At 46.0% G+C, this 125,091-nt stretch overlaps 1 protein-coding gene and 1 pseudogene across 1 annotated transcript; one reads left to right on the top strand and one right to left on the bottom strand.

The window, feature by feature from the left end:
* Positions 1–8,463: 8,463 nt before the first annotated feature.
* HACD2 (3-hydroxyacyl-CoA dehydratase 2) lies at positions 8,464–112,188 on the bottom strand. The gene is made up of 7 exons (XM_075556321.1): positions 111,969–112,188; positions 107,584–107,701; positions 85,066–85,084; positions 39,958–40,046; positions 14,855–14,976; positions 13,260–13,438; positions 8,464–8,731 (listed from the first exon to the last, which is right to left on the bottom strand). The coding sequence occupies exons 1-7, from the start codon at positions 112,124–112,126 to the stop codon at positions 8,649–8,651; spliced, it is 768 nt and encodes a 255-aa protein (XP_075412436.1). The 5' UTR covers positions 112,127–112,188; the 3' UTR covers positions 8,464–8,648.
* On the top strand, positions 43,226–44,412 carry LOC142454287 (uncharacterized; annotated as a pseudogene).
* Positions 112,189–125,091: the final 12,903 nt, after the last annotated feature.

Here is a 125,091-nt window from a genome sequence, read left to right as displayed (position 1 = left end):
CTCTCGTGACGAGGGTCCACATTGTGAGCTGACGTGGACAGAGGCTGCCCGGAACAAACGAGACTCTGAGTTCTAGAGCCAAGTGTCCCCAAGCAGTTTGACCTACCGCCCCCTTTTCAGGGTAAAAGACCCTCAGTGACCCCCCTCCCCCACAACGAAGGGTGTTTGTCGAATAGGCAGCCTTTCGTCCCGGCTGAAGCACAGGCGTGTGCTTTTGCAGGCCATCTGGCGTGGTCCAGATACCTACTCTTTATCCTGGATGACGCAGCCCTCTGGTCGGTCCAAGGAGCCCCGATGGCCTAGTGGTTATTCCTTGGGCTGCGATCTGCAAAGTCAGCAGTTTGAAACCACCAGCAGCTGCTCCTTAGGAGCAAGACAGGGCTGTCTACTCCCTTAAAGAGTGACAGTCTCAGAAACTCCAATTCCATCCTGTCCTACAGGGTCACCGTGAGTCCAGTGACTTGAAGGCAGGGAGTTTGGAGTTTGGATGGTTCCAGGACCCCCGGGAGGTGCGGTCTCTCCCTTTGGAGACGCTGGACGAATCAGGCATTGGGGCACTGCTGGCCCAGATCTCACGGACAGCATGGGAAGCGGGGTGAGTGTGGAAGGCACCGTGGGCCTCAGGGACACAGCTGCGTGCCAGGGACGGGCTCTGGCAGTGGCAAGGTAGCAGTAGACAGTAGCAGCTTGTGGTTTAAGCCTGGGCCACACCCCGGGCCTCCCAAACAGGCAAGCTCACACTGCCTTTCTTTCTCACCCTCTTGAGAATGGAACTCCTGAACACTTACTTCACTGTGCTCTTTCAGAACCCGGACAAGGACCGGGAGGCAGTTGGGCAAGCGGAACGAGGGGGTGGTCTAAGACCAGGAAAGGTGTGCATCCGGGTTGGATCCTCTCACCCTAAGTGCTCGATCTGGATGCTGAGCCAATCATCAGAGAAGCTGGACTCCGTGAAGAAGGTGGCATCGGGGTCGGAGGACGGCTGACTAACAACCTGCGAGCTTGCTTACTGAAAGGGAGGCGGACATGCAGTCCTTGCTGATGAAGGTACAGGGTTGCAGCCTTCAGTGCGGATTACCACTCAGTGTGAAAAGAACCCCAAACCCTCCAACTGGACCGACAGGAACTGCATGGTAAATGGAGCCTTGTGATGGAAGTCGCCACGGCATTCATCTTGCTTGGCTCCACAGCCAACACTCATGGGAGCAGCAGGCAGGAGACCCACCGAGGCCCTGCCCTGGGTCCACGGGCGGCAGACGAGCCTTTCACAGGGTTGGAAAGGAAGGATGTCACTCTGAGGACTAGGGTGCGCCTGACCCACCCAGGCCATGGCACCGCTCCGCCTCCTGTGCCTGGGAAAGCTGGGAAACCGAAGAAGAATCCCTGCGTTTGGATTGTGGTGCTGGTGACGGCTAAGAACCAACAGACCTGTCTTGAAGAAGGGCCACCAGAAGGCTCCCGAGAGCCTTTGTCTCCCGTGCTCTGGACATGTCGGCCGGAGAGACCCATCCCCGGAGAAGGGCGACGTGCTTGGTAAAGTGGAGGGGCAGCGGGAAAGAGGGAGGTCCTCCATGGATGGAGAGACACCGCGGCTGCGCGGACAGGCTGAGCCAGAACAGGCGCGAGGGTCGCTGTGCGGCAGAATCTGACAACACGGGAAGCTGCTGCGCGGGGCTGCTGAGATGGGACCTCCAGAGCCTTGCAACGGAGAGCAGCCCGGGTGGACTCCCGCCGGGGCCGCTGACCCCGGGCTTGCCAGGCAAGCCTTCATTTACCTATTTTGTGACTAGGACTTATTGAAAGTGAGGATGGAAAAAAATAAGGCTTTAAAAACTACAGGCAAGAAAGCACCTGGGACCCCCTCGTCTCATCTTTCATTGCAGACCAGACTGTGGCAGTAAATAGATCACCAGGCCTTTCTTCCTCTTCTGCCTTAGGGTGGGCGCGCCACTGAAACCTGTCCACAGTCATAGCAGCCTAGTCACCACCGGCAGACGGTGGTGGCTGCTCTGGAGCTGCCTGAGCTGGGAATCCAACCCTGGCCTCCCGCACGGAAGGCAGACATTCTCCCAGCGAGTCACCGTGGCTGCCCGCCACCTGCTTGCCCTGGGTGTCTGATACTCCTGTCCACCGGCATTGAGCCATGAACCTTTGGACACCCTTCTGATTCCCCAGGCCAACTAACTTTCCCCTCCACAGAGGTCTCTGCTAAGGGAATCAGTGACCTGTGGTCTTACAAGGGGCCCACCTTTCAGTGACTTAGATGGGTGGGGGCCTCAGGGGCTCCAGGACTTCAGTCGGCCTCTCGCTCATGGGCAATCTGAGCTTATTTGGGAGTAAGTCCTATCTTACCGCCCGCTGTGCGTGAGACAGGTGAGGGGCAGCCACGGTACCCTACAACGGAGGTCAAAAACCCCTTCCCATTCTTTCCTGCCCATGACCTCACGTGAGAACTCTGACGCCAGTCGCGGTGGGATCGTCATACCCATCTTCATGCGCTTCCCAGCTAAATAAGAGATTTGGAGGATTGAGGGATTCCCAACAGCCAGAGGGAAGTTATGAAGACTTCCACCTTGGATCATGAGACTTTTATCAACACACTGCTCCTTTCCGCCACCATCCGAATACCCTTTGGATTCATTTCAGCGTGACGGGTTAACGCTCTCTGAAGGGAACACTGGCAGCAGCAGGCGATCGTTTCCAGTGTGTGCAGAAGCCTCAGCCCCGAGAATCCCTCAAGGACACAACTCAGAAATAGGTCTGTGAAACAATGAGTCAGCATGCCGCAGTTAGACTGCTAACTCTAGTCTGAGGGCAGCAGTTCGAAACCAGCAGCCAGCCCAGCCGCTCCTCAGGAGAGTTACTCACTTCAAGAGTTAGTCTCGGAAACGCACACGGGTCTTTCTATCCTGTCCTACCAGGGCACTCGGAGTCAGCTTGATGGCAGCGAGTTCTTAGAGACTCCCAAATCACTTGTCTTCATGTTCTGAAAGGTTTAGCAGGAGAGGAAACTTTGCTTTAAAATTAAACCAGACTTCGCGCTCGGACTCTGGGCCCCGTCACCACGCAGAACGAATGGCGCGTGCCCTTCATTCCACATACATGGCTCGGACACCGACCACCCCCGAGCAGCGGTTGCTGATGGACACAATCCAGCCTCTCTCTCTTGACCTGGAGCCCGTTCCAGAGGGAGAAGCGTCCCGGCAGAGACGCTGTTCAGATATGTGAGAAAAACTGCAGCCCAGGAAGCAAACAAGTGACCTCAAAGCCAGTGTGGACCGAACAAGCTGCAGACAGGAATCCTCTGGTCCAGACAGGGCCTTATAAGGTGGCCTGACATTTTCTCATGGCTCGGCCACCTGCTAAAAATATCTGCCGACAGAGTTCAGCGCGGGACCTGGCTTCCCGGAACGTCTCAGCTCTTAACGAGCAGGCTCGCCGTGAACTGGGAGTGCGAACACCTGCTTTATGACCCAGCTGCTCAGTTTCGGCATTTCAAAAACCAAGTCCTGGTCCGCAGCCGGTGAAAAGGAGCTGCTGCCAGGGCGCTGGGAGCGGTTTTCTTTTGTTTGGCTAAGTGGAATGCCCTGTACCCGGCAGGCCAGAACGTGCTTTCAAGGCGACCTGCCTTTGCTTTATATGGCGAATGAAGATGCTTGACCCGCCATTAGCGTGCCTTTCTGCCCCTGGCGAGCGATTTCCCCCGCCCCATTGCTCTTGCTCCCGGTGCCCGATCGCTTGTGGCGTGCTGCCCCCAGGCGGGCCAGCCCAGCTATGACAACGTGAAGGCGGAAATGGTCCTGCGGGCTCGAGCCACGTGCGGCATCTGGAAACACAGCTGGACAGCGTGCACGGAAAGCTGGAGAGAGAGGGCGAAACGCCGCCGGGTAACGAGTCCGTGCTCTGTAATTAGGGCACCGAAACCACACTTTCCATTAGGAAAGGGCTTACAAAAGCGATCCGGGTTGCTTAAGCCCTCTCTCCCCACACGCATCTTAATTCCCGCAAATCCAATGTGGGAATAAGGGATACTTCTGGTAACGAGAATCATCACCCTTTCAACACTCGGCATCTTTCGCGAGTTGAAAAAAAAATTAAATCGTCTCTCACACGTCTAAAAGGGGCTGTTGGTCAAAAACCAGGGCTCTCGCTGCTAACTCTCGCCCTCAGCTGTGGACAGGGGACTGTTAATAGGTAGGGCTATTTTTGGTAAAAGTTCTTTAGAACAGTGTCTTCACCACTAAGCCGTGTAACAATGAGTCAGGCCCTTTGTGAGGGTGTGCTTTACCACCCCCCCTTCTTTTCAGTATGATGGGGGTTGCAAAGCCAGTCCTCCATCCAGAGGGACAGCAGCATTTTTGGAGCACTGTGAACAACAGCGGTCTCTTAATTGCATTACTGGTTAACTCCCCCGGCGAGGGCTCAATGCGTAATGGCCACAAACCACGGCGACCCGCATTCTCACCCTCAGGCTGTAAAGGCTGTATTTGCTGGGCTGCCTCTGCGATGAACTTGACCATCTACTCCTGTTCCAGACGGAACCATTTTCTCCTCCACAAGAAGTCTGTCCCGGGCGGAGCAGCGTCTGTTTGAGGCATGGTTCTGACCTCAGGCATGCGTGATTCTAAGCCAGGACCAGAAAGTATTTGGAAAGAAAACATGCTCTTTGGAATAAGGACCACACTATTGTTTTTTTCTTTCTGATGCTGGCTTGTGATAACCTTTTTTTAAAAAAATGTTTGCACGTTTTATAAAAATCATTTTATTGGGAGCTCATACAACTCTTATCACAATCCATACATCCATCGTGTCAAGCACATTTGTACATCTGTTATCATCATTCCACACGCTCTTTTAAAAGCCTACCCTGCTGCAAATTCTTCATGATGAGAAAGTTTAAACAGAAAACTCAAGACAATCATACTGTTATCAACCATCTCCCTACACTCTAGGTTTCAAAATAGCTAACATGTTGTTACATTTGCCTGGTCTCTGTGTATATAAGTCCATGGATCTTTCCGGACGATCTGGAGTATGCCTTTGACACCAGTGAGAGGTGTCTGCAATCAAGAGACCCAGGTGTGTGGGGAACACAGTACCTCTGGAGGCATTTCTCTCACTAGGGAGTGTGCCTTCATCGGAGAAGAGCCCACGGGGATGCGGGGCAGACACCCCCCGCCTCACCCTTCCACAGCTGCTTACAAGGAACTTTCTGGTCCCGTGGGAGGTTGGGGGACGCTGTTCAAGTCTGGGAGGCATTTTCTGCACTAGAAAAGTCAGGCGTAAACCTAATATATTGGTTTGCTGCATATTATACCATCTACTTTTATCACACTAAAAATGAGAAATGCAAGTGCCTTGGAAATAAAAGTAATTTGGGCATTATGACTTCCCTGCCAAACCCACCCCCCAGAAACCCAAACCCGCTGATTCGGACTCACAGAGACCCTGCAGACTTGCCCCTGGGGTTTCTGAGACTTTACTTCTTTTTTTTTTGCCTTAAAAATTATTTTAATAAATCATTTTGCGGAGGGGCTCTTATCACAAGCCATCCATCCATTGCGTCAAGCACATTTGTACAGCTGTTGCCAACATCATTTCCAGAACATTTTCTTTCTACTTGAGCCCTGGGTATCAACTCTTTCCCCCCCTCCCTTCCCCACCATCCCTCCCTTGTGAACCCTTGATGACTTTAAAGTTATTTTTACTCTCATATTTTACACCATCTGCTGTGAGACTTTAAATCTTTACAAGAGTAGAAAGCCTCATCTTTTAATCTTGCAAAACCCAACACTCCCAACGTGCGGCCATTGTGTCAGTTCCGACACATGGGGTTCTGCAGAACAGGGCAGAACTGCCCCTGCGCTTCTGAGACCGTCACTCTGGATGGGGGTGGCAAGCTTCCTCTTTTTCTTCTCAGTGCAGAACAATCATGAATAGTAAAAATAGGATTCGAAACCAACACAGAAACAGAATGGGAGTTCTTCCATGGGCCTGCCTGCTGCATTCGGGCCGATGGGTGTGGAAACCAGTAAACTCATTCAGTGCTTCAAATCCAGGCAGAGCACATACCAGTTTATTTGGAAATGCAACACAGATCAGTATTTTATGAATACAACTTGTTACTACATTAACAGGTAAAAACAGCTTCCAAATGCATGCATAGAAAGTTAAGCATAGTTTTTGAACTCGTGTTTAAATATACAAAAAATACATTTAAATTATATATAATTTTAGTGAATCAAAGACTTATAAAATTACAATTTTGGTCTGCACAACATAGAAAAAATACAAAAGTGACTGTAGAGATGGCTGTGTAATTTTGTTGACCCAAATTTCAAAAGAGCAGTACATACAGAATTTGATGCGTTATGATCTTTGATCTGAAACTCAGGACGGAAAACAATTTGCTGGCTGGACCACATCAATGCCGACCCTTGATCATCAACAAATAATCAAAACCAAAACAGAAAAGTGGGAAAAGGAAGGTGCTGTCTTCATCTCCATCTTTCAAACTTTCCCTGTGGGAGTTCTCTCAGGAGGCAGTGTTCTGTCTGGGAGGACGGCGCTGTGTCCCGTGGCGAACTGCCGGTACTGTCTCTGACAGTGTTCAGTACACTAAAGGCCGGATCTCACCTCCACAACACAACACAACACGACACAGCTTCTGGCTACAGAGTGCTGCTGCCCCTGCAAGCAGTCTCCCCACCAGAAGCGGACTGGGGGGGTCCCACCACGGAGAATATGCCTTTGACTCTGCCCGAGATGAAACCGCCAAGTCTGAGGAAATACCCACCCAAACCCCACCTTCTTCCTCCACGCTTCAGGAGAAGATGTGGTGGTGGGTGGTGGTGGGTGTTGTCGGTTATAAGTGAACACCATTTCAAGGGAGAAGTGGGTTTGTGTTGGTGGGGGGGGGGGAGGGTACTGGAGGACGGGCAGCGGGGCTCCACTCCTCTGGCGCCAGCATTTCAAATGGCCCACGCACAAAATCCACGCCAGGGAGGAGGCCCCTTTTCGCAAAGGGGAGTGGTCTGCTGCGTCCCTGGTGCCAGAGTTCAACTGGGGGCTGGGGGCCGCACGGAGGGCGAGAGGCGGTAACTTGGGCTGGCACGAAGCCCGCGCCCGGGCAGCCCTTGCTTCACAACAGCCTCGCGGCAACGGGGCGAGGCCACTGCCACCCCAGCGGGCTCCGGTTCAGGAGACAGTTTGGAGGAACACAGCATCTCTGGACCCCACTGCCAAGCTCAGAGACAGGCAGACTCCGCCCACCGCGCCTGGGCTCGCGCTCGGAACGCAGGCAGCAGAATGTTAATGTTCGATTCAAAAACCAATTTACGACACACCTGCCGGCATGACACCGTCGGCTGCATATTTTCTCCTCGTTTTCATCTTCATTTTTCAAGGTTCTATGAAATAAGCCTTGAAAAATTAGTGCCCCATTATGGCACGCCTCTGAGATTAGCAATTATATCTCAAAATAACTCCTCAGTAAGCAAGACTTTTCAAGTTTTAACAATGAACCAAACAAAAAAAAAAGGAAGAAAGCAAACCAGCCAGGCCGGAATCCTGACAGAGACACAGCTAACCCCCCACCAAGGGGTCGCACACGCTGAGATCAGGGGCACGGCTATCTGCACTGGGCGCGCAGTGGCTGTGGTGAGCGCGGCCGCCTGGCCACTCCCTTGCCCATTTTCCTGCTTTTGGACTTAAACTTTGGTGGGAATGAAAACAAGGTTACGACCAGGCAAAGTGTCCCAATAGAGGCGCTGAAGGAGAATTTGAAACGCAAATGAAAGCAGTGTATAAACCTACTCCTGGGCGGGGGTCCACAGAGACGGCATCCCTGCTCTCAGAGCGGGCCCCTCCCTCAGCTCAGGCGCGTTTCTGAGGTGGCCAGAGCCGGTGCTGCGAGGAAGAAGCACCATCATGGGGACCCTCCTCCTTTCCCTTTCCCCACGTTGTCATTTTGCTCCCGAGCCCCAGCTGGGGAGGGTCTTCACAAAGCACACATACTGATTAAATTCAGGCACGTTCCTCAATGGCAGGCAGAAATGATCTGGTTGGAAAACAAACAAAGATCGGGTTGTTTTCGGATTATGGGGACTTCCCCAAAGCATCACAGGCATGTACCTTTTGTCACCCAGTCACTGGATATGCGGGGACAGCGCCCGACCCTAACTGCAGAGCATTCCGGGGAGCAGTTTGCCACTTCAGAACTACAGACAGGTTCCAGCATGCAGCCAAGCACGTAGCAAGGGGGACCCCACACACTGCAGACCAAACAAGCGGGCGGCGGGGTCACGTCCGGATGGGGCGTGAGGGGCACAGGAGGGCAGAAAATGCCGGAGACCTCCCCCCCACCCCCCACCCAATCCTCCAACTACAGGGACTTTCTGGCTCGAAAGTGCATGCTGAAATGGGCCAGGCGGGATGTCTGAATGTTAACAGCCTTGTTGTAAGTTGATTTTATAAAATCCCAAGCCCAGTGTGACACTGGATTTTGGTTTATTTTTATTTATTTTTTCCATATTTAAAAATAGTTCTTAACTTATTTTTCTATGAAACATGTTGGGAACTCAAAAAGTCTGCAGCATTTTTTGATCACTGAAAAGTTTTTTGTTGCATTTTTGGGGAAAGAGCCGGAACTATTCAAATTTCTTGTGTTCTTCGGAGTGAGAGAGGATCTTTCTTCGCTGGTGTATCATGTGGAAGTATAACTGAGGGAAAACTGCAAAGGAAAGAAACAAGAGCTGGTCAGGGAGGGGCTGGAAGCTGCACGTCATATTTGGGGTACATGGATTCGAGGTCAGCTCCAACCACAGAAAGCAGGGAGAGTGGAAGGGGGCAAGGGCGAGTCTGCAGGGTGGGAGGTGAACTGGTGAAACCAGACTCCTTCCTGGTGCAGCGCGGAGGGGATCCCACGCTCACTGCCGGGCGGCTCCACCACCTCCGAGGATCTTTACCACCAACAGGGAAGGTCCTGAAGACAGAGCTCCTCCGAGGACTCCCGTCATATGCAGCAAGCAGCTACGGACCGACCAGGCTCTGGGGTTCGGGGTTCTCATCCTCAGTCCAGCCCCCACCATAGCTCTGATTCCAGGGGCACTCGCCCTACCAAACCCCGAGTGCCTGGCATCTTATGAAGCAGCACTTCCTGAGAAAGGTGGGTATTTGAGTGGGAAGTCCGGGGGTGGATGCTGAGATACTTGATCTGAACACAATGAAGGCAGGTCTGAATATGAAAAAAAAATTCTTATGAGAAATAACCAGTTACCACTGGCACTGGCATTTCTCTGTTGCTCCTCCTTTGACAGGAAACTCTGAAGAGTGCCGCCCCTTGAGAGTCTGGACATCAGAAGCAGGAGGCCATGGGGAGAGCTGCGGGGAGCAGCCCTCGACCCGAATGGGATTCCGGGGGATGCCGCATCCTTAGGGGAGTCCAAGGCAGGCCAAGCCTGCATTACCTTCCTCCCCCAGAGATGACAGGAGGCAGTGAGCAGAGAAGGGGCCCCAGTACAACCAAAAGTGAGGGCTCAGAAGTGCAGTACCTCCTTTGGACCTGGGGTCCCTGCACTGAGCACCTTCTAGACCCCGAGGAAGACTGATACCGAGATACACGGCGATCCCCAGGAAGATGGGGACCAGAGACATGGAAGGAGACCTGAACCTTTTCCTCCTGAGGCTTCCTTGAGAGCTGGTGCTCTGGGTTCAACCTTCTAGCCTCTTACACCACGAGAAAATGAACGTGTTTGTCCAGGGAAAAGAAAAGAAATAAGCGAGGGAGGGGAGTTGTGGGTCACTGGGATGAACCTGTGGGGGCGGGAATGCTAAGTCCCCACACACAACACCCGCTGCGTCCCTGCTGGGAAATGCTATTGCAGGGTGTGTGGGTTTGATAAGGGTTACCATACACGAGGTGCTGAAGACCACGCTTGAAAACAACCCAAGAAGAGATGGTCTTGCAGGTATACAATAGCCTCCCTTCTCCCAACAGCTCAAAGCTCTATTTTTCAGAGTAATTTTCACTCTAGGGAGCTCGGTTTCCACTACTGTCAACTCTCCGGTAAGTTTCCTCCTCCTCAATGGGACGGGTTGGCCAGGCTTCCTCCGCTCCTCCCCGAGCCTGCCAAGATCCCAGTGGGTGTTGTGCTGTACAGACCTCTGCTGGCTGCCCACCAGGCCCGGACTGCGCAGGGCCAGTCACCGCACACGCTACTCTCAGGCAGGAAGTTATTCACAGAAAGGACCAAGTTTATACGTATAAGTCAATAGTGAGAGGACTATTTTGGTATGAAAGCCAGAAATTTGACAAACTATAATGTAAAATCTGGAAGTTATGATATAATTAAGCCATAAGGAATGCCACTTGTGCTCACTGACACACGGGGGCCAGTGAATTGCTGGCCTTTGCTTGAGGAGGAGCAGCTATGCACTCTGGCTTCACCGCCCCTGGAGGGTGGCCTCGGCTCAGGGTGACATCAGAAGGCCCACAGGCGGAGAAGAGTCCAGGTGACAGCCACTCACTGGTGGCTGAAACAAGACGGCCCGGCACACCTCCACCCCCACAGACAAGGCTGTTGGCCAATGCAAAAACACGGGGACAGACATGGCCCTTCAGCTCCCAGCAGTCTCTGAGGGCCCCGGAGAAGAAATGTGTGCGGGGGTGGGGTGGGGGGTGGGAGTGGGGCGGGGGTGGGGTTAGGGGGCAGTGACTTCTCCGTGGCCAGGCCAGATGGCACTATCGGCCATTGTCTCTTTCTGAATTACCCATGTGTTCAGAGGGAACCCATCTAAAATGGCTGAAACTGTACCAGCTGTGTGGCTTCTATTTTTAGCTCCACGGAGGAAAACACTTGAGAAAATCGCATGCGGACGGACAAAGGGCCACTGAGAGTGTGCTCTGCTCGCCGTTCAGGGCACACAGAACGCAGAGGACTGCTTTGCAGGCACGTCTCTCAGTGTGTGCTGGGAGGAGACGGGCACTCTCCGCACTGGAAACTCATGCCCTGCAGGCTCAGGTACATGGGAGTCACCCCTTGTCTATCATGCCCTATCGCCAGGTCCCAGGACGATGGGGCAGTCCCACGGGGGCTGTGGAAACCTTGGCGGCCCTGTGTGGGACTGGCGCTGGTTGTCCACAGAGGCAGTTCTGCACTGTCCCCGATGGCTGACCCTGGTGTGGGTGTGGGTGTGGCTGCGGCTGGGCAGCCAGCGCTTCCTTCGGCTACATGAGCAGCAATGGGCAGGGCCGTAGGAAAGGAGGATATGCTTATTACACCCATTGCTCACTACACTGAGAGGAAACCTAAATTGGAGAAAGAAACCAAATTTGGGATGATAGGTAGCCTATCTTAACTTGACCTGTTCTAGGTACCTGTTCTTGGAAGGCTGGCCACGTGCAGCTGACACGAACGACCTGCGCAGGCGGGTCTCGATGTGCACTGCCTCGATTACAGCCGCCGCCCAGGGGACAGGCGCAGGCCCGCGGCCAGTCAGCGCGGCAGACACCACAGGCGATTTCTAACAGTGGCTGTGGCTGGGCTGCCGTCTGGAGGTAGAGATGGGGTCGGAGATTGGATGGGAATCTTTTCGTGCTAGGTGAGACCCACCCTTTCCTTAGATGTTAAGATTCTAGCTGCTATCACAGAGAGAGAGTTACTCTCTTCCCAAGAGGAGGCCAAGACTGGAGGGAGGGAAGGACGTGACGTGCAGAAAGCGGGGTCTGTGGGGAGCACGTCCTGCCTGCTCTCCAGAAAGACAGCTGGCCCCCAGGTCTGCATTTTCTCTCCTCTTGCCCTGCACCCTCCAGGGCCGAGAAGAAAGTCCATGGAAGGGAACTGGGGATGCTTTCCTTGAGGAGTCCTGTCACAGAGGTCAGCAGGTAGAGGCCAAAAGGCTTGCCACTGCTCAGTCAGAGGGCTAGGCGGTGTGACAGGCAGGCTGTTTCTGGGCCAGGAAGGGTCGCTCAGGGTTTTCACCTTTCAGGCTGGAAGCACCATGGCCTTGGCCACCACAGCCACGTCCCCAGAGGACTTGACAATTCATAGTGGACAATGCAAACAGAGTGGAAGTGCATCCAAGCATTCCTCTATGATAAATGTTCACGTGAAATCTGGACGTGGTTTTTTCTCACTATGTGACTTCCACGGAAGTACACAAACATATCACTTACGATGGATAGGATGATTGAGTTGGTTACTGCTGTGGGCTGAAGAAAAATCCAACTCTGCCTCAATTTACCTGGGACTTGTGGTGGGGAGGGCAGGGTGGACGACAAAGCCCATTTTATGGACGAAAGGAAGACCCGTGGTCACAGTGGCTTTGGGAAGAGCTGACGGAAGACGCCAACATTGCATGTTGCACGTCCTTAGGTGTGAGAGGACCCTTCTGCACATGCAGAAGACACTCGCAGGATTCGCAACGGGACATCACAATTCCTCAGCACAGTGCACTCGCGTGTTGTTTTATTTCTGCTATCATATGTGCTGGTGGGCACATATGATAATTACCCGTACACACTAACCTTTAATAGGACTATGGAAATACTTGGAAGTCACTCTGTAGAGAACATAAGGCCCCATCCGGAGGGGCTTCCTGCTCATTCCCAAACAAGAACATGAGGAATATGGGAAAGATAATGAATCTGCTTTTTGTTTTGTTTCCAGTTAACTACTAATCCCTTAAAAGCAAGCTAACCATTTACTCTGATATAAGAACAGTGCAGGCGTCTTTTCCCAGTGTTCTCAAATAGCACACGGAGTGGTTCTCAAGGGACAGACACATCACACCAAGGCAAGCTCTCTGGTGGCCCTTCCCCAGCTGCGCAGAAATGAAAGCCAGGCCCACTACCACCACCAGTCCCAGCTCCCAGCGACCCTGTCAGCTGGAGCCCGTGCGCCTTAGAGCTTGTGAGGGAAGCGGGCGGCCACGTCTGCTCTGACGGAGCAGGCTGGGCTCCCCCCACCCTGAACTTGCCTCTAGTAGAGAAGGCCCCAGCCCAGGGTTCCTTTCTCACCCCACTCTGAGCAGGGCCTCTGGCAGCTGTACTGAGCAAGGCATCTCGTTATTCAATCACTGCCAGAGAAAACTGCCTTGGCTGGGAGCCTTCAATGAAAGCCAAAGCTCCCCCAGCCCACCAGAGACATCCATTTGCTTGGATATGGTATACAACAAGCAAAGAGGCTTGGTTAGTGCAGAACCACGTTTTTAAACAGACACACGGACATAAATAAATATAGGCAGAAGTGTTTACTTACTTGGAATGTAGGAGATCATGACCAGAATTAGGAATGTGTAATAGTCAAAGGAGAAATTGTATTTGTTGGGTAAGCTGATGGAGTACAGGCCCGCCTGTCTGACAAAGGGCAAGGCGGCATATATGGTGAGCAACTCTCCCGACACACCCATTGGGTACAGGACAATGAAGAGTGTGTACCTGGAACGAAACAAAGAGCCATTACGGGTGTGGAGACAGCCGGCAGCCAGGGAGGCGTGCACTCCCGTCCTGCTCCTACAACAGGCCCTGCCTGGTCTTCTAGCGACTCAGGGCCCATCACATTTATGATGGCGGGAAAATGAGTTCAACGTGGGAAACATGGTTCAAGATGTTTACAAAGCAGTGTTTGCATGTTTCTGAATATTCTACATTAGATGTTGTTCAGGCTGCCTCCAAATGTGGGCTGACTCAACAGGCAGCTTCTTAAAGTAACTAAGGTGCTGGCAGAAGCCTTAGTGAAGCGACACTCCTTCCCCGTGGGATAAGGCAGGAGGAGCTGGGGCATGGGAGGAGATACTGGATTGGGATATCTAAGAAGGCCCGCACCAAGCAGCAAGTTTGGTCTGTGGACTGAAAAAAACCCCAACAAAAACCCAGAAAGTTTATCGTAGTATGTGGATGCTATCATTTTTCAAATGTCAGTGCAAGCTATTGTGATAGATGAAAACATTAAAGCAGGTAAAAATATAAAATTACAATAATAGGTTTTGGTCATTAACTTTCCAATAAACAGACACACAAACTGTGGTTAGATTTCCTATCACGGTTTTTTCCTTGGAGCTGGAACTAACTGGAAGCCATCCTGGAGGACCGGTGCTGCACAAGAAGCCCTCCGCTCCGGTGTCAGAGCGCCTCTTGTTGTCCAAAGCTCACAGTAAGCACTGGGCTCCACATTCCCGAGAGTCCGGCAAACTGAAAGAAAGGCATATCCCAGTGCCCACCTCGGGGACAAAGGCTGCTCCCCGGCTGTGGAGGACGAGGGACACAGCTCTCTCTAACAGGAGCATCCGGCTCCGGCACAATGCGGGCAGGCAGGCGTCATGATGCCTGCCCAGCAGGATTTCAGATTTGATTAGTAACTGGTCTATGTTTCCCATTCTCCCTAGTTTCTAATTTTAAAAAAGCAGTCTCATAATTGAAAAATGGTGGCCACAGTTGGATTATGTTGCTAGTTTAACCAGTAAATGCATAAATTCTCTAGGAGCCACTGTTTTCCTTCCCTGAAATGAGGCATTTGGCCCCAGGACACCTCAGACCCTTCTGCACTGTCACTCCCGGTGTGGTCTTCTCTGACTCAGGGCCCTGCTCACCAGGGCCTCCTGGTAGTAACCAGGGTCCACAGAGGCGCTCTCCCATCAGTTATGAGCCCCTGGTAAGAACAATCAGACTGACAACAAAGTAAAGCGGACAGGCAGGCAGACTCCCTCTTCCTGATGAAGTCCACAGGCCAGCTTTCTACCCAGTGCATCCCATACAGTCTTACGTTAGAAGCCTAGGGGCAATGTGGAGGCGCCAAAGGGCAAATGCACGATGCACGGTGTCAAAAGCTGGACTCTGTTCCATGCGCTTCTTTACCTGGCCCATTTGATGAGGTAAGGCAGATGGTTTAATAGGCTGAATGTATAAAAGGAGTAACGGATAATCTCCGTGATGGTCCAAGCAATGACAAACAGGAGGACACTGTCTTCACTCTGCACCTGCAGGAAACGAAAACAAAAGCAAACCTGTAAGACTTTTAAAATGTCTAGAACACAGGAAGCCCTCACAAGGTGCTGGGTCTGGAGGGAGAGTTGGAAAGCCGAGGTGAGTTGGTGTGGCCACGGTCCTCGTCCTCCGTGGCTGGTGCGGCACAGAGCAAAACGTAAAATAAGGAAATATTTAAGGAATGTCAATAAAGGAATGTGTGCCAGGGTACCTGCTGTGCAAGGCCAAGAAGCAGGAGTCAGGGCCCTGGCGGCAGGCTCAGCAGTCAGGGAGGCCCCAACGAGAGTGTGCCCCGTGAGGCACTGTGCCCACCTGCTCCCTGCCAGTGGCACAAACAAGGAAGGGGACTTGGGTGGTCCGCAGGAAGCAGCCTGGGAGTGGGTTTCTGTGTTTGCGAGCCTGTTCTGGAGAATGTGAGCTGACATTTGTGGGGTAGGAAGGGCGAGTGGGGAGCAAAGCAGCGGAAGGCTGAGAATTTTTATGAGAATTCAAATTTGGCGATTAGGAATCTGAGAACACATTGAAGAAGTAGAATGCAATGATTAAAACACAACGGGAGAGGAGCAGAATCCAAAGTTAGGGTGCCCGTCAGAAGGGCAGAGGCAGACACTGTTTAGGCAGAGTCTATTTATCCTTCCCCATCAGTGGAGCTCCCCCGGTTGGGTGACTGAGCTCCCTGGGTTGGAACCACCGAGCTCTTGTTCAGCAGCTGTACCAAGGCCCCTGCCCCGCAGACTCTGAGCAAGACCGTCAAGCCCACTGCCATGCTGCCATCAAGCTGACTAACAGGCACCCCTCTGTGGGGTTCTGAGACCGCCCATTTCCCCCCAGGGACTTACTGGTGGTTTCAAACCATTGCTAACAACTGGTGGTGCGTGGCCCATCTGCTGCCAGGGCCCCCCGCCCGCCAGGCTAGGTCTGGTTGAATGTTTGAAGTAGCAGAGAAGCTTCTGGGCGAATCCCAGGCGGCCAGCTAAAGCCAGAAAGACTTTGGAATGCCCAGCCTTCTGAGTTGTTTTCATGCTGAAAACCAATAAAGTCATTAATTAACACGCCCCCGAGGGGACCCCCTCCCTTCTCCAAGGGACGTTCTCATGTGCACTGCACATCTTACACTGACTTTCAGCACCTCCGGACACAGGTTTCTGTCCTTAGAAACCAACACTGGGAGCTCTAATCCCTGTGGTTTGCTGGCTCCCACTAAGGCTGTCCCAGGCGGGGTGGTGTGAGTGAGCCCCCGCCGGTGAACGGCGCCCAGCTCCAAGAGCACAGGCTTTCTCCGCCCGCGACCAACCCATGGAACTCTCAACTTGTGCTTCTCCCCGTCATGCTCATAATTCCCCTGCTTCACGCTCCCTCAGAAAGGGTGCCTGGAGTGAGCCACCCACACCGCGAAATAAGTAGTCATTTACATACCTATTAACTAAATTGCTCTGACAAAGAAGTTCAGAAATGCACAGCGACTCTTCTCTAAAAATAAGCCGATTTCATACTGTCACGAGCAAGAGCACTTTCTGATTTCCTGGTGCTCTCCCACCAGCCCAGCTCCAGCAACAGCTACACTCTGAAGCCTTTCAGGTGGAGATTTCCCATTCCGCCCCGAATCTCTGCCATGTCAGAGGGCACGGCGACTTCTGATGTACACTGCAGTCCTCCCATCTCAGAGATCTAGTTTCAAAGCCCTCCCTACAGCTCTCTGGGTCATAATCGGAAAGGCCTTTAATATTCTGTACTGCAATCATTTTGAAAGCAGGGAGTATGTTTTATTCATCTTTTGATTTCTGAAAGCAGTTTGTACTTTTCACAAGTCAACCCCCCAAGTGAACGCATGGCTGTGGCGTCGCCAGCTCCAGCAGAGAGGGGCCTGCAGGGCAGGGCAGAGTAGAACTGCCCCAGTGTTTCCAAGGCGGCCGTCTTCATGGAAGCAGAGGGCCACCTCTTTCTGCCAAGGAGCTGTTTGTAACTGCCAGCTCACTGGGGCACCCCGAGGTCTCCTTTTCACAAGTAAAGAGCACAGTGCATATTTGTGGAACAAATACGTTCGGTCTTCATGAGCCTACGTCCAGATCAAGCCCCTTCTTCAGGTGCCAGCCGTTTGTCTCTCTGTAGTCCACATGGTCTTCAGAAACTCCAAACAACAAACACAAAACCCAAGTGGCCTCTCCCTTTTAGTTCAACCTTCCTTCGGACTCGGGTCAAGTATGAGCACAGTCTGCTCCAAGGAGAACCCAGCTGTAAAGACGGGCTCTCGCTGCCACGGAACCGATCTGGACACAGAGTGACTCCAGAGTAGAACTGCCCCTTGAGTTTCCAAGACTTAACTCTTCACGGGAGCAGACAGCCTCATCTTGTTCCCAAGGGCTGGGTGGTTCAAAGCGGCACACACCTTAAAATCAGACTAGGAATGCGCACACGGGATCTACAGATCAACAGGAAGTGCAACTCGGTTACCAAGAAGGGATTGGAGAATGACCCAGAGTAAGTTTATCGAGCTTGTAAGGAATTATCCAATAACACAAAACAGGGCTAGTAAGTGTAAACCAGTGAGATACAATTTACCAGGAGTAAATATAAAGTTATATATTTACAGGATTCAGTAACAATAAATAAAGTGATCCCAGTACAGAACGGAGAAGCTTTAGCTTATAAAAAGAAAGGCAAAGGGGTTACAGTTTTTGGTGAAAAGCTGGCTGTTTAAAAAACAAAACAAGCAAACAGTGCCCTCCCCCCATACCAAACAGACGAGAAGATGGTGTATATCAACACTCATTACTCACAATGACTCCAACTCACAGCGACCCTGTGTGCAGGGGTTTCCAAAGTATCTCTTTACAGGGGCAGAAAGCCTCATCTTTCTCCCCAGGAGCCGATGGTGGCTTCAAACCGCTGACCTTGCAGTTAGCAGCCCAATGTCTAATCCACTATGCCACCAGGGCTTCCATTAGTCATTAGGGAAATGCAAATTACACTCAGACGGTGCTTACCAAAATAAAGAAAAAGGAAACTAACAAGTGTTGATGAGGATGCGTAGAAACTGGAGACTTGGTGGGAATGTGAAACGGTGCAGCCACTGTGAGAAAGCGTGGCTGCTCCTCAAAGATGTACCTTCTGACCCCGTCCCCAGTCCTAAGTATGTACGCCTCAGAGCGGAACACGGGCTCCGACGGACAGCTGTATCCAGTGTGCACACAGCGCTAGTCCTAAAAAGAAAGCACTATTCCTCCGTCTAAAGGTGGAAACCACTCACACGCCCATCAACAGGGGAATGGAAAAACCAAGCGCGGTGTAACACGCAATGGAATAGCACTTGGCCATTAAAAGGAATGCTTTGTTTTGAGATGTACTCTAATACGATGAACCTTGAAAACACTCCTAAGTGAAATAAGCCACACACAAAAAGGACGAGTCCCTAGACAAACTCCAGGGTAGCAGATTCATGGGCGCGAACAGGTTAGCAGGCACTAGATGAGGGAGGGGGAGAGGGAGTGTTTAAAGTTCTGGGACCGTGGTGACACTTGCACAACATGGTGAGTGTAATTAATGTCACCAAGTGCGTACTCATGTGACTTTTACAGTAAAACAAAAAAGAGTGTGGCAGGGACATCGAACCTTCCTAACGTCACAAAGAGGGCAGAAGAATCAAGATCAACAACCCAAGGCTGATTCCTACGTGGCAGAGGAATACCTCCTCCCGCCAATCGTTTTTACCGATTCGGACACCAGCCAGAGCACTATTTTTCTGCAGGGTTCAAGAACTCGTTGCAATGACCACAGAACTCAAAATGTGCATGATTATGAGTTCAGTTAGGGAAGTAATAGACTACAACTCAGGTTCAGAAATGCCTCCGGACACAGCTCCAGACAGGACAACCTCTTCTGAGCTGTGCCCACAGGCATGTCTGTCCATGAACTGTAGCCTCTTGGGCTGGTTCACTCTACCCTGCTATTTCCACCAATACATGCCCAGTGGTGCCCAACTCTGCCAGCAGGCCTCCTGCCGAAGGTGCTCAGTTTTCTCGCTCCCTGGGCCAGGAAGCCCACCATGCTGTCTCCCGCTGCTCTCCTGGTTCTGCCGCTCCCATTTGTTGTTGTTGCCGTTTCTGGTAATAGTTTTGTCACCTTGGTGTAGGAGGCTCCCAAGGCAAGGACCCCAAGTCCAGAAGATGTACTCTGCTCCCAACTCTTCTTGGTGGCAGTCAGGGCCCCTTCTGGCTCTGGGATGCTCATGTCAAGACTAGCAGATGGTAAAATAGACCAACGGCTTGTTAGGTTTTTATGCCGTATTTGCCTAATGCCAACCCCTCACATGTGCCACAGACCTGTGTTTGCCTTAGTAGCAAGCTGTCCAATCCCCTTGGTCGGCCATAAGCATCTTGTTTGCACAATCTCACACGATCGTTAGACTAGGCAGTATTTCAGTCTGTTTTCATTTCTGTACTGAGGTAGTTAGTTTATTGTGCCAACCTGGCTGATAAATACATGTGGGGCTAATTGAAGGGCAGAGGGATAAATGGCTCAGTGAGCCTCGCCTTTCTATTTCTTGGGTCTCTTGCTTTCTGGTGGTTGGACCAAGGTGTAGCTGACTTAACCAGTTCCCTGGTTCAATTGGCAAGGCTCATTTCCTGCAAGACATCCCTGAGAAGCCACATGGACCTACCCCGATACAGCCCTGGGTGCTAGAGCACCCGTGTGGAGACCCCTGCCAGCGCTGAGATGCTTACACATTCACGGACTCGGCTTTCCTTCTGCAGTTGGCATCACTGTGTGTTTTGTGAGATCGAGGAGGACTTTGTGGATTGATGTCGGACATATGAGTTAATGTTGGACTTGTGGGCTTGGGCAGCACTGGGTTGGGATGTGTCCTTGATGTGCACTTAACCTTTATATAAAACTCTCTTATACATGAGTTTCTGTGGACTTGTTTCTCTAGAGTACCCAGAGTAACACATGTACCTAGGACTGTTGAGTCAGAAAAAACTTATGTGAAATCCATGACAGATAACTTTACAGAAACAGTAACTGGATTAAAGGATCCTTGGGGGTATGGTGGGCTGGGGGAGGTAGGGCAGGAAATGAAGAGCTAATAACAAGTACAAGAATGAAGAAAATGTTCTAAAAGTAGTTGTGATGATTGAACAATTCTTTTTGATATGATAGAACTATTGAACTGTACAGTTTGTGAAGTATATGCCAATAAAACTGTTAACATTTTAAATAAAAGGGTGAGGGGCAGGGAAATCATGACTTGATGAACCTAAGAGCCCAATTATTTGGTGGGACAATTGAACACTGGCTAGAAAGGTTATAAACAGTGACCCACAGCACTGACAAACTACCTAAAAACCAAAGTTATTTAAAAAAAAAGAGCAATAAATGAGTATCTAGCCACACAAATAAGTCTCATCTTGATGATTAATTACATTCTAAACCGACCAGACCCCACTTAGGAGCCAGTCAGCTATATAAATTTCTAAAGTCAACAAACCCCAAACTCACTGCCCGAGAGCCAGGTCCAACTCACAGGGTCTCTACAGGGCAGGGTGGAACTGCCCCTGTGGCTTTCCGAGACGGCAGGTCTTTACAGGAGTGGAAAGCCTCACCTTTCTCTAGTAGTGTGCCTGGTGGTTTTGAATTGTTGACCTTGAGGTTAGCAGCCCAATGTATAATCAAACCAAATTCACTACATCAAGTTGATTCCTCACCCACAGCGACTCTACAGGACAGAGTAGAGCTTCCCCTTAAGGGTTCCAAGACTTATAAATCTTTATAGGAGTATCCAGTCATCTTTCTCTTGAGAAGTGGCTGGTAAGACCGAACCTCCAACCTTATGGATTGTGTAATCCACTAACCACCCGCTGCACCACAGCTGCAGTCAATTTCATTCGTGTGTATTCCATCTGGTTAGGCTCCTTTAAATTATGATTTGTGATGGAGAAGTTGTTGGTCTTGCAAATCTAGTGTGTAATCTTCAGCTTCATTTCTATCATGAAGGCCATATTTTTCTAGGTACTAATTCTTCATTTCAAACTTTCACATTCCAATCACCAATATCCCATTATCAATGCATCTTGGTTGCATGTTTAATTTCAGACTTAAGAATTTGGTAGTATTCCTTAATGTCTTCACTAGCTTTAGTGGTTGGTGAGTAAATCTGAATAATAGTTATAATAACGGGATTTCCTTGTGGCATATAGAGACTCCTCTATCACAGGCAACAGTATAGTATACCTTGAAATGTTCTTTTTGACGACGAATGTGACACCATTTCTCTTGAATTTGTTGTCCATTCCCAGTATAGTAAACCACGATTGTTGAACTCAAAATGGCCAATACCAGTCTGTTCCAGCTCAGGAAGGCCTAGGCTATTCTTTGTGATCCAATTTTTCTGTCATTCATACTTCTTATATTCCACATTGTGATTATTAATGGATGTTAACAGTGTTTTTGTGGGGCGCCCATCAGCAATATGAAGGTCCCCCAAGCTTGACCCTTATCATCTTCATGAAAGTCAACTCTACCTTAGAGGCCGCTCTTCTTCCCGGTTGCATTCGAGAGCTTTCCTTCTGGAGAAAGGAGCCGTGCGGGGGAGGGGGGCTTGCGTTGGCTGCAATCCACAAGGTGGGCAGTGGGAAAGTACCACCTGCTCTGAGTAGGCTTTCTACTTGGGTACCCCCCCCCCCACCGGGACTGTTACAACTCAGCAATGACCCGATGGCTGGAGAGCGCTTGCCAACCCAAGGGCACTGTATCTGACTTCTTCTGTTACAATTCATAAGGTTTTCAGCTAATCGACCAGAAATGGGATTAAAATGGAAAGGCCTGGCCCAAAATTAGAAAAAAAGAAGAAAGCTATGTGACAAATCAGTTGACTAATGAAACAGACTCCCTCACAGAGCTATGCACGGCCAGGCACTGTCTGCATTGAGACAGAGATACTCCTAAAGATACTCCTACGAAAGCCTGCTGGCTGGTGATGGCTTCCAACTGCCCTGTGCATACGTGTAACCTGCACATGGCAAAGGCATGGACATTCTGCCTCGTGCCAATGCTCTTGCATGAACTGAAATTCTTTTAGTTGATTAAAACATGAGATTTTAATAGCAAGTACTTCTTTAAAATAACTTTCATTTATAAAAGCAAGAGAGGAGGGAATAATTTAAAACATCTCCTCTCCTTGCTTAGTGTGAAGTGCGTGAAACAGGGATGCTCTCTGGCTCTTTACTCCCTCCCGCCTTGACAGCAGATCTTCAAGGGAACTCGGCTTGGCAGCCTCCCTCGGTCCCCAGGATGTGAGGAAACGTCGTCCCCCTAACTTGAATCGGTACCTTGTTATCTTTTCTCTTTTTGAAAGCAAGGATTGGGAACATTTTACAAACAAGTGGGATGGCTCCTTTCTATCACCGCACAAAGACTAAGAGAAAAACAATCAAATTGATGATTTCAGAGAAGTTAAAAAAAAGGGCAGCTTAGCTTTGGAGGGACAAATGACTGATGATAAAAAGCCCAATTCAGTTGCTTTTTAAAAACTAATTTGTGGGGGAGGAAGGGGTAAAAACTTGGAGCTGATATCAAGGGCTCAAGTAGAAAGAAAATGCTTTGAAAATGATGATGGCAACATATATACAAATGTGCTTGACACAATCGATGAATGTATGGAATGTGATGACATGTAAGAGCCCCCAATAAAAGTATTTAATAATAAAAAAATTTGTGATTTAGGCGAAAGTTTACGGAGCAAGTTAGTTTTCCATTTTAGCTGTTTACTGAATTAAGAACTAGATAGCTCATCAACTATCAATAAAGAGGCTTAATGTATCTATCTACATGAAGCTCATAGTGACCCTTTTAGGACAGGGCAGAGCTGCCCCTGTGAGTTTCTGGGGCTACAGTTCTTTCATAAGAGCAGAAAGTCCCATCTTGGTCTTGCGGAGTGGTTGGTGGTTTTGAATTGCTGACCTTGTAGCTAGCAGCCCATTACACAACCACTGTGAGTCAACATGGACTTTATGGTATGAGTTTTTTTTTTTTTTGAAGATCCACATGAAAACTTGCATGTGAATAGCAGTTATTCACAACAGCCCCAAAGGTCCATCATTTAGTGAAAGGGTGGTCTATATGCATCCCCGGGCCTACTGCAGTCAAGGTGACCCCAACTCACAGAAGCCCTATGTGAAAGCACCGAGCTACCCACCCCACAGGGTTTTCCAGGTGGTCACCTTCATGGAAGGAAAATGTACATTCCCCCTCCCCACCACCCCTGGGCACATAGTGGCACAGAGAGTAGGTGACCGCTGTGCTTCAGGGATCGCTGGGGGCACACGCAGAGCCCTTCGCAATCTAAGGGGACACAGCGCTGACTCAGGGAAAAGATGAACTAAAACACACGCAGAGTTTTTCCACATACATTTCCAAGCTCCCTCACCATATGATTGAATTTATATGAACGCCAGAAAGTGGGCTCAGAGTTGTGGGAGGCTGGGGTGGGAATGGGCAGGGGTCCTGTTGTGGAAATGTCTGCACAACTGGGTAGGTAGATGGCCTCACCAATCACGAAATGGTGTACTGACCGTGGTGAGTTTTCTGGAACATCACCTGTACCCCAGTAAGTTTCTGTTTCCAGAGACAACTAGGTCCTTACTGCTATGGTAACAGGCAAAGCAGCACTTCGGGGAAAGGGGACAAGGAGAAATGACAGATCTTCACAAGGAGGCAGACACAAGGGCAGGCTCAGGATAGGCTGCAGAGAGCACGCTAAAACCAAGACTGGATCCTGGGCCCACACGGAGGAACGGGCACAGGCTGCCCTGCCCTTTCAGAAGCCGCAGCTGCCGGGCACACTGAGCTGTGCCCTGGATACTGCCTGCTGCAGACGGCAGGGTGTAGGCGGCTTGTGTAACGTAGCCAAGGGAGTTTACATAGAAATTCAAGCTGGCGAAACAAATGGGTGCAAGAGAAAAACCTTTACACACAAATAGCATCATATGTTTGACTTTAAAAGGCTCAGGGAGTAGCGGTACGCGAAAAGCTGTCATTTTTATTACAGTCAAGGGAAACAGATGGTGCCACAGAAGAGAATCGTGATCGTGGAAACCCGGTTCCTCCAAGTAGCCTGGAACCTGCTGCTCACCGCAAGCATGCTTTGCGGCAAGCCTTCTCTCCTCTACATCCGCCTGACAGCTGTGCCAAGAAGGGATTCTGGCGAAGACGAGGGGCTGCAACTCCTCTGCTCCTGTGATGCCACTGTTCCCGACCAGGGACGGCAAACTTCCCCAGAAAGGACGAGATAGCAAATGCCTTCCACGCACACGCTCTCTCTCTCTACCCGAAACCCTTCAAAAAGGCGAAGAGCATTCTGTGCAAAGGTCTGCATTTAGCTGAGGCTTATAGCTTGTCAGCCCGTGTTCTAGATCTAGTTACCTCTCAACTCTCTCTTCTCACTGCCTGCTTCACCTCATCAAGGTGGTGCTCCCCAGCTGTCTCTGGATAGATTGCACGTGCGCGCGTCTGTACACACACACAGACAGAAGCACCCTGTAAGAACAAGCGAGGCAGGTTTCCCATGTTCTATCCTCTTCAAATCTCAGAAAATAAGCAATAGCAGCAAAATAAGTATTTGTACCTAATAGCTTCTGGGGTCTTACTATATGCCAAACACTTTTACATATGGAATGCCTCACAGAAGCCCCACTTTACAGATGGGGAAGTACACCATCAGTCTATGCCCTTAAGCCCTGCACCTTTCTATCTTCTTGGGTGTCAGGTCGGCCACGTCAGCAAATGAAGGCCCCCAAAGTTCTGCTCCATCCACTCTACTTTGAGGGTGCAGCTCTGCCCCGTCGTATTCTGAGTGCCTTCCACCTCGGGGCGCATCTCGGGGATGCTATCAGACCACGCTCTGCTGCCGTCTGAGCTTTCCATGGGCCAATCCTGGTCAGAAGTAGAGGGCCACGTTCTTCTTCCTAGCCCGTCTCCGCCTGTCCTCCAGGACCTGTAACACCAGTGGGACCGTTCTTAGCACTACAGCCTGTCACCACAGAAGACGACACGCTTGACAGATGGGTGGTGGAACCCACTGTGCCTTTGAGCCTAGGGTGACAGTTATATAATTTCATGTCAGCGTGATATGTAAAGTGTTGGGGTGGAGTGTAGCCTGTCAATCAGGCCACACCTGGTCGCACCTCCTTGTGGGTGTGGCTTTCTCATACGGAGGGAGGGCCGTGGGATCCTCCCCTTTTTCTACTTTCCCCTTCATGCCTGCGGGTGCTGTGATGAGGCCACTCCCGTTGGATCCACACAACTCTGCCGCTGAATCATGGCGGGCGGCTGTGCGAGTCTGAAGCGGGATTTATGGACCAGTATCAGACTTATGAACTTGATCTAGACTGGGCTGGAGTGTTTTACTGATGCTCTTTTGTACACACGTCACTGGATTTGTTTCTCAAGTCAACCTGGCCTAACACACCTCATTGTGCTGATAATTTTCAATTCCTTTATGCTTCATCCCCGCTGCTCAGATTTTACTCATTGTTAGACCCTCAAAATACCCCTCTAAAGTCTGTTTGAATTCTCTTTCCTATCTGTGCAATGAAAAGATTAAAATGCAAAATATGATTATCTTCAAAATCAACACAAGCCCCCTCCTACCCACCTCTAAAAAAAGAAATAAATTAAGGAAAATAGGAATAATAGGCTTTGGTTTTCCGGGGAAGAGACCATCCCAAACTCGTCTCTGGGTGGCTATGAAGACTGACTTGGGTGCCTCTTTCCTTCCCCTGGGCACAGGTGTGAGCCTGTGGGCCACTGGAGGTGGAGAGCTGAGGGACGGCTGTGAGCCCCGCAAGAGCACGAACCTGAGTCCGGGCAGTTGAGGGCAGGCTGGCGAGCAGAGACTCGGAGATGTCGGCTGCAAGAGGTGAGCTCTGTGGTTGCATCAGCTACGTGGGAAAGGATGGACGAACTTGGAGGGGACGGTCAGGCGTGGGACTACAGCTGAATGTCAATCATGTAGATCTACAGATAACTCTCAGTGCATAGCTATGTACATGATTCCCAAGGGAAAATCTTGCTAGATTTTCTCAAAAGACACAAGACAATCACAAGTCACAAGGACTTATTGTGAAGTATTAAAAAAAAAGGACAGTTCCATGAGTGAAGGGCCGGGGAAGGTGTGCTGAGTGCTGTCCTGAGAACCTTGCTGGGAACCCTCACCCCATCCCCCCACAGCCCCGACTTGCTATCGAGCATTGAAAAGGAGCAGTCTTCGCTCCTCAAGGAAGTGGAAGTTGAAAGGAGCAGAATCCCTCCAAGGGTTAGCGGCCTGAAACACTGACTTTCAAAGTGGAAAAACAGCAGCTTTGCATCTTGGTATGCTTATTTAAGAAAGGTTTTATAGCAGTACTTTGGGGCTTACTGTTATATCCCTTTATGGATTTCCTAGTTCTGCCTACTGAGAAAGACATCCCAGTAGCAACAAACACCTCAAAACCCCGGATGCTGGCTCCTAAAGCCCTCCCCCACGGTAAGGAACCAGAGTAAGACGGCTGACTCCAGGAGTGGGGCGGGGGGACTGGAGATCCTTTTTGTGTCAGAAAACTGAAAAAAATTCTCCATGAATGATGGAGACAAGTAAACAAAGGCCACTGACTAAATCAAAGTTAAGTTCAGCATAAAAATATAGATTAAGTCCATTGAGTAAAAAGGAATTCATGAATGGTCATGAATAAAAAAATGGAGCAAAGAAAAGTTCTTTCTTATAGAACGCCTTCAAACACAAGCAAAAGAAAGGGCGTTTGAGAAATACTACAGGGATGGGGTGGTAACAGGCGGGATACAAAAAGGGAGACAGTAAATGGAGGGGAGAAACCTCGCAGACACCAGGCTGCAGCTAGAGACATGACCACTAAGGTGACGTGGGCAAGTGTACCACGACCACCACTGTTTCCCTTACATCCTCACGCTTGGCACAACAAGTACATAGAGAAGGGACCAAACAAGTACTGTCATTCCAGAAAAAGAAAGAAAGAACATTGTAGGGACCGTTCATGAAATGCGGAGGGGCTGTGGCCTGGATCATGGTGGGTGTCAACGCTGATCTGCTGACTTGGAGGGCTGTAGGCAGGTGATATAGGTGAGTGCCCTGAAACAGAGATGTAAGTATTCAGGGGTAAAAGACATCTTTATTTTACTTTATTTTTTTAAAAGACATCTCATACAGCTTGCTCTCATGGTTCAGAAAACCAGCAAATGATAATGGGTGTGTATGAAATCATAAATACAGAGACAGTAGGCAATGAAGCACATCCCATACAGGATCAGGAACTGGGGGATCTGAAGAGAACTACAGGAGGGCGTTTTTCTCAGGAGCCCTCGTGGCACCATGGGTTACGTTTGGGCTGCTAGCCCAAGGTCGGTCGTTTGCACCCCCAGCATCTCCTGTAGGGAAGATGGGGCAGCCTGCACCCATTCCCACTGACAGCCACAGAAATCCCCTATGGCAGGTCCAGTCTGTCTGTCCCACGGGGTCGCTGGGAGTCAGAATCATTCACCGATCGTGGCCTTGGTCTTGGGCTTTGTTCAATTCTGGTAACTTTTTTTCTTTTCTAATAAATATAGAATTATTTAAAAATAAATGATTGCTTTGAACTTTTTACCAGGACTCAAGTGAAGGCCCCCAGGGCAAATCGGTTTCCTGTTCAACAACTCACACACATTTTGCTTTCATGACACTGATTGCATGCCTCACGCTGTCACAGTTCCCACGTCCTTCCAACGCTTGCCATTCTCACGAATCCTTCTCTACTCCTCCTTTCTGCTTCCTGGGCAGATGCTGGGGTTGACGGTTCTCAGGCGTGCATGCCTCCCTGGGGTACTACTGTTCGCCCTTTAGGCCTGCCGAAAGTGGAGCCACGGCGTGAGTTCCATCGCAGGCCCGAAGAGTGACGTGGGCCACAGTGTTGGGGGTGCCATCAGTCCATGGCAAACCACATGTGAGTAGGCGGTAGACAAGCAACGTCTAGTGTTCCTGGTCTCAGGGTGGTGGAGACAGAAAGAAGTTCAGGTGGTCCCTTAGTACTCAGGACTATTTGTTTTCACACCTCTTAATCTTCGTACCGCTTTCTTGCTCCAGAAAGACAAAGACCAAATAGAAGCATCTTAGACTGGAGCCACTAGTTACAAATGTTGAACAATGTCTTTGTGAACTATGCATGCAAGTTCACCTTGATGACCTTAATTCCTTCCCTACAGGTGTCCAGCTATGGCTAAGGAGTATGCCTACCTCTGTCCCATTCACTTTATTATAATACATTTATATTACATACCTATATCTTTATAGAGATAGCATCTATGAACCCTACATATGCTTGTAAGTGTAGGTCCTTTCATCTACTCACATCTGCTCATTGTGCGTGTCTGCCTATACATCCATTTGAAGATACCTGCTTGTGGTTTCTGATAATGCAGGGTTGTGTGCTAATAGCATTTACCGTGTTGTCTGTGACCCATGCGCAACTCTCCAAGTCTTCCTTTTCTTGAATGATCTTGTTGGTCACCCCCTTACTTTAAGCTGCCTCTCCTCTCACTCAAGTCTTCTGATGTCTCCTGTCTGGCAGTGATTGTCCATCTCTGTGATTATCAAAGCATGTTTTCCTTTGCTTTTCTAACAGCGGGCTAGTGCAGTATTTGTGTCTCCGTGACGGACTTGCTTCACTCAGCGGAACAGCTTGTTCTGGACTGCTGCACGCTCTTCCCGTGAGAGCACGCACGACAGCTGGTTTATCCACTCATCCGCTGGTGAACCCCTTGTTTCCACCTCTTTGCCCTGTAGCAATGCTGTAAAGAACGTGGGTGTGCATACATCTGTCTTTGTCCCGGCTCCTATTTTTCTGGGCTTCAAATACGTAGTAGGGGTTGCTGGCTCCAATGGCATTTGTTTCTAACTTTTTAAAGAAACGCCACACTGGCTTCCACAGCGTCATGCCGCTTTTCAGTCCCACGGGCAGTGCATGAAAATGCCCATCTCTTCACCCGGTGGCTTAGCGTTTGCTGCTTTTGGTCTTATTAAACTTTGCAAGTCTTGCTCGTTCAAAATGAGTCATTGAAAAAATTCACCTAACAATTAAGCAACTACTGTGGGGGACTTAATCAGGAGCAAATATAACTCTCACCTGGTTTCCAGGCACATTTGTTTCTGAGGTGAAGCCTCAGACTATAAAACCATAAAAAAGACACGAGAATGCGTACAACAAGTCATATGTCAATGAGGGCAGGACGACCTGGTAAGGAATAGTCGATTTGATGCTGACCCTCGATTTGGATCAGCGTTAGACTGTAAGCACCTCGAGGGCAGACATCAGATGTACAAATTAACTTGGACAAGACCAAATGTCGCTCACAGGCAAAACAAAATTCGTAATAAATGCATCAGATTGGGATAATAAAGGTGATTAAGAAAATGATTGCTTCATTAGCAAGGCCAATTATTCTGTAAGTATGACAAAAGCAATTTTCACATTAATTTAATAAGTAGATTAAGTTATATGGAACTGCTTTAAGTAAGTTGAAAGCACATCTTCATTTCTATGTGAAAAGTCAATTATATCTTTTTTATACACCTTGGGTGGATTAGTGCCCTGCTTTCTCCCCCATCCATGGCTTTTTATTTCCTTTCTTTTCCCCGTTTTTTTTAAAGCTTACCTCAGTGGACCCATGTTGTGTCTGTCCTTTTGTGCTTGACTTACTTCACTTAGCATGATTTCCTCCAGTTCTTCTCATGCGGCAATGTGCTTCATGTGTTCATCGCTGCTTTTTAGGGACATGTAGTATGTATGTACCACATACAATGATCCATTTTTCTGTTGATGGAAATTTGGGTTGTTTCCAACCCCTTGCAATTGTGAACTGTGCCGGAATGAACATTGGGGCACAGATGTCTGGCCGTGGCCTGTTTCTTGCCTCTTCTGGGTATATGCCCAGTGGGGGATTGCTGGGTCATATGGTAACTCAATTTCCATCTGTTTTAGATATCGCCAAATCGATTTCCATAATGACTGTACATACCTACAGGTCCTCCAGCAGTGGATGAGTTCCTATCTCACCACAGTCCCTCCAACACTTGTTGCTGACTTTGTGAATTGGGCTATCTTTGAGGGTGTTAGGTGGTATCTCATAGTTGTTTTCATTTGCATTTCTCTTATGGCTAATGATCGGGAACATTCTCTCATATGTTTATTAGCCATTCAGATTTCAGGCTCTGTGAAACTTCTGTTCAGGTCCTTTGCCCACCTCCTCAGTGGGCAGTTAGCTTTCTCCTTATTGTAAGCTAGCAAAGTATTGTAGTTTTTAGTAATAAGGCATTTTTCTGATGTCATTGCTAAAGATGTTTTCCCAGTCGGTGGGCTCTTTTATTACTCTCAGTGAATTCTTTCAATGTACACAGGTGGCTTATCTTCAGTATATCCCACTTGTCAATTTGTGACGCCTCTGTATTTGTGTCCTTCCCTGTTTCTGACAGCCTATGTATTCCCTGCGCCAAGCTTCTCAAGTTTGTCCCAATTCCCTCATTAATGGCCCCAATAGTTTGCAGTTTTACCTCAAGGTTTATTCTTGTGCATGGAGTGAGGTAAGGGTCGTGGTACATTTTTCTGCAGGTAGATATCCATTTTTTTCCAGCACCACTTATTGAAGAGGGCATCCACTTCCCATTTGATATTTTTTGGCCCTTATCAAAGGTCAGTTGCCTGTGTGCTGATGTTTTAAACTCTGGGTCTTCAGCTCTTTCCCATTGCTCTGAATAGCTGTCGTTATAACAGTACCACACTGTTTTGACCACTGTGGCCGTATAGTACATGCTGAGTCAGGTAGAGCAAGCCCTCCCACTATGTCCTTCTTGAGGAGTTCTCTGCTAATTTGGGGCTTCTTCCCTCTCCATATAATCAATTCTTTGAAGAAGGATGATGGTATTCATATAGGGATAGCATTAAATTTAAATAGTGCCTTGGGCAGAACTGACATCTCTACTATATTGAGTCTTCCAATCAATCTACAAGCTTAGGATAGTCTTCCATTTGTTGAGGTCACTCTTGGGTTCTTGTAATAGTGTTCTGTAGTTTTCTTGTACAAATCTTTTTTTTTTTTTCAGTCAGGCACGGGGATTGCTTTTGATTGAGCGACACCCTAGTTGAGTGTTTTTTGCTTGTGCTATGACATCAACTTGTGTGAACACGCAATGAGAAAACTGGGTAACCATGCAGCCAACAAGCAACAGTCAACTTTGCATTTGCATCCCCACAAGTACAACCTGATGGCTGCCTCAGGATTCATTATTGAGAAAAATGCCCCTGCCTCTTTCAGTTTGTTGCTTTGCTTTTTGTTCTCTATTGTTTGTTAAATGAAATACTAGATGCCATCTTTCTCTCTACTTGTAGGTTAATATACTTTTATCAATGCTGGAGGTTTAAAGATCTCACCCGTTGTTAATCTTTCTCAGTATTTCCCCTAAATCTTGTTTCTCTCACCTCTACAAAGCAAGTTCTTGAAGTGATCACTAAAGACATGGGTGCTAGAGCAACATGTAGTGAAGAAATCAGATGATATCTGACTACCAGAAAGAACAGCATCTACAGTCTTAAGGGGTGGTCTTAAAATAAATAGCCATCTACATGAGGTATAAGCTAAGTCCACACAGAAGGAGCATACCAGCTTGTGTGAGCCAAGGTTGTAAATTATAAAATCCAAGATCAGAGGGGGAAATTGTATTAGGGCTTAAATTCTGAGCACCTGATTTGCAGAAGGTTATGAATGACACGGAAAGTCCCAAATCCATTTGCAGAATCCCCCACGTGGATTAAGCCTCCATTGGACTGCCTGGGACCATTGACCAGGGAGGTGAATAGTATAATAATGCTAAAACCTTCAACACGATAGAGAATTAAAATAAAGGCCTTGAATATCATCTCCTAGAGCAGAAGTTATTAAAATGGTGGCCGTCGACTACATCCACAGATCCAAGGTTACCCTTAGGTAGGAATTTGCAAATATTTGAGTCCGTGGTTAAAAATTGGAAATTCCCACCAAAATCTGGATTTTTACCTTAAGAAAAAAGATCATTTGGCTTCCTTCAAAAGCCTGCCTAAAGGACGGAGCTCTATCTACCTGAGGGAGGAAACTCTACTGCCAGGAACCTTGATGACAGATGGTAAAGTGTCGCACAAGTGTTTCCATGGAGCAGATTTTAAAATTTTGCAAGTTTTGTAAATTTCAAAATATTAATAAGATCTCTCATACTTTTTTTTTAATAAGGCAATGAACTCAACAAGGATTCCTAAACCTGCCCTAGCAGAGCAAGACCATACCAATGCAAAAGGCAAAAGAGATGCACGCTTTTGAGTCGGGGTTATTTTGGAAATAAGCTGGGGCAATGTTAGGGAAAATAAGGAGAAGATGATCCTGTTAAAAACAAACATTTATGGCGGCAATCTGAAGCAAAGAAAATTTACAACTCTTTAATGCATTAAACCTAAATTAGTCCCTCTTCCTTTAAAATACAAAGCACACCTTTGGCATGCGCAGGGGCACACACACACACACACACACAGCATGTTGTGGCTTACAAATTTCAGAAGAGCACCAGGGTTTCACTGCAGACTTGAACAGGGTCCTCTCTCTGGAAAATGCAGACAACTCAGTAATATGCTTTATTTCTCCGGTGACAATGCATCATAACTCAAGGCAAAAGCTCTCTGATGACCGCAGTCCTTCGTGCGGGCAATTAAGAAAAGCCACTGAACTCCCTCTTCCCTGAAGACAGCGGGGGTATGCACACTTCAAGGGTCCAGGAGGATGGAAGTGACTGCTTCAGGTGCCCCTGTGACCTTTGGAGGCTCCCTCTGAGATCAGTTGTGCAGCTGACAATCAGGAACTTGAATGTGCTGGCATTCACCAGGTTTACCCGGTACCAGTACCATGTTTTGGTAAATAACACGCACGTGTGCGATTCATGGAGATAGCAAAATTAACCAACCAACCAAACAAGTCCTATTTGGCAAACTGTACATGATTTGCCCAAGAAGCAGTGTTCTACGTGAAAGTACCTCCAAGTCTATAGTCCTGCAAAGCTGCTGTATAGAAACGTTTGCTTTTGCAAAGGAGCAGGTAATCTGAGAGTTCCTCCTCCCACATAGGAAAAGTTTTCAAATGAATATTAACCATGTTCAAAAATGCCACTCATTGTCTGCGGAGCAACTTTTATAAAGCAGTTTATAGGTGTTAATTTTCAACTTTCCTTGGCTTTGCTGAAATATTGTAGCAATGCTCACGATGCATGACAATCAACTCAACTTTACAGGTGGAATGAAGGCTCTTCGCCCTCCTGGGAGTAGCAATGTTGACTATTCCCACGCCTTCTTTCAACCTTAAAAAGGAGCTCATGGTTCTCAACAAGGGCAACCCCTGGGCCATGGCCCCACAGTGAGGCCAAGCTGAAGGCCCCTCACAGGTGAGACCCGGCTGGTCTCCTGACTCACCCACCCAGCAGCTGCCCCTCTGCAGGCAGAAGAAACAGACAGCCACAGCACGGGTTTCACACCTGCCAACTAGGGTTTTCAGGACAGCTTAATCTCAAGGACTGGAAGAATGTAAACGGAATTTAATTTAAAGCGCATAGAATATTAAGAACATCTTATTAACTTTCTTTGGGTTTTTAAATTAAACAATCATATGCATACATGAGACAAATTACATAGACATGTGAAGGAAATGTACAGAATGGGAAATCATGGTACCCCAGCTATTTTCCAATCCAGAAACGATGTCACATGTAGCTAATTACAAGGAAAGTACAGTGCAGTTCATTTTAGGAGCCACAAGGGGCTGAGAGCTACTGGTACTAAAGAGCAGACAGAACATTCCTGTCCTCACAGAAAGTTCTAGAGCACAGGTTCCCATACTTGTCCTTTTAAGGAAAAAAAAAACAACCCTCAGAAACCATCTGGCAATTAAAAACTTGTGTACCATATAACCTATAATCCAGGATAAAGTGTAAGCATCTGCATTTGCAGCCCTGTGGATTGTTGAAGCAAGCCCCAGGGGCAGTACTGTGCACACTGGGAAACAATGCTCTGTGGGCTGGCACTGGGATAAAAGAAACACCCAGAAGAAACCAGGAAAAAAATACAGTGATAACCAACATTTTCCCATCATTCTACAGTAGCCAGAAGTTACTTCTTTGGCTTGAAACAGTATAAATCCGCATCTTAATACATTTCGCTTTGGACTCATGGATGAAAACTGGTTTGCACACCAGATTCACTTGCTGTTGGTTCTCCACTAACAATGCAGCTTGGCCCTGTGACCCAGGGTTGTGTCCTCCCCAGCTACTCCTTAAGAAGGTTTGACTTGCCCAAAGCCCAAGCCACTCCAGGCTCCCAGCGGTGCATTGCATGTGTGTATTTGGAAAGCCACTACCTTAAGTCCAGGTCCCTTTCTGTGACCTTCCTGATTAAAAAGATCAAGCATCTTTGGTAAGCTGAGGATCGCAAGTAACCAAATACATCTCTAAACAGGTTCCCTACTGTTTGAAAAGTGAAGCAACATACATATTGAGATGTTAGCTAATAATATAGAAATATCTTGTGCTTGAAGAGGGTGCATCCCAATACCAAGCTGTTGTGTCAGAAATTTCAAGATCAAAACAGGGGGATCCCACTAAAGCACCCAGGAAATCAATAGGAGGCTGGGGTGGGCGGGCTGTGTGTCGTGGTGGTGGTGGTGATTATTTTAAGATCCTACAAGACTAACTTAAATGCAAAATGCATCAAAAAACCTAAGATCTGGCCATCTTGGGGCAGAAGGAGAGGAAGAACCGAGCGGGTGCGCAGGCATGAGGGAAGGGTGGTCTGCAATGGGGTAAGCTCGGGAAGGCGTGGCTCTGCTCTGAGAACAGCAGCTATCAACCTGTGGGTCTCGAAATGACAGCGATGAAGTAACAACGAAAATAATGTTATGGTTGGGGGGGGGGGTGGGCTCACCACAACATGAGACTGTATGGAAGGGTTCCGGCATGAGGAAGGTGGAGCACCACGGTCTCCCCTCTCTAACCCGGCCCGAGTGAAATCCACAAACACCAAGCTAACTGGACACCATGCTGGGGAATGTGTCTGGTGGGAGGGCTTCCTCTTAAGCCCAAACTGACTGTTGACTGCCCTTTGGGTGAGAGAGCAAACGGGAAGGTCCTGAGAAACTGTGTGTGTGTGTGTGTGTGTGTGTGTGTGTGTGTGTGTGTGTGTGTGTGTGTGTGTGTGTGTGTGTGTGTGTGTGTGTAGGGGGCAGTCATCATGGGGAGAAGATGTGCGGAGAACTGGAGAGTCCAGACGAGAGAAAGATTAACATTCACGATAAATTAAACTCATAGCCTGACTTTGCCGAACTTGGAACCAATTCAACTATTGACTGACAAAGAGAGGCGATGTGCTTATGAAACGGTAGCAATGGTGGCTCACACGACTTAGACATTTTATTGTGCATGCTTACATTACTGACTTAATTATCCAAGAACGGCCTTATCAGAGAAGAGTCCGCAGAGTGTTTCTAGGGCTGAAAAAGAGCGAAGATGGCAAGGGAAAGATGCAACACAAGAGGTCGGAAGTGAGCCGAAATGGAAGCCCAGGAGGAGAGACATGAACCTCACAATTTTGAAAATAAGACTATTTTCAACTCAGTATCAGCAGATACATCCCGGGGAGGAAGAGGTAAACTTCTACTATGGGAAAAGACAGGGATTCTGAGTGTGCTCAAGACACCTATCCTAAACACAGGTCGTGGCAACACAAGCCATCGAACTATGAGATGAGTGTCCGCCACCACCAGGTGCGGAACGTGGCGCTCAGGTACTGCTGCCTTTGCCGGAGAGCTGTCTAAAGTTTGACAGTGTCTGAGTAACAACCAAATGAGGCTTTTCTACCTTGAGCTGTGGCACTAATTTTAAAAACGACGGTGATGCAAACCCACCTACAGCAATATTCAAAATAGAAAGTAAGGTTCTAGAAGGAAAAAGAAGACTTAAACATTCAGTACCCAAGAGAGCGCTACGGCTGCACCTCACTGGCCTTTGCTAAATGAGACAGGAGGACACTGCGGGAAGGGCAGCAGGGCCAGACGAAGTGCAAGGACAGGATCCGATGAGAGACCCATATGCTCCCCGACACTGCAACTCAGTGATGGGGACACGACACTTGTCATTCGTATCTTGTAGACATGGATGGGGTGGTGGTGGACACTGGGAGGACGGCAGCATGGGCAGGTTGGACATCAAGGAGCACATGCAAGCCCAGGAGACAAGCACGAGCAAGTCAGACAAAACTGCAATGCATCAAGACTGGAGCAGGGATGTGCGAACAAGCACGCAGTTTAGCTAGTATTGCGCTCCCTACCAAAGTGAGAGAGAGAGAGAGAGAGAGAGAGAGAGAGAGAGAGAGAGAGAGAGAGAGAGAGAGAGAACTTGCTGCAGGTGCCCTTTGACACAAGACCTGGTACAGAGGCGGGGGCAGCCAGGCCAAGGCGTCGGGAAGGAGCCAGCTCAGTTCCAGAGAACAAGTGGAGAAATAGGATAGGAAAGTTGGAATTCTGATTTTCGCCATTTGTGGGTCAGTAGCCCCTCCGTGTGTGTGTGTGGGGGGGGGCAGCAGGTGGGCAGGTGGTGGTGGCTCTTTAAAAAGAAAATGGTAGGAAGGTTATTTGCTATACTAGGTCATGAAGATTTTAAGGCTACAAACCACAATTCTTCTGTAATACCTGCCAATAAAGGTGTCACACAAACTGTTGGATGGAATCTTTCATGTTACACACACACACATACACACATGCGTGCGCTCACAAAAACATCTGATCATCTTTTAGTTCCACAGGATACATGACGTTTATAGGACTAGCTCCCGTGGAGTAGACTTAAAAGGACAAGTCTTAAAAGCAATGTATGTGAAAAGCAACGTGTGGTCATGAAAAGTCTGTCTCTGTATGGCTGTAGAAGACAAGGGGCTGAGCAAAGACGAGCAGTCTTGTGTTTGGAGTCCAAATCCAAACACAATGCTGGGAAATGAGGACTCTGGAGTCAAATCTAGGGAGAAGGTACCCTGGTGGCATAGTGGGTTTCACACAGGTCTGCTAACCCCAAGGCCAACAGTTCAAACCTACTAGCCTCTCCTTGGGAGAAAGAGGAAGCTTTCTGCTTCTGTAAAGATTTCCAGCCTCAGAACCCACTGGGGGCACTTCTATCCTGATGACAATGAGCTTCGTTATTCCCTGCCCCCCACTCCACACTCCAAAAGGAATAGGATCCAAGAAGAGATAGAAATTAAACTACAGTCATTTGTGCATTGCTATGAGTGTCTGAAGTCAGTTGCCTTATCTGTTAGTTACATAGTTCTCACTATGAAGTAAGTAGAGTGGAATATAAGGAAATAAAGCTATCTATAAGATGCTCCAAGAAATAGAAGACATTTCACAGAGAATTCACATGTCATGCTGTAGAAGAAGAAAATGAATTATATCCAACATGAAACTCTACAAGATAGAGTGTTTGGCTAAGAAACGAGGCTGAGAGAAACAGGCATATCAAAAGAAAGAGGATGGAAGAGGTGACAGAGGGTAATAAAGACAATGCACTAGCTTCAGAAAATGAGGTTCACGAGCAGATACGGGTGTCTGCTTGCTGAGGAAAGCGTGTAAATGTGCAAAGAGAGGGAGGACACCCTAAAGGCTGGTAAAACGAGGCTCTCCATCAGCAGTTCTCAACCTGGGGGGGGGGGGCGGGTCAGACGACCCTTTCACGGGGGTCGCCCAATTCATAACGGTAGCAAAATGACAGTGATGAAGTAGCAACGAAAATAATGTTATGGTTGGGGGGAGGGTGGGAGGTCACCACATGAGGAACTGTTTGGAAGGGTCGCGGCATGAGGAAGGTGAAACATCAAGTCTACACCCCTGTCAGCTGTGTGGGGACTGAGGGCTGGCTGGGTCCTCCGTTTCCTAGTGGTTTCAGCCACCCAGCCCTAATGACCAGCCTGGGAGACGACAGTCACAAGGGTTGCCATCAGCAATTTGGGTAGCAAAATCGCTCTACTTGCATTTAAAGCCTACCTACATGTGCTTGTGGAAGTGGTAAGCTGGGAATGGTCACAGAAGCAGAGGAGAGAGAGCGAAGCAGAGGCCACGGAGAGCTTATCAGCCTCCAGCAAGGGCTTGCCTGACTCAGACAGCAGAAACAGAACCCCCACCCCACACACGGCTTTGCCTTCATGGACCTCCGCCTCAGTGTTCACCATTTACGAATGCAAATGACTTTATGAATTAAGAAGTTTTAGGTCATGCGAGACTTCTGGAAAAGACAACTAGGAGTTGTTGGTTAAAATCAGAGGGCAGCAGTGTTCACATAACAAGCACGGATGAAAAAGGTTGGTGAAAGGACCTTCTGCAACAAATGTAGAACTGTGCTTGACACGATGGAGGCATGCATGCATTGTGATTAGAGCTGTATGACACCCAATTAAAAGACTTAACCAAAAAGGCCTTCTGAATGAATGGGCAAGTGACATGGCACCAAAAATGAAGCAACTTGCCTGACCAACTCCATATGTAATTCAATGGGAGCACAATGGTCATGAGGATTGATTTGCTGAGTTTTCCCTGTACTTTTCAGAAAAGAAATGTAATCATTCTAAAGACAAGCGCAATATTACATTCTTCCTGCATATAAAGTGTAAATAACCGTAAGAGACGAGAGAGCTTTACAGAAACCAAGAACCCTGCGGGATTTAAAATTCCTTGTGACTAACAAAAATAATAAGCTTAGCTTAGTCATCTTTGGTTACAAACTCATTTGTTATGTCATCAATCAAGAAAGTTTTAAAAAGTCATTAGCTGAAATACAAATGAACAACATGCTTTGGCCGATATTTTAGAAGACTAGAGGACGAAGAACACACCAGAGAGTGCTACTGGATTAGAACCCAGTGATGCCGGTGAGAGGTCGCTGAGGCCAGAAAAGCGGTGGCCACTCGAGGTGACATTAGCAAGAGATGACCAATGCTGAACAAAATAGATAATATTGGAATAAAAAATGAATCCAGAGTAGAAAAGAAAGCCTCGTTGCAGAAGACTCAGGCCCATGGTAACGGAGGTTAGCAGACTCATTCAGCAAGGTCAAGCACAAGCTTATTTGTGCTTATCTGAGGTGAACAGAGCTGCATGTTTTCTAGGACATCCTATTATTGGGCAGCCCGACTCTGACGGTCATGGTGGACAGGTTCCACCCCCAGCTCTTGGGGCCTGCCTGGACAGCGGAACAGAGCAGGCCCCAGCAGATCAGTCCTCGGGCACAATCACTGGGCGCAGGACATTTGGCCATTCCATTAGGCCTAGTGGGTTGAGTGGAAATGCTTTTGTTTCTCCAGGTCCTGTAAAGACCAACACGGCTCTGGGGACAAAAGTCAGCACTCACCCCCGGCTCTGACCTCTCAACCCTGTCTATTCTGGCCAGCAAGGTCCCATGATAAGGACATGTTGCCAGAGGCTAGTGTTCTGGATACAAATAAGAAGCACACCAGGAAAATAGACCTGAGGTGCCGACCATGTTCACACCACCCCCACCTTCCTGGAACTAAGCCGCAGGCCTTTATCACGTCCTCAGCCTCGATAGATGATAGATAGATAGATAGATAGATAGATAGATGGATAGATAGATAGATGGATAGATAGATAGATGTAGATATCTAGATATATAAAGATATAGATATATATACACACATATATTCTTTTTCACAAGGCTAAATCTTTGGGCTTCTTTCCCACTACTAGCTCAACTCCTACAGTGACTGTGACCTTTATCTGGGGTACACTGATCTGGCCTGGAGGGCACCTGTGGAAAGACAAGGTGATTATGGTTGGGCAGGGCTGGCAGCACTTATTTGTATCCATGCACTTACCTCCTTGACACTATGGGTTACTGCCCATATCAGAAAAACCCTTGACATCACCTGGAAAGTAGTCAGGACGACAGAAGATGGCACAATTCCTGAAAGACATGTTAGATGGGTGAGTCACTGCACCATGACGAAATCCATCTTCTAAAGCACCCACATTTAAATACTTAGGGCCCCAGCTGTCTCAAACAACAGAAACTTACCTATCTTGTCAGATAGGCTACCTTTTTTAAAACATAAGCTCACACACTGCCTTCAAGTCGATGCCAACTCATAGCTACCCTATAGGGCAGGTAGAACTGCCCCTGTTGAGTTTCCAAGACTGTAACTATTTACATTAGAAAGTCCTGTCTTTCCCCTGCGGAGTGGCTGGTGGTTTTGAACTGCTGACCCTGCAGTTAAAAGACTAACATGGACCTGCTAAGCCACCAGGCGCCTTTCATATAACCAAGCTTATAAGATCTCTCCTTCATAAAAACAATATTAATGGCAACAATAAACCATGAAATTCAGGTACTTTCTTAAGCTTTATAAAACCCTTTAATAAATATAGTATTTTCATGCTTTATCATACAGATAGAAAACAATATGATCATTTAACCTTTGAAAAGTGACAGCAAAGGTTGATTTTACACTCTGGGTTGCTGGGCAGTAAAGAACTGGACCAAAGAGAAGTCTAAGTTTGGCCTTTGCCCTCAGCTTCTGGGAGGCCAACTCTAGGCCTCTGGGGTGTGCCACCTGCTCGGGCTGTCTTTTACCTGGGACCGCGGGGCATGCTATCGACCACTGGGAGGATGAGAAGCCTGGGCAACCTGAAGCCGAGGAGACCCTGTGGGGTCACTGGGAACAGAAACGAACTCAAGAGCACATAATGACAACCACGCACCTAAAGGTTGGCAGTTTGAATCCACCTATCCGGGCTTCAAAAGTAAGTCCATGATGAGAGGATCGGCTTCTCTCAAGACTTTCACCGCAAACCCCCCTGGAGCCCAGATCGACTCTGACCCAGATGCTGAGTCAGGGCTGTTTCCATTCTCCATGCTAAGTCGATTTGAACTTGATCAAATATTCTGAAAAGCTGAACTACATGAACAAAACATGGCATCCGGATTGGAGGAGACTCATTAACCACCTGTGATAAACAGATGACACAACTGCTTGCGACAAGGGAGGAGGACTTGAAGCACTTGCTGATGAAAATCTAGGACTGTAGTCTTCAGTACAGGTTATCTTAGCTCTGAAAAGAAGTTCTACGAGTTGGGTTTTACTTTCAGATCAGGTGAACTTCACTAAGAGACTGTTTTCAGAAAAAGGCCGGCCTTAGTTGTTGTAGGATAGATAATGTCTGCTCTTATATAAAGCTGCAGGTGGGAAATTCCTCCTAGAGCTTTAAAGTAAAATGGCTGATGCTCCTTCTTCATCTAACTCAGACTCCCTTTTCAATGGGGTTCCCAGAAAGCTTCCGGCCAAGTCTGAAGTGCAACGTGCACGACCACATCTGGCGTCTTGTTGTCGGTCTGTGTAGATGAGATCACAAATCCTTGTGGGCTGAGGGAGCGCCTGGGAGTGTTGGAGCAACAGCAATCTAGCTGAGAAGAATTCTTAAGAGGCAGAAGAAGAGTGAGCGTTTTGGTGGGAAAGGAGGAAGGTAAAAGGAAACAGGAAAGATGTAGGAAGCAAAGCTATGGATAGAGGTATAAACATAAGTGTGCACTTATGTAAATAAATTAATTCATAAAAATAGTTATTGGCACAATAAACATATGAGAAAATGTTCCCGATCATTAGCCATAAGAGAAATGCAAATTAAAACAACAATGAGATACGACCTAACACCCTCAATTCATAAAATCAGAAAGCAACAAGTGTTGGAGGGGCTGTGGTGAGATAGGAACTCCCATCCACTGCTGGTGGACCTGTAGGTAGGTACATACAGCCACTATGGAAATCGATCTGGTGATATCTAAAACAGATGGAAATCGAGCTACCATAGAACCCAGCAATCTCCCTACTGAGCATATACCCAGAAGAGGTAAGAAACAAACCACGGCCAAACATCTGTGCTCCAATGTTCATCACGGCACAGTTCACAATCGCAAGGAGTTGGAAACAACCTAAATTTCCATCAATAGAAAAATGGATTAAAAAACTGTGGTACCAAAAAAAACCAAAACACCCCAAAACAAACAAAAATCTGTGGTACATACATAAAATGGAGTACTAGGCATCACTAAAAAGCAGTGAGGAATGCATGAAACACATCACTGCAAGAGAAGAACTGGAAGAAATTATGCTAAGCGAAGTAACCCAAGCACAAAAGGACAAGTACAACATGAGTCCGCTGAGATAAGCTTAAAACATACACACACACACACACACACACACACACACACGGGGCATAGGGAAAAACCTACTGTATACAAACATTTCTGGGATGAGGTCCAGGTTGTATGGCAGAGACCAGACCAAATCCAGGGATACATATGGTATCCAACTAAAAAGGAGGGCGGGGGAAGGGTAGCTGGGGAACAGGGCACTAATCCACCCAAGGGGAGGGTATTGTTTCTATCTCCACAGGGAAGGAGGGATCAGATTTCAGCCTGGTGCTCCAAGATGTGAATGCAACATACTGACATGAAACAGGGAACCAGTAGAGAGGTCTAAGGGCTGGCCCCAATCCCAACTACATGGACATCTATCTGTCCCTCCCCCCAGAAGAATTTACTGGAGAGGACAGCATTGAAGCTGCAGCTCAGGGAGAAGGACATGTCTGATCAGAGCACATGGGAGCAAATGAAGGGGGGTGAAGAGAGAGTGGAGCACACCCTGGTCCACCAAGCCTTGATGACAATATTCCCGCTCAGAGTAGTCAATCCACAGAGAAGACCATATGGCTGGCCCTACTATGAGACACGACATCCCTCGCTGACCCAAAGCCCTACAGGGGGCAACACTGGAGATACTGTGGGAATTAACGCCCGATCTGATCCCACCACACCGAGGCAAAACACTAAGGGAGTGCAACAGAACAGCAAGGGGAGCAGAGCAAAGAAGTCCCCAGGGAATACAAAAATTAGATTTTGGTGCCAGGGCATGGCACCCCATCAGACTCACCTAAAGGTCAACAAACAGACCTTGAACTGTTTACAGGCTTTTTTTAGTCATTGGTTTGTTGTTTTGTTTTGCTCTGTCTTGTTTTTGTGTATATTATTATCTCTGCAGGTCTATCTAGATAAGATAGGATGAATAGAGAACTCGTGAGAAAAGTGAAATGGAGGGGTGTGTGTCTCACCTGATGGTTTGCAACTTGGCCTACAGTGGGAAGCTGGAGGAGTTGAAGGAGAGCATCTTCGCCTATAAGTCTCTGAAGACTAGAACAGACCAGGACAACAGGACACCATTGTTCTGGGCATTGTAAGGTAGTCGAGAGTAGCTAGAGACCAAATCAGTCGAATCAGAGAAAAACCCAGCCTGGCCCAAGTCCCACGGTCCACAGTGTCTGGGCTAAGGGAGTCATGCCCCAGGCTACAGGGGTGGTGCTTATATAGCCAGGGAACACGTGACTGGGCTGTCTCGAGTCCATATAAGGTAAAGTAGTCAGGGATTGGGAGATACAGGTATGTCCAGGTTTCTGGAATGTAAGATGTCTTCCTGGTTCTGGGTGTATTCGTGCTGGGTGCAGAGCGGTGGGCCGAGAACAAAGCAAGCACTGAGCCAAACGGGCTGTGCAGGGTGCAGAGCGGCGGGTTGAGAATAAAGTGGGCCATTGCCAGCTCTGGTCAGCTCTGCAGGTGTGTGTGTGAGATTCAAGGTCACTCACTGCTAGTTGTTTCAGCTAGCTCTGGTCAGCTCCGCACAGGTGGGGGTGATTCAAGGTCACTGGATGCTAGAAGCTGGGCTGGTATTGATCCGGCCATACAGGCATGTTCCATGGGACATACTGATATAGTTGAATTCTTGCTGTAACTTGGAGTGCCAGTGAATGATAAAGATGATGCAGGTTGGTCTCCTCTTCATATTGCTGCTTCTGCTGGCTGGGGCGAGATTGTCAAGGCCTTTCTGGGCAAAAGTGTTCAAGTGAATGCTGTCAATCAAAATAGCTGCACTCCCCTGCATTATGCAGCTACCAAAAACAGGCATGAGATTGCTGTCATGTTATTAGAGGTGGGTCTAATCCAGATGCGAAGGACCACTTTGAGGCGACAGCACTGCACCGGGCAGCAGCCGAGGGTAACTTGAAGATGATCCATATCCTTCTGTGCTACAAAGCACCCACAAATACCCAAGACACTGAGGGAGACTCCTCTATACTTTGCCTGTGATGAGGAGAGCTAAAGAAGCCAAACTGCTGGTGCCCACAGAACAAGTGTTTACACTGAGAATGAAGAAGACAAGACACCCCTGCAAGGGGTCAAAGGCAGCTTGGCCTCGATACTCAAGAGAATGGGGGAAGGTTAAGCAGCCTGCTTTTTTTTCTTTTGGGATTTTTAAAAAGTCATTTTATTGGGGGCTCTTAAATAGTTCTTATAACCATCTATCCATCAATTGTATAAATGTTACTATCATCATTTTCTTTCTGTGTGAGCCATTGGTATTAGCTCCTCTTTTTCCCTCCTACCCTTGTGAACCCTTGATAAATTATAAATAATTCTTATTTTCACATCTTACACTGACCGCTATCTTCCTTCACCCACGTTTCTGTTTTTCCCCTTGTGGGGGGGGGTAGTTCCTTTGTCAATCATTGCTATCGTTCCCCTTTTCCCCCTACCTTCTCGGTATAACTACTCCCAATTCTGCTCCTGAGGGATTTATCTGCCCTGGATTCCAATGTCAAGAGCTCTTGTCTGTACCAGTGTACATACTCCAGTCTAGCTGGATTTGTAAGGTAGAGCTGGAGTCATGATACTGAGGGTTGAGGGATCAGAGGAAGATTGTGTGTTTTGTTGGTGCCATACTGTACCCTAGCTGATTCGTCCTTTCCTTGTGACCCTTCTGTGAGAGGATATCCAATGTCTGCAGATGGGTTTTGGATCTTCTAAAGCCTGATAACCTGATTCCATCAACACCTTTAAGCAGCTAAAATTTATTTTTGTGTGTTTTGTGATTTTTTTCCCCTCCAGTGCTCTGAAAACGAATGAGTGATATTTCCTTGCCTTCAAAGTCTTAGAAATATTGAATCTTGTTCCTGCTGTTAAGAGCTAACAACCTGCTTTCCAGGCATTGAATAACTGTTGGAATCATTCTACTGTTCTATCTGACCCTATATTGAGTTTTGGTCTGTCTTGAGCCAGTGATTCTTTTTTTTTTTTAATTGTTTTATTAGGGAGCTCATACAACTCTTATCACAATCAATACATACATCAATTGTGTAAAGCACATCTGTACATTCATTGCCCTCATCATTCTCAAAACTTTTGCTCTCCACTTAAGCCCCTGGCATCAGGTCATTTTTTCCTCCTCCCTCCCCGCCCCCCCCCCCATGAGTCCTTGATAATTTATAAATGACTGTCATATCTTGCCCTGTCCGACGTCTCCCTTCACCCACTTTTCTGTTGTCCGTCTCCCAGGGAAGAGGTCACAGGTAGATCCTTGTAATCGGTTCCTTCTTTCCAACCCACTCTCCCTCTACCCTCCCAGTATCGCCACTCTCACCACTGGTCCTGAAGGTATCATCCGCCCTGGATTCCCTGTGTTTCCAGGTCCTATCTATACCAGTGTTCATCCTCTGGTCTAGCCAGACTTGCAAGGTAGAATATGGATCATGATAGCTGGTGAGGAGAGGGGTGAAACATTTAGGAACTAGAGGGAAGTTGTATTTTTCATTGTTGCTACATCGCACCCTGTCTAGCTCATCTCCTCCGAGACCCCTCTGCAAGAGGATCTCCAGTGAGCCAGTGATTCTGTGCCTGTTGTGGGTCTTCAATACCCACCCATATGCCCTCTGTCTCCCCCTGAGGCACACCACCACCAGTAATGGCAGGGAGCCAATGATTATTCTGCCAAATGTCTTGAGGTGGATGTTAGAATGTTCCTCCAAGTTGAAGCACATCCTAACTTGTTTTACAAGCTCACCAAAGCCTGTGCCAAACTGCTGTTTTTTCCAATGGTAAGGTTTAATTTATTTTTGTGGTAGGAGGAATATTTATATATATACATATATATAACTATAATTTTATTGGGGGCTCTTAGACATCTTATAACAATCTATAATTCAGCTATAGCACACTTATACATATGTTGCCATCATCATTTCCAAAACATTTTCTTTCTACTTGAGCCCTTGGTATTGGATCCTCTTTTGTCCCCTCCCACTCTCACGAATCCTTGATCAATTGTATGTTATTGTTATTATTTAATATCTTGCATCATCTGTTTTCTCCCTTCACCCACATTATCTGTTGTTCGGCCCCCTGGTAGGGGAGGTATTATATATCCAATCTTGTGATAGGTTTCCCCTTTTTCCCCTGACCTCCCCACTTCCCCTATCCTCATAGAGTTGCTACTCTCACTACTGTTCCTGAGGGATTTATCTTCCCTGGATTCCCTGTGTCGAGAGCTCTGATCTGTACCAGCTATACTGCACCCTGGCTGGCTGGTCCCTTCCTTGTGACCCTTTTGTGACTGGATACCCAGTTATCTACAGATGGGCTTTGGGTCTCCCCTCCGACACCCCTGTTCACATCAGTATAGTTGTTGGTTTGGGATCTATTGATATATTTTTGTGGACCAAATTTTGAGGTGGAAGGCACGTCATCCAAGTCTTGTATTCACAAACACTAAAATACAATAAAAACATGAAAAATGAAGAAGAAAAAAAGATAGGCTGGATAAACAATCAAGAGAGAAAACAACTGACCAACAGTTCCAGGGGGAGATGGGAGAGTGGGAGGTGGGGGAAAGGAAGTGGTGCTAAGAAACCCAGGGACAAGGGAACAAGTGATCCAAAATCAGTGGCGAAGAGAGTGTAAGAGGCCTGGTAGGGCTTGATCAAGGGCAATGTAACCGAAAGGAATTACTGAAACCCAAATGATGGCTGAGCATGATAGTGGGACTAAAGGAAGGTAAAAGGAAATAGAGGAAAGAACTAGGAGGCAAAGATCATTTATAGAGGTCTAAATACAGACATGCACATATGTAGATATATTTATATGTGATGATGGGGAAATAAATCTATGTGCATATATTTATAGGTTTAGTATTAAGGTAGTAGATGGACATTAGGCCTCCACTCAAGTACTCCTCCAATGCAAGAATACTTTGTTCTATTAACCTGGTATTCCATGATGCTCACCTTCCTGACATCACTGAAAACAAATGGGTGCTTAAGCAAATGTGGTGAGGAAAGCTGATGGTACCGGCTATCAAAAGATATAGCATCTGGGATCTTAAAGGCTTGAAGGCAAACAAATGGCCATTTAGCTGAGAAGCAAAAAAAAGCACACATGGAAGAAGCACACCAGCCTCTGTGATCACGAGGTGTTGATGGGATCAGGTATCAAGGAACCAAAAGAAGATATCATTGTGAATAAGGGGAAGTGTGGAGTGGGGACCCAATGCCCATCTGTAGGCAACTGAACATCACCTTGCTGAAGGGTCCCGGGAAGGAGATAAGCCAGTCAGAGTGCAGTGTAGCAACAATGAAACATACAACTTTCCTCTAGTTCTTAAATGCTTCCTCCCCATCCCATTATCATGATCCCAATTCTACCTTACAAATCTGGCTAGACCAGAGGAACTACATTGGTACAGATAGGAACTAGAAACACAGGGAATCCAGGACAGATGAACCCTTCAGGACCAGTGGTGAGAGTGGCGATACCCGGAGGGCGGAGGGAAGGTGGGGTAGAAAGCGGGAACTAATTACAATGATCTACATATAACCTCCTCCCTGATGGACAGACAACAGAAAAGAGGATAAAGGGAGACATTGGACAGAGTAAGACATGACAAAATAATAATAATTTATAAATTATTAAGGGTCTGTGAGGGAGGAGTGGGGGTAATGAGCTGATACCAAGGGCTGAAGTAGAAAGCAAATGTTTTGAGAATGATGATGGCAACAAATGTACAAATGTGCTTGACACATGGATGCTTGTATGTATTGTGATAAGAATTGTACGAGCCCCCAATAAAATGATTAATATATATGTATATATATTTAATCATTTTCTTGAGGGCTTGTATGGCTCTTTTCAAAATATATATGTATGCTTTATTGACTTATGTATACTTGTGCATGTAGAAAAAATGGTCCAGCATTTGATGGCTAACTGAAAGGTGGATGGTTCAAAACCACTCCATGGGACAGAGACTTGGAGATCTATTTTTGTAAAGACTGCTCTTTCAAAAACCAAACTCATGCCATCAACTCAATTCTGACTCAGAGTTACCCTATGGGCATGAGTAGAACTGCTCCTTTAGGTTTCGATGCTGTGATTCTTTATAAGTACAGGAAGCCTCATCTTGTTCCTGTGGAGCAGCTGGTGAATTTGAACTGTTGACCTTGTATTTAGCAGCCAAATGAGTAATCTATTATGCCTTCAGGGCAGAAAGTCCTATGGGACAGTTCTACTCTGTCACAGGGGGTCACTATGAGTTGGAATTTAATGGACACACCTAATAACAACAATATATGCATATCATACTGTGTGTTACAAGTAAAAACTGATGATAATGGGTGCACAGGCAAATGTGATGAAGAAAGCAGATGGTGTCTGGCTACCAAAAGATATAGCACCTGAAGTCTCAAAGGCCTGAAGATAAACAAGCAGCCATCGAGCTGAGAGACAACAAAACCCACATGGAAGAAGCACACCGGCCTGTCCCGACTTGATCACTGAGGAAAAAGTGGGTGCACAAGCAAAAGTTGCGAACAAAGCTGATGGTGTCCACCTGTCAAAATATGTAGAATTAGGGTCCCATAGACTGGAAGATTAACAAGGGGCCATCTAACTGAAACCCAACAAAGCCCACATGGAAAATGCACACCAGCCTATGAGACGACAAGGCATCGAAGGGATCAGTTATCAGATATCAAAGACAAAAAAAAATCATAGCATTGTGAATGATGGGGAGTGCAGAGTGGGGACCCAGGGCCCATCTGGGGGAAATTGGACATCCCGTTGCAGAAGGGCTGTGGGGAGGTGACGAACCAGTAAGAGTGTAGTGTAGCAATGATGAAACATACAATTTTCTTCTAGTTCTTGAATGTTCCCCCTCCCCCAACTATCATGATCCCAATTCTACCTCACATAACCGGCTGGATCAGGAGATGTACACTGGCACGGATAGGCACTGGAAATACTGGGAATCCAGGACAGATGAGCCCCTCAGGAACAGTGGTGAGACTGGCGATATCGGGAGGGTGAGGACGAAATGGGAAACAGATGACAAGGTCTACATGTAACCTCCTCCCTGGAGGATGGACAGCAGAGAACTCGGTGAGGAAGATGTCAATTATTTATAAATTATCAAGAGTTCAGGGAGAAGGGTGAGTGGGGAGGAAGGGGAAAATGAGGCGCTGATACCAAGGGCCCAAGTAGAATGCAGGTGTTTTGGGAATGATGATGGCAACATATGTACGAATGTGCTGGACACAAATGATGTATGTACGGCTTGTAAAAAGATTTGTATGAGCCCCTAATAAAATGATTTAAAAAAATAAGAAAAGAAACATTTAAAAAAAACTATCACAATCTATAGAATCCTCAAAGGGTATGAAGACCAAATGCAAATTTAACATAGTCCTAAAATGAAAAACAACTTTCTATAAATAAAGTGTGGATTTTTGTCAATAATAAAAAGAGAGAGAAAATGATGGCAACCATATGTACAAATGTGCTTGACAAAATGAGGGGATGCATGGATTGCGAAAAGAATTATACAAACCCCCAATAAAATGATTTTAAAATAAATAAATACAGAAGTATTGGCATAAGTACCTATATTTATATGGCAATACACTGAAGAAGTGGATGGACTTTGGGCTTCTATTCAAACCCTCCCTCAACACAAAAACACTTTGTTCTAATAACCAGGCAATCTGTGATGCTCACTCTCCTGACACAATTGCTGAAGACAAAATGGGTGCATAAGCAAATGTGGTGAAGAAAGCTGATGGTGGCCAGCTATCAAAAGATATACAGTGTTTAGGGGTTTTAAAGGCTTGAAGATAAACAAGCAGCCATCTAACAGAGAAGCAGCGGGGTTTTAAAGGCTTGAAGATAAACAAGCAGCCATCTAACAGAGAAGCAGCAAGCCCATACGGAAGAAGCACACCAGTCTGTGCAACCATGAGGTGTCCACGGGATCAGGTAACAGGCATCAGAAGACCCAAAACAAACAAACAAACAAACAAACAAACAAAAACCACATTGTTGAGAATGACGGGGGTCAGAGCAGAGACCCCAAACACATCTGTAGACAGTGGGGCATTCCCTTACAGAAGAGTCACTGCCATGATTGTCATGGGAGGGATGGTCGGTATTAGAGTCGGGTCAAAGGAGATGGTGGGCAGAGGCGTGTCTGACCTCTGCCTGGTGCGTTGAGAGCCAGAGGAGGTCTTATGAAACAATTACAATCATGATTATAGAACATAAGGTAAATGTCTATAAAAGGGGACAAGGGAAAGAGGGATGGAAGGAAGCACAACAATACTAATTTCCTTACCTTTTGAACACTGCCTAAAATTGAAATATAAAAAAGCAAATTCACTACCAACTTGTCAATTTTGACTCACAGAAACCCTATAGGGCAGATTAGAATAGCTCTTTATGGGTTTCTGAAACGATGGAGCACCCCTGGAGCAGCTGGTGGTTTCAAACTGCTGGCCTGGCAGTTAGCAACCCAATGCATTAACCACTATGCCACCAGGGCTTCTAACACTGAAATATAGATAAATATAACTCCAAGCGATATATTTTCCAAAATCTTTACCTTAAATCTAATGAGATCTTTTAATGTTTCTTCTGAAGGATGTTTTATAACTTGAAATTTTATTTTTGATACATTCATTATTTTAAATGAAAAAAACAATCCAACCTTACCACCCACTGCTTTTGAGTCAATTCTGACTCATAGCAATCCCATCAAACAGAGAAGAATTGCTTCCCAAGGCGTTTGAGGCTGTAAATCTTTACAGAAGCCGACTGCCTCATCATTCCTAGGAGAGCAGCTGGTAGGTTTGTACTGCTGGCCTTTCAGTTAAGAATCCAATGCAAAACTCTTGATTAAAATTGGCAAACATATAGCTTTAATGCTATTGCCAGGCAAAATCATCACTAAAAATCAAAATTATAGACCAATAACCTTCATGAACATACATGTAAAAAATCCCAACAAAGTTTCAAAAAATACATTTTGACCAAGTGGAATTCATCCCAGGTATGCAAAAGTGTTTCAACCTTAGAAACACAACCAGCATAATCAACCACATAAATAAAACAAGAGAAAAGAACCACATGATCACATCGACTGACATAGAGAAGGCATTTGACAAAGATCCCACACTAATTCCTGACAAAAATACTCAAGAGGAAAATTGCTGAACAAAATTAATGACCAACATTGCTCTCAACAGAGAGAAACTATCACTGCCACCAGCTCTGATTGAGACCGCAAGAGAAGGTTCCAACAGAGCGGCAGAAAAAGGCAAAACAAAACTCATGTTTTTAGAAGACCAGACTTACTTTGTAACAGAAACTGGTGGGAGCCCCCAGAGGATAGCCCTTCAACATACTTCAAACCTGGAACTGACTTCATTTTGGGAGATAACCTTTCAGCTAAACAACATGCTAAACAGATTACCTTAACGGTAATCTGTTCTAGAAGGAATGAAGCAATTGAGTTCTAAATCAATTTTTCCCATAAGAAATAACTGAAAATGTATTAATTAATCCATTCTCAACCACCAATTTTTTCCCTAACCTTGCCTTTTTATACAAAACATTACACAGCTATTTCAAAGTAAATAAGTTCAGAGTTAAATAATATAATTTAAATAAGAAGCACAAAATTAAAAAAGATTTTAACAACTATAGTATGGCCCATACCTTGAGACTGATGAGGATCTGGATCTGTGGACACGGGTGTGGAGAGGAGGTGTGGAGAGAATCATTGTTTGAAAAGGGAATCCCTTTCTATAAAATCGACTGGTAGCTGCTTTTCAATGTCTCCTCCCCTCCCCCAGCCCCTCCTTTGCCTTTTCTCACCAGGACCTGGCTGGCTTTCTCAAAAAAAAAAAAAAATCTGTCTGATGTGGTCAGCTGTTGACTGTTCTTTAACTGTTTTCTGAAAGGGTTTCCTAAATTATGATCAACAATATCTATGACAACAGTTAACCAGTTCCTTATCATGATGATTATTTTCAAAAAAATGTTTCTTAGGACCCATGTTTTTTATCTAAAAGCAGTACAGAAGGTCACAAAACTAAGAAAAGTATAGCAAAACACGTGGAACACAGCTGTACAAAGTCTAAACAACGCGGACTAACAACGCCAACTAACGCCCAGTGACCAAAGCACAAACCGCTTTTGTTTACAAAAATCATGTGCGTTGGGTTTTGTTCAAGCTCCAATGCAAACATTTCTCGACATTTTGCATGGAACACCGATTCCGTCAAGTAGGGGATGCGGTCAAGTCTGAGTTCTACTGTAAAGTGCGCGGTAATGCCTGTGAGGAATGTGCTCCTCAGCACAAAGGACCACACAAGACAGAGAGAGGCCGGAGGCTGGCAGTAGCAGGAAGGAAGGACAAATGGAGAGAAAGCAGGAACCCGGGAGGCACTGGAAAGAGGCAGGCCTTTACACTGTGGAGACTACAAACACAATGAAGCAACAGCACGTGAACGGAATGGAAACTAATTTGCTCTGCGAGCTTTATCCAAAACAGTCAGGTGCCCGGCCCCAAATACTTAACCATGACACTTTTGTCCTGCATAAGGAAAAATAGCATGTATAAAATGGGTTCTCACACTTCTTCCACCCATCTACCTTATGTGAGAGCAATGTCTAGAATGTTTGCCTAAAATTAACCCCAAGATTAATTCTTTTGGTAGGATTTGGAATGATTTTTGTACTTTTAATTTTTCCACATTGATTAAACTCCTTAAAAAGGAGATGAGTCAAATTTTTAAAATTAATAAAACCGTTATCCTTAAAGAGATGAAATATTTGGCATCAGCAAAAAGATAATTCTAAAACTGAACCAATTCCAATCTTTACCGAGGTTTCTTAAATACTTTCTCTTAAGATTTCATGATTTTCGTAGAGACAGAAAGATTTCTAGTCAAAATGAAGGAATGGTACAGCAGGAGACAAGAGATATTTTAACACTCTGGGCTCCGACACAATAGCCAGCTTTTTAAAAGAGAAGGATTGCAGGTGGCGATTTCTTTTCTTTCCCCACCAGGGTACAGAGAAGGGGCCAAACCTTTTGGAGTTGAAGCACCTGACTACCCCCAGAAAGCACCGCCATTTTTAATACCTCACATGATGACACCTTAAAAAAAAGTGTCCAAGAGTCCAATCAATAGCAAATTAATGGTATTTACACAATTAGCTCTACAATTATGGACTTCCTTGAGGTTGGCATTTCTAAAACATGCACTAACCTTTAAAGGGCCTTAAATCCTTTTTGAGCTAAAAGGACAATGTTACTAAGTGTCTTTAAACTCATTATTATGAAATTGAAATAGATATAAAGAGTAAAATATAAGAAATCAGGCATAAGGACACTTGTCTAGCACTGGGAAGAAATAGACAGAATTCAATCTTATCACTTTAGATGACAAAGGTTAGGTGCTTCTTCCTCCCCAGTTTGCAGAAGGCTATGGATGACAGTGAAAGTCCAATATCAATTGTCAGGCCCCCAAGTGGATTCAGCCTCGGGGGAATCCCCGCACTCGGAACCAGGCCTTGTGAGCAGACAGAGGACAGTATAGGTGGGATGACTGCTGCTGTAGTTAGGTCAAAACGTGACACCATGTCCGCTGAGCTCCCTCCTGATACAATGTACAAGAGTTCCAGTTTTTAACATTTTCTACTTTGTCTTCAATGGCAGGTTTTCTCTGTTCTGTCGTCTTTGAGCCTTTTGTGTTTGTTTTGTTTTGGTGTGTTTTTCTGAATGTGAAACCCAGGATAGGTAACCTGCAGAGCCTAACAACTGGATGAACAGTTTCAAGGGGACATGGTGGGGGAGGTGTGTGGGAAATGAAAGTTAAGGAAGGAATTGGAATTGAGTGGTGGTGGCTGCACGACTGCTACGAATGTCACTGAGCTATTGAAATGTATGCGATGTGAATTGTATGCTGGTGAAACAGCTAAAAAGAGACAAATGTAGCTCATTTAAAAAGTTACGGTGCATCTCAACCACGGACATGGATGGGCAGTGAGGTCCAATCCAGTGATATCTTATTATTAGTAGTAGAATCATCTTACTCAAGCTCAACTATAGAAACTGCACCAAAGAACCTAAGAAAAATAACAGTGTCAGCAGCAATACCCAGCATGCACCTCACCATGCAAATGTGTGTGCCCAGTGGGTCGTGGTCTCAAGCACCCTGGCCTCTCACCAAGATAATTACGATGCTGCTCTCCAAGGACACTAGTATTGGCACCAAGACTCAAAGTCCTCTAATCCCCCCCAATATCAGCCAATGATAGCCAACCTGAGAGTCAACTGACGAAAGAGTGAGCTGTTACAGCATGGAAGGAGAAAGTGGCTGTGCTGGATTTCTGAGCGTTTACACTAAATTGTGGCAATTCAAGCAATTTAACGTGTTCTCCCATCAAGGGATTTTCCATCTAAATGCCACCTTTGCTTTCTACGCGCTGGTTTTTGAATGTACCCCTCGTAAACAATTCTACTGTAGGAGATAACGCTGCGGGGTATACATAGAACACTGATTTTCAGGTAATAATAATTTTTCCTAAAGTTTTTTTTGAAAATTCAGTTTATTATTAAATTATGGTGAAGAGAAACCATGGGAGACGTCAAAGCTGCTTCCTGTCTCTGGCAGGCTATTTGACCTCCACTCTCATACCCCGGGGTGGAACAAGAGGCTTCACGGCCATGATGGAAACTTCGGGGAGCCGAGCGGGACAAGCACTCTCCGGGAAAACGAGGAAAGGAAAAAGAAGCTGGAACTAAGAGAGACATCATTATCTACACGGCTGCGGCGCAGGCTGAGCACCTGCTTGGGCTGGACCACAAATTTGCCTGTAAGCTTCTTTTCATTCCGTGCACTGGGTAATGATCCACGCGCACAACAAACAACCCAATGCTCAATTTTTTGAGTCATGTGCCTTATTAGTAAATCTGAGTGACGTAAATTTACTGAATGTTCCTTTTTGAAGTTTTGTTGGCACATACTTCCTGTATCACACAACTTGAATATTCAATGTTAAGATTTGTGCACTCATCACCACCATCAGTCTCAGTTCTTCAGATGTCCAAGTCTCTGCCGCTAGCTGCATCCTCTTCCACGAGACTAAGGCTCTTGAATATACAAAGCAGCAATAAATTTGCTTCAAGAGAGGGCCCAGGGGCTATAGGACATGAGCATTTTTGGGCTTTGCCAAATATTCAGCTTGTAAGATCAGGCTTCATTGCGGATTACAACTTAATGGAAAGAAAACCAAAATCCTCACCGAGAGCCATCATCACAGTAAACTGAGAAAAGATGGACGTTGTCAAGGACCTTACCTTGCTTGGATGCACAATCGGTGCTCATGGACGCCGCAGCCAAAAATTCTAACAACATCTGACAGTGACTGGGTCAATATGCTGTCTGTGAAAACTGAACAATGAGTAAGGAAGACCAGAGAATGCTTGATGCCGTTCAATGATGGTGCTGCTGAAACATACTGAAAATACCATAGCCTGCCAGGAGAACAAAGAAGTCTGTCTGGAAGAAGTACAGCCAGATAAAGGGTGCGCCTTGGCAAGACTGTGTCTCAGGAAGTGTGGACGTATTATCAAGAGAGGCCAGTGAGCGAGCGCTAGAGCCTCAACAAGATGACGGACGCGGCGAGGGCGCCAGCCGGCTCAGACTTCCTGCAGGTGGCATGGGACCAGGCAGCCTTACGCTCCGTGGCACACAGGGTGTCTGCAAGTCGGAACTGACTCAATGGCACCCCGTTAACAACAGGCTTACTTTTGACGTCTCAATTTTTAAGGGTCAGGTTTATTGCTCGGCTAATCTCTGAATGACAGTGAAATTTACACATTCAGTAAATGGTACATTTCCAGCCTTTCTGCCAAAGAAACTTAAGATGGAATTTTAGCACCCTTTTAATGTTAAAGCGAAATATTTTTTGGAAAAAAATATTTGAAGTCATTCTCTCACAGGAGTCAATGAATCAACTGAAAGCCATGGAACCCTACCCAAACCTCTGCATTCTGGCTAGCATTGCTATAGCCAATGGCCATCTGATTATTTATATCATTAACAGATCTCTCAGTGTTTCAGACCAGCTTGCTGATTAATCTTGAAACCAAACTAGATCACACAGACCAGCGGTTCTCAACCTGTGGGTCGCGACTCCTTTGGAGGTTGAACGACCTTTTCATGGGGATCATCTGGTTCATAACAGAAGCAAAATTACAGTGATGAAGTAGCAACAAAAATAATTTTATGGTTGGGGGTCACCACCACATGAGGAACTGTATTAAAAGGTGGCAGCATTAGGAAAGTTGAGAACCACTGATACATACTATACCAGCAAAATGATGTCATAATCTTTTCTTAAAAAGGGGGATGATAATGAAATAAAATGGATAACTATGCAATTATATTTATGGTCTCTTTTTGATAACTTTACAAACAGTTGCGTAAGTACCATATACCAGTTTTACGATTAAGTTCTGTTTTAGGAGTATGCTTTAAATTTTTATTAAATTTTTCCTTGATATCTTTCTGAAAAAATTCTTTTATGTAAAGCTGAATATAATTCAATGGCAAGTTACTTGATATAAAGACAATATCTAACTACAAAACTGAGAGTAGAATGATTCCCTTTCAGTAAAATAAAATAATACATGTGAGCAGAACAATGTTTGTTCCGAGTTCTACGGAATGATGTGTGAGGGGAAAGAAGACTGAAAAGACTAAAGTTCAACCTGACTGGGAACCCCTTAATACGGGTTATGAAAGAGGGCGTCCAGGAGAAAAAGTCTCTATTAAAGAGAACAAGAAACGGCAGCATTACTTAAATATGGTAATTTCTAGCTAAGAATATCTTGGCTGTCAGAGCTGGAAAGGATTTAAGAAATCAAATTCAATCCAATCACTTGATAGCTGAGGAAAGCCAGGTCTAGAGAGGTGAAGGAACACGGCAAACTTACAGAGTGGAACAAAACAAATTCACGTGCAGGTTTAAGTTTTGGTGGATAGTCTCTAAGGAAGTTAGTTATTGGTCTCACTAGAAGTGAGCTAGTAGAAGCAACACGAAATACCAGATGAGCCTAAAGAATCTCTTAATACCGGAAGCATGGAAGGTACCAAAGACCACTGGGGGCCAGGCAGAAAGGGCCCAGGGGACCATGTAAAGATGTTCCCACTGGACAACATGAGTCCAAACAGAATAACTGAAATGGACCACATGCCTAGGAATGTGACAGTCATGAGCTCAAGATGATAAAAAAACAAAACAGAAATGCTTCATTGTTTCTATTTGGAGGATGCTAGGAAATCAGTATGTTGTTCTGAAAACTGGTAAACAAAGGGAAAGAATCACGATAAAAAATGCATAAAAACAACCATGAATATTACTGTATCACTGTGTCACCAGTGGAAACTGGGGACAGCAGTTACGGCTGGGGAGGGAGCTAGATGGGTGGAGCCCGCAGTGTTTTACTGAGTATGCCTGCACAGCTTTGAAGTTGTACCAGGGAAAGATTACTTATTCAAAAAATGAACTCCCTCAAACATCGCCATGCAGATTACATAAGCCACACAGAAAATTATTATGTTACAGGAAAAAACCCTCAGAATTCAAGTGCTAGCCACTCATGCTAACGATGTCAAAACTGTATATGTACATACACCAGGCTTAGAAGGAAACAAAAGTAAAAGCCGATTAGAACTGCACAACTGAGGTTGGCCCTTCCTCCCCCACTGAAGTGAATTCCACTGTTATAGCACGTTCACTTAGCCATACCCTAGCTGTTTGAACCACGAACCCCAAATCACAGCAGCAAGCAGGAACTGAGGTAACTTAGCTCTTCTTCTTGTATGTAGGGTTCTTAAGAAGGACAAAGAAAGGGGGTCTCCTGAGGACTGCTCTTTGTGTAGACGTGAGGAGCACAAATGACCGGCCAGCTCGGCCTTGCCACACCTGCACTCTGCCGGGGCGGTGGCAGTGGTGGCATTCACTGAGTGGGAGGCCAGGAGAACGCACAGCAAAGAGCCTGTCGACAGCTCATAAAAGACACACACTGAAAACACTGCTTGCAGGAGGAGTGAAGCTTGTCAAAGTACTGCAGGGGCTGAGAAAGGGAGCAGAAGAGAAAGGGCAATTATAACCTGAACCTAACAATCCCTCAGCTAAATTTAACTAGAGGGGTGGAATCAATCTGCAGCTTGAAAGCGATAGGCAAGTGAATGTTCAAGGCACAAAAAGGACCAGCCTACACAGCTATGTAAATGGTCACTGTAAAAAAGGTGTTTTCATATCAATCATTTTCTATTATACTGATAACACTTCATTTGTGATCCCCCAAAATAAAAACTAAATAAATAAATGCAATAAAAAGGGACTAGGGGACAAATAAGGAAACTCAAGAGTCTGGGGCAAAAAGCTGTCTAGTTCTTGTTATATAGGATAAGTCAAAATCAATAAGAATGTATTAATGTCAAACTGTAGAAATGCCACATTTGTTTTGTAGAAGGAAGCTGTGAATAATAAAAGTCAAACATGGACTTTTATTCACCTTTGAAAAAAAACTGAACTGAAGTGAGATGATCCAAAGTTTTCATTTCAAAGAGATCTCAGTGAATACATTTCCTCATGCTCAACTATGGTCACAATTAATCCCAAACACATCACCTAAATCCTAAACTATACTATCCTAAAAACAAGTATTATACGTTTGCAGAGAAAGATATATGGAAATGACAACAATAATATCTAGGAGTTGTTAAGAGTTAGGGTTATTTTGAATTTTTTCCTTACGCCTTTCTGTGTTAGCTTAATTTTTTAAAACAATATTTAGATATAAAATCTTTTCACTGAAGAAAAAAAAGTAAATTGATTTAATAACCACCATCCTTCAAATTGTTAAAAGAAATCAAAGAAATATCATTCTGTTTAAAATATATAATAATTTTCATACACAACTGACTTGTAATCATTTTAGAGAAAACAAACTAAATTACAGATACCGTATATACTCGTGTATAAGCCGAGTTTTTTAGCACATTAAAAAAATCATTTTATTTGGGGCTCGTACAATTCTTATCATACATACATACATCAATTGTGTAAAGCACATTTGTACATTTGTTGCCATCATCATTCTCAAAACATTTGCTTTCTACTTGAGCCTTTAATATTAGCTCCTCATTTTCCCCCTTTCCACCCCATTCCCCCCTCCTTCATGAACCCTTGAGAATTTATAAATTATTATTTTGTCATATCTTATACTGTCCGACGTGTCAATTCACTCACTTTTCTGTTGTCCACCTCCCAGGGAGGAGGTTATATGTAGATCCTTTTAATCAGTTCCCCCTTTATACCCGACCTTCCCTCCACCCTCCAGGTATTGCCACTCTCACCACTGGTCCTGAAGGGGTCATCTGTCCTGGATTCCCTGTGTTTCCAATTGCTATCTGTACCAATGTACATCCTCTGGTCTAGCTGGATTTGTAAGGTAGAATTGGGATTCTGATAGTGGGGGTGGGGGCGGGGGGCCACAGGGCGGGAGGAAGCATTAAAGAACTAGAGAAAAGTTATGTTTCCTCATTGCTACCCTGCACCTGGACTGGCTCATCTCCTCCCAGCAACCCTTCAGCAAGGGAGTGTCCAGTTGCTACAGACGGGCTTTGGGTCTCCACTCTGCACTCACCCTCATTTACAATGATAGGATTTTTTGTTCTTTGATGCCTGATACCTGATCCCTCAATACCTCATGGTCACGCAGGCTGGTGGGCTTCTTCCATGTGGGCTTTGTTGCTTGTGAGCTAGATGGCTGCTTGTTTATCTTCAAGCCTTTAAGGCCCCAGATGCTCTTGACAGACGGGCACCATCAGCTTTCTTCACCACATTTGCTTATGCACATATTTGTCTTCAGTGATTGTGTCGGGAAGATGTCCAGCACATTTTTAATGCAGTTTTTGTGGTAGAATTAGGCGGCTCGGCTGATATTTGGGTTGGCTTATACTCGAGTACATACGGCCAATCTAAATTGAATAGTACTTTTGGAAAATGTATTCAAGTATCCCTGTTCTAATGGGATGAGGAGGACTTAGTTGGGATGACTGAGATTTATGACCATGTATGCACCCACAGAGTACCTTGGGTGAGGGGGTGGACTGCTATCGCTAAGTTGGGTGGTTCTGAAGAAGAAACATGAGATTTACAGGCTCAGGAACCCTACAGAGGGTTGCTTCATAGAGGACACAAGGTCTTGGTGGTGGGTTTTAGTTGGGTGCACCTACAGAGGAACCCTGGTAGCATCAGTGGGTAAGTACTCAACTGCTAAACCAAGGCTAGCAGGTCAAACATGCCCACTCTGGAAACAGACCTATGTGCACATATTTATAGATAAAGTTTTAAGGAAGCAGACAGACATTGGGCCTCTACTCAAGTACTTCCTCAACACAAGAACACTTTGTCTAATAATCCAGCATTCTGAGATGCTCACCTTCCCAACACGATCACTGAAGACAAAGCAGGTGCATCAGTAAATGTGGTGAAGAAAGTTAATGGTACCCAGCTATCAAAAGATATAGCATCTGGAGTCTCAAAGGCTTGAAGATAAATAAGCAGCCACCTAGCTGAGAAGCAACAAAGCCCACATGGAAGAAGCACATCAGCCTGTGTGATTATGAGGTGTCGATGGGATCAGGTATCAAGCATCACAGACCCAGAACAAAAAGTCATGTCAATGTAAATGTGGGGGGGATGTACAGAATGGAAACCCAAAGCCCATCTGGAGGCAATTGGACATCCTCTTACAAAGGGTCACGGGAAGGAGACGAGCCAGTCAGGGTGCAGTGTAGCACTGAGTAAATATACAGCTTCCTCTGGTTCTTTAAGGCTTCCTCTCCGCCACTATCATGACCCTAATTCTACCTTACACATCCGGCTAGACAAGAGCATGTACATGGGTACAGATAAGGGCTGGAAACACAGGGAATACAGGGCAGATAAACTCCTAGGGACCAATATTGAGAGCAGCCATACCAGGAGGTTAAGGGGAAGGTAGGGGGAGAAAGGGGGAACTGATCATAATGACCTACCTATAACCCCCTCCTCCCAGGGGGATGGATAACAGATAAGTGGGTAAAGGGAGACATTGGACAGTGCAACACATGAAATAATAATAATAATTTATAAATTATCAAGGGTTCATGAAGCTGGGAGGGTAGGGAAGGGGGGGGATGAGGAGCTCATACCAAGGGCTCCAGTAGAAAGAAATGTTTTGAAAATGATGATGGCAACAAATGTACAAATGTGCTTGACACAATGGATGGATGGGTGGATTATGATAAGAGTTGTATGAGCCCCCAATAAAATAATTATTTAAAAAAACAAAAACAGAGCTCGATGGGTAGTTCTGCTTTGTCCTATAGCGTTGTTATGAGTTGGAATTGTTTAAACAGCAATTTTTTTTCTTTAATGTTACCACCCACCAACCCACTACTTTTAAATTTGTTCACCAGGGTTTCTGAGGCTGTGAATGTTTGCAGGAGCAGAAAGTCTCAACATTCTCGGCAGGTTAGCTTACCCAACACAGCCTGCCACCTTAACTCTGAGCAAACAATCTGTTTGTACTTCCTACTGGCTCAGGACTTCAGCAGCCACCGGGCCCCTTGGGCCAGCACTCAAAAACTAAAACTCCCTGCCGCCCACCAGTGGACACCAACAGTGTACAACCGCCCCTGTGGGCACCTGAGACTGTAATTCCACAGGAGTGGAAAGTCTCATCTTTCTCCCACAGCACACAACCCACGTAGCCACCAGGGCTCCTTGTGGCAGACATAACTAGTCGTTACCGCGTGTACATGCCCCTCTCTTCTTCAGGGGTGTGATTGGGTAGTGATGGCCCTACTGACACAATGGCTTTCTTGGAACCCCTTACAGCTGGAGGCAGCATGTGGCAGAGTTCCCACCAGTGAAAAATACACGGTGTTTCTGGGTCAGCCTCGCCTGTACTGACAGCATCAGTGAGAAAGAAGATGGTAGGAATGGAGAGCGAATAACCATTTCTTCTGTTTAGTATTTTCTGAACCATTTCTAAAATGGAGCTCAGGAAATATATACGAGGGGATACAAAACCAACAAATGGAGAATTCCCCCCAAAGCCAGGCTTTATTATTTTTTTTTACAAAACAACCTTATCACCTTCAAAGTACTCTATAGTATACTTAATACATTTGTCAAATCTGAGATTCCATTCTTTTTTTTTGAAAAATGGAACCAATATTATTTAAAAACAACTCTTAATTTTGCCAAAGCATAATTAACATTTGTCTTTAAATGAAAGTAAATAGTTGTAAATAGAATAAACATTTTATACTTCTATTTCTAAATTTTTTAAGGCAGAGAAAGAAAGATGACAGAAAAAAAGGGGGAGAGGCAGACAATGAGAAAGACTTGTAAAATGATGATGCTTCATCTTTGTTTGTTTCTAGTTCTTACCTCCCTGAGTGTAGGAATCAACAGACTGTGAATATAAATAGGACAACGTGTTAAGTGCAAAAGCACTGGAAAAAAAACAAAACCAAAGCAACCCAAACCCCTTGATGTTTGATTAACTTCTTAAAGACATCATCACTAGTTACTGTATATACTCGTGTATAAGCCGAGTTTCTCAGCACATTTTTAATGCAGTTTTTGTGGTAAAATTAGGTGCCTCGGCTGATATTTGGGTCAGCTTATACTTGAGTATATACGGTAAGTAGCAGAGCTGGGACCATCAGTCCCCTAATTTGTAATCCAATTTTTCTTTCTTTTCTTTTTTTTAAACATTTTATTAGGGACTCATACAACTCTTATCACAATCTATACGTACATCAATTGTGTAGAGCACATCTGTACATGCTTTGCCCTCATCAATTTCAAAGCATTTGCTCTCCACTTAAGCCCTTTGCATCAGGTCCTCTTTTTTCCCCCTCCCTCCCCGCTCCCCCTTCCCTCATGAGCCCTTGATAATTTATAAATTATTATTTTGTCATATCTTGCCCAATCTGGCGTCTCCCTTCACCCCCTTTTCTGTTGTCCGTCCCCCAGGGAGGAGGTAACATGTAGACCCTTATAATTGGTTCCCTCTTTCCAACCCACTCTCCCTCACCCCCTGGTTCTGAAGGTTTCATCCACCCTGGATTCCCTGTGCCTCCAGCTACCATCTGCACCAGTGTCTATCCTCTGCTCTATCCAGACTAGCAAGGTAGAATTCGGATCATGGTAGTGGGGGGGAGAGGAATCATTTAAGAACTGGAGGAAAGCTGTATTCTTCATCGGTGCTACATCACACCCTGACTGACTCATCTCCTCCCCTGACTGTACCTCCCTCATTTTTTTCTTCACCTCTTCTACTTTTGTCAATTCGCTGTCCCTTCATGGCCCTCTTCATTTATGGAAATAGAAAGTAGCATGGAGCAAGGTCAGGGGAGTAAGGTGTGTGGGACAAGAGAGTCATGTTTGTTTTTTTTTGCCAAAAACTGGCACGCTGAGATGGTTGTATGAGCAGGTGCATTATCATGGTGCAAAATCAGTTCCCGTTCTGCCACAAATTAGGCCTTTTTGTCGCATCTTTTCAGAACCTCTATATAGAAAGTTTGATAAACAGTCTGACCTAGTGGAAGGGACGAACTCCAAATGCAGTATTCCCCTCACATCAAAGAAATAAATGAGCGTCGTCTTGATCTTTGATTTCACTTGATGAGCTTTTTTTTTTGAGGGGTGAGGTGACAGCGGTGTCTTTCACTGACGTTTGCTTTCGGGGTCCTAAGGATAGCACCATGTCCTGTCAATAGTAATGACGCTGGGAAAAGAATCTGGTCCACTTCACAGCTGTTCCTTCAAAGGACGGCAGGATTCCACTCTACGCTACTTTTCCTGATCAGCCAGAACCTGAGACACAACTTTCAGTGACCCATCTCATTCCCAAATCTTCCATTAACAATCACTGAACAGAGCTCCAAGACAGTCCAGGTAACTTCCCGGTCTCTTCAGTGGTCCACTGTTGGTCTGCAAGCAAAAGTGCATGAATTCTGTTGACATTTTCGCCCGTTCGGGAAGTTGATGAACATCCAGAACGAGGCTTGTCATCAATCGACATTTCACCTTTCTTGAAATGAGAACACCACTCTCGTACAGTTGAGCTTTTCCCATAGCGCTGTCCTTGTAAGCTGTGTTCCACATCACAACAGTTTCTGCGGCATTTTCCCCGAGCAGGAAAAACAATGTCACAGACACACTGTTATCTTAAATTGGCTACCAAAAACAAATGAGGTTCGAGCAAAACTGCTTTCAGAAAAAAATTTACTGTGACCAGAGAGAACCTTCCCAGGTGACGTCGCTGGGTGGACTGACTCAGAGCGAGTTGATCCATGCTCGCCTAGTGGGGAAAATGTGTACTATGCAGAGCCTTTTTCCAATTTTTTGGGGGGGTACCCCCTCATATATCTATATCTATATAGATGTAGCTAGTACACTGTGTCTACGAAAAAGAAAACTGCCCTCTTTTGCGAATTTGACATGTGGGATTCACGAGCATCTATTAAGAAACAACCTTCTAGCTAAGAATGTAGCAACTCAATGCCAGGTCAAGATCTAGTAGATAAAAATGTGGCATTTAGTGAGAGTATAAGTATTTTGAATAGCTGTTTATCCTTTAATAAATCAGTTCCCTTTAAAAATATTGGAATTGCAATCACCTCCCACACCCCAAATTGCTTTAAGGATAATCTTCTCACCCATAAGCACCATAATCATCTAAGAAAATCAGCTACTGATCTAAGATGAAATTTTTCTATAAAAAAGAGATAAACTCAGAGAACTAGGAAATGTGACTTTCACCTGTACCCTCACAGTACGTAAAAGTGAATCACTGTGTTTCAACTCCAAGGGAGTTTAATAAATATTGAAAAGCTGAACAAAATTTAAGAACGACAGACACTGGTGGGGTTAGGGTTGTCCTAATGGGATGCCACGACAAAGCGAAACGTCTCACCCAATACTGCACGTGTGCACTGAGTGTCACCTCAGGTCACTAGGACCTGGTTGGTACCCACTGGCCAGACTCCAGATAACCAGAAATTCTGCACTAGATGCCTCCGTTAAACCATGCAGTACTAGCAGCTACACAGAAATAAAGGGAGAAATAACGTAGGCATGAATCCCAACATTTCAATGGCTAAAAGCTAGCAACTACTGAGAGAATTCAACGTAGCAGACATGGTACTATTTACTTATATTAACTAATTTACTTCTCACAAACTCCTAGGCAGGTAGGCACTATTATTTTCTCTAGTGTAAACAGAAGAGAAGCAGAATTCAAGCATGGAGAGTCTGGCTATTTACAAGCCAGGCTCATAATTACCGATCTATCCTGCCTCCCACACCACCATCAAAAACCAAACCTATCACCTCGAATTCAAGTCACAATGACCCCACCACTCCATGGGGTCACTTCTGGCTCATGGCAGCACTGCAGGGCAGGGCAGACATGTCCCATGGGTCTCTGAGGCTGGCACTGTCCACTGGAGTAGAAAGCCCTGTCTTTCTGGGAGTGGCTGGTGGTTTCCAACTGCTGACTTTGAGGTCAAAGCCCAATGGGTAGCCACTATGCCACCAGTAAAAGTGCCCCCATAGCGCTTCCACAGGTTTGAGCACTGAGCAGAAGTGTGGGACAATATAGCCTCTACCTTCCTTCAAAAACATAATGAGTTGGGCTAATTGATTGGATTCTGAAATTCTACCCTACTTATTTCTGCCAAAAATGAAGCGAGGACTACATAAAAGTAAAAAAAAATGATTTCTGACTTAAATTGTCAGATGTGCTTTGCTTTTGCTCATTTCTTCTAAGTCAATAAAGAAATCATATATCCTTGTTCCTTCCCCTCAAAACCAAAAATCTTTCTATAAGAACAAAGGATCTATTTGATTCCCAAGTCTATTCAAGGTGCAAATCTGCCATAATTTATAGATCCTTGATTCGTTTCTGAGCAGCTGTCATTGATAGAACAACTTAGAAGTTCAAAACATTCTTTATTACACTCAAATGCCTGCTGGAATTATTAGTCATGCTTCTCAACGCTACAACTGGAAATAAAGCAAAAGATGAACCACCCAAGAAGGCCGTGCAGAAAAGCCCCCACCAAAAACGCCAAGACTAGTCGAGGCTCCGTGACTGACAGTCCTCTAAACTTCTTACTCTTGGTCATTCAGGTCTCTGTGATCACTCAGGCCTGAGGCTTGTACACTGTGCTTCCTGCCTGACAATTGTGGGCCACAGCTGTCAAAGGAGAACCCATGTATGTGTAGAAGACAAACTGGTCAACCTCCTGGGGAAGAGGTGGGAGAGGATAGGGAGGCCGTCTGTCTAGAAGTGCTTTAATACTTTGCGCCTCTCACCCTTCCCCTACCCCAGGCTCTACAAAGCAAATTCTGGCTTCAAACTGTGCCAACCAAATCCATCCGCCAGATAAAATGATTTTAAAAAACAAAATAATTCACCAGCCTGAAGAATGAGGGCAGGGGGCATGAGCAGAACCAGCACTTGGGTAGTGAGAGCTGAAGAAAAGACAGGGAATGAAGAGGGTACAGAGCGGGGTGGGGGTGGGGGAGGAGAAGTGGATGAGGAAAGGGGGAAATAGGGGACATGAAAAAAACAGAAAGAAAAAGAGGAGGAAGAAAAGGCAAGCAGGAAGCGAAGGAAAAAGAGGGTAGAATAAAAACAGAGGAACAATGATCCCGAAGGATGAGCCAGAAGAGCAGAGAGCAACGAAAGAAGAGCAGGACGCAAGGCTGAGCCCCAGGTTTCTGCACTAGGACCTCAGTGGAGACTGCACGTGCCACCAGAGACCCAGCGAAGGGAAGGAAGAGCCTGGTTCCTGCTCCTGGTTAGCACTGAAAGGGTGCAGAAAGGCCTGGTGATATACGTATGACAGAACAGCCACTGAACACCTTACGGAGCACAGCTCTGCTCTGACATTCGTGGGGTCTCCCTGAGTTGGCATGGACTTGACAAGGCCTTTTTTTTTTAGCAGGGTAAATGATGAGTTAAGATTTGTACATGAGTATGCAGTGTTCCCAGGGCAGCCCAGAGGGGATGCCCAGGGGCACGGCTGGGACTGGACACCAGACAGTGATGTGGCCCACACGTGAAGAGCTGGGGACCACTGAAGCCATGGGCAAGGCAAGGTGAGGCCCCACAGAGACTGTATGTATACGGGAAGGCAGAGAGGTACAGGCCACAGTCCAGGAAACCTCACCCACAAGGAGGATCATGTGGAGAAAGAAGAGCCTAGCAAAGGATGCAAAGACAGGGGCCTGAGGCACAGCAAGGCAGCCAAGAGAAAGATGGGTGGGTCTACAATAGTGGAGAGCCTTGCTTTGAGGGGGGCAAAAGGGGGGCACTGTTCTCAGTAGAATTAAAGTTTCCACAGAGGTAAGAAGCCAAAGAAGTATTATTCTGTGAAGCAGGTGAATTCCAAACAACACAGTCGCCTCCCCCTCTGTTTGAACAGCTTTGAACTTAGCCTCTTGGTGAAAAGTTAGATAGTCTCTAGACACTTTATATCTGTTTCCTTAGCTGGAGAACAGACACTGGATCTTGCTGAGTTTTGTGCCCCGGGTGCTTAAAGCAGTGTCTGAGATCCAGCAGTGACTCAGTTTTGGGGACAGTGTAATGGGAGGGAATTCTTTAAACGACTCTCCTGCCATGGCCTTTGATACTCCCACCAAATGGGCCTAGGTCTGAAGGTGGGGGACCGGATTGTGAGTCAGCTATGAGTGACTGCTAACAGTGTTAAATATGATTGCTAGGAATTACTAAAACCCGAATGAAGGCCAAACATGAGAGTGGGACAAGAGGACAGTGAAAGGAAATAGAGGAAAGAGCTAGGAGGCCAAGGGCATTATAGAGGTCTACATATAGGCATGTACATATGTAAATATATTTATATATAATGATAGGGAAATAGATCTATGTATATATATTTATAGCTTTAATATTAAGATAGCAGACAGACATTGGGTTTCTACTCAAGTACTCCCTCAACACTTTGTTCTAATAACCTGGCATTCCGTGATGCTCACCTTCCTGACACGATCGCTGAAGACAAAATGGGTACATAAGCAAATGTGATGAAGAAAGCTGATGGTGCCCGGCTATCAAAAGATATAGCATCTGGGGTCTTAAAGGCTTGAAGATAAACAAGCGGCCACCTAGCTCAGAAGCAACAAAGCCTACATGGAGGAAGCACACCAGCCTGTGTGATCATAAGGTGTTGATGGGATCAGGCATCAAAGACCCAGAACAAAAAAACTTATCATTGTGAATGAGGGGGAGTTCAGAGTGAAGACCCAAAGCCAATCTTTGGGTCAATTGGACATCCCCTTACAGAAGGGTCACAGGGAAGAGACGAGCCAGTTGTGGTGCATTATAGCACCATTGAAACATACAACTTTCCTCTAGTTCTTTAATGTTTCCTCCCCCCCCCCACTCTCATGATCCCAATTCTACCTTACAAATCATACTAGACCAGAGAATGTACATGGGTACAGATAAGAGCTGGAAACACAAGGAATCCAGGAGAGATATACCCCTCAAGACCAATATTGAGAGTAGCAATACCAGGAGGGGAAGGGGAAGGTGGGGGCATAAGATAGGGAGAACCGATCATAATGATCTACATATAACTCCCTCCCAGGGGGACGGACAACAGAAAAGTGTATGAAGGGAGACATTGGTCAGTGTAAGACATGAAAAGTAATTTATAAATTATCAAGGGTTCATGAGAGAGGGAGGGTGGGAGAAGAGGGGAAAAAATGAGCTGATACCAAGGCCTCAAGTAGAAAGAAAATGTTTTGAAAATGATGATGGCAACAAATGTGCTTGACACAATAGATGGATGGATGGATTGTGATAAGAGTTGTATGAGCCCCCAATAAAATGATATAACAAGAAATCATGATTGCTATCCCGCTAGGTATAAAATCGAATGTCTCCGAAGTAGGAAAAGTTGAAATCTCACTACCAGCAAGAGAGCAGTGCCAGGAGTGGAGCGCATCCTTCGGGCCCCGAGTTCCCTGAACTGCCTGATCCAGGAGACAGTTGACACCACAAGAGTGACTAGAGCAACAGAACCAGGAGTCAAGGATGACACAGAGCAGTGGACTTCCCGGCTCACAGAAACAGTAAAGCTGAGTGTGGGGGAGAGAAGGCTGGCTTGTGGAATTGGGTGCCTCTGGGCACTTAACTGGGGGGAGCTAGGGAGCTAGGCTTGCTGACTCATGGAGCTGGAGCTGTGTGTCTCTGGGTTGAGGCTTACAGTGGAGTAGCATGCTTTTTGGACATTTATTGGCAGCTCTAAAAGACCTTTGTAACATTGCCTGAGTAGCGCAGAGACAGGGCCAGGGGGCCAGGGTCAGAGAGAGGCCTGCCTATAGGCCTGGCAGAGAAGAAACTGTCCTGATTGAACAAGATATCCTGAGCATTTCTCACCTGAATTGTAACCTGTTAACGTCCCTAACAAACACCAGAACTCTGAGCACTGTCTATGAATCTGTGTGGCCACTGCACCCAATCAGCAAACCCAGGGCGAGTAGAGTACTGTGGGAGAAGAGAGGGCAACGAACTAGGCACGGCACATTCAGCAAAACTCCCACCACTTGGCATGAACTTTGATCCACAGGAATTAATCAGTGTGTCAAAATGTAACTACAGGTATAGTTACAATTTACATTTTCAACACATATACATTTTCACAATACATCTATATACACTCTCCCCAAATCCACACAAATCAACAATATGAAACAAAACATTAAAAATCTAAACCCTCATTACGCAACTAAAAGGACACAGACTGGTGTAGGCTCAAATTACTTGTAGCTCGGAAAATAAACACCAAACCCCATCAGAGCTGCCTCTTGGGTTCTCACTGCGTGTCTCTGTAGAAAGTGAAAAGAGTGGAGCAAAAAGACACAGGGGGAGGAGGAGCGAGCCAGTCTCAAGAGGAAGAAGTCCACTTTCGGTGCAAAAGCACGGAAAAGGGAGTCTTGGTCCACCAGAGCACCGAAGGGACTTCTGTCTATGGGACTCAAGGGGCAACTTCAAATGGGCACTTTCTGCAAGCAACAGGAGTGGGACGATGACAAAAAGGAAGAGGAAGAGGTGCCCTCTGGTGGCAGGATGGTACAAGAAAAATGTAGAATCCAGGTGCCCTGACACTGGGTGCACTCGGTTCACATGTACCCTATGTCCCTTCCCCACAGGGTTTAACTGAAAGGTGGGCCGTTTGAACCCAGCCAGCAGCTCGGTGATGACTTCGTTTGCAAAGGTTGCTTATTCGGTGGGACAGTCCTATTCTGTTACGTGGGGGTTAAACACACTCAAGGACACAGAACACACGCAAAAAAGGATACAATTCCTCCCTCCACTGACCCCTCAAACAAAAGGCCACCAACACTTTGCTACACTGACATGTAGAACATAAGAGCGTCCTCAAGCCAGGAATCTCATCAACAGACCCTGGCTTCCAACTTTGCCCACAGAGTGAAGAGTGGAAAACAATGTATCACTATACAAAATTACTATCAGAAAAAAACAGAAAATAAAAATATTTACTAATAAAAATCACTTACAAAAACTTTAGCACAATACCCTAAGTTGAAATAAAGACTAAAATGTAACCCTTTCTGGACCAAATTGCTTTCTGCTTTGAATGTTTGTTGTTGATAACCACGAGTTTTCAATCAAAGAAGGCCTTCTACAATTAAGGGGTTGGGGTGTGTGTGCAAATTTAAAGGAACACAGATTTTGATACAGTAAATCTGAGTTATTAACATATGAATTTGGGGATGATAGTGAACCTACAAGCCCTTCTTGAGATGCTACTTGTTAGGAGAGGTGATCTGCTCTGGGCCATGAAGGCATCCTTCCAGACCCACCTGTGTCACCCCATGGGACTTGGTGGACTTGGGGAACTGACACAAATAAATATGAACCTCTGGCTGATGGCTTCAGCTGTGCGTCACAGTCTCTTTATCTCTCTCTTGTGACTTCTACTAGCATCCACGAAACAGGAACGGGTTTTTGCCAGAAGGGATTCCCAACACTAAGGTAGGATGAGCTTCTCTGAAGTAGAAGGCAGACAAACTTAACAGAATGACTCAAAGTGAACGCTCAATATGTTTTCGTGTGGCCTTAGAACGAAACCAAAGGTGCGACCAAGGCAAAAGACTATATGAGGAGGCTTTAAAAAGTTCATGAACAATTAAAAAAAAAAAAAAAGTTCATGAAACATTTAATTAAAAGATGGTGGAATTTTTTCCTCATAAACATTACATGTGCTGACAATGTGGACAAAAGGTAACTAAAAACTGGAAGGAGATGGGAGAGAAAGAGGAAAACAGAATAAACTCACAGCTACATGGGCAACAGGTGGTACTAGAGAGTAAAAGGATAAACCAGGAAACAGAGGACAAAGGATGCTAAAATAAGCATAAATAAGATAAACATGAGAAACTACCACAACACACAGCACTCCGGATCACACAAACGATTAAGTGTTCACTAGTAGCCACAGGCTCTGTCCCCAGGGTCCCATGACTCAGAACGGGCTCTGAAGTAGTTTGAGAGGAGAGAGGCCTAAAGATCTGCTTCTAAAAGCCGTAGTCCTGAAGCCCCCAGAGAGCAGTTCTACTCAGACAAAGCTGGGGCACCACGAGAGAAAATCCACTAACAGCACCACTGCTTAAAAATAAGCAAATGTTCAAGAGTTCTGGCCTTCTTCTTGAAAGTTCTCCCAAACTTTGAAAAATTAGGATTTCTGTAGTTAATAAGCAAGCATGGTAAGGTTGCAGGATATAAGGTCAAATGCAAAGCCAAATGCTTTCTTACATATTAGCAGTACAGAGTTGGAAATTAAAATTCATAAAGCAGTACCTTTGATGTTAACACACACACACACACACAAACACACACACACACACACACACACACACACACACACATGAAACCTAATGGAATAGGTACAGAATGTGGATGAGAACCTCAAAACACAGATGAAACAAATCAAAGAGCTAAATAAATGGAGCTATGTTCTATGTTCATTCACTTGGAATATTAAGACTCAATATTGTGCAGATGTCCCTTCTTCCCAACTTGATCTACAGATTCAACCAAGTCAATTCAGAGTCCCAGCAAGACATTTTATAGCTACTGACAAACTCATTCTAAAGCTTATCCAGAAAGGAAACCCACAAGATGCCGGAGAACAAGGTTAGATGATTTATGCTGATTTTAAGACTGTAAAACTACAAGGAACAGACACACAGATCGGTAGGACAGAAAAGAGATTTCAGAAATAAACCCCCAAAATACAAATTGATCAGTGACAAAGGCATAAGGGCATTACAGGGGACAAGTCTTTTGCCCAAATGGTACTAGAACAAGCGTATGCCCTTGTGAAATAACAGAAATGACCTAACATAGACCAGCTAACTGACCAAAAAACTAGCTCAAAGTGGATCACAAACTTAAATGAAAAATACAAAACTATAACATTTCTAGAAGAAATCGGAGAAAATCTACACTATCGTAGGTTCGGTATACTCCATGAGAGATCAACACTGGATTCTATTAAAACGTAAAACAACTTCTTCAGGGGAAGTCATGGGGAAACGGAGAGCTAGCAACAATGAAGTGCAGCGAGACGAAAAGGTTCTTGCAGAGATTCTAGTGATCAGCGCACAACTCTTCTGAATATGATAGAAACTGTATGAAATGTGAATTATATCCCAATAAAACTATATATAAAAACCACTTCTTCTCTGCAGAAGAAATTGTTGAAAATATTTAAAAGACAAATCAGACTGAAGATATTTGCAAAAACACTTATCTGAAAAAGGATTTGTATCTAAAATATAGAACTCAACCCAACCCACTGCCTCCGAGTCAATTCTGGCTCAAGGTGACTCTCAGAGGACAAAGCAGCATGGCCCCTCAGGGGTCTTTACAGGCCCAGGCAGCCTCATCCTTCTCCACAGTGGTTTCAGCTGCAGACCATGCACCCACTGCATGGCCTAGAGCACCAAGAGGACTCCTTAAAATACAGGACAAAACTCTGAAACTCAAAAAAGAAACCAAGCAACCCAAGCAAAAACGGGCAAGGCATTGGAAAGGCCACTTCATAAGAGAAGCTATATAGATGACAAATAAATGTTCAAAGTCACTTGCAGTTGTCACTGAAAAACCAAACTCACTGCCATCAAATTGATGCCGACTCACAGTGGCCCCGGGTAGAGCTGGCCCAGTGAATTTCCAAGACTGTTACGAACAGTAGAAAGCCCTGTCTTTCTCCCACAGAGTGGCTAGTGGCTCTGAACTACTGACGCTGAGAGTCACAGCCCAATTCTGAACCACTACACCACCAGGAGCCCCCTTAGTATACCTATTAATATGGCTTTAAGAAAAAACAAACAAACAAACCCTGACAACATTAATGACTGGTAAGGATTTGGAGCAAAGCCCCCTCACCATTGCTGATATGAATGAATACAAACGATTAAGTTGCTTTGCAAGACAATCAGTTTCTTATAAAGCTACACGTCCTTCCCACGTTGCTGCTGTGGCTGCGGGCACGGACTTGATTCCGACTCAGAGCACTCCGACAGGACAGAGCAGACCTGCCCCCTTAGGTCTGCGAGGCTGTGAGCTTTGGGGGAGCACAGCAGCTTAGAAATAAGGCCCGGTTTCGAGGCCACCAGCTGCTCTGAGGAACAAAGAGGGGACCTATAAAGACGTGTAGTTGTCAGAAGCCCCCCGGGGGCAGTGCTACGCTGTCCTGCCGGTGGCTTTGGGTCAGAATCGAACTGATGGAAGTGAGTTTGGCGTCTGGCTGCCAGTTCTATTTCCCACAGATCCTTGCCGTTAGCAGCCTTGACGCATGATTCAGCAATTGTGCTCCACTGACAGGAAAATGCAAAATTACTTTTTTTTTTTATTTTAACAATTTATTGGGGCTCATACAATTCTTTTCACAGTTCATACATATACATACATCAATTGTATAAAGCACATCTGTACAGTCTTTGCCCTAATCATTTTTTTCTCTTTTCTTCTTTTACATTTTATTAGGGACTCAAACAACTCTTACCACAATCCATACATATACATACATCAATTGTATAAAGCACATCCATACATTCCCTGCCCCAATCATTCTCAAGGCATTTGCTCTCCACTTAAGCCCCTTGCATCAGGTCCTCTTTTTTTTCCCCCCCTCCCTCCCCATTCCCCCCTCCCTCATATGCCCTTGGTAATTTATACCTCGTTATTTTGTCATATCTTGCCCTATCCGGAGTCTCCCTTCCCCCCTTCTCTGCTGTCCCTCTCCCAGGGAAGAGGTCACATGTGGATCCTTGTAATCAGTTCCCCCTTTCCAACCCACTCACCCTCCACTCTCCCAGCATCGTCCCTCACACCCTTGGTCCTGAAGGTATCATCCACCCTGGATTCCCTGTACCTCCAACCCTCATATGTACCAGTGTACAGCCTCTGTCCTAACCAGCCCTGCAAGGTAGAATTCGGATCATGGTAGTTGGGGGGAGGAAGCATCCAGGATCTGGGGGAAAGCTGTGTTCTTCATCGATACTACCTCACACCCTAATTAACCCATCTCCTCTCCTAGACCCGCAAAATTACTTTTTATCCACATAAAACCAGCGCATACATATGTATTGCAGTTTTATTCATAATCACCCCAAACAAGAAGCATCATCTCAATAGGTGAATGAATAAGCAAACTGTGGCATGTTCATAGCATGAACTACTACTCAGAAATAAAAAGAATGAGCTATAAAGCCATGCCAAGACATGGGTGAACCGTATCGCACACATGGAAGTAGAAATTGTTACTTAAAAAGAAAACTTAAAAAATAGTGAAAGGATGTTCAATAAATAAAGGGGTGAAGGGAATCCTCTTCTGAGAAAACTAAAAAAGACACACCACTGTCATAGAAATGCTCCTAAATTTTCATGCTTCCTTTATTATCTTCATACATTATTTAACCTTCCAATTCTTGCCATGGAATCGTAAATCAAATAAATCTTTTTCCAAAAGAGGACGTAAGCTTTCAATGTTTCATTCCATGGAATTCACTCAAACATGGTCATTGGGTGTGTTTCCAGCTTCTCTGGAGCAATCTCAAGTTTGAAGCTCGAAATGTAAGTGGAAGAGTAACTGACTCCAGGCTGTCCTACACTGTAATCATCAGAGAACTTCTGAAATAGAGCACGCTTTTTAAACTGAGCCAAATTAAGCCCACTGGTAATTTTAAAGGAACCACGTACTCATAATTTAAAAATACTTATTACTCCTTTGGGGCAATACAAATTTCCATCTCTTCATCACTTCAAGTATTTATGATTAAGTCATCAGTCAGTGACAGGAAAATACACATTTATCTCTGCTATGGTCAACTTGCTTATTCCTCAGTTTATGCTATTGGTCGATGAAGATAATGATTAATTTTTAAATCACTTTAATCGAGACTCATACAATTCTTATCACAATCCATACATATATACATTGTGTCACGCAAATTTGTACATTTGTCGCCATCATCATTCTCAAAACATTTGCTTTCTACTTGAACCCTTGATATCAGCTCATTTTTCCCCGCCCTCCATGAATCCTTGATAATTTAAAAATTATTATTTTATTATGTCTTACAGTGTCCAACATCTCCCTTCACCCACTTTTCTGGTGCCATCCCCCAAGAAGGAGATTACATGTAGATCCTTGTAATTGGTTCCCCCTTTCTACTCCACCCTCCCAGTATCATCACTCTCACCACAGGTCCTGAAGGGATCATCTGTCCTGGATTCCCTGTGTTTTCAGTTCCTATTGGTACCAATGTACATCCTCTGGTCTAGCCAGATGTGTATGGTAGAACTGGGATCATAATAGTGGGGGGAGGAGGCATTTAAGAACTAGAGGAGTTTCATGTTTCATCGTTGCTGCCCTGCACCCTGACTGGCTCGTCTCCTTCCTGTGATCCTTCTGTAAGGGGGTGTCCAGTTAGTTGCCTACAGATGGGCTTTGGGTCCCCACTCTGCACTCCCCTTCACTCACAATGATATGATTTTTTGTTCTTTGATGCCTGATACCTCATCCCATCGACAGCTCGTGATCACACAGGCTGGTGTGCTCTGTTGCTTCTGTGCTAGGCTGTGTAGGCTCTGTTGCTTCTGGGCTAGATGGCCGCTTGTTTACCTGCAAGCCTTTAAGACCCCAGACATTATATCTTTTGATAGCTGGGCTCCATCAGCTTTCTTCACCACATTTGCTTTGGGGCCAGGGTGTGGCACCCCAGCAGACTCCTAAAGGTCAACAAACAGACCTTGAACTACTTTTTTTGTCATTTGTTTTTGTTATTTTCTTTTGTTGCTTTGTTTTGCTCTGTCTTGTTTTTGTGCATATTATTATATCTGTAGGTATATCTAGATAAGATAGGCGGGATAAACAATTTGGAGGACAGAAAAAAGGGACTGATGGTTCAGGGGACATGGGGAAAGGCGGAAGTGGGGGAAAGGTAGTGGTGTTAACAAACCCAGGGACAAGGGAACAAGTGATCCAAAACTGGTGGCAAGGAGGGTGTAGGAGGCCTGGTAGGGCCTGATCAAGGGCAATGTAACCAAGAGGCATTATTGAAACCCAAATGAAGCCTGGGCATGATAGTGGGACAAGAGGAAAGTAAAAGGAAATAAAGAAGTAGGAGGCAAAGGGTCTTTATAGAGGTCTAAATACAGGCATGTACATCTGTAAATATATGTATATATGATGTGGGGAAATAGATCTTTGTGCATAAATTTATAGGTTTAGTATTAAAGTAGCAGATGGACATTGGGTCTTCACTGAAGTACTCCCCCAATGCAAGAACACTTTGTTCTATTAAACTGGCATTCCATGATGCTCACCTTCCCAACATGATCGCTGAAGACAAAGCGGGTGCATAAGCAAATGTGGTCAATGATTATTTTTATTAGTTGTTCTCCAGGTAATGCAGACCTTAAGAGAAATTCTCTTCACTAACACAAGGGTGCCCCCTGGTGAAAATCATAGGTAAGTATAGGCTGTAGAAAAAAATTCCTCTTGACATGATTTTATGGAACCCTGTTGGTCTAGTGGTTACATGAACTGCAAAGTCTGTAGTTCAAAACCATTAGGTGATCTGATGGAGGAAGATGGGCCGTTCTACTCCTGTGAAGAGTTAAAGAGTTACAGTCTTGGAAACCTTCAGGGTAAGTTCTACCCTGCCCTATGGGGTCGCCACGAGTCACAATTAAGTCAATGGCAGTGACTTGGTTTCCGTTTTTATGTGATTTAAATACATCACGAAGGAAAAATGTATGGAAGGAACATCGTAGTTACAAATTCACGTTTCACAGCCATTCAGAACATCCATGCGTTAGCAATCATCTAATGTCTAGCCCCAACCCACTAGCTTTTTAGCTATGAAAACCAATGTCCAGGGAGAATGCCCATTTTGCCACATAACTAGTAGCGTTGGCTTGGTTGACTGATAAAACAGCAAGTTGATATTTATTTCCAAACCAAACCCCAGCTGTTCCTGAGAGGGCCAAGCCAAACAGACTCACTTCCACGGAGTCCATTCTGGCTCTCATCTTCCCTCCATGGGGCAGCTGGTGGATTCAAATTGCTGACCTTGTGTTTACCAGCCCAGCTGGTCATCCACTATGCCCTGTGAAGGCAGCAGAATCAAATTCCTGTATCCTGGCTCTCTCTTCTGAACTCCAAGGCCGCTCCCAGAATCCCACAGGGATTCTGTTTTGTCCAGTAATAATAGTGAAGGGAAGAGCTGCCGCCACTTACTGAGCTAGCTAGGTACCAGGTGCTGTGCACGGGCTCTGGGCCAGTCTTCCACCCTCCCTGCTCACGAGGCACTTCAGGCTACTAGGGAGAATGCATTCCTCTCTCCCATCTCCTGCTCTCACACAGAGCAGGGAAAAACCAACAGAGTGGGCGCCTCAGGCTAAGGAAACAGCCCTCATCATATTCTGGAAGTGCAAAGAAGCCAGATTTATTCAGAGGGCAGGAGCCAAAGCTTTGGTTATCTGAAACAGAAGATGCAGGTGCTAAGACTTTCTTCCCTCATCTCACCCTCTTTGGAACAGGAGGCAAAGTGAGATCAGAAGGAAAATGAGACCAGGAGGCTTAATGGCTTTGAACTAAGCAATAACAGAGAAAGAGGCTAAGCTGCAACACGCAGCTGGTGTGAAAAGCGAGGTGGGAAAGATTATGGTTTGAAGCCTTTCAAACTAGTCTTGATACAGAGCTGTGGTTAAGATACTGGAAAACAAATGTTCTTTAATAAATAACAAGACAGAATTACAGAGGAAGTAAAGGCTGACTTTGACAACTTCCTACCTTGGCCTCTGAACTACCCAGAGTCCCCAGGTAGCTCCTCAGCCTCAAAGGCTTCTAGGCAAGGGAGCCAAGCAAACTTCATAGGGCTCCTGCCTCCCTGCCCTCAACTTCACTAAACATGCCCCCAGGCAGAACACAAAGCTGGAGTCAGGATAGAAAAATTTGTTTAGTCAAGTGAGTGGGCCAGAGCAATGGACTTAGGGGTGGGGGACTCCCAAGGATAAAACAGAAAAAAAGCCAGCAAATGCATGTGAAGCGGTGCCAGCTCTCCGTAGATCTTGGGATTAGTAACTTGTACTTTGGGGGCTCCACCTTTTAATACCCTGGTGGTGTAGAACTGCTAAGTGCAAGGTGAAACCCACCAGTCTCGCTGTGGCAGAACGCCAAGCTTTCTCCTCCTATGAAGAGTTACAGTCTCAGAATGTCTACATGCAGGTGTCCTCAAACTACGGCCCGCGATGTGGCCCGCCGAGGACATTTATCCGGCCTGCTGAGTGTTTTTGCCCCATTTGTTTTTTTAATTCAAAATATGATGTGTGCAGTGTGCACAGGAATTTGTTCATAGTTTTTTTTAAACTACAGTCCGGCCCTCCAACGGGTCTGAGGGACAGTGAACTGGTGCCCTGTTTGAAGTGTGAGGACCCAGGACTGACTCACTGAGAGAAAGCCCTGGCAGCGTGCTTCCCACGCAAAGGCTGGCCGTCTTAGAAACTCTGCAGCAGTTCTCCTCTGTCCTGTTTGTGTGGTTGTTTCTTCGGGGCGCTTGCATTTTTGATCATGATTCCCTTCTGTTCTCCCTTATCCTCCCGTGTGTCTTCAATAGCAGCGAAGTGAAAGCAGTTTTTGTGAGAAGAAAGTTCAATGAAAACAGTGTTGGTTTTTGAGGTCAAAGAACTCCGGGTGAGGAAAATTAACTCCTTGCCTCTGGATACTCTCCTTCCAGAGTTGTCTTGTGCTCAATGTGGTTGGAGGGATTAAGTTCCCTCTAATTGGTGGAGGGACATCTTTTTTATGAGGGGCCGGGGTAGGGGCTTCTGGTGAGCAGGCTCCCCAGCAGCTGCTCTAGTCCCTTCCTGCTCCCTCTTCATAACAAAACTTGCTTGGAGTCATAGGCTACCAGCCAAGGTATTAATTTCAGTCATTATTTTTTTAAACCAGTAAGTAAACGTCTTCATCAGTTTGAGAGAGGAGTCAAAGTTGGTACATACAGCGAATTCTAAAATCACAAACCCAATCTATCTATTCCGAGAGTCATTCTGTCCTTGTGTAATGGATGAACTTCAACCGGAGACATGACGCCTCCAGGCTGGGACTAAGCAGACAACAGCTCTCTAGTTCTCAGTCAAAATAACACTCAGAGCCCACCAAACACACTGCCACGGAGTTGATTCAGACTTAGAGAAGTGCCCCTCTGGCTCCTGCAGAGCCCCTGGGGGCGGGGGGGGGGGTTGGAATGGGTGACCTTGTGAGTGGCATCTCAGTTCATACCCCCACTCAAATGACAAGCGACCATATAATTGGCCATAAAAGTTCATCAAGTGCACATGCTGTACCTCCAGCTCCTGTCCATCAACTCCTAACTTCATACAGCAAAGGGAGAACCACACTGCAGAAGCCAGCTGAGAACCAGCTCCCTTTTCCACGCCTCTGCCACAAGCTAACTTTCAAGACTACTCAAAAATAAAGATACCACTTCTTTTAACCCAAGAAGAACAAAGAACTCACTACTCCCTCTTTGTAGTCTTGTGAGAAGCTCATCTCAGGGGGTTTCCCCACTCCTGACCTCTATGCTCCAAAAAACCGAATCCATCAACGAGTCCATTCTGGCTCAGTGACCCGACAGGGCAGAGCAGCCTGCTCTGTGGGGCTTCTAAGGCTGAAAATCTTTTTTTCTTTTTAAGATCATTTTGTTGGGGGTTCTTACAGTTCTTCTAACAGTCCACACACACATCAATGGTGTGAAGCACATTTGTACATAGGTTGCAGTCATTAGTTCCTAAACATTTACTTTCAATTTGAGTTCTTGTTCAATCAGGTCCTCTTTTGTTCCTCCCTCTCCCTTGATAAATTATAAATTATTTTCATATCTTACACTGACTGCTGTCTCCCTTCCCCCACAGTTTGTTGTTCATACCCCCTGGGGGGTTGTTATGCATTGATCATTACAATCAGTTCCCCCCTTCTCCCCCCACCCTCCTGGTATTGCTGCTCCCCTTTCCGTTCCTGAAGGGTTGAAGCAGACTGCCTCATTGTCCTCTGCAGGAGTGGCTGGTAGGCTTGAATCGCGTATCTTTTGGTTAGCAGCTGAGCACTTCACCCCTGCACCACCAGGGCTGCCGCAAGTAAAACCTACATTAAGCACTAGAAACCTTAGGTTAAGAACGGAATGGAAGCATGAGAAAAATCCTGTCCCTCCTCTGCCAACAGTGAACAAAACCCCTTCTTTGCAGGAGCTGGGGGCGTGGGAACTCATTGGAAAGGACACAGGGCTGGCCTCCGCATAAAAGAACCCTCATGTGAATTTTAGTGTCTGTTTTTTGAAGGTCATTTCTGCCAAGTTGTATCGTCCCGATCCTGGACAAAAAGCAACACCAGCTCATGCAAACCATAAACTGCCCTGTGATTTAAGAAAAAAATTCATTTTAAAAAAGGCTAAATTTTTACGCATCTAAATAATGAATATTAAGGGGTGGTATAAACCATTAACATTCGATGACATTTGTGTTGTTTTAGTCGTAAGAGCTCCCTTTTTGTGTCAACTGTTCGTCGGCGCCATGTTCCAGACGTTCCGCTTCACCCTCGTGGCTCCATTTAAGTCTCCCAGCAGCCTTGAGGTAGGCATTACTATCCCCGCTTGACTGATGAGGAAGTGGACGGACAGGCATTCCTCAGCGATACTGTTGGTTGGGTTCCAGGCCATCACATAAAGCGGGCCCTATGAATTTTTGGTTGTATACTTCACCGCAGTCTATTAGGTTGAGTGAGCCCTGGTGGTGTGTGCAGTGGTTATAATTGGGTTGCTAATCCCAACGTCAACAGTTGGAATCCGCCGCCGCTCTGCAGTAAAAATATGGAGCTTTCTCCTCCTGTAAACGACAGCGTCTGGCACCCACGGGGCAGCTCGCCCCTGCCCTGCAGGGTGGGTTTAATGAGTCGGAATGGACTACATACATGGCAGCGGAGGGGATTGAGTGACAGTCTAGTGGAGTGCAAATATGCTGTGGAGAAGCTGAAATGCAGAGAGAATCCCCACAACGTCACACAGAGACACGGCAGGCTGTCAGAAAATGGCACCAACAGACTTGGTCGACACAGGGTTGCCACAAACCTCCCCCCCCGTGACAAAAGGAGACTGGGGAATGCTGGAGAGGCCACACTTCAAACCAACAGCTTCTATCCACACTGAGGATGGCACAAGAGTTCTAAAACCAATTCCTAAAAGAGGAAGCTGAGATAGGGAAATGTTGAGAACGTAAGAGGAAAATAAACCATCGTTCTAAAAGTAAAGAGTTGCATAAGCAAAAGCATCGCCTTTGGGCCAACGCGAGAATAAGCCCGTTATTAATTTTCTCAAGGCACTGCAAATGTTTCCAAACACATTTTGCAACTGTTCCCGAGAATGTGGTAAGGTGCTCACCAAACCACTCACTGAGCTTCCCTGGCACCTTCTTCTGTGTCAGGCTCCGCGATACAGATCCCAGCAAGACACCCACCAGCCTTGTCCTCCCCACCTCTTCCCCTGCAGCTGCCTCTGAGCACGCGTGCCATTACTTCAATTAAAATGTCATCGTAGTTTGAATACAGAAAGTCTGTCTGTCCTAGAATTTAGTTTTTCGCCTTCTTATAAACTGCCAACCTCTCTTCTCTCTTGACAAAGAGAATGCTGAGAATGGCGGAGTCTGAGAGTCTGGGCCACTGAGGCAGACCTGTGCGCATCCAAGAGCAGACAGCCGGGTCAAAGGGCAGTGAGTCTGGAATGCAGGTATGGTTTAGAAAACTGGAAATCACAAGATCTGAGAGGTCATTCATGGGCAAAGGGAAGAGGTGATCTATGGAAGGCATGGCTCCTCAGAAGAGCAATCAGCCCGCACAGAACCCGGGAACCCCTAGAGTGAGGGGCACAGAGAAAAAGGAAAGCACCCGAAGACAAAACAGACAAGGAAATATGTACTGGAAGCCCGAGGAGCAGAACCTCAAGGAAGGAGCCATTAATGTGGCCGGTACAGCCGAAAGGTCCAGCAGCTTCCGAGTGTGTTCACGGAGCTCAGCAGGCCAATGTGCCGGCTTTAGACCAAAGGGACGGAAGTCAGTACTAAGAGAGAGAGAGGCGGGAGTGAGCACAGTGGAAAGATTATAAACTGTCCAGAAATCTGGTGAAGGAATGGAGAATTACATAACAGAATTCTATTATATAATAACGTGGTGTCAAAGATGGGGCTTAAAATTAACTTTGAAGATCCCGGGCTCTGAGCACATGTGGGCTAAGAAAGGAAGAGGTGTACGAGAAGGGAAAGGCAGTTGGCCAAGGCTGACGAGGGAAGGCAGAAACTCACGGGTGGCTCAGGCACCTCGGTGAAAGGAGCAGAATTTCACTGCAAGTACCTGCGTTGCTTGCCAGCACTGTACTAGCTAGTGGGCCCTGGGCACGCAGAGGCAGACGTGCAACAGAGGACGTGCCCTTGGTGAGCTTGCAGTCTGATGGAGAAGCAGCTTGTCAGCCACACCCCAGAACAGTGTGCCGGGGCACGAGTCTGCAGGAGTGCAGTTCATCAGAGGCTCTCCGAGGGAATGCCTGGGACCCAAGTCTGCCTCTGCCCACTGCTCTAATCCCACTGATCAATACGGGGTGTGGCCATCCACCTGCTAGGCACTCAGTAACTATTTCTGATATATATATATATATATATATATATATATATATATATATATATATATATATATATATACATATAAACTTTATTCCCAGGGGTAGACATTTTATAAAAAGGTGTGACACTAAATTCCACAACAAAGGGAATTTATTATTAAAAATACACGGAAATATCAACTAAAGTTAATGGTCAGAAAACCAATGTTTGTTATCCAAGAACGGCAGGGGAGAGAGGAGGAAGGAATGCCGGGGAGGGCTTCTTCCTATCACCATAGGGAGAAGGTCTGGAGCTGGTCCAGACCCTCTCGGACCAAAAATGGGGCTTTTGCAGGAGAACGCCACCCCTGTGGAATTCTGGCAGCAGCAGCAGCAGCAGCACTATAAATCAGACAGCAACCTCATCTTCAGTTTTCCGCTGCAGAGGGGACCACAGACCAAGTACCTGTTACATTACTGATCGGGGCCATAAAGCTTTGATTCTAGCACTCCCTTTTGATTAGACAGGTTGCACCGTGTCCCCTTGACTATCCTGAAGGGGCTCGGAATGAGTGTGAAGTTCAAGTCTCCCCTGTGAGTAACAAGCCTGGAGCACACAGTGACCATGACATGCCTGATCCACGGGGACGGCGATTCCTTTCTAATGGGCTTATTAACGTTGTTAATTAGACAGGTCTTCAAGGTCTGCTCCCAAAGGTCACAGTCTTGGACACCTTATGGAATAGTTCTACTTTGCATATGTGGGTAATCAACGTGGCAGCAACTCTGAACAACGGACTAGAAGGAAGCCTCCGTTGTCAGTTCCACAGCAAAGTGCGCCGACTCTCCCATCAAAAACAAACACGCTGTATACACTGAGGTAGGACTGCTTACATCTGCAGAGCTCCAAGAGGAACCCTGGTTGGCAGTTCGAAATCACCAGCAGCTCCTTTCTATGTCCATCTACAGTTACTGACTGGGAAGCCCCAGGGGGTGGCTATGAGCCAGCACTGGCTCGCCGGCAGTTTGGTTTGGTAAAGCCCTTTACACCCTTCCTAATCCCTCGCATGGACATGCAGCATTCATCTGGGAAGCAGGCAGTCCACGCATCACCCTATCTTAAAGAAAAGGAAGAGAGCATGTGTGTGACCCCAGAGCCCAGCACCAGCTCCAGAAAACCACAGTGTGATAAATACACCGGGGCTTCTACATTATCCTTGTAACTGGAAGAGCTAGCGTCTACGTGGTGGCTATGACTTCAGAAGCCAGAAGCCATTCCAGTTGGAGCTATTTTACACAGTGATGATTACAGGGTTTTGCTTTCTCAATATCCCCCAAGAAGCAAGTCCATCATCCATGCTGAAAATCAACAGCAGAATCCCCTGTGCATAGCAGGGGGCAGAAATGCCGTACTTACCTACTGCACAGTGCAAAATCTGAAGGAAAAAGGAGAGAAGGGAGCATTAGTTAGTAGGCTCAGCAGTGTTTGTCAGCATTCCATTTGAAAAACTAACATTCCATTTTAAAAACAGGTTACAAGCTATTACACAAAATATAAATTCTTAAATTAAAAAAAAATTTTTTTGCTGTTTGTGGGTTGTTTAAAACAAAAACAAAAAAAGTTCCGTTTGTATGTCTGTGGAAGATGTCCTAAGGGTTAAATCTCATCAGGTGAGTTTATCAGATATGAAGGACCTCTTTTTAAAATACATTTCCATGTAGACATTCATTCTGCAAAGCTCCTCCATCGGTCCTCAGTTGACCTCAGTCTATGATCTCACTGAGCAGTGTTCTCTGGCCTCATCTCCAGCCCTCGATGGGTCTCTTTGAAGCACTAGGCCCATATTCCAACCTGCCACTGGGCAGCTGAGTCTAACTATACCAGCAGCAGATCTAACATGGCATACCTCAGTGGGACACAACCCTACCCCTCTCTTCCTGCAGACCTACGGTGCCTCCTAAGCCCTAACTCTCAGTCTCTCGGACTCCTCCATCCTCCTCATTCCTACATCCAACTGGTTTCTAAGTCCAGCCAAAGCTTCTAACGCAGTGGTTCTCAACCTTCCTAATGCTGCAACCTTTTAATACAGTTCCTCATGTAGTGACCCCAACCATAAAATTGTTTTTGTTGCTACTTCATAACTGTAATTTTGCTATGAATCATATTGCATTTTGTTATGAATCATAATTTAAATATCTGATATGCAGGATGTATTAGGCGGCCCTTGTGAAAGGGTAGGTCGACCCTCAAAAGGGGTCGAGACCCACAGGTTGAGAACCACTGTATAGCTGTCTTCCCCATTCTTATCTCCAGAGCCTTAGATGAGGCTGCCGATGTTCTCTACTTGCACATAAAGAAACCAAGGCCCAAAGAGGCAACACAACTTTCTAAGTGACGATCAGGATAAAGAGCCTGGTTATCCTTTTATTTCTAGTTCTTTGCTTTTCCCATCATGTTATTTTAATGTACATTATCTTCCAGATATGCACAGAGGTCAGACTTGACAAGATTCCGTTTATGTAAACCACACCTAGAAAGATTCCGTGCTCGGATATTATTATACTATTTGGGGAGGAGGGTGTTGCTTCAGATGAAACAACTAAGCTGCATACGTTTACTGGTAATGGATAAGAGAGAAAAAGATTTGCCATACTACACATCTTAGCATTTTCTTCAAAGGAAAAGCCAGCTAGCCTCTCAAATGTGCGACTTTGTGAAGATGAAGCTGAGCCTCTTGCAGCAAAGCGGAGAGAAAGCACAAGTTATATATCTACAATAAAACAAGGAATGAAAGACGTGAATGAAGAGCGACCTTTGAGATAGAGCAGATGAAAATGCCTGCGTGGAAAACCTATCCATTCCTGGGTCCAGACAGCCAGGCTGCTGCAGCCGCAGGCCACAGGAGGGAGGGAAACAAAGCCTAAGGGTAAACACGGGGTTTTGTGTGAGAGAACACAAGTCCTCAATCCTTTCAGACTCAACCCCCTCTTCTGATACGTACTTGATGATGTCTCCTTAACCATCCTGGAATACAATTTGTAGATGCTATAACCTGTCTATGCAAAACTTAAATAATATAATAAACGTAATGTCCTAATATTTGAGGAGCCCTGGTTTTGTAGTGGATTAAGAGGTAGGCTGCTAACCACAAAGTTAGTGGTTCAAATCCACTAGCTGCTATTGCACGGGAAAAAGAGGCGGCTTCCTGTTCACATGAAGACTGGCAGCCTCCGACACCAGGGCAGTTCTACTCTGCCTTACAGCGTCACTGCAAGTCGGAATGGACTCAGTGGCAGGGAGTTTGGTTTGGAATAACGAATAAAGTCCATAGGGATACAGAGCAGCACTAGAATGAAAAAGGACATTGAGGCAACGGGATCCAGACGGCCGCTGAAGCCAGAGTGAGAAGCCAAGCAAAATGACAGTCGCCACTGAGTAACTGAGGAAGCTGTGTATTATCACAAAAGAGCTAGACCGGATGGTTTATAAGTGTGGGCCCAAAGTGACCCCCTAGGTCACAAAAAAGGATCAGAGAAAACCTAGGGTCTGCATTTGAGAGCCCACTGAGGCTCTCAAATCATTGTTTAGGGTGTAATGGAAATAGTAGACTAGACAAAAACAAACAAACAAAAACACCCAGAAATGCAAGTCAGTAAACAGTTGTGTAAAAGGATCAGTGGAAACAAACAACAACGCTATCTGACAATAAACTGCAGCTTGACGCCCTGGATTTCCCTCATTACTACACATCAGCAGTATGGAGTATTAAAACAGAGGACATTAAAGAAAGCCAACGGGACGCAGGCATTTCATGTGTCCCCACTAACTGAATCACTGAAGGCTGAACAGAAACGCGAATCTGCTGCGTATTCCAATCGGTTTCAATGCTTTTGCAGTAACGACACGGCAAGACTTCAACTAACTGCAAGCAACTAGCAAGCTGGAAATGCTCTAGAATACTGGAACAGAACAGGATGTGCTGAGCAAATAAATGACTCAATTACTTTGAGGCCAAATCTTTATCTCATCAAGCCTTCCCTCTTCGTGTCAACTGAGGATGGCAGGCTTCTCCAGGTTCTTGTCCTGGTTATTTCCTCGGGCACTAACCTGGGTAGTGTTGGGTGGGGACTTGGCAGAGGAAGCTGAAGTCCCCAATCACCTGATTGTCAGGTTCAGAGATTATACAGGTGGACTTGACCCAACCAAGAAAGCCATTTTAAAGGAACGTTCCCCTCCCTCTGTTGGCTAAAATTAGGAAACAGGGGTATTGCTGCCTTTGAAGTGACAGGGTCAAGCAGCCTCTAGGAGCCAGATGACAGGCACCTCAGATTTACTACCAAGGAAATGGATTCTGCCAGTAACCCGAACGTGGAAGGGGATTCTTCCCCAGAGCTCAGCCCAGTGGACAAGTGGATCTTGGACTTGTGAGACCCTGGGCAGAGAAACAGCCGAGCCCAGCTACTGACCTACGAAACCACGAGTAGTGTTTTAAGCTGCTAACTTAGTGGTGGCCAACTTTATTACACCAAAGTAGAAAACTAGTGCACTGAATGTCTTCTAAGTTAATCAACTCTTTCATTGAAGTTCTTGTTTAGGTTTTTCAGCATCAATAACTATTAGAGAACCACTAATTTCATCTCTATCCATTCAGTTGCAGAACGCACCAAGAGGGCAGAGGACTCCAGAGGCTCCCTAGACTTCCGCACAACTCCCAGGGTGGGTTTACTGGAATATAGACCGCAGTTCAAGTGACATAACACAGCTCACACTTGGTGAGTAGTCAAAGCTTGCAAGGGGTCCCGGGTACAAGAGAATGAAGGAATCAAAGGCTCAAAGAAGAAACTCGTCCACTGGTGTCACAGTCCCCAGGGACAAACAATACATCCTTTCTACTAGCTTGAGACCAGCAGAAATAGAGGGATGGTATCAGGCCACTACCACCTTCTGCCCGGGCACACAGGAGAAGATCCCAGACAGAATGCAGGAAAAGAGAACACAACTCAAAGTTTCACTTTGGGCCTGAGGCTCTTCCCGCAGGTCACCTTTCACCCAAATGACAGATTGGCATCGAAAACAGATGCACTTCCTTAAACAATGAACTCTAGGAGATCAAACGTCAACATTCACTCAAAAGCAAAGATGAGAAGGCAAGGGGGGAAGGGAAGTGGGTCAATGAAACAGAAGGGATGTGGTGATAGTGCTGCTACACTGTGGAGATGCTGTAGAAGCACTGTGACATAATTTGTGTGGAAATTGTTAAGGTGTCAACTTTGTGGTTAGCAAACTTTCACTGAGACCATAATACGATAGGTACACACACACACATTTTAATAATTATTTTTAAAAGCCTACTGATTTATATTCGTAGCGGAATTAGCCTGGGGGTGTTATCTAAAGACCAATCTTCATTGTGCAGCACTGTTTCTCCAGTGCAGGACCCCCATTCATTCCTCTTGAAATGCCCTTAAGATTTTCCAAAGGCACTCTTGGGAAGGTGGTGGTACTGCTCTGCTTGAAATATACTGAGAATCAGTCTACTAGAATGGGCACACCTTACTGGAAAAAGCCAGAGGCTTCCCACAGTCAAAATCCCCCTGGAAAAATGTGCCATAGGGGGAGGGAGCTGATACCAAATGAGGAGCTGATATCAAGGGCTCAAGTAGAAAGAAAATGTTTTGAGAATGATGATGGCAACAAATGTACAAATGTGCCTGACACAATGGATGTATGTATGAATTGACTGAGTTGTATATGCCCCCGATAAAATGATTTAAAAAATAGGTACCATATATTTCTCTATTGAGCCTTTTCCATTTCCATCTACTGACAGTGAATATTCTATTTTAAAACTTTTAAGCTCAAATAGTTGAATGTCATTGTGTACATCTTTCCTGAAAAAAAAAAAAAGTATTTGTACTAAGAAAATTATTTTTGTAAGTTACTGTGGCAGTTATGCAATCTGCTGTCAACTTGAACGAAGGGGTGGAGTCTAGCCTGTCAATCAGGTCGCAGCTGGAAGACCTCATTTGGAGGCTCAATGGAGATAAACAGCTCACTGGAGGCCAGACCCTCCCTCTCTGCCTACCCTTTCCTGCTTTGAGACACTCAGAGAGCTGGAGGAGATATGTGGAAAGCCACGCGAGTATTGAGATGCCTCCCCTGCCACTGGGTCCACAAGACTTTCTACCCACTGGCCTGTGATCTTCCTGTATTTGGCATCATTGCATGTACTGCATGAGTCTAATAGGAATTTATGGACTGGTATTGGACATAAGAGCTAATATTGGACTGATGGACTTGATCTGGACTGGGCTGTGATGTTTTCTCAACATAAAATTGCTCTTGTATATAAAGCTCTTTCATACACACGAGTGTCCCTGGATTTGTTTCTCTAGTCAACCTGGACTAACACAGTTACCAACATTTTTGCTCAGTTTCCTGTGTCTCAAGAATAATAAGGGACTCATACAGCTTTTAAGACTTCAAGGATTTAATATAATTTGGTTATATGAAACCAAAACACCAAACAAACAAAACAAACACAAATCCACCATGCCAATTAGATTCCTGCTCACAGCCATCCCATAGGCGAGAGAACTGTGGTCGCATAGGGTTTCTATGGCTGTGATCCGTGCAGAAGCAGACGGCTACATCTTTTTCCTGTAGAGTGGCTGGTGGTTTTGAACCATCGACCTTTCAGTTAGCTGCTGAGTGCTCTAACGTACAATTCCAAATATCTTTCTTTCAGTTCAAAATTCCAAGTTATGCAGAGGAAAAGAAATAAGGCCAGCCCAGTTTGGGTCAGATGTGCACTCTTGGATCATTAGCTATGGCCTGAAATCGAGAGAGAGAAAGATGGAGGTGCTATGGGTCCAGTTTTGAGAAGCTGGACACATCTAGAGGATAAAATCACCTGAGCTGGGTAACTCCAGAAGACATGTCCCCTACATTCCTTCTTGTGGTGTGGAAGGCCATCATTACACTGAGTTATGCTTACCAGTGGTTACACGTTGGGCTGTGCTCCACAGTGCAGCAGTTCAAAACCACCAGCTACTCTGTTTACTCTGTGTCTTCAGTACAGTTGTCATCTTTGGTGTCCCTCTTTCAGTCTGGCCGCAGGTTTGTTTTGCTTTGTGTCCTACGTCTGGGTTGCCATCTAGGCGGTGGTGTCATGTGTGCAACCTCAGGTTGTTGTCTGCTGTTGCTCATTCTCTGTCCAATGAACTCCCCTTAAGAGCTTTTGTCAGATCATCTGGGATGTGGTTTTGGCATTAGTTGGCCCCATGATCGGCAAGAAATACTCTGGATTAGATGGCCTTAAGAATTTTTTTTCCAGTCTTAAATTCTATGAAACTTACCATTTCACTATCAGAATATGGAAGTTAAGCAGATAATGAATTAATAACTTACCAAGCTAGGTATAGCAAGGAAGGTGAAATTAAATGACAAAGAGAGAAATTCAAGGTATTAAAGAAGTTTTTTATCAATTTCTTTCTTAAAAGTGGGTGTAAAAGAACTTGAAAATGTGTTTAGACTCTCTAGGGCCTAATGAACAGTTGCCACATTCAGAAATAGAGCTGCATGTGGGTTCTCAAATTCACCTTATTAGTGAGAAGCTGGATCCAAGTGGATTTGCTAACTGAACCCCAGCATTAGACCGACCCACACACCTAGTCCCAGGCAGCAGCGGCCAGGATGACATGCAGGAAACCAGGGGAGCTTGGGCTGGTTCATTGTGGAGCATGCCCCATTTATTCTTCCCAAATTTACCACCCAGATGAGTCATTCTGCTTTCCCCAAATGAAGCCATTAAGGAGTGGAGGGAGAGCAGAAATATTTGAATAGAAATTCCTCTTCAGAGAAACAAGGAGAGGGGGATGATATTCCCCTCCAATAACAAGTTAATTATTTTTAAAATGACAACTGATAAGCATCAAGAATAAAGTGCATGACTATCATAAGCTCAGTACCCGAAGAAAACCACAATGGGCAGTGTGATGTTGTCCTTAAAGACGACATGCCATGTAGGGAGGTTTTAACAAACATGGAATCAAGTCCATGGAGGGTGATGTTCCCAAACTGATCATAGACGGGGGCGCATACACCCAAACCAAACTCAACTGCCATTGAATTGGTGCTGCCAACTCAGAGCAACCCTGTAGGGCAGGGTAGAACGGCTCCTGTGGGTTTTCAAGACAGGTAACTCTACAATCGTAGTAGGAGAATTTAACACACCACTTTCAATCCTCTGGGAACCCTCGCTCTGAGTAAACGCTGCCCTCTGATCTCACATGTTGATTATTCTAACACAGGGTGGGGTTCAGTTCCAGACCTGAAGAGTGACTAAGGCCATAGTCTTAAAGCCCCAAAGTCTCTATCCAACCAATAAGCCTGGTTTTTCTTAAGTCCTGTTCTACATCTTTATCGCACTCTCTCCATGACCTTCTGAAGAATGTGCTTTCAGCAGCTGGGAGTGGCAGCCAGGCACCACGTAATTTCTCTGGTCTCAGGTTGTAGAGACTGATCGCTTCCAGGGGTCTCTGGATTTTCATCACTCATCTTTCCTCCAGACAGGGAGATGCCAATCCATGTACCTTAGGTGGCTGCTAAAGTGCTCTGCTCAGTCCAGTAGAATGTTTGGCGCTGTCTATGCGAACTGTTCTTCCAGCTGACCTTAGTGTCTCCTGAGACTGTGGGCCTGAGACTCCAAGCCCAGGGACTCATTCCTTCAAGATGCCTGCTTATGTCTACGCAGCTTTCATAAATGCCCTGAGTGCTCCACCACATGTATGTATATATATGCAGCAAAAGTCAGTACACATACGGTCATACTTCTTCCAAGACAAGGTGGTTTGTTTTCTTAGCCAAACATAATACTTTCAATATTCACCAGCACAACTCAAATGCGTCCATTTTTCTTCAGTCTTCCTCATTCAAGAGCCACACCTACGGCAACTGAAAATACCATTCAAGCACGACGTGGGCCAGGCCCACCTTAGTCCTCAAGGGAACCCCCTTGTCCTTCAGTGCTCTAAAGAGGTCTGTGCAGCAGACTTACCTGAGGCAATACACCTGCTGATCCACCAAAGTTCCTTCCTTTGGGAAGCTCCAGTCACCTGTTCTGGCTTCTGCTGCATGCATGCTTTTCACTATGTTGAATTAGGTATTTGTACCATGTCTGAGGCCCCCAAGGTTGTCCCTACTTTTTCACTGAGGATCTTTGTAGTTCTAAGGTATACATTTAAGTCTTTAATCCATCTTTCATTTGTTTTGGTATGTGGAGAGAGGCATGGGACCTAATTCATTCTCCTGCAAATAGCGTTTTATCTTAAGCCATAACTGGGCAGTCCTGTTTTTCTTGTATGGATGCTCATGGGCTTGTTTGTTCTTTTATTAAAATTAAACCAGTGTTGTATAGGCCACAAAACGTCACTACATGTTTTATTATGATACAATTAGTCATTCCATTTGTGCAAACATTAGAAATGATAGATTTAAGCTGCACTCTATTATCACTATATATCTATTGTTATTGCTTGTCTTATTTTCTTCCTTTAAGAGAACTTTGTATACCAGATGCATTTCATTTAGAAACAAAAGGTAATGCAAATGGTGAGCAAGCAAATGAAAAGATAGTCAGTTGTTAGTCATTAAAAGAATCCCAAATGAAAGCTGGAATGAGATGCTACTGACTTATAGTAGGCCTGTAGGGAGACTTCAACTCTTTATGGGAGTTGAAAGCTCTGTCTTTCTTCCTCGAAGAGGCTGGTGGTTTCAAACTGCTGGTCTTGCAGTTAGCAGCCCCATGCATAGCCACTACACCACTGGGACTCTGAGAAAGGCCTGCTTAAAAATAAAAGTCCAATCCAAACAGTGGCTTCAGAAGGACTCTGCTGCTGGGCCAGTGACATTCAAGGGAAGAAGGCAGGTCAGAATGTTAGGGTGATTTCTGAGGAGGTAGCAAGAGCGATTATCTTTATGGATTTTCTCAAAGGACACAGGACAATCATGGGGGCTACTATAAAGAAGTTTTATACCAACGGAAAACTGTACTGGTGAGAAAAAGGTCAGGAAGTTGAGCTGAGGAATTTCTATCGCAACAAGGGCAGCAAGGGCTGCCTACAAGAATTGAACTGGGGCAGGTCTGTCTAAAAAAAAATAGGCTGGATGAACAATCTGGAGGAGAAAACAACAGGACCGACAGTTCCGGGGGACATGGGAGAGGGACACGTGGGGGGAAAGGAAGTGGTGTTAACAAACCCAGGAACAAGGGAACAACAAGTGATCCAAATCGGTGGTAAGCAAGGTGTGGGAGGCCTGATAGGGTTTGATGAAGGGCAATGTAACCGAGAGGAATTACTGAAACCCTAATGAAGGCTGAACATGATAGTGGGACAAGAGGAAAGTAAAAGGAAATAGAAGAAAGAGCTAGGAGGCAAAGGGCATTTATAGATGTCTAAATAAAAGCATGTACATATGTAAATGTATTTCGATATGGGGAAATGGATTTATGAGCATATATTTATAGGTTTAGTATTAAGGTCGAAGATGTACATTGGGCTTCCACTCAAGTTCTCCCTCAATGCAAGAATAGTCTGTTCTATTAACCTGGAATTTCATGATGCTCACCTTCCCGACACAATTGCTGAAGACAAAGCGGTGCATAAGCAAATATGGTGAAGAAAGTGGATGGAGCTCGACTATCAAAAGCTATAGTGTCTAGGGTCTTAAAGCTTGAAGGTAAACAAGTGGTCATCTACCTGAAAAAAAAAAACCCACATGGAAGAAGCACACCAGCCTGTGCGATTACGAGGTGTCGAAGAGATCAGGTATGAGGCATCAAAGAAGAATCATATCATTGTGAGTGAGGGAGACTAAGGAGTGGAGACCCAAACCCTTATAGAAGGGTCATGGAGAGGAGACCAGCCAGTCAGGGTGCAGGGTAGCAACGATGAAACATACAACTTTCCTCTAGTCCCTAAATGCTTCCCCCATGCCCACCCCCATCAAGATCCCAATTTTACCTTACAAATCTGGCTAGACCAGAGGATGTACACTGGTACAGATAAGAACTGGAAACACAAGGAATCCAGGACAGATGATCCTTTCAGGACCAGTGGAGTGAGTGGTGATACCGGGCAGGTGGAGGGAGGTGGGGTGGAAAGGGGAAACCGACTACAGGGATCTACATATAACTTCCTCCCTAGGGAATGGACAACAAAAAAGTGGGTGAAGGGAGATGTCAGACAGTGTACGATATGACAAAAAAATAATTTATAAATTATCAAGGGTTCATGAGGGAATGGGGAGTGGGGAGGAAGGGGGAAAAAGGAGGAGCTGATGCCAGGGGCTTACGTGGAGAGCAAATGTTTTGAGCATGATGAGGGCAACAAATGTACAAATGTGCTTTATACAAGTGATGTGTGTATGCACTGTGTTAAGAGTTGTATGAGCTCCTAATAAAATGATTAAAAAAAAAAAAGACCACTGGAAACCATATATTTCTGATGGTCTTTGGCGCCCACTGTGAAAGGTGGTTCGACCCCCAAAGATTGTGGACCGCTGTTCTAACCACTGTCTGTCACGTCCAATTGAATGGATAGGGCTATGCAAATGGCAGGTGTCTGTGGCCCACCCAGGGGATTAGATAGCTGCTAATAAGGTACATAGCACTCTGTCGAAAGGGACCATGGAATTAACATGTATGGAACCCTAAATAAAGAGGGGATCGGCCTATGTTAGTCTGGGTACTTTAGAGAAACAAATCCACAGAAACTCCTGTATAAGAGAGAGTTTTATATAAAGTACACATCAAGAAAACATCCCAACCCAGTGCTGCCCAAGCCCATAAGTCCAACGTTAACCCATATATCCAACACCAATCCACAAAGTCCTCCTCCAACTCACAAAAGAGACGCGATGATGCCAACTGCAGGAGGAAAGCCGAGTCAGTGAATGTGTAAGCATCTCAGCACTGGAGCTGCATCAAGGTAGGTCCATGTGGATTCTCCTCTGGGGTGTCTTGCAGGAAGTGACCCTTGCCAGCTAAAGCAAGGAACTGGCTAAGGCAGCTGCACCCTGTCTGACCATCAGAAAACCTGAGAACTAGAAAGGCAAGGCTCACTGAGCCATTTATCCCTCCGCCCTTCAAGTAACCCCACATATGTTTATCGGCCAGGTTGGCACAATAAACTACCTACCTCCATCCACCCCTTGCCAACCTGGCACTTGTACATAATTCTTTAGCTTCACGATTGAAATTAAGTAACACCTACACCTTAATCCTATAATCCTGTGAATATGTTCCCCCCTATGAAAGTTTGTAAGCCAACCACCTCATGCCTTTATCCCCCCAATTTTGAGTATCCAATTTAAGCCAATTTTGCTACCCTGATAGGTTTAATATAAGCCATCACAGAGGAGAAAAGGGGGCTATCATTACCACTAGAAAAAGAATAGAAGTGAAGTTCTAGCAGAAATCCCCCCCTGGACCTCCTCGATCCAGGAGACAGAGCTGTGACAGCAGAGACAGTGAGAGCTGGTAAGAAATAGAGGCACAAGTGGCAGCAGAGGCAGTAGAACAGGCACAAGACAAGAGTGGTGGGTTCTCTAGCCACAGACCAAGAGCACTGACTGCAGGAGGTTTGCTGGAGAACTGGGGTACCTCCCAGGCACTTAAATGAGGAAGTTCGGTTTGCTAATCAACAGAACCAATGCTGACTGCCTTTGGGCATCAACCAGCAGAACTAAAAGAGCTGGGTGACAGTTGCCCAAGCAGGACAGAGGCCAAGGACCCACATGACCGAGTGGCATACAAGAACTGTATCCTGAGCATTCCTGAACCTGAACTTTGACCAATTACTTCCCTATCATAAATTCCACCATTGTGAGTTTTATCTCTAAGTTCCACGTAGCCACTGCAACAAATTATTGTTCGCAGCAGAAGAGTACAGAGTGCATTGGGAGAGACAGTTGGTGTCAGAATTGGTACAAATTGGTACAAATTCCTGCCTCACAGTAATTGGCTTGAGTGGCCGATGCTGATGATCTTAATTCTCCTCCTCCCTTTGTTTAGTTAAAGGTCAGAAGCCAGCTCTATGCCATTGTACTTTTGCTAAGGCTTTTCCAGAATTCCATCAGTTGTGAAGGTGTTTTCAAAATAACTCCATAAAGAAAACTGCATCATCAAGTGCTATTTCTATCTCATGTGGACTTTCTTCTTAAGGGCCTAAATCCAGGTTGTTTTCAGTATTGTTTTTGTTTTTTTAAACCACTTTATTAGGGGCTCATACAACTCTTATCACAATCCATACATATACATACATCAATTGTATAAAGCACATCTGTACATTCTTTTCCCTGATCATTTTCAGAGCATTTGCTCTCCACTTAAGCCCTTTGCACAGGTCCTCTTTTTTCCCCCCTCCCTCCCCACTCCCCTTTCTCTCATGAGCCGTTGATAATTTATAAATTATTATTTTGTTATATCTTGCCCTGTCCAGCGTCTCCCTTCATGCCCTTTTCTGTTGTCCGTCCCCCAGGGAAGAGGTCACATGTAGATCCTTGTAATTGGTTACCCTTTTCCAACCCACTCACCCTCTACTCTCCCAGTATCGCCCCTCACACCCCTGGTCCTGAAGGTATCGTCCACCGTGGATTCCCTGTGCCTCTAGTTCCTATATGCACCAGTGTACAACCTCTGCTCTATCCAGACTTGCAAGGTAGAATTCGGATCATGGTAGTTGGGGGGGAGGAAGTATTTAGGATCTGGGGGAAAGCTGTATTCTTCATCGGTGCTACATAGCACCCTGACTGACTCATCTCCTCCCCTAGACCCCCTCTATGAGGGGATCTCCAGTGGCCAACAAATGGGCTTTGGGTCTCTACTCTGTACTTCCCCCTTCATTCACTATGGTAAGATTTTTTTTTTTGATGATGCCTTATACCTGATCCCTTTGGTACCTCGTGATCGCACAGGCTGGTGTGCTTCTTCCATGTGGGCTTTGTTGCTTCTGAGCTAGATGGCCGCTTGTTCACCTTCAAGCCTTTAAGACCCCAGACACTATCTCTTTCGATAGCCGGGCATCATCAGCTTTCTTCATCACATTTGCTTATGCACCCGTTAGTCTTCAGCGATCCTATCATGGAGGTGTGCAGCCAATGATATGATTTTTTGTTCTTTGATGCCTGATAACTGATCCCTTCTGGACCACTCGATCACACAGGCTGGTGTGTTCTTCCATGTGGGCTTTGTTGCTTCTGAGCTAGATAGCTGCTTGTTTATCTTCAAGCCTTTAAGACCCCAGACACTATCTCTTTTGATAGCCAGGCACCATCAGCTTTCTTCACCACATTTACTTGTTCACCCACTTTGGCTTCAGCAGTTGTGTTGGGAGGGTGAGCATCACAGAATGCCAATTTAATAGAAGAAAGTATTCATGCATTGAGGGAGTGCTTGAGTAGGTGCTTCTGCCACCTTAATACTAAACCTATAAATATAGGCACATAGATCAATTTCCCCATCCATATATATATATATATATATATATATATATATATATATATATATTTGCATGTACATATCTTTGTCTAGACCTTTATAAATGCCCTTTGCCTCTGAGCTTTTTCCTCTATTTCCCTTCACTTTCCTCCTACCCCACTATCATGCTCCATCCCCACCTGGGTTACAGCTATACCTCTTCTTTACGTAACCTTACCCTTGATCATTCCCTACCAGGCCTGCCACTCCCCCCTCACCACCAATTTGGATCCCATGTTGTTCCCTTGTCCCTGGGTTAGTTAACACCACTTCCTTACCCCCCACCTTCCCCTATTCCCAAGTTCCCCGGAACTGTCGGTCCCATTGTTTTTCCTCCAGATAGTTCATCCAGTCTATCTTATTTGAAAGTGGACTTTGGGGCCAGGGCGTGGTGCCCCAACAGACTGGACTGGAAAACACTCCTAAAGGCCAACAAACGATCCTTGAACTAACTACAAGCTTTTCTTTCTTGATATATTTTGTTTTGTTCTTTGTCAGTGGTTTGTTGTTGCTGTTTTGTTGTATACTGTTGCTTTGTTTTCCTCTGTCTTGTTTTTGTGCATGTTATTATCTCCACAGTATTCTGTTTTTAAGTCTTTTGTCTGACGGAATAAGGTTTTCTTTAAGTCTAACAATTTGAGCAACAGGAGCCTAAGACAAGGATTTTTTCCCCTTGAAATCAGCTCCTGTGTAGAACTCCATAGACACAATCATACTGATTGTCTGTCAGCTGAAGAGGGTTTTCTATCATTTCCCCCAATTATTGATGAGTTATACATCCAACCTTGTCAACTTCTGGCAACCTTAGTTTCTGATAATTGCCCTCCATCTGATGCAAAGACACATTGATAACATTGCATTATTGTTGCCCTTGAGAGTCTCACTACTTGTCAAAGTGTTTTGTTTTCTATTGTTCAGATCACCAGTCACTCCTGGGCCAGCCCTCCCGCAGGCTGCAGCTGTGCCTGCCACTCTCTTTGGTCATGTTCCTTGGACATGAAAAGCCATGTTAAAAGAGGTTGAGTTGGTAAATGGAATGGCTATTTTTCCATAACAACAAAAAGATGGCTATACTAAAAGGGGAACTCGGAAAAGGTCCCGATGGCGTCTGCCTTTCGCTTAGACGGGGGCTAGGAAGTGCCAGTTTTCTGGGATCCTCAGCACCCCTGTTCCTCTGTGCCACGGCCTCCTTCCTGCCCTGCACTGCCACTATCGGTATTTTTAGTTCGTTTTCCTCCTTCTGGCTTTAACCACATCACACTTTCCCTTGTTGCAGTCATTGGCTATCTCACCTCTCTGAACGCCGCCGTATCCATCTGCCTCCAGTTGCTGGAGTTGTCAAGCCGTGTGGGTGGGCCTGTGTGGGCGGGCTCCCGTTTCCCACAGGCTCCCTTCCCTTCTGATGTTGTAACAATTACTCATTACACTCAAGCTCTATTTTTCCTCTGGTTTTCACATTGTTTTCAAGCTGGTCTTCCTGGGATTTGCTGTTGTTCCTGTTTGTGATAGAAATCTCAACCAAGACTTGCTTTGCTGGCTCTTCAAAATAAGCCCTCCACATGCCGGTGCTCTGAAATGTGCTCAGGGCTGTTTCCAAAGCTGCTTTTAAAATGATCATTATTACCGGGAAGCCAGCTTATTTCCATTGGGAAGAAAAACATTATAGATGATAGCTTTGTCCCCAGACCATTTCATTAAGACCCAACCTAACCTACAATGGGCCTGAAGCACAGCAGTGTAATAATAGCACTGTGCAATCTAAGCATAAGTCCATGGGCTGGGGGGGGGGGGGCAGAATTTGAGCCCAGAAAGGCAGAAAAATAAGACGGTCCCTGGCCCCCTTCTTCTTAGTAACACTACAGGTTATAAGATTTTGCTACATTTTAGAGAAATCGCAAAGATGGGTTTCCTGAATGTTCCCCTAAGCTGTTTATGAGTGGTGCAGTGAGGGAGGAGGTAGAGCAGAATACAAAGGCGGGGTTTGGAAAGCGCCAGGTTTGGGGTGGAGATCTACATAGAAGACACAGTAAAGGCTTTTTCTCCCTTACCTCTCCTCCTGAACCAGTTCTGTCGTAGCAGACCCAGACCCAGACCAACACTACGAAAGGATAAACAATGAAACTGGGTGTCCCACCCCCACCCCCTCTTTAGGTTAGGGAGTTCAAAGAACAGACAGATCTGAAAGAGAAGGATTCTTGTCAACCCTCAGGCATTCCTAGATGGGCAATGACAAGGAAACAGTATATAACTAGACGCACCTATGTGGGAGACAGTTTTTAACAGTCTCAATAGTTACTTGACCCATTTGAATTCTCACAAAGAGCCTCATGTTCTTAATAACACAGTATGTGAATGTACCTTTGATATAATTACAGTCTTAGATTAACTGAGTAAGGAGCACTGCTGGTATAGTGGACTACATATTAGGCTGCTAACCTCAAGGTCAGCAGTTCAAGACCACCAGCTGCTTCATGGGAGAAAGATGAGGCTCTCTGCTCCCATAAAAGATCTCCAGCCTCGGAAACCCACGGAAGTAGTTCTATCTCGTCTACAGGGTCACCATTAAGTGGAATTGACTCGATGGCAGTGAAATGTTAACTAAGGGAATTCTGGTGGCACGGTATGCCACTCTGAGAGGAAGAAAGATGAGGCTGTCTGCCCCATACAGATTTACAGCCTTGGGAACGTTAGACAGACACTATGAAACAGAATTGACTTGATGGCAGTGGATAGATTATGCTAACTAAGGATATTAAGAACTCCAAATTCTCTCAGAAGCAATTTTTAATCTTAACAAAACTGAGAAGACAAATTCTAGCCTTATCAATGAATGTCCTGGATACCAAAAAAAAAAAATGCATGAAGTGAAAGTTTACTCACAGCTCATTATAGATGAATGGCATTTAAAGGAGTGATAATTTACATACCATAAAACCCATCCCTTTAAAATGTGTAACTCTAATTAAATATCTACAGGATTGTACAGCCATCACCACTGTATAAGTCCAGAACACCTCCATCACTCCCAAAAGAAATCTGGTGCCTATTAGTAGTCACTCTGCATTTCCCCACCTCCCCGAGTTCTAGCAAACACTAATCTACTTTCTGTTCCACACATTTCACATATATGGAAGAATATACTATGTGGCCATTGGTGCCTGCTTCCTGTACCCCAAAATAATGTTCTCAACATTCATTCATGTTGTAGCATCCATCATTCCTTTTCAAGACTGAATAATATTCCAATGTATGGATATATGAGGATGCTCTAAAAAGTTCGTGGAAAAATTGTATTATCATTTGATTAAATTTCCCCCTGAACTTTTTAAAGCCCTGTCACATCATATTTTCTTTAGCGATGAGTGGTATTTATAAAATTAAAAATTTGCTGCCAATGTTAATTATTTCTTAGGGCTATTTGGGATTCAACTCAAGACACAATACATTTCTCACAGTGATCACTGGGCCTGTAACACTGAATATTAGCATTTTACTTCTTGCCAACTTTCTGTCAAGTGATCACACAGTAATTTTCCTCATGTCACGTGTCGGAGGTTTTGAACATACACATTTGGGGCTTTCCATCCAGCACCCCTTTCCTGAAAACCATCCCCCACTTTTGACGTGGCCTTGCTCCTTTGCAGGGGCTGCTGATCCAAGGCTGTGCGTCTGATGTAAACGTCCATGCCGCTGCAGAGTTGAGACAAAGACTGTTTCCAGGCGGCTGTTCTCTGATTTCAAGAACTACAATCCCAGGCTCTTGGGGCTGTTCCAGGCATATGACTGACGTTGCAGGTTTGGTTCCAGATAAGTGCAATAAAGTACATTATTGAAATCAGGTGAATCACAATTCCGGGTTTCTGTGGTAAAGGAAAATTTTGTAAAATGGCTCTTCTATCTGTGTCACGGGGCTGATGAGACCATGCAAATAGTGTGTGAAACACTAACAGAGGCGACTGGTCAATTTTAGTTGTCATATCCATGTAGAAGTGAGCCACCTCGGAAGTGGGGAGAGAGAATTTCTGGGACTACCACCAGCAGGGCACATTCAAAATCACTGCTGGAAGTGGGGGCGGCAGCAGAGGCCATGCCGCACCGAGGCCAGAGGCTTAGGCAAGGAGACCATGAGATGCGTTTGAACAGCAGCACCGTGACGGAGGCTGTGAGGGAGCGCAGCGGAGGATTCCGGGGCCACATGGCTGAGAAGTTAAGGACCAGAGAGAGAGAGACTTGGCTGCTGGCTGAGAAATACTGCTGTGGACAAAAGATTGTGATGGCTTAAGGTTTTCCTATCCTGGAGTATGGCAACATGTTAACCACCCCAATAAACCCCCATAATTGTATTATCGATGTGAGTTCTGTGTAGCTGTTACAATGGATTATCATACCCGACAGAAAAGCAGGGTGTCACGGGAGGAAGTCAAAACCAGACAAAGGAAGGATGGAGGCAGAGGCAAGCCACACGGCTGCCTTACAGTAACTGGCCTTGGGCAGGTGTGGGGCCGGAGTCTCCGTCTCCTGCGGGTTGCCTGAGGAGGTCAGATGTGGCCCCCATGATGCTTTCCATTTCCAAAAATGGCGTGTGGGGTAGCAGCGTGTGACTTCCTCTGACACAGGGGGGGCAGGAGAACTACCATCAGCCTTAGCCCAAAGCTGATTCCTGCAAGGCTGGGGTCAGACATGTCTCCACCTCCTAAGCTTGTGACCAATTCGGACACTAATGTCCCTCCCACAGCACTCTCTACTTCTCTGTAAGGCTCTATACATTGTTGCAATGGCCACACAGGCAATACTCATACTTATGAAATGTATTAAGAAAGTTAACAGGTTATAGTTCAGAAAAAGAAACTGTATAAAATTCCTCAATTAGATCAGCCACTTCTCAGCAACATCTGCGGGCCTGCCACTCTCTGGCCTTTGGCCCCAGGACTCCTGGACCTCTGCTTTGCTTGGGCAAGCGTTACAAAGCTCTTTTAGTTCTGCTGACCAAGGTGTGTAGCTCGAGCTCGGTGCGCTGACAGACAGGTTGACCGAGTATCTGAGGCACCCCACTCTTGTCAGAGGCACTCAACTTTCTCACTGCATAGGCCAGGTGAGCCGCTGTGCTGTTCCGTGCTGGGACCTCGGTCTGCTGCCTCTGCTACTGCTGTGTCTCCACTACTGCTTCCCCCAGCTCCTGCTGCCTCCAGTGTCACAGATCTCTGTCCCCTCAGTCACAATCACCTCACATTTTCAGAATCTTACCCAGTCACTTAAGGAACTTTGGTGGCATTTTGAGTTAAGCATTGTGCGAATAACCCCAGGTCAGAGGTTCAAATGCACTAGGTGTTCCGAGGAAGAAAGAGGAGGCTGTCTCAGAACCCTATATAGGATTGCTATGACCTGTAATCAACTCAACAGTAGTAAGTTTGGGGTTTTACTCAATTATTGCATAGAAATTCAAAGACTATGGCCAAAGAGTCCATTTTACTAAGAGTGCAACCAAAATGGGAAATGGACACAGAGTGAACACATCTTGTAAGAAAAACCGCCCTGATAGACTTGTTAGGTTGCAGGGGTGCCATAAGTCTTGAATATGTAAAAAAATTAAAAATCACAGTATCTGCAGGACACAATAAAATGACTTAGTCTGCCTGTATTTAAGCAGCTGAGAAAATGGATTATGAGAAGAATGAATTCAAGTCCGAGAGAGAATAGCAGAGATGCAACAAGAGAGCCGGGTTCTCTAGTGTTCCAGGCCATTCCTACCTTTCGAGCCCACGGCATACCCTGCATCGCTTCAGCCAGTTAAAGAGGTGTCTGCTGTCTGCAACCCAACAATATGAACTTAACTTCCTTGATATCTGTAACTCAACCTCCACAGAACCCAGTAAAGTGACTCAAGCATATACTACTTAATTTCTCACGTGTGGAATCTTTTGAAAACTATAAAAGTACGTAAGACATTCTTAAATCAGTAAGTTGGGGGGGGGGGACTAGATTTGTGTCCATTGTATTAAAAAGCTGTATTACTGCATAACTTTGAATCCCATCTTGCAACAAATTGTTCCATTCCTCAGACACTCACTGTCTGTTTCTGTTTGCATTAATCACACTATGATAAACGCCCAGTTGCACTTGCTTGGGAAATGTTTTTAAGTCTTTTAAAAAGCAAATTGACTTATCTTCCTGAGATCTGAAATTTGAGAACACACAGTCCCTACTTCCTTTTAAAGTAAGCTCCCACAGAGCCTATAAAAGGGGGACACTCGGAGGACAGAGGCTTCCATGAGTGCTGACCTCACCGGATCCATTATCTCCTATGTACTTTCAAGCACGAAGAACTCCCGTAAGAACAACTGTGATCAGTAATTGAGCCATGCCTCATATATGCAATTATTATATAATGGAGGCTGAGTAGGCACTGAAACCTCATTAACCGGAAAACACAGCAGATGCTATTTGGATAAGCTTGCTCCAGAGCCCCCATCGAAAGGGTCTACTGCCAGCAACACTGACCTCTGCAGCGCTAACTAATTCCACATTCCTGGGAGTCTTCAGTTCATTATGCAGACTTTTCCCCAAATCGAATCCAGCATAACTGGTTCTTAGTGGAGATACAGAGGAAAATCCTCAAACCCCCAAAACTTGAAATCCCTATTAAAAACTCTATTGGGAAAAAAAAAAAAAAAAAAACTCTATTGGGATAAATGGGCTAAATCCTTCAGCATCCAAGATTTGGCTCCCGAGTGGATTCTGTGCCACGCTGTCACTGTCTTTCTTAAAAAGACATACATTCAGAAAATACCTTTTGTACAGTTAACATTATGTAGAAGTAGACTCCCCTCCGTTTGAGTTAAATCTTCTGTTAAATTTTACCTGAGCTCTGTGATACCGGGCAACCACGATGCCTATGTGTTCAGGAAATGGGCTCACTGCAAATAACCACTCTTTCTATATGACTTAGATAAGACGCACAGATGTTCTGGGACCAGCCCTGATGCGGACCCTCCAAATGACCAGTCTTTCCCTCACAGATACATGAGTAACTGTACTGTTTGTCCCTAATGATCAATCAGAAATAAACCAAACGTTGGTTAAGCGTCTCTCCTTTCCCCAAGCCCCAGTCCTGGGTGCTCCTGCAGCCTGAGCCAACAGTGGCCCTCTTTAAGGACCCCTCCCACAGACTCGGTGGAGTTCAGAGTAAGACATTCTGATCTCGACTCGTCCCAGTGCCCCACACCTGGTCGCTTTCTCCCCTCGGTTACACTCCACCTCAGCAAGGGAAATTTGTTTGCCTTATTGTTGTCACCCTCCCACCTTTTACAACAGTCCCTGTCCCTCTCCTTTCTTGATGAATCACGCTTCTCCCGACCAAGGCCTGGGTTAGGTGTTTGCTTCACAATTCCAGTGGGCCCCTCCCTCCTCCGTCAGGACGGGGGCTGACAGTGTGGGGTGTTGACCTCACGCTTCTCTGTAGCTGGAGAACATGCTACATGTTGGCCAAAGCACTGACAGCCAAAGAGGTAGAGGGGGGAGCTCAAAATGTCAGGGCAGGGAGGAATCTTAGAAATCTACTTGAACCTCATTATTTTACAAATAAGAAAGTGAGGCTACAAAGAGATAAGCAACTTGCCCACATTCACAGAGTAAGTGGGCATGGCCACTGTACTGGGAAACAAAGGCCCAGGGCTGGAAGTTCACGGCATCAAACCCGCATCTACCAGGGACAGTCTGGGCACTGCAGTTCTGGAATCCCTATGCTCTCTGAGAGGAATGTGAAACAAAGTGAGACTCACAACGTCCTACTTTCAAATGTGAGGGGGATGTGTCATATCTCATTTCATTGAGGTAGATTTTTTTTTCTTAAGGATCGGTTTATAGTTTAGGTTTCAAAAATTGCCACAGATTTATAAATGGCATGCTGGGCTTGCCCTGGAGGCTGAGTAATAGGAAGGCAATCCTGGATCTTCGTACAACCTGAATTCTTGGTCATGAACTAGGGTAGCTGTTGACCCCAGATGGCATCCAAGACGCTGCTCCTGTCGGAGCAGAACTGGGCACCACACCGTTTGTAATGGCTGAGTTTTAGGAAGTAGGGTGCCGGGCCTTTCCTCCAAGGTACCTCTGGGTAGACTCAAACCCCCGACCTTTTCGTTAACCATCAAGAGTGTTAACTATTTGCACTATCCAGGGAGACCCCTGTATGTGCAAAGCTAAGCCCACGCCCAACTCCCCTTCTCCGGTCGCAAAGCCCGCCTGTAGTTTCTTGGAGAGAAGGATGGGCATGTGTCCTAGACCTGGCCAGTCACCTAGCTCACATCATCGCGTGCAAGAAAGAAGGCCAACCAGATTATTTCTCTAGGACTTTGACACAGATGCTAAGAGAACATATTCTACCACCCGGGGAAGGCTGTCCGAGCCTCAGGCCAGCGTCCCGTGAGAAACAGAGAGACGCTGATCAGGGAAAAGGTATGGCTATGGAAGGAGAGTTGGCAGAGTCAAATCCGCGGTTCCTGTTCTTTTTTCGGTTCCTTTGATTTTGTACATCTCCCCACTACCCCCCCACACACCCTAGACGATCAACTAGCAGTGCTCCAATTAGTTGCCGAGGCTGTAAGTCATGATGGTCGCAGACCCCTCATCTTTCTTTCAGAGCAGAGTGAGAGAGAGTGTAGGGGGGTAGCAGCTTGTGGGTTTCACTCAAAACCTCACTGCTTCCAGTTGATGCCGACTCACAGCGACGACCCTATTGGACAGAGTAGGACTGCCCTGCGAGTCTCAGAGTCTGCAAGTGCTGTCGGGTGGAGAAGCCCGTCTTTCAAGCCTGGGCCTTCTGGGCTAGCAGCCCAGCCCTTACCCCACGTACTGCCAGGCCCCTTATCCACTGCACTGTCTGAGTCAGCCAAGGCTTTTGCTTAGATTAGTTTGAACTGGGTTTCTGTCGCAGGGTCAAAAGATCCTGACAGATCCTTACTCCAGGAGACAGGAGTGACCATCATACAGGGATATTCGTCGCTTTGTTAATTTTTTACTTGAATGCCTTTAACAGGCTCTACCCTTTCTTATACGACTCCTACACCCAGCAACTTCGCTGCTTCCATTACATGCTTGACCTTGGAGGGTTGCTGTGGCCCTGGCTGGCCCACAGTGTTACAAAAATCCTAATATAAGCTTATTTCGGTACCCCCGACAAAGGCTCAATTTAAAATATGTTCCAGGTAAAGCAGGTTAAATGAGATTTTAGCTTCTGTAGCATGTCTAAGTATTAACACGGTGGCATACATACATACTATGATGGAAAATTTCCCAATTGAAAGCAGCTCCAAAACAGATATGGCTGCTTCCGAATAATCCAGCAGCACAGCTTGACTTTCTATCAGGAGGACTCGGTAAGAACCAGCTTCAGGACCTACCTCCAGTAAGGCTCCAGTTTGGAAGAATTTCAAGGGCTTTTCAATCGAGTAATAGAGGCTATGGTAGCTACCCTTAGCCAGGTACGCTCTCACCACACCAACCGCTATCACGAGCCACCTAAGGAAAACGAGAAGGACAGGCATCAGAGAGAGAAAGTCCACAGAGGCAGGCAGGTGGGATTTAAGGTTAATAGGAAGATGTAGCAACTCATATTTTTAAGATCCTAATATAAAGCACCCCAGTTGGCCAAGTGTAAAATTCACAAGTGGCATCTTAAATTTGTGGATCACAGTGCTGAAAAGCCAGGCCACACCACAGAGATGCCTTGCCACCCCTGTATTTTGCACCCTGCTAGCGGAGTGGCAAGCTCACAGTGGCACCTCTGCCAGCTGGGTCCCAGTCTTTTTGGCCACACTGCCTGTTCAAAGCAGGCCCAATGAAGGGAAGACGTCAAATGGCCCTTCAGCACTGCCAGAAGGTCTGAAGACACAGCAAAAAATTGGTAAAGGAAAATTTTAAGAGGCCAGCGTGGTTAACGGGTCTTTCTTAATAAGGGGGTGGAGAGGTTTTAAAGTGTGCAATGCTGAGGGGTCTCACTGGAACATCCCTTAAAACCTATCCTCTTAAAATTGCAAATGAAAAAAAGGCTTTTTAGCTGAATTCCCCAAACTCAGAAGAGACCACACCAGATCAATACAAGACACCAACACAAAACACTGAGGCATGAGGCTGTGAAGGTTCACGCTTCTGCTCGTGCTCTGGTGTTCTCCGAAATAGATTTCCCAGGCCCAGTTCCTCCCCAAGAAGCTCCATAGTCAAGTGAATGGGCCTTAATTGCCACGCTCTACCTCCTGGAAGGACATCACAGCTTTGCTACAACTTAGTGAGGAAACGGTACAGGTGCTCTCTCTTAGCTCCGGAACACATCACTCAAGAACTTCACACGAGAGTTTGAAAAGAAGAAATGGATTCTATAGGGGAATTTGAAATCGCACTGGAGTCACGTGGCAGAGTAAAACTGTGCCCCATGGGCTGTCAGTGGTTTTGAAGGAACAGAATGCCAAGTGTTTCTTTTAAGGGGTAGGCTCGAACCTCCCACCTCTTGGTCAACACTGTAGAGTGTTAACCTTTTGCACCAGTCAGAGGCCCCGGAAGTTCCAGTGGCAGTGTGGAAAAGGATCGGACACCCTTCTTCCCCCCTTGCCCCTACAGGCTCTGTTCATTGCTCAGAACTAAAGACTCTCTCCTCTGACTCGCGGTATGTAACATTTCTCTCTAGTCCAGTGACCCGGCGAGGACAAGACAAATGTCACATATAAATACACGCAGATTCTTGAGTGTTCTTTAAAAATCAGTCTCCGTGACCAGTGTTGCGATAAAGAACATTGGAATCTGTAATATGTCCTCACTGGCCTGTGAGTCAAGAGAGAGAGGTTCTACGAGTTCCTAATCTGCAACAAACAAGTTCTAAAACCTTACCCAAGTCAAGTCAGTCACATTCTATTTTCTCAGAGCCCAGGTTTCAACACTGTTGTTCTTCAAACCACCTCTCCAGATACAGAAATGTTTTTGCGTGTGAGAGAAATTCAAGGTGATGAATCATTAATATATGGCATTGCCATTTGCATACAAAAAGACAAGGGGGAGGAAAGAATGCATCTGTGCACTTGCTTATGTCATTATCTCAAACAAACCCATAGCCAGGTAGTTGATGATTTCCGCTCACAGAGACCCTCTATGGGGGAGGGGGGTGTGGAATGCGCCACAGGTTCTCAATCTTTAGGGAAGCAAACTGCCACAAAGTATTCCCTCTGAGCTGCTGCCGACTCAGACACCGATGCCTACCACTGCACAGCCAGGGCTCCTAGCCAGTGTCTGAGGGACACAGGAAATTAGCTTTGGGGGTGGGGAGCAGGGTCTATCAAGGAGCCCTGGTGGTGTACTGGTTACTCATTGGGCTGCCAACCCCAAGGTTAACAATGCAAAACCACCAGCTGCCTCGAGGGAGAAAGATAAGGCTTTCTATTCTTATAAAAATGTTAGTCTTGAACTAGAGCAGCAGTGGGTCGTGACACCTTTGGGGGTCCAACGACCCTTTCACAGGAGTTGCCCGATTCATAAGAGTAGCAAAATGACAGTTACGAAGTAGCAATGAAAATAATTTTATGATTGGGGGGTCACCACCACATGAGGAACTGTATGAAAGGGTCCTGGCATTAGGAAGGTCGAGAACCACTGAACTAGAGGAATGTCGTGTGTTTCATTGGTGCTATGCTGCACCCTGGCTGACTCGTCCCTTCCTTGTGACCCTTCTGTGAGGAGATGTCCAATTGTCTACAGATGGGCTTTGGGTCTCCACTCCGACTCCCATCATTTGCATCGATATATTTGTTTGGGGTCTTCTGATGCCTTATACCTGCTCCCATTGACACCTTGTGATCACACAGGCTGATGCACTTCTTCCATGTGGGCTTTGTTGCTTCCCTGCTAGATGGCCCAGCTCTACCATACAAATCTACAAATCCAGCTAGACCAGAACATGTACACTGGTACAGATAAGAGCTCTTGGCCGACACAGAATTCAGGACAGATAAACCCCTCAGGATCAATAATGGGAGTAGAAATACCATGAGGGTAGGGGGAAGGTGGGAGTTGAAAGGAGAATGGATTGCAATGATCTATATGTAACACCCCGCCCCCCAGGGAGGCAAAAACCAGAAACACGGGTGAAGAGAAACAGCGGATGGTGTAAGATATGAAAATAGTAACAATTTATATTTTATCAAGGGGTCACGAGGGTAGGAAGGTAGGGGAAAGAGGCGCTGATTCCAAGGGCTCAAGTAGAAAGAAAATGTTTTGAAAACGATGGCAACATATGTACAAAGGGCCTTGATAAAATCGATATATGAATTGTTACAAGAGCTGTAATAGACCCCTATAAAATGATTTACAAAAATAATAATAATAAGTTAGTCTTGAGACCACTGGGAGCAGTCCTACCCTATCATGTAGAATCACTTTGGTGGGAACTGAGTCTATGGCAGTGAGGGAGGGCGTCTGAGTGGAAAGGGCAAAGACAGGAAAGAGTGCCACTGTATGCTCTTTTGCATATTTGAAATTAGAATCTTGCCAATGTATTAGTCTTTTTAAAAAAATAAATAAAACTGATGTTCACACTATAGTTCTTTCAATTTTTCAGTATGCTTGAAAGGTCTCATAATAAAGTAGTACAGAAAAATAAACTTTACAAACATATAACAGAGAGTGTGAGGCTTTCCACTCCCCTACAGTCATGCAGACTTGGAAACCCAAAGGGGCAGCTCTTCCCTGTCCTGTGGGGTCACCACGGGTGAGAACTGACTCCGTGACAGTGAGTAAACTGCAAAGCTGGAGGGACCTTGGAGATCTCACCTAGCCCAACTCTAGTTTTACAGATGAAAAATAAAGGTCTAGAAAAATAGTGATTTACCCAAGGAACTGATGGGCTGAAATGATTAAGAAACCTTTAAAAACCAGAAACATTAACACTCACTGCCATCAAGTCAGCTCTGACATACAGTGACTACAGGGGCAAGGTACAACTGCCTCTAAGGGGTTCCCAAACTTTAAACCTTTACAGGCGTAGACGGCCTTAGCATCCTGCAGAGCGGCAATTGGGACTGAACTCCTGACCCTGTGGTTGGCAACCCAAAGCACAGTTCACTACACTACTAGGGCTTCTGCGGGGAAGGAAGGGGAGGAAAAAAAGTGGGGTCAAACCTATTTTGAGAGTCTATCCCTGCCTCCACCACCACCCCCCTTTCCATAGCCGCCCTTCCCATTCCCTGTGTTCCCAACCCCAATCCACTCTACTCAACCTAAATTCGTCTCTGCTCCTGTCGCTGGTCACAAACTTGGACCACTCTCTGATGAACGCTCAGCGTGGGTTTTGAAACAGCCGCCGAAATAAATGGTCCCTCGGCTGCCACACTCCCTCCATCCCCCGGAGGGGCGCAGACCGCCCTTCGGGACTGGCTGCCCGTGCGCTCGCCCTCCGCGCCGCCCCTCCGACGGGCACCCGTGGGGGCCCGCCCGCCGCCCGCAGCCCCGGGCCCGCAGGGCCAGCGCCTGGCGGGCAGCCATCCCCGCGGCTCCTCGGGGCCCGCATCCCTCGCGGCGACCGAACTCCAGCCCCGGCAGCCCCGGCAGCCCCGGGAACTTGGCTCGGGCCTCCACGCCGGGCGCTGCTCCGGCGTCGGGACCGGGGCCGATGGAGCCGCCCTCACCGGGGGCCGGGGTCGGCCGGAGCCGCGGGGCGAGCGGAGGGCCGCACGCAGGGCCCACCCCCACCCTCGGCCATGCTCCCTCCCTCCCCGCCTCGCGGGTCCCCGAGCCTCAGCCTCACCCGGCCGTCATGACCACGTTGTAGATAACCAGGTACGCCGTGGCCAGAGGCCCCGGGCCCTTCTTCTTCCGCGCGCCGCTGGCATCGCCGAGCGCGGCTCGGCCGCCGCTACCCCCATTCCCCTTCGTCGCTGCAGCCGCCGCCGCCGCCGCCGCCATGTCCAGCGCCCGTAGCGGCCTCTCGCTGCGCGAGCACCCTGGACCCGACTGGGCCCAGCGGCGAGGGGGCGGAGCGGAGGCGGGGCCGAGGCTGAGGGGTGGGGCGAGAGGGGCGGGGCCGAGTCACACGCGAGGGGCGGGGCCGGGGGTCGAGGCCAAGCCACAGGCGAGGGGCGGGGCCGGGGTCGAGGGGCGGGGCCGAGTCACACGCGAGGGGCGGGGCCGGGGACAGCGCTCACGGCGGCCGCCATCTTCGTTGAGGGCTGGGACGTTACTGGCGCTCCGTCCGGCTCCGCTCCCCTCAGTTCGTCTCAATCTCCGCAGCTACCTGGGATCAGCGGGATCGCGTCGTCTTCTGCGCTCCGCGGAACACCCTGTGGCGCCATCTTGGGTTAGGTCAATGCCGCCCCGAATGTGTGGGTGCTTCCTCCCGGGCGGTTCCAGATCCCCGGGTCTCTTTTCGTTGGATCGGGGCAGTTAACCTTCCGGACCGCTTCGCCATCATGGCGCCTCCCCACGGCCCCTTCTTCGCCGTCGTGCACCCGGGCGCCCTGCCATTTTGGACCGGGCCCTGGCGCCGGCTTCGCTTCCCATCCCCCCGAGGCCGTCCGGACGCCGGCTGCCGCCCTTTCCGGGTGTGCTCGGCTGCACCACGGGCACTGGGCGGTGAAGTCTGGCCCCCGCTTTTTTGTTTAAGTTACTAATACTGGCGAAAGTCGACGAGAATGGTGCCCGTTTACGATCGGATGAAGTTCTCGCGCGGAGCCCAGGACCAGGGTCCCCGTCGATGGGACGCGGGCGTCCGCTGGGGGGGACGCCGAGGGAAGCGGGTGCCCTGTGCCCGCGACGGCCCGAATTAGGTGGGAGGACGCCACTTTAGATGGAAAACAACCCTTGTCCGCAGGGAAACTGAGGCCGGCTGTAGAACTTGCTTCCACACGCTGGTCCCACTTTCCATTCACTGCTAGGGCCCGGGGGAAACTGAGGCAGGCTGTAGAACCTGCTTCCACACGCTAGTCCCACTTTCCATTCACTGCTAGGGTCCAGGATTGCCTCTGAGAGCCTGCTGCTACCTTCGATTTTAATGCACCCCAACATTTCCTTACATGAGTCAGAAATGCAACAAAGAGGGAGAAGGGGCTGGTTTCCAAAAGAAGGAAGATTTAATTCTGGGCAGATCAAGTCAACAAATAATAATCATGCCTGATTCCACGCTGTTTACATAGTTATATATTAGAATTGTAGCTACATAAAGGTTGAGGGCATTGGGCAGGTTAGAAAGGTTTAGATAAACAAAATTTCTAAAGAATGAAAAGCAGACACTGATGGGAAGGGATATGAGTCAGAAAAAGCTTTCAAAGGAGGTGCCCGACATAATGCAGTAAGGGATGTGTTCTGACAAGGAATGGTCATTGTCGTACTTACACCAAGGGAAGGCATGTAATTGCGCCTATAGAAGGTGAGCCCAGGCCAAACTCTCTGCCATCAAGTCAATTCGGACTCGTAGTGACCCTATAGGACAGAGGGTCCTCATCTTTGCAGACTGCCTCATCTTTGGCCAGGATTGCTTGAACCACCAACCTTGTGGTTCACAGGCCAACATTATAACCCACCGTGCCACCAAGGTTCCTTTATAACCAAAATAGAGTGATTTAAAAAAGTAAATTCCAAGAAATTTGGGGGAATCAAATGCTAGATGGGGAGATTGTTTCAACTAAGACATAGTAAGAAACCACCATTTAGAACGATCTAGAAACAACCCAAACCCCACTACCATTGGTGTTGCCACATAGTGACCCTATATAGGCTGTGAATCTATGGGAATAGACAGCCTCGTCTTTCTCCCAAGGACTGGCTGGTGGGTTTGAATCAACGACCTTGGGGCTAGCAGTCCAATGCTTACTCAGTAGTCTGATGAAAAAAATTTTTTAAACATTTTATTAGGGACTCATACAACTCATCACAATCCATATATACATCAATTGTGTAAAGCACATCTGTACATTCTTTGCCCTAATCTTTTTCAAAGCATTTGCTCTCTACTTAAGCCCTTTGCATCAGGTCCTCTTTTTACCCCTCCCTCCCCGCTACACCCTCCCTCATGAGCCCTTGATAATTTATAAATTATTTTGTCATATCTTGCCCTGTCTAACATTCCCTTCACCCCCTTTTCTTTTGTCCATCCCCCAGGGAGGAGGTCACATGTAGATCCTTGTAATCGGTTCCCTCTTTCCAATCCACTCACCCTTTAGCCTCCCAGTATCTCCCCTCACACCCCTGGTCCCGAAGGTTTCATCCACCCTGGATTCCCTGTGCCTCCAGCTCCTATCTGCGCCAGTGTATATCCTCTGCTCTATCCAGACTTGCAAGGTAGAATTCAGATCATGATAATTGGAGGGGAGGAAGCATTTAGGAACTAGAGGAAAGCTGTATTCTTCATCGGTGCTACATCGCACCCTGACTGACTCATCTCCCCTAGACCCCTCTGCAAGGGGATCTCCAGTGGCTGACAGGTGGACTTTGGGTCTCCACTCTGCACTTCCCCCTTCATTCACTATGGTAAGATTTTTTTTTTTTCCTGATGATACCTTGTACCTGATCCCTTCGACACCTCGTGATGGCACAGGCTGGCGTACTTCTTCCATGTGGGCTTTGTTGATAGCCAGGCACCATAGCTCTTTTGATAGCCGGACACCATCAGCTTTCTTCGCCACTTCGGCTTATGCACCTGTTTGTCCTCAGCGATCGTATCATGCAGGTGTGCACCCAATGATATGATTTTTTGTTCTTTGATGCCTGATAACTGATCCCTTCGGAACCACGTGATCACACAGGCTAGTGGGTTCTTCCATGTGGGCTTTGTTGCTTTTGAGCTAGATGGCCGCTTGTTTATCTTCAAGCCTTAAGACCCCAGATGCTATCTCTTTTGATAGCCGGGCACCAAGTCTGATGAAATTATCTGGGCAAAAAATTCAAATATTTTCTAAAGAAGATTATATAATTGGTCAAATAGGATATGAAAAGATATTCAGTATCATTTTTCATTAGGGAAATGAAAATCACAACCAAAATCACATGCACACACCCAAGGATGGCCATCATCTGACAACTGGAATGTAACAGTGTTGGGTGGGGTGGAGAAACTGGAACTCTTAGCTATGGCTGATGGGAGTATAAAGTGGTGCAGCCATTATGGAAAGCAGTTTGTTCCACAAAAAGTTAAAAAGAATTACTATATGACTTAGCAATCCCACTCCTACATATCTATCTATATAAAACATTTTTCAAGTCATTTTATTGAGGGACTCTTATAAATCTTATAACAATCCATCTGTGTTGGTCTGGGTAAACTAGAGAAACAAATCCACAGAAACTCATATGTATGTAAGATAGAGTATTATATAAAGGGTAAGTGTACGTTAGGAAAGCATCCCAACCCAGTACTGTCCAAGCCCATAAGTCCAACATTAGCCCATAAGTCCGACACCAATCTACAGTTATCCTCAATTTCACTAAACACATGCAATAACGCCAACTTCAGGAGGAAAGCCAAATCAGTGAGAGTGTAAGCATCTCAGTGCTGGCAGGTGTCTCCACAAGGCTGCTCCAGCACCCAGGGCTGCATCAGGGTGGGCCATGTGGCTTCTCCTCAGGGATGTCTCCCAGGAAGTGAGCCTGGCCAGCTGAAGCAGGGAACTGGCTAAGGCAGCTGTACCCTGCACCATCAGAAAGCAAGAGACCCGAAAACTAGAAAGGCGAGGCTCACCGAGCCATTTAGTTCTCTGCCCTTCAATTAATCCCACATGTGTTTATTGGCCAGGTTGATACAATAAACCTTAATTATCTCACCATCATTCAGTTTTATTAAGCACAATTGTACATATGTTGCCATCAACATATCTAAAACATTTTCTTTCTCTTTGAGCCTTTGGTATCACCTTTTTTCCCCCTCCCTCCCTCCCCCACCCTTCAACCCTCATGAATCCTTGACTATTTATATATTATTAGTGTTATTTCGTGTCTTACACTGTCCCTTGTCTTCACCCACATTTGTCCTCAGAAGGGGTGGAGAGCTATATATCTAACCTTGTGATAGGTTCCTCCTTTCTCCACCCCCCCAACCTCTACTCCCTTACCTTCATGATATCGTTACTTCCACTACTGTTTCTGACAGTTTTATCTGTCCTGAATTACATGTGTCAAGAGCTCTTAGCTGTACCAATGTGTACTCCAGTCTAGTGGGATGTGTAAAGCAGAACTGGGTCATGGTAGTTGGGGGTGGGGGGATGGAGGAAGCATTCAGGAACTAGAGCAATGTGTATGTTTCATCAGGGCTGTACTGCACCCTAGTTGAATCGTCCCTTGTAACCCTTCTGTGGGGAGATGTTCAATTGTCTACAGATGGGCTTTGGGTCTCCAGCCCCCCTCTTTCTCATCAATATAATTTTTTGTTTTTGGACTTTTTAATACTTGCTACCTGATCCTGTCAACATCTCATGATCACACAGGCTGGTGTGCTTCTTCCATGTGGGCTTATTTGCTTCTTTGCTAAATGGCTGCTTGTTTACCCTCAAGCTTTTAAGACCCCAGACACTGTATCTTTGGCTAACTGAGCACCATCTGCTTTCTTCACCACATTTGTTTATGCACCCATTTTGTCTTTAGTGATCATGTCAGGAAGGTGAGTATCAAAGAGTGCCAGGTTATTAGAACAAAGTGTTTTTGTGTTTAGGAAGGCTTTGAGCAGAGGCCCAAAGTCCATCTGCTATCTTAATACTTAACATATAAATATATGTACATTAGCCTCTATTCCTTTCATTATAAATTAATATATTTACATGTATACATACCTATAGCTATAACTATAAATAGATTTTGCCTCCTGCTTCTTTTCTCTATTTCCTTTCATCTTTCCCCCTGTCCCACTATCATGCTCACCCTTCACTTGGCTCTCATTAATTCCTCTCATATACATTGCACCTGATCAAATCCCACCAGGCATTATATGCCCACCTCGCCATGAATTTTAGATCTCTTGTTGTTCCCTTTTCCCTGAGTTTGTTGGCTCCCCGCTCCCCCTCCCTGTCTCCTCCTCTCACCATCAATTTTAGATCTCTTGTTCCCTTATTATTTTTAAGCACTTGAGAACAGGTTTTCAAACAAAAATGCATCCTATTTGAAATAGTCATAGGTGGAAATAGCATCAATGGATGAATGGATAAATTGTGGTGTATCCACAACAGGGATGAGCCTTGAAAGCATTGTGCTAAGTGAAAGAAGTCCATCATAAAAGATACACATTCTTCCCTTTCATATGAGGTGTCCAGAGAAGGCAAATCTATGAGGAAAGGTAAACCTAAGTAGGGTGCATTTGAGTACTAACCCAAAGCAGCTTGGAAATTTGAACCTACCCATGAGCGTTGACCATGACCCAAGAGAGGCTTGGCCATCCGCGTCCTTAAAGATTCCAGGCAAGAGAACTCTGCAGAGCTTAGCTCTATTCTGTCACACGTGGAGTGATCAAGAACAGGAATAAACTCCAGGACAATGGGCTCAGTGTTGGTTTCCTACAGAGACTTACAGGAACTCAGTGATGTCTTAGGGTTGAGGACACTGAGTGGGCGGTTGAGCTGCCAACCACAGGGCTGGGGAAAGGGCATGGTTCCTAAATGGTACAGGGCCTGACTTTATGATGATGGAATGTTATAAAACTGGCTGTGGGGATGGTTGCATGTATCTACTGGTCTTAGGACAGACATATGGAGATTATCCTGTCACAGACAACATTGTATTTCACGACAGCTCTGACGCTCATTCTTTTGATGATCCATGCAACACCGCTCCTCTTGAATTTGTCACTGCTTACATAGTAAGCTGCATGATTGTCCATTCAAAATGGTCAAGTCAGTCCGTTTCAGCTCATTGATGCCTTGAATATCCATCTTTATGGGCTTCAATTTCATTTTCCATGAATTCTGCTTTTCTGAGATTAGTACTTCCTACATTCTGTATTCCAGTTATTAATGGGTGTTTGCAGGTGTTTCTTCTAATTTTTAGTCATACCAGTCAGCAGAGTCCCCCAGCTTTAATTTATCCACATAGTTAAGGCCGGCTCTACTTTGAGGAGGCAGCTCCTCCCCAGGCCTGTTTTGAGTGCCTTCCAACCTGAGGGGTTCTTCTTAAAGCACTTTTTAAGATGACGGTTGGGCTACTAGTCAGAAGGCTTTCAGTGGCTAATCTCTTCAAAGTAGGCTGCCTCCTTACCCTGCCTCGACAGTTCTTAGTCACCTGTTCGCCATGGTGGCCATGCTGGCATTGGAAGTACTGCGGCATGGCTTCCAGTGTCACAGCAACACGCAAGCCATCTCGGTGTAATAAATTGACGATGAGTGGTGGAGACTTTATGCTATCTAAGTAATAGCTCAACAAAACAAAGTTTAGCAATTTTAAATTTTGCTCCCCTTCATATATTAGAATTATCAGATAGAGAATATAAAATCAGCATATTTGGATTATTTGATGACATAAAAAAAGCCCACGATGAAGGAATGAGAAACCATACAGATTACAAAGGTTCTTTTTTCCCCCAGGGAGACAATAGAGATACTAATGAACATTTGACTTTGATAACTTGCTGATTCATGCTATTTCTATGGTAACCACTAAAAACATAAAAACTAAATGTACAGTTCCCAAATGAGTAGAGGGGAACGAGAATTAGAATAATAATAATATATTTACATTAACAAAGTAAAAGACAAGGAAAAAGAAACAATAGAATGAGCAAATGAAAACACCAATAAGGAGGTAACTTTAAATCTTTTTTTTAAAATTTTATTGCCATAGAATTCAAATATCATACACTTCAATAGTTCAATCATATTAAGGAGAGTTGTACAATCTTCATCACAATCGATTTTAAAATACTGCAACGCTTTATAGGCATAGAAAGCTTCCTCTGTCCTCTGCAAAGTGGCTGGTGGTTTCAAACTGCTGCCCTGGTGGTTGGTAGTGCAACCCATAATGGAGTTATAAACAAGAGATTGGACTTAAAGCAGATTATTCTCTTACTGGTGGGTGAAAAGAGATGCGGTAACTTTAAATCTAAACTAACTTCCTTTGAGTATAACTGCCCTTTTCGTCTCTGAGACTAACTCTGTGTGTGTGTGTGTGTGTGTGTGTGTGTGTGTGTGTGTGTGTGTGTATGAGACTAACTCTGTGTATGTGTGTGTGTGTGTGTGTGTAAGAGCCTTATATAAAAGAGCAATTGTTTATAGAGAAAACATCCCCGCTGAGTCCAGATCAAGTCCATGAGTCTGATATTAGCCCGTATATCCGATACTAGTCCACAAAATCCTCTTTAGACTCATGCAGCACATGCAATGATGCAGAATGCAGGAAGATCACAGGCCAGTGGGTGGAAAGTCCTGTGGATCCAGTGGTGGTGGAAGCATCTCAGCGCTGGCACAGGTCTCCACGTGTCTCCTCCAGCTCTCTGAGTGTGAGACTCTACCCAAGTAGAGCTCCTGGAGGAACGCTGGTGATTTTGAACCCATGACCTTGCAGTTAGCAGCTCCACAGTAACCACCACATCACCAGGGCTCCTAGTGACATGATAGAGCAGAGACGTGCTGCTTCTTAGAATTCCCAGGCTGTAAATCTTTACAAGAGAAAAGCCACATTTTCTGCCCCAGAGCTGCTGTAGTGGGTTTGAACTGCAAGTACATAACCTGTACCACCACCAGGGCTCAGTAAGGTAAAACCAAGTGCAAGTATGTCTGTAACTGCATTAAAGGTAAGTGGAATAAATGCTCCAATTGTCAGTCTAGAAAAATGATAGAACTCTATGTTGAAGACTGCAGAAAGGTTGTAATTTAAATGATAGACACAGACATACTTTGATGATATTAACCAACAGAAGCTCAATGTGGCAGGCACTCTTCCCCACCCCCTTCCACTTACCTCCCAATGTGGAGGACCAGGCCCCACAATCGAATGGGTGTAAGGGCCAGTTGTGTAATTGATGGGTAAAATTAAAGAGACATCAGACAAGTTAAGACATGCAAAAGCTCACCTCCTGGATGACCACGATCTCAGCAGCCAGGTCCCCGCAAATAGATCAAATATATTTCCAATCACGGCTGATATACATTTAGGGGACGTGCAACCCCCCTAATTACATCGGAACAGGAAGGGGTTATAATTTAGGCATACGTGCAATGGGAGGGGGGTGAGCTAGGGGTGTACACGCAATAGGAAGGGGAGGCACTAGGCACATGTGACAAAATGGGCAGACTCTAAAGTCAAGCTTGATCCTCCTTGAGTTGGCTTGACTTTATCTTTGGGCTCTCCTTCAGGGAAACAGGCCAGCCACTATCCTTATCAGAAGGGAGTGGGCCCCACCTAGGGTGGGCTAAACTATAGGGTCTGATCACTCTAGATGGCTGATAACCCTCAGTGAGATAACCTCTAAGCCAGTGGTTCTCAACCTTCCTAATGCCTCAACTCTTTAATACAGTACCTCTTGTTGTGGTGACCCCCTGTGGGAGTCACCTAATCTGGTGTCAATTTAAGGATTATGAGTGTAGGGGTGGAGTCTAGGCTGTCAATCTGGAGATAGCCAAGGAGACTTCTGTGGTCATGGCCTTCTCCTGAGAATTCTGGGAAATCTGGTGCTTCCTTCTTGGAAGTGAGAGCCACCATCTCTCTCAGTTCACTCCCTCGGAGACTCTCTACTGACAAGGCGGACATCCTGTGAGGCATTGCTGAGGAGATGCCACATGGACCTACCCTGATGGAGCTCTGGGAACTGGAATGGAGACCCCTGCCAGCACTGAGATGTTTCTACCACCACTGACTTTGCAGCCACTGGCCTGTCATCGTCCTGCATTCAGCATCATTGTATGTGCTTCATGAGTCTGAAGAGGACTTTATGGATTGATATTAGAAATATGGGCTAATATTGGACTTATGAACTTGATCTGGACTGGGCTGGGATGTTTTCTCAATGTTCAGTTGCTCTTGTATATAAATCTCTTTCTTATACACATATGTGTGTCCATGGACTTGTTTCTCTAGTCTACCCAGACTAACACACCCCAACCATAAAATTATTTTCATTGCTACTTCATAATTGTCATTTTGCTACTGTTATGAATCGTCATGTAAAATCTGATATGAAGGATATATTTTCATTGTTACAAATTGAACATCATTAAAGCATAGTGATTCATCAAAAAATATATATAATTATATATTATGAAATATGTATTTCTAATGACAAATAAATGCAATTTTGTCTTGAAGCACAGTGTAGCATGGGTAACAGTCTTTACTCCCGATACTCAAAGGTGGGCATATCTGCATGTTGGCAGACCCGCCTGGAGATGATGCCTAGAGAAGCCGTGTCTCGGTTCCTAAGATTGTTGGAAAGCTGTGTTTTCCATTGGTCTTAGGTGACCCCTGTGAAAGGGTCATGTGACCCCCAAAGGGGTCTAGACCCACAGGTTGAGAACGCTGCTCTAAGCAGTTGCCCTCCAAGTGTGTAGTCATTGGCCATGTGTTAGCAAGCAGCATCTTAGGTTTGGCATACAATATGCAGGGACAGCCTGGGGAGTCACCTTTCTGTACACCCCCCCCCCCCCCCCGGTGTTTAGACTTGCTTTCTCTAACCTGTAAACATTTGGGCGGCCTGGTGGCACAGTGGTTACGCATTGGGCTGCAATGTGCACGGTCAGTAGTTTGAAAGCAGCAGTTGCTCTTTGGGGGAAAGACAGGGCTTCTAATCCTGTAAAGATGACAGGTTTGGAAACTCACGGAGCAGGTCTGCCCTGTCCTGTAGGGTCGACGTCGACACGGATGGCAGTGAGTGAGTACTTAGTTATACACCTTATCACCTTTATGGCAGAAGAGACTTTGCAGGTGTGCTTCAGTCAAGGACCTTGAGATGGGGCGACCTTGAGATGGGGCTTTCCCTGCACTTTCTGGGAGCAGAAGTGCCCGTCCTAGGGGACTGTGCCTGCGGAAGCACATCTCAGAGATGCAACAGGCAACGTTGGTTGCTAGCTTTAAGACAGAGGCTCAGAAAGGGGACCGCCCTGGGCGCCCCTCCACAGAAACACCAGAAAGGTGGCCAAAGCCACCGGAAGCGCTTTATCAGAATCTAGAAAGCAGCCAGAGGTTTTTAACAAGCAAATGTGTATGCAAAAAGCCACTGAGATCCAGAAGGAGTGCTTTGGAGTGTGGGGGAGGTCAGATGCTAGTAGTCATCTCCCCTGAGGATCTGTTGCCAGACTGGCTCCCTGCTGTTAAAGACAATGGACAGGCCTGCAGTCGTCCATTTGGTTTCTGTAGGTGGAGTTCACACCCTACTGATAATGGTTCTTAAGGAGATCCAGAGAACAGGTCAAAGTTAAGCTGCCATCCTAAATCTAGGATCTGCCCATCTTGTCACATGTATACTCCAATCCCTCCTCTTCCTATTGTGTGTATGTTCCTAGACCACCCCCTCACTGTATTAACCTATAGGGCAACCCCTTCCTGTGACGTGTGTTGTTACCTGTAATTAGTGGACTTGCACATCCCCAAAGGTATATAGGCCTGGGTTAGCAATAGAGATCACTCTTGCTCTCTCAGCTCCTGACTCACTCTCTCGGCTCCTCCCTCTCCCGTCTTGGCTCCCCTGTCCCCTTTGCCCTCCTTCCCTTCCCCCTCTCCTGGTGGACCTCAAGCAGAGCTGAGGTGAGCATGCTACCATGAAATGTGTCTGACTTCATTATTGCAATATCTCTTTATCTCTCATGCTCTCAATGACCTTAATATGATATTTATATGCCTCAACTGTACAATTATGCTTACTGAACCCATGATTAGTGGTGGGGGGCTGCCCCACCCAATTCATACCACATTGCAGACTTTTTAAATTCCTCTTGCCCCATCTCCACACCCCAGCCTTAGAGCACTTAACTTTTTACTAAATCTACTGAGGTAAGTAAAAATATACATAACAAAACGTACAACACTTCTATATCTTCTACAGCTCAGTGACACTGAGTATATTCAAGTCGTGCAATATTCTCACGGTCCCTTTTCAAGTCATTATACACCACCACTAACTTAGGTTCAATGCCCCTAAACAAAATTTCTCGCGCTCTCTCCCGCGCCCCCCCCCCAACCTCTGGTAACCACTAATAATCTTTGGTTTCTGTATATTTGCTTTTTAAAAGTTAAATGATGTTACACAGTTGTTCTTTTGTGGCTGTTTTGTCTCACTCGGCATGATTTTACCCCAGTAGTGGCGTGCATCAGGACTTCATTTCCCTTTGTGCCTGGGTACTCTTTCATAATGGGATCCAGCCCACATCCAGATGGTCCCTAAGGGATGGTTGTGTAATTGAAGGGAAGAAATTAGGTGACAGACAAAGGTTTGGGGGTGCTCACTTCCTCCACGGTATCAGGAAAACCAGGTCCAGGAGGGAGAAAGAGAGAGTGAGAGAGAGAGAATGTATTCTTTCACCAACTTATATAGTTTGGGGGCATGCAAGCCCCCTTCAATACAGGGAACCACATAACAAAGTGGGCAGTACCTTAACCCTAGAAGACCCTGAGTTCACTGGAGGAGGAACCTAACACCAGTGCTGGGGCAGGTAGGAAGGGGTGACTGCCCCCTTAGAACAGTAGTAACATGTCTGCCCCATGGATAAAGTTGCAGCTCAGATAGCAATCAGTTGGGTGCTTGTAAGAGGTAACTTTAAGGTAGCACTATGATGGGAGGATATTGTGGGGACTAATCTTAATTATGAGAATGTAATTGAGATTCATCTCTAACTCACAAGTGTGAAGACCTCCCTCCACCCAGAACCCTAGCCTCCCAGGCTTCTTAAATACGAGAATAAAGAATTTGTCCACATATACTCTCTTCCCAGTCCTCAGTTTCCCACATTTTATCGTCTGCGTGTGCTGTTTTATTTGGATGCCCATCTGCTGATGGGCATTCTGGTTGTTTCTACCTTCTGTCTGTTGCACGAATGCTGTAGTGAACATTGGTGTGCAGGCTTCTGTTTGCATTGCTGCAAACCTATACCTAAACCTATACCTATACCTATACCTATACCTATACCTATACCTATACCTATACCTATACCTATACCTAGGATTGGGGCTGCATGTGACTGGCTCTAAGAAAGCAGCGAGGAGTCCACCAGCAATTCTCCTGGTTTCCACACACCATATGGTAATTTCCCAAATTCCTCACCTTTATAACCCTCCTCCCAGCTGCTGAGCAGGACTTCCCTGACCTGCTGGCCTAGGTCATGGAACCTCATCCTGGAGCTCGCCCCACCTAATAAAGCTATTTCTGTTTCTGCTCTCCCTCGTCCTGTCATGTCCGTCTTCCCCCTTGTTCCTCAGTTTCGCCTTTACAATATAAAGGTCCCAAACTTGCTAAGGCATTGGAGGAATGTGTAAGACATCAAGATTCATTATAAAGACAGTAAGTAAGACGGTGCAGTCTCAGCACAGGGATGAGAACTAACCAATGGACAGAAGCAGGATGGAAGCCAACTGCCTAGGGACACACCCATGCATTAATAGAAAGTTTGTATATGACTGACCTATACAGTAGGGAAGAGACAGACTGGGGTTTGTATATGACTGATCTATACAGTAGGGAAGAGACAGACTGGGGTTTGTATATGACTGACCTATACAGTAGGGAAGAGACAGACTGGGGTTTGTATATGACTGACCTATAGAGTAGGGAAGAGACAGACTGGGGTTTGTATGTGACTGATCTATACAGTAGGGAAGAGACAGACTGGGGTTTGTATATGACTGATCTATACAGTAGGGAAGAGATAGACTGGGGTTTGTATATGACTGACCTATACAGTAGGGAAGAGATAGACTGGGATAGCTGGATAGACATGTTAGGGTGGGAGGAAGCAATAACCCCCCCCCACCTTACA

Source organism: Tenrec ecaudatus, chromosome 8, assembly GCF_050624435.1.
Source record: "Tenrec ecaudatus isolate mTenEca1 chromosome 8, mTenEca1.hap1, whole genome shotgun sequence".
NCBI classification, from domain to species: domain Eukaryota; kingdom Metazoa; phylum Chordata; class Mammalia; order Afrosoricida; family Tenrecidae; genus Tenrec; species Tenrec ecaudatus.
Note: the sequence above shows the minus strand (reverse complement) of the source record. Positions and strands in the feature narration are given on the sequence as shown.

Coding starts and splice junctions, on each gene's coding strand:
- HACD2 (XM_075556321.1), bottom strand. CDS start 112,126: ATGGCGGCGGCGGCGGCGGCGGCTGCAGCGACGAAGGGGAATGGGGGT. Junction 107,702..111,968: donor AACGTGGTCATGACGGCCGG/GTGAGGCTGAGG, acceptor CGTTTTCCTTAG/GTGGCTCGTGATAGCGGTTG. Junction 8,732..13,259: donor CATGATCTCCTACATTCCAA/GTAAGTAAACAC, acceptor TTTCCTTTGCAG/TTTTCCCTCAGTTATACTTC.